This window comes from Diadema setosum, chromosome 14 (assembly GCF_964275005.1).
Source record: "Diadema setosum chromosome 14, eeDiaSeto1, whole genome shotgun sequence".
Lineage (NCBI taxonomy): Eukaryota > Metazoa > Echinodermata > Echinoidea > Diadematoida > Diadematidae > Diadema > Diadema setosum.
In genome coordinates, this window is record NC_092698.1 from 29,490,202 (window position 1) to 29,634,380 (window position 144,179).

General features: G+C 38.8%; 1 protein-coding gene across 1 annotated transcript; it reads left to right on the top strand.

The window, feature by feature from the left end:
- Positions 1–865: 865 nt before the first annotated feature.
- Positions 866–101,953, top strand: LOC140238372 (interleukin enhancer-binding factor 2 homolog). The gene is made up of 13 exons (XM_072318308.1): positions 866–974; positions 2,615–2,698; positions 3,362–3,410; positions 4,495–4,557; positions 5,375–5,503; positions 6,486–6,588; positions 13,953–14,135; positions 18,457–18,535; positions 19,115–19,202; positions 20,535–20,711; positions 24,066–24,153; positions 63,992–64,147; positions 101,414–101,953. Exons 1-12 carry the CDS (start codon positions 967–969, stop codon positions 64,144–64,146), a joined length of 1,206 nt encoding a protein of 401 aa, XP_072174409.1. The 5' UTR covers positions 866–966; the 3' UTR covers position 64,147; positions 101,414–101,953.
- Positions 101,954–144,179: the final 42,226 nt, after the last annotated feature.

The following is a 144,179-nucleotide window of genomic DNA, read 5'->3' on the forward strand; positions in this document are numbered from 1 at the left end:
ATCATCATTTTATCATTCTTTATTATCATTATTTTTATCATTGATATTTTCATAATCGTTAATGATTTTCATTTATAAAGTTTTCTTACAATATTTCTAATCACTTTAACCAATAATATACACGTAATATAAAATGGAAAAAAGTAAAATGTGAACATATATTTTGTGTGTGTGTGTGTGTGTGTGTGTGTGTTTGTGTGTGTGCTTACCCATTCGTCACCCTCTCATTTCGTCACCCATTTGTCACACTCTCATCTAATTTGTTTTCTTCAGTATCATTATGGTTATGGCCCTCCCCTGTCACAAATATATCACAAGTTAGCGCAAGAAATCACAAGCAAATTCAAATTGAGATCACACTTCAACTTCGATAGACTGAATATTTATTCCTTTGTAATATTATAATCGTTGTGTTAAAATTTGACTTAAAACAACATTTATTAACAGTATTTCAGCGTAGCTGGCAGCATACATTGTTCTTGTGTATGATGACGTCACGTGGTAAACGATCGATCGAACAAATTACGAATTCTATCGACTACGAACGAGACAAGCGAGACGACACGTCTAGGCTACAACATCGTTAGAACAGATTTTAAGGGAAGGTAGGTTTGTACAAGGTAAAAAATTGGAAATTTAGTGGAAAATTTGTTGGAAATCAAAATTTCTTACCTGCTTCCTTCTCATGTTGAGCGGTAAGTCAGGTATGTTTATTCCATGGGCGTATCGGCAAATTTTGCGCTTAGTCCTACGCGTAATATCGCTTGCTATACGCAGTTACGCTATGCGCGATCATTAGGTCCCTGCGCGAGACCTAGTACCCTTACTATACACGTAAACTGGCACCTCTAGCTCTGTCATCATTGTACTTCGTACACCAACTTGTACGTACCTCACACAGAAAGCCTTCTACAACGTCGTCATTTTCTTCGTCTGCTGAGGTCATAAGAGTAGCAGTCTGACATCATGACACGGTAATTATTATCATATTTGAATTTAGCTGATATGAATTTCCCTAGATTGGTCTCTTACCCGCAGTTTTCTATTATGTGCTATAAGTTTTGGTGGATATTTGTCTGTGAGCTCTGCCTAGCCTGGTGTGGTGAGTGGTGCGGCGCGGCGGTCGGTGGTGCGGTGTACAGACATCGACAGTAGATGTCTATCTATTGATTTAGCATGTTTAGTGACCCGCACCTCGTCACAGCTAATTATGCATGTTTAAATCACATTGCGACACTAAAATTTTATGAAATCCCACTCACATACAGGAAAAAATGTTGAAGATTCCAATGCCAATGGAATGACAAGTTCAGTGATCAATACCGGAAATTTGCAGTTATTGATTGTCGTCAAACACGAACAATGCAGAATTAGCGGAATGGTTGTGCGCTAAGCTGAGGAAGGGCTGTTAGTGTAAAGTAGGCCTAAGTAAGGGTAAGGGGCCTGCAGCACCTCGTCACCCCGCGCTCCCATAGCATAGGCAAAGCATGTAAATGACGTGTGCGAGTAACCGTGATGATACTAATGACATAATGTAACACGTATTGATATTCCTTGATGTAAATTTAAGATTTTCAAGAAAAATTGTTCAGTTTTCACCTCAGTTTGCTTGGTTGTGGTAACCCTGCAAAGTGTTCAAGCGTACTCAACACAGCACTGGGCGTACACTTCAGTCCGGGAAACCCGCTCACGAGGCCTGCTCCCCCCTTACGAGCACTCCTCCGCCTCACGAGGCCCCCGGAGAGCCTCATGACGCTCCCGGGGAGAGAGACTCATGAAGCTCCTTGTTCACTTTGTATTCATCTCACATCTGACATATACAGTGTAAATTGTCGCAACTTTGCACGGTGATTTCTTGTTACACACACATGTCCACTATCCATGATGAAAAGAAGAAAAAAATTCTGTCTGTTTTTTTTTTTACAACAATCAAGTTTTAATCAACCGATGCACAGCGACCCATGAAACACGGGCACCAGCGGGTTCGCTCAGTGCAAGGCTGCGGTACCTAGCGGCCTGATCCAACTATATATTTTCGGTGGTTTTTTCTGCAGCTCTCACCTCTTCGCGCACAAATCAGCCTCATGAAGCTGAAGTCTGACATCTTTTTACAAAAATTTGGAACGAGAAAAATAAAATCAGTACTAACCTGATCATGTGCATGTATTCCAAATTACTATTCCACACTGTGATAGAGTAGGTGGGTACTCCAGTTTGTTAGCAAACTAATCACTTTGTAGGTATAACGGGTTCACTTTCTTTGTCAATTCGGCTGTCCGCTAACCTTTGGGTGCTTTTTCTGGAATCCTGCGATGCGACGTCACATCACATCATGCATACAGCACATACAGGTGTACATACATCCAAGTGACATGCATGCGTGATGCATGATGTAATGTGAAGTCGCGTCACGGGATGATTCCAGAAAAAAAACAATACATGTACATGTGTTTTAAGTATTCATTGCCAAACACCCCAAAAGTAGAATAACTAAAACAAAAAGCAAAAACAAAAACATGTATCTGCCATTTCTTCTTTTTTTTTTCTTCTTTTTTAAGCTATCCCTTGTACACGTGTACAGTAACTGCATAATTCATGTGTAATTGTTACACAGATCTAAGACTACAGCTCGACGAGGTCGTGGCGGTGCCCCAGGCATGAGGGGCCCTCTGAGGGGCCCAGGAGGACCAAGGGGAATGTAAGTATCTATCTCTTTTTCTCTTGTGTGATAGACCCATGCAGAACATTTAGCAAACCTTTTTGAGTTTGACGTCCTGCCTACGACCATCCTGCCCCAACCTTCATCCGGAGCTGGATACCCTTAAGTTTTCAGTTCTATGGGGAAATCTGTAATTGTGCATCTTACCTAGTCTAATCTTACCCCACCCATATTCCTCCACTGGTACTCAGAGATAAACCTTCAACAGTGCCCAAGTACATGTATTAAGAATCAACACCAGCCATCTGGGCCAGCTTGTAGTTAACCTGACAGCTAATAACTGAAAGTATTCATTGGCTCATGTCAATTCTGGTAGACTTTGTTGGTAATTGAAAATCTTCTAGTAATTGCGTGTGGGTCACCTTTGCTGATGGATTCTGTCTTTTTTCTTCTTCTTCTTAAAACACTGAACAAAAGTGACTGACACACTCATTGTTGTTTGAACCTACCAGAAAGGAATTATTGATCACCAAAACTGATAGTAGATTGCTAATCAACCTAATTGATATTGAAAGTAGACAGCAGATCACATTGCAATTGTGGTTATTTTGCTGCACATGATACAGAGAGCAAAATTAATTCTGAAAGTGAAAAAACAGACATTTTCAATTGAGTACTAATAATTTGGTTCTCTATTTTCAGGTGGAGGGCACCAGCGTTCATGCCTCATGTTCCATTTGACCTTGTGCAGGTGAGATTTCATGAGATTTTTACCTGTTTGTTCAGTGGACTGAAAATAGATGACATGTAGCTCACACAGTTTGTCACGTTTTGAGAGCTGCAAGATAAAGGTAGTACCGGTATAGGTGCGAGTTTCTTCACTTTGTCTCCCTCTAAAAATTCAATTTGTTAAGATCGTTTGTAGAGGGAGACAAAGTGAAGAAACTCACACCTGAACCTTCACCCCTCTGAATAATATCTTTCTTTCATTCAAAGATAGTATACTTCTCAAGAAAGTGCTCATTAAAATACTCTCACAAGTAATTGAGGAAGTTACAGGGGGCAATTTGTTATAGTGCATGAGACTCGTAAGCATTCAGGCGAAGGTCTTGAGTTCTAATCTTGCCTTGACTCAGAGGTATAAGTGGTTACCTGGCAGTGCTGAGGTAATCATAATGGCTGGATCCTGTGGTAGAACAGTAGTCACGTTGACGAGGTCCCCAATACAGTGTAGATGAGACAATATTATACTCTATTAATTATTTATCAGATAAGTTATATGTGCATATTGTTTGTGCTGTAGGTGTATGGTTTAATATGTATTTCTATGCATACCTAGAAATCATTATGACTCGGGCTATAGGATATACATGCAGGCTCTTAACAGGAGTTATTCATTATTCATTATTCATTATTCTTAATGCTGTATCCTTTTGTAAAATGTCAAATGTTTAATGAATTGGTTAAATAAACTTGAACTTGAACTTATTATAAAAGCTACTGTAGGTATTAAAGGACAAATTGTACATGAAGACATAAAGCCAGAAACTCTTATTGCTTCTAAATGCAAAAACTTAACTTTTATGTCACTTATCACAAGGGTGCACACTGGCACTTGTCCAACAGTCCCTGACCAGTAAAAATCACTGTTGGACCAGTAACTTTTACAGGAATGGACCCGTAAAACATGGAAAAACTGGGTACCTACTGGTCCCACAGACAGGTGGGACCAGTAGAAAAAAAAAATGGGTTAGTGTGCAGCCTTGCCTATCATAAAATAGAAGAACTGCATCTTTTCTAATTTCCTCCTATTTGCAATGTGCTCTTTCCTACAGTGTGAAGGTGCTTTCCAGAAGGTGAAGCCATCATCCAATACTGAAGACACTCCCCTGCAGATGGTAAGGTCTAACAGTACATGCACCATGTCCAGATCAGTCATTTCCTAGTCCAAGGGCAGTTCACATGAAAAAAAATGGTCCAACACCACCCAAACTGTTTTGAGGTGGTAGTCTTGTAGCACAAGTGTGCTGATTTCAGTATGTCTAAATTATTGTGAACCAGGCCAAAGTTAACGAGGAAATTCTGTTCAAGTTCAGAAATGCCAATAATACTGAAACTTAGGGACAGCTCCTTTTTCTGCAGTGGCTTGAATAGTACTTAAAACAATTTAATCAATCATATTCATACATGTTGAGAAATCATACTCATGCATATGTATAGTAAAGTCAGATGATAATTTGCATTATTTTCCTTTCTCAAATATGCAGTCAGCTGTTACTACCCAGGTGTCTACATAGCTGTCAACTGTTCACATCTGATAGGAATATTCCTTTTCTTAGGGAAGAAGAAGCTTCTTATACCCTTGTGTTCCTGTTTTTGTCAACACCTGCTAATAGTGATGTATGGGATTTTGGTAAAAAATTTTGATTGTTGCATTATTTTCTCTCGGGTGTACCAAATTTCTGAATTTTAGGGTTAGCATAATGTTTCTATGGAAAATTGACTTCAAGAATAACCATTGTATAGTGCATGCCATTAAAGCATGTGAATCACTTTGCTACTAAATGGAATATAATACAAAGTTTGTGCCTCTATGATTGTCAATTTGTCAAACAGTTTCTTATCACGAGTATTTGGTTCTGCATACATATCCATGTATTCCTTTCCACCATGACCCGCTTCAAATTTTTGTGTTTTTTCCTGTATGGCAACCAGAGTTTGCTGGAGAAGAATACCGAACTGACGCCAGGCACCACAGAGCAGACAGCAGTACTCAACCTCGTCACCAAAATCAGCTCAGTACTTGACAACCTGATGGTTGCCCCACCAGCCAACTTTGAAGTGGTGAGTGACCTCTTGTTTACACCATGCCCTCCTTGGCCAATTGTTCCCAATCTTGCCTGTGGAATGAAGGATAATGTTTAAAAAGAGAAGGAGAGATGTTTCACCTCCCTTTGTCTATTGATTTGCTTGTCCCAGGTTTGTCTGTGGCTATTCGTTTTTCAGTGACCTGAAATTCTAACATCTAGTCATTATGAGTATAGTTCCACCAATGCTTAAATATATGCACATTGTTTGTTGTGGAAGGGCAGAGAAAGAGTCATTGCATATGATTTTAAAGTTATATACCAACAAAATATTACAAGATGATCAAAGAGGCAGTATCTAACTTCTTCAGCCTGTAAGTTTTCAATGCTACTTTTTTTTTTTTTTTTTATAACCTAAAAATTGTATTAGTCATTTGGTACCACATGTGTGTCATTTACAGGATTTCCATACCGAGTAGACAAGTTTATGCATCCGTGCTTTGCATCATTTGAATAATTTGCATTTTCTATGATAATGGATGCAAATGAAAGCAAGAGATTAGTGAACAGTGCCATTACCTGCCAATGAGTGTAGCATTTTCTTGAAGGTGAAAGGCTGCACAAAGTTGTTATTGTGTGGAAATAAACAAAAAAGAACAAGAGAAATCTACATGAAGAGTTTGATTATGAAATAATTTAACTGAATTCTTGTTAATGTGAGATATTTGCCTTTCAAGCTGCTTAAAAAACAAACAAAGAAATAAGTAAGAGAATGTGGGATTTTTTAACTCATAGCTTCAGGAATATTTCTTGTTATGTAACAAGTGAGATATCACTGAAAAGGTTTTGTTTTGCTTGATCTGATGATGAAATTAATTCAAATGTTTCAAAATGGTACTTACCCTGTTTTGTGATCAAACTCTTCACATGTAATACAATATAAAAGAAATATAAACATTCAAATTGGGGCTCTGTAATCTGATGTGATATCATTTTATCTTTTTGACAAATGTTACCAGAGTATAGAGGAGGTGAGGCAGGTGGGCTCCTTCAAGAAGGGCACCATCATGGCAAACAGCCCTGTGGCTGATCTTGTGGTCATCTTCAAAACTCTACCCACAAGTAAGTATCATGTGTGGAGTCAACATATGTGACTGCCTAGTCACATTGCAGACCATGATTGTTGCATCTCATCTTTTCAGTGGCGAGTGCTATTGAAGGTGAAACAGATTTTCAGGGAAATACAGCTGGAAGAATGAATTTTGGCCTCAGAATGAGAGATATTAGTGAAAAAATATGCCCATACATTGAAAGGATTTATTTTTATGCCTCCGCCACGAAGTGGTGCCGGAGGCATTATGTTTTCAGGTTGTCCGTCCGTCCGTCCGTCCGTCCTTCCGTCCGTCCTTCCTTCCGTCCGTAATGAATTTTGTGGACAAGGTAATACAAAACCTTTTGAGGTATCCTAATGTAACTTGGCATGTATGTGTATCAGGGAAGTTGTGCCTATCAACTTTTGGGTGCACATGCTCAAGGTCAAAGGTCAAAAGGTCAAGGTCAAATACATAAGATTTTACTATTTCCATCATATCTATGCAATGCCTGAAGATATTTTCTTGAAACTTAGTGTATACATGTATTACTCAATTAAGATACTCTGGTGAAAGTTTGAGTCATGAGGTCAAAGGTCAAAGGTCATAAGGTCAAGTAAAAATATTAAAACTTCACCTTTTTTCTCTGTACCTTGGAAATTGTGCAAGGTCTCTTCATGGAACATACATGTACTGACTGGCAGTAATTATCTAGAGAATTTATGGCTCATGGGGTCAAAGGTCAGGGGTCAAAGGCAAGGGCAACACTTCAAAATTTTACTGAATATTTCCCTCATGTTTATGCAATACCAGCAGGATTATTATTTTTTTTTTTTACACTAGGTGTATGCATGTTTAACCTAATGGAGATTCTCTGGGAAGTTTTTTTCTTTTCTTTTGTTTTTGCCTCAAAGATCAGAAGGTCAAAGATCAAGTGAAAGTGCTGAACTAAGTTTTTCCTCCATATCTAGGAAGTGGCTCAAGTTATCTTGAAACGTACTACATATTTATGCATCTTCTGCCTGCCTGCTTTATGCATCTTCTGCCTGCTTCTGCTTTTTAGCATTCCTCCCCATTTCCAACATTTTCGTATACTTATAACTTATACGTATATAAGTTTTCTGTAAACTTATCCTTTATTTTGTATTGGTCTAAATTTATGTAAGTACACGTACTGTATTCAATTTGTGTAGTATATTTATATGTTTTTGTTGGAAATGAAAAATAAATGAATTTTAAAAAAAAAAAATGAAAACGACAGTGATTAGCTTATGAATTTTAAGGTCAAAGGCCAGATGAAAATGGTAACAATTTACTATTCAATACAGAAATTGCACTTTTTCTCCATACCTTGAAAATTTCTCAATGCATAAACGTATGAATGGGTCAAAGTCAAGTTAAAGTCCGTAAATCCCAAATACATGCTCTCCTATTAATCCAATTAAACCTAGGTCAAGGAAGGTGAGCATTCATCACATTTGTGACAAACTTGTCATTTCAACATTTTGCCAATTTTGTGAAAATGTAATCACACATTATCCACATGTACTATTTAGACCTATGAGGAGAATCATGCATTATGGCGGAGGCATACCAGTTGCCATAGCGACATTTCTAGTTGCACACTTAGTCTTTGATTTCAAGTGTGACTATGTCTTGATAAGGTATAGAGACATTAAACCCCCAGAAAAGGCAAATGAAGGTGGTCTGGATGACAATAAAACTAATCTCATATCCATTCAAAAATCAAGTAAGTTTTATAATTATGTTAAATGCTACTGTCCTGAATGTCAAGTCCAAGAATATGTTGAAATCAACACTTGCATTTTTTTTTAAAAGAAGCATGTTATCATGGTGACTTACATTGGCCTATAACATTCAATTACTCAATATCCTGCATGTTTGATTGTATGTAAACCTCAAAGCTAATTTTCTGGAAATTGTGTTTATATGGTAGCTTAGGTATCATTTTTGTGGCAGATTTTGATCCCAATGTGTTGTGACAAATTATGTATCATTGGATGGTTTCCATGGAGTCTGGCAGATCTAATGATATCAAAACCTGTAGGTATCAATTTTCAGCAACTGTATTGAGGTTTTCATGGTGGGAAGCAGTGTTATAATTGGGGTTAGAATGTAGCCTTAGGTTAAGGCTAAGTCTAGCCTCATGTACCACGAATTAATGTATTACCGAAGATGCACATTAGTTGAGGAAGTGGCAATTCAGCTGAATATCAGGCTACTTTGAAGTGTATGTAAGGAAAGTGTTTGATGGCAATATGTGTGTATGTATGTGCATGTGTGCATGCATGTGTGTGTGTGCATTTGTGTCTGTGTCTCTGTCAGTGTCTGTGTCTGTGTCTGTGTTTGTGTTTGCGCCTGATTTTCTGCAATGTCTGTGTTTAAGATTTTTTTTGATATTATCATTGTGGGAAAGTTGCCAGTAATCGACATGTCTACAAGTTGTATAAAACCAACCAAAATTTTTTTTTCAACTTTCACATAATGATGTTTGTGATGGTTTTTCTGGATCAGTGGTGATGGGTGTTTACTAATGTAATGTATTCCATAGTAATATGTAAATTCAATGTGAGGATTTTGACCAGGTGATCTCTCATGAACTGTAGAACCATGCCAGCTCTTTACACCTCTGATGTTTTCCCTGAAAGTATTACTTTTGTTAGATAAACAAGATAGAATGTTACAACATGAATAACATTGGGTGAAGATTGAACTGTTCTTTTGTATTCATTTTTATGCCTCAGAGGCATCTGATCCATCTGATCCAGCACCTTACAATGCAGCATATCTATATGAAGGTCTTGTTTTCACTTTATTCAGACTTCGGAAATTTGTGATGATGCATGCAAAGGAAACAAGCCAAATAGCTCTATCACACACACACACACACACACACACACACACACACACACACACACACACAAATCCAACTCAATAAATTGTTGATGGTTTTGCAAGTTCTGTTTGATAGCCAACTGTATGTTTTCCATCTGAAGAGGGCTGCATACAGTACCTCTACAGAGTTCATAATAACAAGCATTGAGTCATTGAACTGTACATGTCTTTCAAGTATTGTTCAATGGTGTGATCTTTCTCCATTGGCTGGTTCTATCAAGTAGCGTACTGTACACATGAATGTATGCCATTTATACATGCGTAAAATTTGCTATATATGAATGACTGCAGATCTGACACTGTAACAGAATGGCTGATCACATTTATATATTCATATATAGTAATATATATATTCACATACATTGTATATATTCATATATTCATATAATCATATATTCATATATTCATATAATCATATATTCATATAGTCCTATATGTAGTATGGACCTGTTGATCATTTGTGATTATTTGTAATTATTTGTAATTTTACAGTTACAGACAAGCCTGATTTCCCATAGACCATGTACAAAGTACAGCCGGGCCAAAGGCGGGGCCTAAGGCCGGACCCAAGGCCACGGGCCTTAGCCCGGAACCAGGGGCCCATAGCCCAAGTGGGCCCAGGCCCAATGGCCCAGGGGGCCCCGGTGGCCCAGGGTCCCCGGTGGTCCAGGGGCCCAGGGGCTCACGGGGCCCAAGGTCGAGCCGAGGCCAGGAGCCTAAGTGCTGGCCCAAGGCAGGAGGCCCAGCCAGGGGCCACCAGACTGAGACCACTAAGAGTACCAGTCATGACTTGCTGTGATAATGATGTGACAGGCCTGTGCATACACATATTATGTAAATACTCTGTTCACTAACTATACACAGCCCAGTCGCTGTATAAATCGCGGCAGGGCTGTACATGAGCAGCCCACAACACAGAGCAAACACAAAGCAAATTTTACGATTGCATTTAGTTTTGATACTTGACATCATTTTTTGTCACCTCAAACGCATCAAAGACAATCTTTATTAATGAGACTTCATACCGTACCTGTTTTCCTGGGGTTATTTGTGGGAATTCTGCGATCTGGGTACTATTCGCAAATCTAACAACATGTGAAAATATCAACTCCTGATCATGTAACGTGCATGTGTACATTTCTGTGTTCACTGCTGTATTCCATGAACATGAATTCAACAACTACTGTTATATCCTGTAATATGAGCTGCCAGGACAAAACTCTTATACGCTCTGATTCTGTATAGCAATCACTTTCAAAGCAATGTATTGATACATTTCTGCCAGCTAAAATTTCTTAAATGTTGGTTCACCCAAGTGAACGGGTACAGAAACTGAAGCCTAGGTGGTGGGTTAAGCAGAATTGCTGCTGTCCTAGCAGTCCCACTCATATGTTTTCATGCTAGTCTAATGCTAGTTTGTGGCAATATGAGTGTGTGCCAAGCAGTTTGCCAAGCAGGGATTCAGCTGGATGTCGAAAGTGATTAGCCATTCTGATACTTGAATTTAACAATACCATTTAACAATTCCATACCACCTAAAACCCCAACCCTATCAAATTCTTTAGAATTTCTGCTATCAAAACAATGATTGGATAATCTGCAGACAAAGTAGATTTTTTCTGTCACAAATCTGCTGTTACTGTGTTATTACCTCCGCCAAGGGGGAAGGTTATGTTTTCGTGACCGTTGGTTTGTTTGTTTGTTTGTTTGTTAGTTAGTTAGTTTGTCTGTGTGCAAAATAACTCAAAAAGTATGTAACGAATTTGGATGAAACTTGCAGGAAAGGTTTAGATTGATACAAGTAACAGATGATCAAATTTTGGTAGTGATCTGAGAATTTTGGAGGAATTTATGAAGGATTTTTGATATTTTGGCAGGTAGGGTCAATGAACTTCGGAGTTCAGGCTGCGCGTATTTGAGGTTTGCATGCGCGCACTAAAGTGTGTGCTCTAGTTTCTGCTAGGGCGAGGTGCGCCATGCAGCTGAGGGTTTATGACGTAACAAAGGCTTCTATGTTGGGAAATTGGGCGACTTTCAGCACACAATGCTATAAGTATGTATGGGTGGAAATCACTTCTATGGAAGAACAAGATCAGTGGTGGAAATGAGCTGCATGCTTGGCGGAGGTCTGCGCTCTCAGAGTGCTTCTGTAGTTTTGAATGTCTTCCTCTGTGAAAAATGTGAAATCAATGAAAGGAAAAAATATGGTACCTGGTAAATATTAATAGCTGTGCACATTATTCACACATGTACTATACAATGTATGACAGTAGCATATATTCACTCACAAAAAAACACTGATACATGTAAAGGAGTTAAAGAATCAGCAGACATAGTTTTACAAGATGTATTGCAGAGTTCAATTAGTATTAGTAGTAGTAGTAGTAGTAGTAGTAGTAGTAGTAGTAATAGTAGTAGAAGTAGCAATGATAATAATACTGATAATAGTGGCTACTTGTATAGCGCACAGGTCCGCTTTTTAGTGCTCATGGCGCTTCATAAATGAAAAGATAGATATAACACATGTTCAAACATGACAACAGAGAAGAAAATGGCAAACAACAACAAACACATACCAGATAAAGAATACAATTGTTCCGAACATTATAGACTGCAATTATAGTCCTCAGTGTGAGAGGAATAAGTAAAGTTTTGAAGTTTGGATTTGAATGTTTCTGTAGATGACAATTATAGCTGTACACACAGAGAAAATGTTCCAGTTAAAGAGGAACGTAGTCATACAAAGTGTATGTATTTCACATTTTTCAGTATTTTCAATCTTTCATATCCATATGCAATGGGCATTATGGACTCATTTGCATATCATTTGCATAGTATGCTATCATGGGGTGTGAAAGTATGCTGAATGTTGACATATACATGTAGGTCATCCACTCATTGTATCCCCCGAACAGAGTTCGGAGGATACTATGGATTTGGCCTCGTTGCGCCGCGTCCGCCGCAGATATTTTCTTGTGAGCACTCTACTGGCTGCAGTTCTTCTTAGATCATCTTCAAATTTGGCATGAAGGTGTGCTATGGTAAAACGAAGACGCCTATTGTTTTTGATGATGGTGCCCTCGCTTGTTCCATCTTTATACATGAAAAAGTAAATTTAACAGGGTCTGTTTGTGACCAATTTTTTTTATGCCTCCGCCAACGAAGTGGCCTGAGGCATTATGTTTTCGGGTCGTCCGTCCGTCCGTACGTACGTCAGTCCCATTTTGTTTTTGTCGATATCTCAAGAACCATGTGGTGGTTTTACATCAAACTTGGTATGAGGGTATATCCTGGGGGAATAATACTTTATTTGGATTTTAGGGTCACTTGGTGGAAGGTCAAAGGTCACAGGTTATTTTGTGAAAAAAAGGTTGAAAATTCATGTTTTTCTCCATATCTCGCAAATGGTTCAAGGTACATGTATCTTCATGGAACTTAGTATATATGCTTGTTCCAATGGGCAGTGATTATCTAGGGAAGATGGGGGGTCATGGTTCAAAGGTCAGGGGGTCAAAGGTCAAGGTCAACTCCTCAAAATATCACTTCTTTCCTTATATTTATGCAATGCCTGAAGTTTTTTTTTTTTTTAAACTTGATGTATGCATGTATTACCCGATATATATTCTGTGGGAAGTTTCTTGCCAAAAGGTCAAAGGTCAAGTGAAAGTGTTGAATTGCACTTTTTCCTCCATATCTCAAAAGTAACTCAAGGCATCATCATGAAACTTACATATTTATGCATGTTCAACCTAACAGTGATTCTCTCTTGAACTGTGAGGTCAAAGGTCAAAGGCCAGGTTTAGATAATGCTATTTTCCCATTTGATACTGAAATTATACTTTTTCTCAATACCTTGAAAATTACTCAATGCATTAACTTATAAAAGGGTCAAAAGTCAAGTAAAAATCATCAGTTCCCCAAATACCTGCACTCTGACATTTTTAATAATTCATCCAATTGTACCTAGTTCTAGGAAAGTGAACATTCAGCACATTTGTGGCAAACCTGTCATTTTAATATTTTGCCAATTGTGTGAAACTGTCATCACACATTGTCAAGACATTGTAGACCTATTAGGAGAACCATGCATTATGGCGGAGGCATATCAGTCGCCGTAGCGATATATCTAGCTACTGTATAACTTAATCATTTGGAAACTTTCCAAAGAATTTTGTGCTATGTGTGTTCCTCCTATTGTCTTATCCTATTGTTTGCTAAACAGTTCATGCTCAATTGTTTCTCCATGCCTGCTGTGTTGGTTTAGTGTTTTATAATTCTACCAAGTCAACACACATCTTCCTTGCAATTGTAGGCTTGTATCACCTCACATTATGCTCTATTTTGCAGGGATGGGCAATGCTGACATTAGAGTAGTACCTTGCCTTGAGCCAACTGAATCAGTCATGCTTGTACACCTGTCAGTGCCACATGATGTTGATAGTTCCTCTTCTCTTCGATTCTTGTCTAAATCTTAACTAGTGGAGGCTGTGATGGCGCTGGGTAACCGAGTGGTAGAAGGCGTGAAGGAGACGGATCCCAAGGAGGTGCTTACGATGCTGGCAAATGACGCCGGATGCGAGATCAGCAGTTCAGACGCCACCGTCAAAATCCTCGTCACTACCATTCCGCCCAACATGAAGAAACTAGATCCGACGATTCATCGTAAGTAAATTCAAAGGGAGGTGGAATGCACCAAAGCACACATGCACACACACACACTCAATATTTCTCATACTTATTACACTCTCTTTGGATTACGTTGGAAAACAAAGTGCATGCTCAAGGTTGTTGTTTTTTTATTATTATTATTGTGATTTTCGTAAAGTTTTTCACTCTCTGGTGTGATTTGAATCACACATTTGATTTGAATGATTTGACATGCTTGGATCAGCTTACTGCAGAATGACTCTGTGTCGTGTTCTGATTTCTTGTAACTAAAATAGGCATAGATTGTTGACATGCATTTTTTGTGTACAGTCATAATTGTCCCCGCCGAACGAGTTCGAGCAGGGGACTATGAAACGGGCTCCGTACGTGTGTGTGTCCGTGTGTCCGTCCGTCCGTCTGTCCGTGTGTCCGTGTGTGCGTCCGTGTGTGATCAAAATCTTCAATTTGCTACTTCTCTGTCATTTATGAGCCAATTTTGATTCTGTTTGCTTTACATGATAGCACTACATGGGAGCTTTGAAACTTCTACACAGAATTTCAGTCGTGACCTTTGACCTTGACCTTTGACCTATATTGTACATTTTGCTACAAAATGCTACTCCTTCGCCATTTCTAACCCGATTTCGATTCCGTTTGCTTTATGTGATGGCACTAGGTGAGGGCTTCAAAACTTCTACACAGAATTTTGACCGTTGACTTCTCTGACCTTTGACCTTGATTTTTTGACCTATATTGTACATTTTGCTACAAAATGCTACTCCTTCGCCATTTCTAACCCGATTTCGATTCCGTTTGCTTTATGTGATGGCACTAGGTGAGGGCTTCAAAACTTGTACGCAGAATTTTGACCTTTGACTTCTTTGACCTTTGACCTTGATTTTTGACCTATATTGTACATTTTGCTACGAAATGCTACTCCTTCGCCATTTTTAACCCGATTTCAATTCCGTTTGCTTTATATGATGGCAGTAGTTGAGGGCTTCAAAACTTCTACACAGAATTTTGACCTTTGACTTCTTTGACCTTTGACCTTGATTTTTTACCTATATTGTGCATTTTGCTACAGAATGCTACTCCTTCGCCATTTCTAACCCGATTTCGATTCCGTTTGCTTTATGTGATAGCACTAGGTGAGGGCTTCAAAACTTCTACACAGAATTTTGACCTGTGTCTTCTTTGACCTTTGACCTTGATTTTTGACCTATATTGTACATTGGCTACAAAATGCTACTCCTTCGCCATTTCTAACCCAATTTCGATTCCATTTGCTTTATGTGATGGCACTAGGTGAGGGCTTCAAAACTTCTACACAGAATTTTGACCTTTGACTTCTTTGACCTTTGACCTTGATTTTTTACCTATATTGCACATTTTGTTACAAAATGCTACTTCCGGCGGGGACATATGTTACGCACCGCGTAATTTCTACTTTTCCTTGTTTCATGCTGAAAGTTATTTATGTCTGTCCCAGACATCATAAAATGGTGCCTCCTACCTTCAAGTCAGGTTCAATTTTCAAACTGTTGGCATGCCTCTTATGAATTACACATTTGCAGTCAGTTGCTAGCATTTCTGAACTAGATCAGCGCACCGCAATCAGTTACTGACACTTATGATGGATCGACAGGCTGGCAAGCGGTTGTTGTTACTTTCTTTTATTTTCCCACTTTCTTAAACATGAATTTCCTCTGGGAAACATGTGACCTTCCAGGAAAATGGATATAAAGAGACTCTCTTGTGCCTTTTAAATGGTGGTGGTCTCCTCCATGATGGATGCAGTATTCCACCATGTGTGTAACCACAGTGTATGCATATTTCATGAGGGTATACAATGTACATATGATGTGTCCTAGGGCTACACATGTTGAAAAGCTAGCTCAAGAAATGGGACACATTTTTTCGTTAAAAAAAAAGAGCTACATTATGAAGATATTTGTGTATGACATGGGCAAAGTGTATGCTCTTGTTAAAAAAGAATAATAATAAGTTATTTCAATGGCAATGCTGTTTGAATGAGAGTATTCATGAATGAGTCACTCTGTAACATTTAGATACTTAAATACTGGGTAAGTTTCTTGCTTCCATGTAAATGGGTATTCATGCAGGATTCACATCAAGAGTGAACTCACATTTCTGGTCGATGTACTTGTAAATGACGGAGTGATGAAGTGTTGTAGTGAATGCTTCATAGTCTATCACAGTTGTTGATGTACAGTGGCCACTACTTAGTTGAGAGAACTTGTCAACAGGTGCTTTGTCGCAATTGAGCGACTCACCGTGAAAAGGGGTCGGAAAATAAGTCATCCCTATGCTAAACAATGTTTAAGAAATTGGCCTATGATCCATCACAATGTAACATGTTCATGTACACATGTATTACAAATGAGCTCAGGCTACCTATTGACATGTATGTACTACTTGTCTGCCATAATTGATGATAAGTTATTGTCCATAAGGTAAATCTTGTTGTAGACACTGATTTTTCTTCCTACAGTGAGATGAATTTCATGCAATATTATATGTGACCCGCGACAACGGTTTCAGGCAAAAGTCGCAAGAGCAAATTCCCTCCTAGGCGGGGTACAAAGATTTTGACCATTATTTTTGTCGATTTAGGTTTTTTGCAGAAATCGAATCTTTGATATGTTTTCTACATCTACACTAAATTTCATAGCATAAGATTAACTTTTTCCTATCGAAAATGGAATTTTAAGCACCCTATGTTGGATCGCACTCGTCAGTTTCGAGCTTCTTTCGAACGCCGCGCCAATATCCCCAGCGTTGCTACGGCGCAGGGTCTCGCATGCGATTGGCTGGTGCGTCGCATACATTTACATAATTCGGCTTTCGGAGACACCAGTTGCAGCGTTTGGGGAATGCTTTGTCCACGCGTGCACGATTACACGCTCCATTGTTCTTGCTATAGTGGTTTATGATACGTTCGCTCTGTAGTGCGTGCTCTTCGTTTGGCTTTCTATCCAAACTATTCTACCGCAATGTTCGACAACGGAAGTGAAACAAAAATCATGTAGCATGACATAACCGTGTGAAAAGTTATTCTCAAATTTGTCTACTTGTACATGTAGTAAAAAATTATGACAGCAGACTGATTCAATGGAAGGTAGATGAGAGGAAAGGAGCGGTCACATGTGACTAATTATATTCAAATACTACACATCAAGATTGCACCAAACTAACGAGTCGTGTTTGTTTGTTTGTTTGTTTCAATTCAATTAGCACCACCGAACAAAGCAACATATGCATGTCTTGTAAAAGCAAAACAAACAGAAAGCGTGACCCTTGCCAGCACTTGCAATTTTCTGCCTTCAAAAGGGTCGCCAATGATATAGACAAATCAACCACAATGATATCGCGATTTGTAAATGTGTGGATTCGCCACCGCCGCTGTTACATGCACACGATCATGGCGTGTGGATGCCATTGCGTAATGCGTGCATCAAATACACATGTACATGTACACCATACAGCTGTACGTGTATTCGCCATCTTGAAAGACGTACTGTAAACAAACCCGAGCGAAACGCATTGTTTTCGGCTCCATACGCTTAGCTCCGAGGAAGGTGCCCGGGAAATTTGACTCTCTCAGTGATCCAATCAGAAGGCGATGTGGTTGCTAGAGGCGGAGCTTAACATCGATTGGCACCATCGTACGGATGGGTGATTCTCCCTTCGCATCGCCGTTCGGACATTGTCTTTGAGAAAGAGGTGAATCTTCAAAGCCTGTTTTCTCACAATTTTGACAGGCTAACAACTTCAAAAAGTGCATTTTATTTCTCTTTCTATGCCCACTTATGGTGCCGAAGAATACAAGTGTTTTATATGAATGCAAAGCTTAGGAAATGGGCAATGTGATTCAGTCAAAAAAATGATTTTTCGAAATTCCCGACTTTTGCCTGAAACCGATGTCGCCGGTCACATATTTTGAATAGATATCTAAGGAAAGAAAATTCATCCCATCAGCAAGTGACTAAAACCGTGTATGCCATAATGACATGCCTTGGAAACAAGATATTGTCCTGCAGGGCTGCACACTAACTCATTTTTTTCTACTGGTCCGAGAGACAGATTGGACCAGTAGATACCCAGCTTTTCCATGTTTTACTGGTCCATTCCTGAAAAAGTCACTGGTCCGACAGTGCGCAGCGTTGTCTCCTGTTCTAGCAGTAGTCCTGGTTATCTGAGTCCCGACTAAACAGTGGCAGCTGTATTTGTGGTGTTGGCCAGCTCTACATTTTGATGCATCAGCCACATTTTGCCGCTAAACTCATCTATCTTTGTGTGTTTGCATGAATAGTGCCAATGAAGACCATGCAGAGTGCCCTTGCTGCTATTCGCCATGCTCGATGGTTTGAGGAGAATGCCACAAACTCTGTGTGAGTATCTTCTTTCCAACGTTGATTTGAAAGAACCTCATGGAAAAGTAAATCATTGATAAAGACATTTCCTATTGCCTAATGTAATAATGGCGGTAGACATACTGTAAAAGTGGATAATTTGCGTGATTAATTTTTCGCGCTTGGCCAGGTGAGAAGATTTTCGCGTGTTTTTAATTCTGCGCAATCAAGACACCAAGTACATACGGCAAGCAAAAATATTTGCGTGCTTTTATTTTCGCGCTGGTTTCTGGTTGCGCGAAATGCGCGAAAATTACAACACCGCGAAAATTTCCACTTTCACAGTACTAAAATATCAAATATTTCTTGTCTTTTTGCTGTAATAATCAGTTTTTAGTAATCATGCAAATGAGAAACAAATCTAGATGGGTAGAGAGGTAAAACATCAATTCTGCAATACATGTGCAGGCTTGATTCCTCTGGAATAATAGTGATATGTCATGAAATGCCTGGAACATGCAACACAGGTGAAATATGCCTGTATCCTATAAACAAAACAGAACAACAACAAATGTATTATTATTGCCATTGATATCAATGCTTACTTGTTTCTTTCAGTGTGAAAGTTCTTATACGAATCCTCAAGTATCTGAAGACACGCTTCCCAGGCTTTGAACCCCTTAATCCATGGATGATTGACCTCCTGGTAAGTGGACCTGTCCCTCCCTTTAATCCTCTTGGGATCATTACCTCAAAATGCCATTCTATTTGTAATTGATGGTCTTGCTCTTATCCCTGATTGGTTTAAGTTTGAATACATTTTCTCTCATACTCTTTTTTTCCCCCTACATCCTGGCTAGCAACTATGTAAGGAACAGACTGGCCATGCAATGTACTCTTTTGCATGATCTTTCTTCAAGCGTACAATGCAGACGGATGACATTATAATCATAAAATTTTGAGTAAAATGTTAGCTGTGTGATGGTCTAAGTATCATGGAACCATTGCACCGTCACAAACTGAAAAAAGTGTTAAGATTTCAATTTTGTTGAGCAGTATTGACCTTAACACTTTGTTGCCATGCTTCCGGTAGGCTGTTTGTTTGCATTTCCCTTCAAAGATTGAGATTTCTCAACAGAAGATGGCAGACTAACACTGCATACTCTTGTAGTTATCACAGTTATTGTTCTCACTTGCACAGATCGGCCTTGTCCTACAAGAGGGTTATTGTAATCTTCAGTATTAAGTCATCTAAACAATTCCTAGTGGCACTCTGCTTCTTACTCTGAAACCGTCACCTGGTTGCTGAGCTCAGTTTATCCTATAGAAGACAGGAACACAGAAAACTTTATCTCGAGTTTGATGCCTCAGACTTTTCATGAAAATTTCCATTTCATACGTTGACATTTCTTGTGGTTTGGAAGGGCTTGCCGCCTGAGGGAATTCTCCTTTTGCAGCAGTTATATGTGGGTTTTTGTAAAGACAAAAAAACCTGTTCTTATTTCAGAATTGAGGCAGTCTCACAAACTTGGCAAGTGTGTGTATCTGTGGTTACAGTTAAAGCCACTATTTACCATTTGCAGATTAAAAAAAAAAAACAAAAAAAAAACAGCTTTAGTGCTTTAAAATAGTTCTAAAATATGAATTGGGGATAGAAAGAACTGATGAAAAATTGTCAGTCAGTACAATCAATGTTAAGTATTGTTAAATATGTGACCGAAAAAAAAAAATGTGACCAATGGTTTTATTAAAATCATTTCTAGAATAAACAATCTCCAGTCATGGTTTATTGAGAAAATTAGGGATATATCCTTCTATTTGTGGATTTATTGAAGATTTTCATATGGTACAATGTTTTGTGATACAACTACTGAACTATTCATACGCATCAAATGTGATAAATCGGACATTTTTTTTTTAAATCACTGCTCTCAATGGTAAGCAGTGGCTTTAAGAGCTTTAAAAGATAGGACAACCCAGAGGACTGGGAGTATTCTTTGTAGCTAATGTCCCCCCTTTTTTTTCCTTCTATGCCCAGGCACACTACTGTGTGATGAACAACCCCTCCCACACCCCACTCCAGATCAGCCTGGCGTTCAGGCGCTGCCTGTCTCTCCTCTCCGCCGGCTTCTTCCTGCCCCGGTCCGTCGGGATCATTGATCCGTGCGAGGGCGGTGGCGTCCGAATCCACACTTCGCTCTCCCTCGAACACCAGGTCAGCCCTAGATATTGGATGGGAGGAAGGATAATGGTGACCCAAAGAAGGAGAAAGTCAAGTTGCTATGTATACTCTTGTTACCAGTTTAGTGGTTTAGTCTTCAATCCCTACTTGATGCAAAATATGTAGGTTGAAAAAAAAAAGTAGAAAAAGGTAGGCGTCTCTCGTAGCTTAAATATCAAGGTGTTTTTTTCCCTAAGCGGATCTCAAAATTTGACTTCTTGTGGGAAAGTTTAAGAAAAAAATATTTGCTAATAAACAAATGTGAGGCAATGTGCAAAGTGGAAACCAAAGATTACCAACCACTGAAGAAAGAAAAGCAGATTTAATTTGCTAAAAATAATGGCATTATATCTAGATGCATACAATCTTGCCAGCTCTTGATATTTCTGCTGAACATGTTTATGCGTTGACTATATACAACATATATTTCACAAGGACTCTCTTTTGTGAATTGGGGAGTAGTTAAACCCATGATCGAGAAACACCGTGACTGAATAATAAACGAATATTATTCCTTAGCAGAAGAAAACTTCGGTTATTTCTCAGTTTGGAGACTAGACAGTGCATTTGTATTATAGAAAGGCATATTTTGTTGTTAATTGCACTAAAATCAGTAGACTTGCTCCAAAAAAAAATCAACTTGAAAACACTAGCAGAATATATACTATGTGTACTGAATTCAGTGGATAATGCACTGTGACTGGTTTCTTTGCATCAGCACACATTCTTCAGTACATCAGTTACATGACTCGGTCAGGGAAAATACTCTAGCACGGCCTTTATGGTCATGTGAAGGAAATTTGTGTCTGAAAAGGAACTAGGTACAGGACTTTTAGGATATGTGTGTGTGTGTGTGTGTGTGTGTGTGTGTGTGTGTGTGTGTACACTGTATGTGTCACTGTTAGAGCTGGTGGTTTGTTAGATATTAAATCCATAACCATTTGTAAAATGGGGTCATTTCACATTTGATTAAAACACAGTAAATTACCCTCATCATTGCCAAGGAGCTGTGACTCCTCAGTGCATATTACTTGAAGTTAGTGGATAAATTTTTTAATAAGAGAATCTGCAAAGAGTTACCCCAAGGGAGTAATAATGATAATAATGATAATGATATGAATTTATATTGCGCTAAATCCACTCTGTAGAGTGCATAAAGCACATACATACCATTATTACCCCAGTCTCTGGATACATTGATTTCCCGCCAGCACTGACAGTGCTCACTCTCAACTCCCTGGGGAGCATTACAGTCGGTTATCATTTTAGAGGAGGGCACATGCTGATCAACCAAATAAACATTCTCATCCTACTGGGTACCCATTTATACTCCTGTGGGGAGAGCAGCAATGTGGGTAAAGTGCCTTGGTGAAGGGCAAACGTGTCGGGCTTTGTGGAGCTCGAACCCACGAGTACTGTAAATGGAAAGACATTGACCTGAGCAGAACTTGAGCATGGGCAAAACTCTCACTCCCATCAGCAACTTGTTTACGCACAGTATCAGTGGCATTTTGATTTACCAATCCTGAGAGAGTTAAGACCTGATAGTGTGTTAATACTCAGATAGCCTGATTCATCTGCTGCCCTCTGGAGTACATTAAAAAACCATGAATAGCACTGGTCAGGGAATATGTGCATTGAACCGTACACTCATTGGTAACAGTCCACTCCAGTCAAGATTCCTTACCTGGGTAACTGTGTACTTACACAGAGATCAGTGATAAAACAGTACACAATTCACTACCGAGATTCTCAAATACATCCCAGCTGGGCCAGCCTTTCCACTCTATGGTATACTCCATGGAGTGCAGGAGGAACTTCTGAGTGTCAACTACGCCACATGCGTGATGTGATGTTGACTAGTGTGAGGAAATCACTTTGAGAGAGAGAGAGAGAGAGCAAAAAATGACAATGAAGTAAAGTTGAAGGTACTATGTTTCCTCTGTACCTGATGAGATTGAATGCGGAATGCACATACAATATATACACACATACATACACATATTATGTACATACAAGTGTACATACATGTACCAGTTCAAACATAAATGAGTACATTCAGATGTACATAAATTTACCCAAAGGGAATCTTAATATTCACTCTTCTTACATGGCTCTGAGCGAATGTGTCATACATACACACTTAGATGATACATGTAAAAGAACTCTTTTTTTTTTTTCTTTTAAGGAATTGCACAATTATTTTGAGAGGATAAGATAGCATTAATAGATTCAATGGAGATAGAATTCATGAGAGAAAATTTGTTAGCAGAGCTTTTTTGTTTCAAAGTGAGTTTATGGATGGAGATTGTCTAATGGAGGGGGAAGATAAAAACTCCATTATTTGGAGAAGAGGATGAAGCGCAAAAATGAGGGAAACGATCGCTCTTGAATCTCCTCTACTCAGGACTGCCTTTTATGTAGATTAGTGAATATAGCATGGAGTGACTATTGCCTTCTTCTTCTTCTTCTCGGCACCCTGTAGTTGTAACAGAGGGATAATCTTCATCGGATCAGAATTTGTTCTCATGATTACCCAGTCCTTGGGCAATTATCTCGATAATGGCCATGGATTTCCTCCCTATTCTCCCATCTAGATTTAAAGAATATCCCTTTCCCTCTTTAGTCAGAAACTAAAATCTTCCGCTGTTGTGTTCAATTCAGTTGCAATTTAGTTTTTTGCACTATCCTGCAACAGGAAGAAAGATTTGTCTCTTGATTCGTATACTTTGATAATTCTGTTGTGCTTCCATCTATGTGATTACGATAATTGAAGTAATATTGATTATGATTTATGAGCATTCATAGTGTGAATAACACCATGCAGACTGTACATGTTAGTCGTAAGCAAGAGGAACAACACGGAAAAGATAACGCATAAATAAGTTTCCATGGAGCAGTTTGGTAAGCAATTATACATCAAAACAGAAAAGAACTATATGCAAGTGATTATTGTCATCAGATTCTTCTTACATGTTTTGCGTGTTTTTGTTTGCAGGTGCGCATTTATGTGTGTGTGTATTAAAGCTTGTAGCTTTCCCTAATCGTGGTTAGATGTTTACCTTCTTGGTTTGGAAAACAATGTTCTGTTCCCTTTAGTTCACCAGCACAGTATAACTGATTACACATTCCGTCAAATTCATATTCTTCAATTCCTTGAACAAGGCTTTCATTGAAAAATAGGAACAAGTGTTAAGTGGATGACAATCTACACAGTCTTGATTTTAATAGTTACCGTGCAATATTAGAAAATCTGATAAAGTGATTACAGTGTCTGTGATTGATATTAAAAAACAAAACAAACGAAATTGACATTCTAATGTTTGTTTTGTTTGTTTGTTTCCTCAGGACCAGGTTGCCTTCACAGCACAGACATTACTCAGAGTCTTGAGTCATGGTGGACATAGGAAAGTTCTGGGCTTCGAAGGGGACGCTGGTATGTATCCCTCGTGTATACTACTTTGCCATACACATCACTCAAGTCCATTTATGTGTGTTTCATCTTTCCTCTTTGTGAAAGTGCCTTTTATCTTTGATATATATATTTTTTCCTGTTAAATTTTCTCAGTTCTATTTTAGTTTCAACTCTTGGATAGAAGATTGGTTCGTCACCTTTAATAACGTATTTCATTTTATGCAAATATTCGCTGTGCTGAGGATTTATCCTAAGCTGTGTTGTAATTTCTCAAGCCATTCATCCATTCATTTGTTATGTCATTCCATCTGTCTATCCTCTTCTTCATTCTGCCATCTTTCCATTAATTCAGTCTTTCATTCTCACAAATACTCCTGTTCTGCATGGTGTATTTTTTGACTGAATGTGAGTAAAACAAAAACATCATGCTTATCAAATTTCTCTGTTTGATACAATGTTTCTGAGTTTTGCGGTGAGAAGAACCCAAATTATCAGGGCAGGTTACTTCTGCCAATTGAGGTGTGGGAAAACTGCAAGATATTATGTTTGGAAGCCCTTATGGTCTTCTTTCCTTCCTCAGGCAAATTGGTGGTTGCAATTTAAGTTTGTTTGGTGTTGTTCTATCTTTTAAAATGCATAATAAATGCCCGAGTTGTTTTAACTGATTGACAAATTGCCCTGCAGCGACATATTTAAGCACCGATTAATCAGTGTTTCACTAGTAGTCATGATAAAAATTAAAACAAACAAACAAACATAGACATAGATATCATAATTTTATCCAGAAATCAGGTGACTAAGTTCTACACGAGTATGTAGGCCCATGTTTTTATGCCTCCGCCACGAAGTGGTGCCGGAGGCATTATGTTTTCGGGTTGTCCGTCCGTCCGTACGTACGTCCGTACGTCCGTACGTCCGTACGTCCGTACGTCTGTACGTCCGTACGTCCGTCCGCTTTCGTTTACGCGATAACTTGAGTAATATTTACTGGAATTTTACCAAACTTGGTCCAAGTATGAAGTATGATGGGGCAATTATTTGATTAGATTTTGGGTGAAATCGGCTAAAGGTCAAAGGTCAAAGGTCAAGGTCAAATCATGAAATTGTATCCGTTTACGCGATAACTCAAGACTGCATCAAGCAAATTTCACAAAACTTTGTTGGAGGATGATGTATGATAAAACAATTACTTGATTAGTTTTTCAGTGAAATCGGACAGAGGTCAAAGGTCAAAGATCAAGGTCAAATCCTAAAATTTATCTGTTTACGTGATAACTCAAAACTGGATGAAGCAGCTTTCACCAAACTAGGTCCAAGGATGATGTATGATGGGACAATTAGTTGAGTAGATTTTAGTGACATTGGCAAGAGGTCAAAGGTCAAAAGGTCAAGGTCAAATGCTACAAATGTTGCAATTTCCCCCATATCTATGCAATGCCCCAAAGGTATTTTCTTGAAACTTGGTGTGGACATGTACTACTGCATAAAGATTCTCCAGAGAGAGTTTCATGTCATAAGGTCAAAGGTCAAAAGGTCAAAGGTGAGGTGAAAATGTTGCAATATCACTTTTCTCGCAAATGGTTCAATATATCTTCGTGGAACTTGGTAAATATGCATGTATTGACTGGCAGGGATTATCTAGGGAATTTAGGGGTCATGGGTCAATAGTCAGGGGTCAAAGGTCAAGGTCAACTCCTCAAAATTTTATTATGTCCCTCATATACTAGTATATGCAATGCTTGCATTTTTAGTTTCAAAACTTAATACATGCATTACCTAATGGAGATTCTCCGGGAAATTTCCAGCCAGAAGGTCAAAGGTCAGAGGTTTAGGGTCAAAGGCCAGGTTTCAATCCCCCCCCCCCCCCAAAAAAAAAATATATATATATATATATATATATATATATATATATATATATATATATTGTACCATCATTACACTCTTTCTTCATACCTTGGAAATTACTCAATGCATAAACTAATAAAAAGGTCCATCAGAATTCAAGTAAAAATTCTCAATTCCCCAAATATGTGTACCTGCACTCTTAAAAAAATTATAGCAAACCCAGATCAAGACATTTCTGACAGACCTGTCATTTCAATATTTTGCCAGTTATGTGAAACTGTCATGGATTACACATTGTGAAGACATTGTACTATACGCCTATTGGGAGAATCATGCATTATGGCGGAGGCATCAGTCGCCATAGCGACATTTCTAGTTTTGTTTTGAGTTTGTTTGTTTTTTTCCTGGCCACTACCAAAACACTGAAAAGAAGGGCAATTTGTCAATCAGTTGCAATAAAAACTTGACAAAAGAATTCATGAATTTGAATGCTTTGGTTCCTAGAATACTGCTAACAGCACTGCAATCAATGTAATTGCAGAGGGATTAAAAAAAAAAAAAGACATGTATTGTAGAGTTGCATGTACATGCCATCAATAAACATGAAACAAAAGGCTGCATAGTACGTGTAGATTCTAATTCATGTGTTAACTTCCAGTGGAGCTACATATGTGCAGTGCAATTCTGTGCCATGTTCGAATTGGCTTTGATAAATAGAGTGGAATAAATCCAGCAGAATGGAAGAAGGAGAGTGTCTTTCAATTTCAGTAAAATCTCTCGTTTTGACTGGCGGAGAAGCTCTGGTCACCGAGTGTTACCATGGTAATTATCAGAAACTGACAAGTTTCTCAAAATAAGGAGATGAGTCATCTATTTACTTGTATTTAATACAGCAGCTATGCATCATATATACTTATGTCTATTAAAGCTCTTCTCAAATCCTTTTGACAGCTACCCCAAGTGCCAGGGATTTGTTTAAATTGATAGGGATGATACCGTACGGCTGCATGGGAAGAACTGCCCTCTAAGAGAGGATCTGAGTTGTGCTATAAAAGTAATTGGAGTCTTATGCAACTGATCTTTACGAGAAGTAGTAACACTCTAATTCCAGTAAATAGCAGCAATTTGCATTTTCATTATTTTGAAAACACACAGAAATTAAATGACATGTCCAAGATAATTAGATATGTACCATACAAGTAGGCATATTTGCTTTGAGAAAATACCATACAAGTTGGTGTATTTGCTTTGAGAAATAAAGATGTGTGAGTCATGGCTTAAGTTTGAAAAGGAAAATGTAACAAATGTTTTGATTCAGAGCAAGCCCATTTATGACTCTTCTGGTATGCCTGGAAAGTGCTGAAAATGGGAAATTGTATTCCCATATGTCCCCTTAAATAAGAGTGTTTCCATACTTTGACTTCAGTCTGCATGCAGCTTGCATCTCAATGGTGCTTGACAAATGAGTATGAAAAAGTTTTGTGTAGGTTTTTATGCAGAGATACCTGCGAAGAACAAGTATCAGCATGACTGCTAAGTGCTGAGTTTAGGAGCCATTGGTATACTATCAGTAGATCTTTTCATCAATTTGTGATGATGTATGACATCCACTTTATACATTCTGTTCTGATGACAGAATGCTAGAAATGTCCCTAAATAGCCATTGTGAGCATGATCCGTGTTGGGTTTGGCACATTTATACGACCCATGTGCATCACATTCGTTCACGATATGTGCTGTGCTCTGAATGTATAATGCTAAGAGTCCTGCGACTGAAAAAAAGAAGGAGTAATGGCCGCTATCTCTAGATCTGGCATTTTTCAACCTCCCCCCCCCCCCACCATCCTCTCTGCTGTGTCCACCTCCTTTGTTAAATGCATGGTGTCATCGCCCCCTTTTGATGCCACAGCCATTCACAAGTACTTCACAGCGTTTGTGAATCAATTACAGCTTGGCGCCCATGGCAACATTGGAGAAGTATCTGATTCTTGATTCATGACAGCCAGTGTTTTGGACATGGTGAGATAAAGTGAGTGTCTCATTCATCTTGGCACAATCAAAAAAAAGAAAACTCTAGTATTTCTGATGTACCAGTGTCTGTGGACTCCCAGGGGAGTGTCTGGGAATGCTCGTGTTGTGCCCGGAGTAAGTGTGCTAATGATGTCAATTAATGAATGCAGAGTGATAAATGAAACAGGATCGAGCAGAGGTAACAAAGGAGGTGTGGTTGTTAGCAAACTTGAGGATGGAGGGGTCGGGGAGAGGGGTGAAGTTTTTGTACTCGCTAGCATTGTAATATTGGCTGCTTTCACGTGTCATGGTCAGAGGTAAGATCAGCTAGTGGCAGTCATGAAGGGGGACAGTGATAAGGTTGTTGTACTTTTGGTAGGAGGGAGCAGAGAAATGATTTCTCTCGTGAAATCCCAAAGTATGATAAAAGCAAGTATGTATTAGTGATGTTGCACTGAGTCATTGAGAAAGTCTGTGAGGGGCAATGAGGAAATCATTAGATTCATTGAGGATACACTGAGAAAGGAGAGCGATGGCATTATCACCTCTACAGTAGACTTTCACAAAAGCACTGATCTCCTGAAAAACAAACAAACAAACAAACAAACAAACACACAAACAAACAATCAGGGCTACAGTGAATGGGATGTTAAGATGGAAATCCAGAGTTCATGCATAACCTCAGGCTACAAATAGATGCTTGGGGGGGGGGGGGGAGGAGACAGGGGGATGATAATACAAAAATGGAGATTTTGTATGTTACCCCTTCAGAGAACCCAGTGGTACTGGTACTTTGGACCCCTGTTCAATGTCTGCATCAGTGTGGGATTGTTCTACACAAACCTCAAATGCCTAGTATGTTTTTGTGTATGTCTACATAACCGTAGATTGTGATATTTTTTACATACTTTTCTAAATGAAGTTTAAGTTCCCTTAAAATCTTGGGCAGGACCAAAGTCAGGCACACACACTCCAGTGTTTCGAATGGCAACAGTCCTGCACAAAGACCACTGGGAAACGATAGGGATAACTTTGCTCTAATGTCACCCACCAACACCGGTGTGTAGTTACAGGTTGTCTTTACCAATTGATGAAGAAAGCACTCAAGCCTATTGGCTGATAGAGCAAAAGCGAAAGCGACTCTGCCTGATTATCCTGCTGTCAGGTCTTAATATACAGTGATGGCAGCATGATCGTTTTCATCTTCCCTAGGGGGTTGGTATCATTCACCCTTTTGTGTGTGTGTGTGTGTGTGTGTGTCTGCTTTGGACTACCACTTCATCGAGTTTGTATGCAGTGTGCTCTTCGTGAAAGGAAAAGTATGTTGTTTTCTTTTCTTCTCTTTTTTTTTTAATGCTTGAATTGTGACCCCCCAAGATGGGATTTCTAGGCAGCAGTGCAGATTTTCCAGGTAGAATGGATTTGTGACAGAAGTACATATACTAGGTGTTTCAAAAAACATTTCCCACTTTTGATTCTTAATAATTCAAAAACTATATATCAGATAACACTGTCATTGATATGAGTGATAGCTGAATAGTATACAATTTGGTTGAAGGTGGTTTAGATGTGAAAGCATAAATAAATTTCATGAAATTCATGATTAATTTCACAGTTAGGTTCCAGACTTTGCTCTATTTTCAACCCTCTGTACAAAATTTCACTTTGCACAGGGGTCAATGGGTGTGTATGGGAGTGTGTGGTTAACACCCTGACAATGGTCCTGAACAATGGCCAGGGTTTGAATGCTTCATTATTTATTCATGAGAAATTCCACTATCACAACTAGTCTTTATTCAGCCTCTGGCAGTATCTGTGTAAAGTCAAACGCCTGTCAATACTGTCGTTGAGTCGCGACAGTGCTCTCCCTACTTCTGAAAAACAAAATTGCAATGATTACCTTCTGTTCTATCGTAAACGTGGTGACAGGAAGTAAAGAAAATCAATTAGAGTACATATACACTTGTGTATATGATGCACCACGCGCTACCCCGGGGTATCGTAGTAACCCGGGGTACCACGTTGTGTAGCGCCATCTCACGTTCACTCGAGTACAACCGCAGAGTTACTGCGTTACATATGCGCACTGTACTGACCCGTGGTACGGTGCGATACTCAGTATAGCGCTTCATGCACTGACTACACGCACTATTATAATAGCCCGCTAGCTGTGCCAAAGTTACGATCTCGTAGACGTAGTTTCGATCCCGTAATTTTGTAAGCTTTGTGCACTTTGTGCCGAACAAAATATCCTTTCGCAATTAGGATCAAGCTGCAAAAATGCCAGCAGGTGATGGGGGCTATGCCGCACTGAAAGGAAAGGGCCGGAAAAGAAGGAAAATTTCCAGAGAGGAGAGGCTGGAAAACGCGAGGCTTCGCGCCACTAGGAAGTTGGGGAAGGAAGGGGCCGCCGATGTTCTGGAGGTGTTTCAGAAGGCCAGTGACGCCGGGGATAAGGCGGAGGCAGATGGCATTATTATGACCCTGCTGGCTCAGTCCCTCTCCCAGATCGAAGTTGTGTCGCTACTCCATGTTGGCGGATATAGGGTCGCCCGACTCGCCAACTACGATCCTGAGGAGGAGGAGCGAAGGAAGCAAAGCAGAGTCGCCTGGCATGCGGCCACAGAAGAAGATAAGCAGGCCATTAGTGACCAAATCAACACATGGGATGTTGAACCCGGATACCCGTGCCAGCATCGCAGACCACTGGAGTACATGGGTTGTCTGGGCAATAATACAGGGTGTACAAGTATCATAACAGCATGAAACAATATCAATGATACACTGTAAAATAGTTACTCATAACATTAACAAGGGATTAATTGAGAAAACTACAGGATGAAGAGGGTTTTTTTTACAAGAACAATGGCCATAATTGAATGTTGAAGAATTAATCACACACACAAAAATTAATTTCCCACTTTTTGGTAACCCAGGGTACAGCCCTAAAAAAAAAAAAAAAATAATTCAACAAAATGGCCGATTTTTTTCTGGTACCCCAGGGTACCATTTATGTCATCATATGGAGCCTTAAATAGATCTACTGTGAAACAAATCGCCCCAATGATAAATGCTGCTGAACTCTTTACCAAAAATCATCTCTTTTTATTGAAAAAGCGAAAAATTTGTCAGACTATTTAATTAGTGGACAGTTGTATTAAAATGAGGTACTGTAGATCATTTATGCTTATTTATATCCCAAATTTAGTGATATGTGAAGCAAAATTTGAAAATGATTGCCAGCTGGAATGAAATGTGGTGTTTGCAAGCATTTTACTGTGCATGAATTTAGACTAGCAGTGCCCAGGGCAATCCACATGAATTATTGATTAAGCATTCATGTGCCTGGGAGCATGAGACTGACGCCTAGTCAACAGGTGGTTCAGGCATGTCCATTGTTCAGGGCCATTGTCAGCACACACTCACATACACATCATTGGTTCCTGTGCGAAGTTCAATTTTTGTACAGAGGGTTAGAATTTGACCAAAATCTGAAACCTTACTTCAAAATCAATCTTAGATTTATTGAAACTGATTTATGCTTTCACGTGCAAATTACCTCCAACCAAATTGTACACTGTCCAGCTATTACTCATATCAATGATAGTTCTATCCGATGAATAGTTTTTGAACTATTAATGATCAAAAGTGGGAAATGTTTTTTGAAACACCTAGTATGTACCTGCCACTAGAAGCCAGAATATAGTTTTCCGAAGCACTCAAAATCTATCTTGACGCCATTTGGAATGAGCTTGCAATACATAGAAAGGGTTGACCCAGGAACTTTAGAGCTGACATGATTTGCCAGGATAATGAATTGTTTTGGAGTATTTTGAGATCGAAAGTATACAGTTATAAAAGTTGAAGTACCCGACTCTATTCTGAAAGAGCCCTCGTTTAAAAGTGGGTAGGTAGAATGTTATGTTATGCTATGATCTGTCGTCCTTTAGTAATCATTTCCCGACAAGCCGCGTGCGATTCACTCTAGCACAGAAAATTGATAGAAACTGCTGCGGCCCGATTTGATGATTATTGATGATTGCTTATAAAAAAAAAAAAAATTATGCAGCAACAGTGATCAGGTGTGCTGCAATATATGAGGCTGTAGTACTTCTTACAAACCCTTTTGGCTAATATTTAGCATATTTGTCATTACCCAACTAAAATTATGATATCACAGCATTATTTCACACATTTCTGGTAAATATGCATATGCATAACTTTTTAGAGCAAAAATCTGCAATTCTGCAGGCATAGGGGAACTATGTATTCCATTTAATAAACTCATCCAGTGTCTATAGATACTCACTATAGAGTTTTCCTGCTATGACTTGGCTTGACCACAAATTGCTTTAGTTGAATGAGATTCAACTAACTTACATACAACTGGATATACGCTGATATATTTCGTGAGGTTTTTATTTTTGCGAATTTCGCAAGTCAGCTGCTATTGGCGAAATTAAAAACATGCGAAAATATTGACTCTGGTGCCAATGTGAATGTGACGTATGCGTTCACATTTCTCCGTTCATTACAGTACTCCACTATCACGAATTTAACCACTCGCGAAATTGTCGGGAATTCCCGATTCGCAAAAATGTAGACTCGCGAAATATATGGCGTACACAGTAGTCTATACCTTCTGTGTTTGATGTAATAAAATACTCTGCTGCAGTCTTTTCAAACATCAATTTGTATAACTTTTTTCTTTTATGATAAGATATATCATTCATCGAGTGAGAATATAAAGATACAACTGTACAGTATGTCCCCAAAAAAAATTTTAACGGGGCCCTCCGCAATGATATCTTTAAAAATAGTGAATCAATCTAAATACAAATTTAGGGTATGAAACTATAACTCATTGCCCACATCTTACAGAAAAAACCCCACCCGATTTGCTTCAGTGGTCAAAGAGAAATACGGAATTTTGTAGAGGATGTCGGGAATCTCTTCAGTCCAAGTTCTGTCTATTATTCACACTCAAGATCATCGAAATGCTAAACTCGGAAGAATCCGATTCATGACATGCTTTACAACAGTCCACATTTCTCTGTGACCGCTTAACCAAATCGAATGGGGATTTCTGCAAAATAGAGCTAAAATGCTATATTTTAGGACCCTGAAGTAGCATTTAAAAAATTGTATCATATTGGGCATTATCAATGCGAAAATCTGATTGTAATTTTTTGGGGACATACTGCAGTAAGCCGCCCAAAAAATTACAACCAAATTTTCGAATTGATAGCACCTCATGTGATCAACCTGTCTAAGTGCTACATACTGTAGTATCTCTTGACAGTATAAGTCAATATAGCCTAGACACGTGCTGATACGAGGGGATGCTGTTATGATAATGTAGTACATGGAAAATATCTTGTACAAGGATTGTGGGCTTCTTTCCATTTTTTGCGCATATTATATGTTATAGTGCAATGGGATGACGAATGCTTACATGTTTTTATCTGGGGATCCAATATGTTTAAATTTAACAAGCATTTCCTTCAGATGAATTGTTAAAGGGATGGTACAGTATTGGTGGAGATGAGAATTTGGCTTTTAATTTTTTTGCGAGATACCAAGAAAACACTTATGATATAGTACAGAGCACCATTTGAAGAGGAATTCAAAGTTTAATTGATGAAAATCAGGTTTAGAATGACTGAAACATCCAAAAACAAAGTAAAACAAAATGATCATAGTAGAGTGTGGGTCCCACACTTAATCAGAATCGCTCTTTTTGGATATCTCAGCCATTTCAAAACCAATTTTCATCAAATAAACATCGAATTCCTCATAGAATTACATGCTCTTTCATATTTCATAAGAGGTTTCTCATTATCTCACCAAAAAATGTTAGAAACCTGAAATTAGGTCTCAACCAAAACTATACGATCCCTTTAAAAGGGCAGAAAAGAAAAGAAATGACGACCAATTAAATGTTGACCTGTGCTAGTACTCTGCTGCCCTTTCAGGGAGTAGGGTGTATTAAACATGCATTATGTTGGCCCACATCTACAATGTTGTGTGTTGTATGCTCTATCAAATGTTGTTCCTGTTCATTTGGCATGCCCTGCCCCCCGCTGCTGCTGTTAGCACACTGAATTTATGCCTCATTGGGCGCGAGTACTCCGGCGAGCACATACCAATTGTGTCTGTACACTGAATGTGGGCTGTTACTTTGCACAAAAATCTTGCGGAAAGAGTGCAATTATGTGTCAGCTTTGTAAGCAATTGCGCAAGTGCATGCTGCAGCACTGTTCGAAGGTTTTCTTTTGGCATGGTTCTAGGTCTATGTCTTTTCGTTTAGGGTCTACGAACGATGCAGATTAGATTCAGACAAGTCGAAAAAGTGTCATTGCAGTAGTATAGGTTGCAATCCTTCACCTACACTTGTATGTGCATAGATATGCTGACAAGCACAACTGTGCGTACAGTACACAATAAAGATAGTCCTGTTGTATGCTTTTTTGACATTTTTTTTTTTTATTGTTACATGAGAAATTTGTTTTAACAAAGATGAATCATAAGTCATGATATACATTATAGTGGCATATCCTGTACATTATGAATAGTGTCAGTGTGATAAGCCTTTCTATGCTCAAATGATTTTCATTCAAGAGAGTTTTATTCAAAACATAGTGATGAATTTCATAGAATTGTGACATACATTGTAAAAAGAGATGAAAGAATTTTTAAAGTTTGACAGATTATCATGAAACAGTTACATTTTGTACTGTAGGATATACTGTGTACATTGTATCAATGCAATGACGTGATGGAATCTTGGTATTGCAAGTCTCCTCTTAAGTTTTAGGTTTGTTTGTGTTTTTGTTGTGAGAGAGAGAGAGGGGTTTTTTTTTTTTTTTTGAATTGTACGTATTAATTTGTACTGTCTGACCTTGAGTTGTTCTGTGTGACTGTGATATCAACTACTAGTTGCACTCATCTCACTTCAGCCTGTACATTCGTATGCATTTGTGGAACTGTGGTCATATCGTGAAACGAATGTGTGTTTGTACATCAAAATGTATGATACGCTTGGGAGGATGGGTGGCAGTAGCTGAATGATAAGAGAGTACTTACACTGTATCAAATTGGGCCATCGCTGCATTAATGTTAGCGTGAATACTCCTGAATATTCATTGACAGGTCTGATAGACGAGGTACAATGTACTGTACTGTCACAATCTCATGATGACGTCTTTGTTATCACAGGAACAAAATGTCATGGGTTGTTTGAAGACTGAAGTTTTTTCTGTTTTTATTCTGGCTATTGTTTATTTGTTTGTCTATTTTTGTGGGGCTAAAGACAGGCTTTAAATGTACCTGTCACTGTTCTACTTCAGCTTTGGCAGAATTTATAAATGTATGTAAGTAGGTGCATGTTATTCACTGTAGTTCTGTGGAAAAGAAATAATGGGACAGCAAAATATCATATGTGATCATGTAGATTTACTGAAATACTTGTACTGTAATGTTTGTAAGAAACAGATGAGTCTTGTGGACCATATGGTACACATCTGTAGCACTGAGTGCATACAAATCTCATAATTCATCATAATGTGAATACCGACCTTGATTAAAAACTATACATGAGCTCATTGAAGGATCATACTAAAGCTTGCTGGCATGCTGACAGTGATTAGGGTACTAACATATTCCTGGAAGATAAAGAGACAGAGGTTTGGAGATTTTATTTAAAGTCAACTGTAAACCATCCATGAAGTAATGTGAGTCTTATTTTGTGATATCGTAATATCCCCTTCTTCAAATTGACTTGTGTCATGTGAAACCTTGAAACATGCATCATGAGTTATTAAAGCATGATAGTTAATTTTATTTGTCAACATTTATACTTCTCATGGCTTACTCCATGCCAACCTTGCAAAGTGTTCTTTTGTAGACATACATGGTACAAAGTGTACGTATGTAAACCAACATGTGATGTGGTAAATTACTGTATTAATTCAGAGGCTGTATTTGGTAGGGATGACAAAGAATACTCAATAGATGTCTTACAAAGTGTAGAATTACAGTTATATACGTGCACTTTATCAGGAGACTCCCCCACAGAAACCACTCGTGGGGATGTTATTCGGCGACGCAAATTCAATTTACAGGAAGTTTAATACTGCCCACTGGAGATCCTGTGGTCTCCACGAGGATTTTACCATTCTCCTCCTCGTTAATGGAAAGGTAACTCTGACCTCAATCACGCAGCAACAGGCTTCCCGTAATGGAAAGACCACAAGTTGCATCATGAGAGGCGATCGCTTCCAGATGACCATTCTCGCCAGCATCTTTGGTTTAGAACGATGGTTGCTTTATACTTTGGTTTTTGTCATACGCTGGATACAGACTTTGGCGATAAACAGCAAGATTTTTGACATCAGACTTGTGTGGGAGAACACTGTACCAGGTCACTTGTCTTTTTAAAATGCCTGATTTCTTCTGGTATGCATCTCCAGCATAGAGCAAGCAAGATCTGACTTCCACCAAAATGTGTTCACAGTATACTTCAAATCTTATGCATTTTGAAGTTTCAGTCGGTGTTCTACTTGTATGCTTATTGTTAATTTTGTTGTTTGCTTTTTACATCAGTGTCAACCCAATGTAAGGTGGGTAGTTACGTCTGCAAATTTCATGTCATTGGAAAAAACTGGGAAAGAAGACATACACTGTAGTGCAGTGTTAACATTCATGTGTTGAGTAAAGTTACCACAAGTATTGATGGAATCATACTGTAGGTTTGCATAGTGACACCATCTACAAGATTGGTGATGATATGTCCTTTAAAACAAACAAACAAACAATAATTCAGTTGTTTTGTTGATCTTCCCCAAAATCTTTTCAAAGTTGTGAAATTGGAGTATTAAATTCAATTTGTGTTGACCAACTGCAAGTTCTACCCAGTTGTCAAGGTTGACATCAGAATTTGCTAGAATCCAGTGAAAAATTATAGCCAAATAACAGGAAGTGACTATTGGAATTTGATATCTAATGTTACATTCTCAAGTTTTTGAAAATATCATCATTTGGACAAGAAAAAAGAAAAATTGTTTGTTATAGGAAGGTGGTGCAAATGTGACACAATGTTTGAAAGGAACTGTCTGCATATATCAAGGAATTGTGTATGTTGGAAGATTTCTACAATTTTACAGTTCTAGATTTCTCCATCATTTGGTCCAGCAAGATCTAGTCCTTGACCAAAGTTTCCCATGCTTTGATACAGTAGAGCCTGTATGCTCAAAACATTTCCAGTACAAATGCATTTGGATGCCTTCATTCCAAAGATATCTAAACAAATAGAACCAGATCTGTATTCAACCTGCAATTATATATATATATTTTTTTTCAAACTTTTTTCTGGTGGTTTCCCAAAGTTTACATTGGATGTTGCCAACACTTTCTTCTGATTGAAGATTGTACTTGCAAATATGAAGAAGTGACTGTATTTTTTCTTCCAACTCTTTTTGTTTTGGGGTTTATTTGTTTGTGGGTTTTTTTCACCTTGTCCCAAGAGATAAACTGTGCAATCACAATATCAAGGAAGATAAAAGGCATCCGCTGCACCACTTAGGAGCACGGAGACAGGTGCTGGAAGAATGCATCATTTCGCTGTCTCTGAGTATGCTGGCTTTTGTGGTTTTCTGCCCCCTTCAAGATGTGCTTCTGAATGATGAAGTGCATATTCTTACAAGAGTGAATTTGTCTCCCTCATTGGACAGGAGAGGAGGTGGAGGTGATGGGGGAGGAGGGGGAGTTGGAGTTGGAGGGAGGGGGAGACTGATTATTTTCGGATGAAGGAGAACATAGCAGGCTCTCACTTTAATAACTTAAAGTGCAAATCCTCTCCATTTTCAAGTTGGGTTTAGAGCATGAGGAAAGGCGTTACGTAAAATCAAGACATCCAATTCTGACAAAGTTTCGGAGTGTCAAAGGTTTGTGTGTGTTCTTGGAGCAGTGGTAATGGTTGCAACTCATATCAGGGCAATTACATCCCCCCCCCCCCCCCAGGCTAAGTACTGGTTAGTGATAGGGCTAAGGGTTATATGTAGGGTTAAAGTTTGGGTTTAGGGTAGGATTAGGTTCAGGATTAGGATCAGGGTTTGGGGTCAGAGGAAGGGTCCGGGGTAATTGCCCAGGGGGTAATTGCCCTAGACCCGTTGCAACTACAGTATGCAGAATAGGTGAAGATATCAAATTTCGTTGGTGTACAGAAATGTTATAAAAAGCATGTTTTGTTTTGTTTGTTTGTTTGTTTGTTTGTTTTTGTTGTTTCTTTTCTTTTATAATTAATTGGCAACTACAACCCCTCTTGTACAAGTGTGGATCAAGTGTTGGGTTATTGGGATTTTGCTATGCAGCAAGGATTTGCTGCATAGGATGCTATCGTCTTTTAAATTGTGTTTCAACAGAGGAAGTGGGCTGGAGATTGTATACAGGGCATTTGGACACCAAAAGAAATGTAACGTCATCGCCTCAGCTGATTTGCATATTGTGGTTGCGACTTATATCACTGTTCTTATCAAACTACCAGTATTCCTTCTCTGTCTTTGTAGATTTTATTCTGTTCAACAAAACCAATCTGAATAGGGAGTGGAATCACAATTTTAAAATTGTCCTTGTCTCCGCGGCTGTTTACCAAAGTTTTGTGGTTTATAATTGAACAATTATTGGTTAATATAGTCTATGACATGCCATTCCCCCCAAAGATAGCTCAGTAGGAGTCCACATCCTGAGGTTTTGCACAAATAACGACATTCATGACATTTTGTTCTTGCTAATGTGTGGGCATTTTCTTTGCTGCTTGATAATCATGTTTCATGCACTCAAGTAAAAGTCGATAACAAAATTAGACTTTTGCTGCGCGGTAGAAATCCAAGACAAATTAGAAGTGTTTTGAATGGTTTATAATTTCATAGCAAACCACACCTAACTCCTTCATTCACAGCCATCAGGATGTGTTTGTTCATTTCTTCTCCAGTACCTTTTATGAGGCCATTTTCACTGAATGTGAATTTCTTAATACTTCATCAGTTTAGAATGAGATGTTTTGTTCATGTTAAAAGAGCTTTTTGCCATTTTTTATTTTTTTTTGTGTGTGTGCCTGGGTATTCATGTATTGCCAGTGAATAAAGTTGTTGATTTTATGTGATTTGAAAAAAAGTTTATTTCGATAAAGCTAAAGTGGCAAATGGCTGTATTATTACATCTTTTTTTTTAAACAATGGTAAAGAATATCAAATACCCATTAGTGCAAAATATGCTCAAACATATTCAAAGGCATTCAAAATGAATGTACATCAGTGAATGAAACATAAATTGAATGAAATACACATATCATTTGCCATGAAAGTAATATCCCAATATATCTGTTATAGTACTTAGCCAGAATCAGAAAAAAAAACAAACCACATATTCAACCTTGCATACATGATTAGCCAAATATTACTCATCTCCAAGGCAAAATAAAAGTCCTAATTTTTATGCCTCCGCCACGAAGTGGTGCCGGAGGCAATAAATGTTTTCAGGTTGTCCGTCCGTCCGTCCGTCCGTCCGTCCGTCCGTCCGTCCGTCCGTCCGTCCGTCCGTACGTCCGTACGTCCGTACGTACGTCCGTCCGCTTTCGTTTACGCGATAACTTGAGTAATATGTACTGGAATTTTACCAAACTTGATCAAAGTATGAAGTATGATGGGGCAATTATTTGATTAGATTTTGGGTGAATTCGGCTGAAGGTCAAAGGTCAAAGGTCAAGGTCAAATCATGAAATTGTATCCGTTTACGCGATAACTCAAGACTGGATGGAGCAAATTTCACCAAACTTTGTTGGAGGATGATGTATGATGGGACAATTACTTGATTAGTTTTTCAGTGAAATCGGACAGAGGTCAAAGGTCAAAGATCAAGGTCAAATCCTAAAATTTATCTGTTTACGTGATAACTCAAAACTGGATGAAGCAGCTTTCACCAAACTTGGTCCAAGGATGATGTATGATGGGACAATTAGTTGAGTAGATTTTAGTGACATTTGGCAAGAGGTCAAAGGTCAAAAGGTCAAGGTCAAATGCTACAAATGTTGCAATTTCCCCCATATCTATGCAATGCCAGAAGGTATTTTCTTGAAACTTGGTGTGGACATGTACTACTGCGTAAAGATTCTCCAGAGAGAGTTTCATGTCATAAGGTCAAAGGTCAAAAGGTCAAAGGTTAGGTGAAAATGTTGCAATTTCACTTTTCTCGCAAATGCTTCAATGTATCTTCATGGAACTTGGTACATATGCATGTACTGTCTGGCAGGGATTATCTAGGGAATTTAGGGGTCATGGGTCAATAGTCAGGGGTCAAAGGTCAAGGTCAACTCCTCAAAATTGTACTATTTCCCTCATATACTAGTATATGCAATGCTTGCATTATTAGTTTCAAAACTTAATACATGCATTACCTAATGGAGATTCTCCGGGAAATTTCCAGCCAGAAGGTCAAAGGTTAAGGGTCAAAGGCCAGGTTTCAATGCCCCCCCCCCAAAAAAAAAAAAAAAAAAAAATCTATTTTGTACCGTCATCACACTCTTTCTTCGTACCTTTGAAATTACTCATTGCATGAACTTTCCCAAAATTCCCCAAATATGTGTACCTGCACTCTTAGAAAATTATAGCAAACCCAGTTCGAGACATTTCTGACAAACCTGTCATTTCAATATTTTGCCAGTTATGTGAAACTGTCATGGATCACACATTGTGAAGACATTGTACTATACGCCTATTGGGAGAATCATGCATTATGGCGGAGGCATCAGTCGCCATAGCGACATTTCTAGTTCCTTATGTATTTCCTCATCTTAAAACGCATATGTATAGAAGTTGACTAAGCTTACTCGAGAAGTTGGGTTACCTCGAAGAGAAATCCCTGGTCTCGATCTTTATTTAACTTTTTTTTTTTTCCCCGCACATAACTTGAAGCAAAATTCCAACATTGCTTACCTATTTCCAGACAGACAGACAAAATGGTAAGGTTCAGCATATTATGCTTATGGCAAAGACAGTGTCGCAAATCTTTCCACACTTGATCATAGATACTGCGAGATCGGAATAATCTTGCATCCGAGGCAATTCGCTGTATGTAAGACAAATGCCCCCACACCAGCATACATCTACGCATTTTGCACACGGCTTTCTGTGTCAATGAAACGCTTATGGTAGCATGATGCTCCACTGGGGCCGTGCAAAACATCTGGAGAGCAATTTAGTGTTCACGCTCTTTTCTTTGAACACAGTGTTCCAATTTGTGAAAGTGATAGTCATACCGTGGTCACTTGGTTTTCTTTGCTTGCATGTGCACCTGCGTAGGTGTTGACACTAATTTCCCTGTAATATAATCACGGTCCGCCGCCCGAACATTTATCTCCATATGAATACCAAACGGGCATTGATGCGAGGAGTGGCTTTGGAGAGAGATTTCGTCACTAGAGTTTCGGATAACGTTCTCTGAGTGGCTTTTCCCTCTCTCTTTTCACTCTCCTGCTTATTGGTTTTCTAAACTTTTCTCTAAGTTGCAGAGTTTATTCCACTCTTGTGCTAGCAAGAGAATGCCAATTACTGAATGCTATTTTTTTAACGAGACAATAATGAAATTACCGTGATATGGCATGTTGCATGATAATGAATGGATACCATTTTAATGGCAATTCATTCAAAGGCATTTAGATGTTGCTCATAAAATTTTCTGGACCTAATACTTGTTGAGAAAGCAATCAATTACCTTTTCGAGTGGTGATACACCATACCTATCAAGCAAAATTCAGTTTTCACTTTGAACTCCTGAATACGAGATTGCCTTACCCCATAGTAAAAGTAGACAGACTGCCAGCGGGAATGGCCTGAATGTATTGTTGCATAACTTCATGTTCAAAAAGGTAAGGTACACTTTGTACAGATGTAATTTTGCAAGCTCACACCACACAGCCCTAGACTTTTCTGCCATAATTATTTTGTGGGTCGAAATGAAGAATGTGTTTTTCTAACACTATCAAGCAAGATGACAAAGTGAAAATCTAATACGGAATCGTTTGAGGAAAACTAGTCAATCCTCATGTGGTCGAAGATATTGTTGTAGTTTCATTGTTATTCTGAAGGTTTGTTTAGTCCGAAGATGAAAAATGGTTCATGATCCGAAGGCTTGTTACTGAGTAATCCAAAAACTATATGGTTTGGTATTCCAAAGGTTCGTTAGTCCGACTCTTGTTTCATCTTTTTATGCCTCCGCCACGAAGTGGTGCCGGAGGCATTATGTTTTCGGGTTGTCCGTCCGTCCGTACGTACGTACGTCCGCTTTCGTTTACGCGATAACTTGAGTAATATTTTATGGAATTTTACCAAACTTGGTCCAAGTATGAAGTATGATGGGGCAACGATTTGATTAGATTTTGGGTGAAATCGGCTAAAGGTCAAAGGTCAAGGTCAAATCATGAGATTGTATCCGTTTACGCGATAACTCAAGACTTGATGGAGCAAATGTCCCCAAACTTTCTTGGAGGATGATGTATGATGGGACAATTACTTAATTAGTTTTTCATTGAAATCGGACAGAGGTCAAAGGTCAAAGATCAAGGTCAAATCCTAAAATTTATCTGTTTACGTGATAACTCAAAACTGGATGAAGCAGCTTTCACCAAACTTGGTCCAAGGATGATGTATGATGGGACAATTAGTTGAGTAGATTTTATTGACATTGGCAAGAGGTCAAAGGTCAAAAGGTCAAGGTCAAATGCTAAAAATGTTGCTATTTCCCCCATATCTGTGCAATGCCCGCAGTTATTTTCTTGAAACTTTGTGTAGACATGTACTACTGTGTAAAGATTATCCAGAGAGACTTTCATGTCATAATGTCAAAGGTCAAAAGGTCAAAGGTTAGGTGAAAATGTTGCAATATCACTTTTCTCGCAAATAGTTCAATGTATCTTCATGGAACTTGGTACATATGCATGTATACTGACTGGCAGGGATTATCTAGGGAATTTAGGGGTCATGGGTCAATAGTCAGGGGTCAAAGGTCAAGTTCAACTCCTCAAAATGTTACTATTTTCCTCATATACTAGTATATGCAATGATTGCAGTATTAGTTTTAAAATCTAATATAAATGTACATGTATTACTTAATGGAGATTCTCTTGGAAATTTCTAGCCAGAAGGTCAAAGGTAAAATGTTAAGGGTCAAAGGTCAGGTTTAAATGAAAAAAAAAAGAAGATATATTTTGTACTGTAATTACACTCTTTCTTCATACTTTGAAAATTATACTCAATGCATAAACTTATAATAAGATCGGTCAGAAGTCAAGTAAAAATTTTCAATTCCCCAAATATGTGTACCTGCACTCTTTAATAGACAATTATAGCAAACCCAGTTCATGGAAAGTGAACATTCCAGATATTTCTGCCAGTTATGTGAAACTGTCATTACACATTGTGAAGACATTGTACTATACACCTATTGGGAGAATAATGCATTATGGCGGAGGCATCAGTCGCCATAGCGACATTTCTAGTCTTTCTTTCTTTCTTTCTTTCTTTCTTTCTTTCTTTCTGTGCTTGTATCGGGTGTGTTATGTTGATTGTCTGAAAAGTGGAGAATGAAAATTACATAAACTACAACATGAGCCTCATTCTCAGCCTGGGTGTACTACATCAGTAATTTTGATGAGCTAATCGAGTTTTTTTAGCAAAATTCTCAAGTTTTTCAAAATAAAACCAGTGTTGGAGACATCTTCCAGGTTGTTGTTGTTTTTTTTATCAGGAGTGTGTTACTCTGATGTGTTGTTTGAATTCAGGCACAGTCAATATGTTCTCCTTGCTGGATTTGATAAGGCATGGAAATGTTAGCAGATTTCAACAACTTCCTTTTTAGCATCAGTTTCAGTCCATCTCACAATCTGTAGGAAAATGACTCCTTAACAGTTGGTAATGCCCTGCACATTTTCCTCGTGTACTCAGAATTTTGTCCGGCGAGGCCCACAGATCCATCATTCAAAATACTATGGGGAGGTGTTTCCTTGAGTTTAGCGAGCTTGAGAGTGTTGGTTCCTCTAACAGCCCTGTGAAGTGGTTGCCATGGGCAACGGCTGGTTGAGAGTCCCGCCCATGAAACGATGGTCAACTCCTCTTGTGAGCAGAAGTCCCAAATTCCCTGAGATTCATATGACAAGCACGATGACACTCAGAAGCTGGAGAGCAAACTACTACATTTAGAGTCTCCAGAGCAAGTATTTATTTGCAGCTAAGTGCCTGAGTTATCAGCCCTAAAACATGTTTCTGAGAGGTCGTAGCCCTCCATTTTCTCCGCATTTTTTTTCTTGGGATTGCATCAATAGGAATGGACTCGTCACCAGAGACGTCTCAATACTACACTATATTTCAGGTTGGGGTGTGATGGCTAAAAAATTTGGAATTTGCTTTAAGTTAATATTTTGTGGAGATGGACATCAATTCCCTTGAAGAAGGGAACTATCATTTACCTTAATTGTGGGGTTCTTGAAGAGGGAAAGTGCTATTGGTGGATTAAAGTGACAGCAACTTTGGTAATTCCCAAATTGACTACATTTTCCCAATGTCAGTTTTGTATGGTATGGCTTAAGCAAAATTGTGACGTCTCGCCTAGTGTTCAGAGAACATGGAGAAAACTTAGCAAGGTGAAAATCCGGTTATGTAAAGTATGGCACAGGCTGCTCTCAAAGCAGAGGCTATCATCAAGCTCTGATGGCTTACAGTGTGAATGAGATGTGACCTTGAAGGCAATCTTGTTTGTTTCTCTGCATGTAAATCAGATGTGCTAGCTATGAGGAAACAAATACGAGGAGCACAGCATTCCAAATCGCAATGTGGTGGGGGATCATAGTGATTTGGCGTTTGAAATAACAGTAAGCTCAATTACTTTTCAAACTTGCTTAGGTTAGCCGCAGATGAGAGGCAATGCTCTTCGACAGGGCACCGTGCAAGGTCAATTCAAGTTGCAGTCGTGCGACATAACCGAATTATGGAGCCCTCGGTCTGGTTGCGCCATGTTTCTGTGTGCTTACAAGTGTGTAGTAACATGGAACAGGCAGAAAATGAGTATCAACATGTGTGTAACTTTTGGCCTACCTGTACTGCCCCTCAACACTAACTGTAAAACGACTACTTGCCAACTTTGCATATTTTGCTCAAATGCACAACGGCACACAAACGGATCGATAAATCGCAATATGCCACATTACACTGAAAGCGTCATAGCCACAGCTTTTGTCATGAAATTTACATCACATAGAGGCGTGCAATTTCCTTGACAACTTTGCTGTACTGCATTGCTAGCCTAAGTGCTTCAACTATGAAAAAGTTACATGGCTTTGGAAAATGAATGTTTTTCAAAAGTGCTCATACCTTGCAGTTGCAGTATGATATGGCACACAGGAAGCTTACACCGTGGCATAGAAAGAGTTAAATGTCAAAGAAATAGATGCAGGATGTTAGCATGTAACAGGTTGGAAGCCATGCATGCTTTCCAGCCACTCTGGTATGATAGCTTGATCTACCTCACCCCCCCCCCCCTTCCTCCCAAGGTTCGCCCTTGAAGAAATTAAACAAAACTGTTGAGAGTTTTCGTTTGAATATGTAAAGCAAGGTGAACTTGCTACTTTTTTGTGTCAGGTAACAGGTATCAACTGAATGCACAGCTGCTTATACAGACTCCTTTAAAGACAGAAGAATACAGAGTAAAAACCAAGTCGATCCTTTTTGCTGGTGTGAAAGATATTTTCCAAAAAATGAGTTTTTGGACCATTCTTCTTTTTTTTCCCCTGGGACACGGAATTGTCCTTTTTTTTTTGGGGGGGGGAATAAAATTTAAGAGATTGCCAGGCCATATTTGCATTTATTTTACATTTTACATAATTTGTTATTATTATTATTTTGCTTTCATTGCAGAAGTTAAATGACATGGCATTGAGACTGACTTTAACATGACCACAAAATTAATTCCATGCTTATTGGCAAAGAGCCACATGACTGACAATTAGAAACCCCCAGTCTGATGAGGCAACAAGGAAAAAAGTGCTGTCACTTATGAGGACATTGACTTCTGCTGCCAGTGGGACTTGAACCAGGATTTTCAAGATCGAGATCCTGTGGGTTTGTCCACTCAGTAACAAAGTACAGCTGTAACATCCTGTTTATGCAGGGCATTTCCAGCACTCCAGGATCAATCCTGAGGCACTTTACATTCTGAATGCATACTTGCCAACTATTAAGATTTTATCAGATTCAGTAAGATTTTTATGTTAAAAATAGCAAAATCAGATTTTCTGTCAGAGAAATCAGATTTTTGAAAAATATTTAGATATACCTTTCATGTGTATTTTCTGAAGATTTGACCGAAAGTAAGATTTTTAACTTCAGTTTGCATATAAAATAAGATTTGTGCAATCCACAAGTAAGATATTTCGTCTTGAAATGTTGGCAGGTATGTGAATGAACAGATAATCGGGCCCTGAAACGCTCTGAAGTTACTGCCCCTCTCGAGGCCATGTTCAGGAGTGCTCCTGAAGCCCCCTACACTCTGTATGAATGGCCACTAATGTATGGATTTGCCCCGGAAGTGGTACGAGGGACACGTTGTGCATACAGATTTATATGTGTGAATTTTCCGCCCTCGCAGAGATTACCATGACAATTACCAGTATCCCGCTCTCGACCACTTTATGTGTGGTCACGGCAGGCGGCGACTCTCTGTGTGAACAAACTCAAAGGGGCATAAAGTCAAAGCGCTTCCGGAGCACCCTTGTGTCCAATGTTATAACCTGAATAAATTGGGTGTTTCTTGGACAAAAGCAGCGATATCAACAGCTTGCGATTTCCCATTCCATTTAACAGGCTGCTGCTAATTTGGCAGGAATCCTTCACGGAATCACCTTGTGCTGCAGCTGTATACACAGCAAGTGATTAGCCATGCAAGTGGGCACCTGTTCTGATACCCATTGCCAATTTTGACACATAGTTTGACTTAAAGGAGCCTCTTTATGAAAGTCAACATATTAAACTTAAAGGGACATTCCAGACGATTTTCATAATTTCACATCATGTAGTACATAAATCGACAACTCCATGTATAGATTTGTGGAATTTATTGTGGTTCTTGAGCAGAGAAACAATACTTTGAAAAACCTGAAACAAATTACACTGAACAAGGATGATGACATAGGAGGTTCACATATTTCAGAAATGTAGAAGTGTAATTCCATTACAATACCGCTTGCTTGCGAGTTCACCTGTGTATAATCTATGCATGCCTTCTTCTTTTGTTCTGCTTCCTTGAGCCCCAACTCATGCATTCTTATGGTGACTCTGCCATGTCATCATCCTTGTTCATTGCAATTTGCTCTAAATGTTGAAAATATTCCTATTCTTCATCCCAATTACCACAAATTCTGAAACTCTGTCCTCAGTATAACTAACTTGTAGTTGTTCAAATGAAAAAATCTGAAAATCATCCGGAGGTCTCCTTTAAAATATGGTTTCCTGAGAATTATCATTTTGCACACAGATTTTGTCTGGTGATCTTTTGCAGAGTTAAAAAAAAAAAAAAAAAAAAAAAAAAACACACACACCCTGATGAAGAGTTTACTATGTCGGTATTTCTTTCTTGTTTGCGGGTTATTTATTTCCCAGTGTGGTACCGGTATTTGTTTTCTAATTAACATTCCACTCATCAGAACATGCCCTTTGGGCAAATAGATCCCACTACATGTGGGAATCAATCTTTAATGAATCAGCAGCGATTTCACAAATAAAGAATTTTGGAACAAACTGCTATCAAAATAGGTGTCTATTGCCAGAACTGGCACACAGATGTAATCGAACCATCTCACTGTGAATGCAGCAATTAGCCTGCAGGGTTTTTCTACCAAGACTCCGTCCCATATGGCAGAAAGTAAGATATAGTGACGAATACACCACTTGTTGTGTCCCCGCGCGAAAGTGTGGCAATTGACCGGAAAATATGGCCAATCTTAAATTCTCCTGCCTTCCCTGAATCCAAGGAAGCCTTGCCCCCCCCCCCAATACCACCACCACCACCCCCCCCCCCCCCCCATATAGCTACTCCCAGTTTCTCACTTAAATCTCCTGTCACTGCGACGATCCCTCCTCGACGATGGTAATGAGCACTCTTCATAGATCTGATACTCTCCAGGCCGGCGATAGAATTTCCCCGAAGATGGCAGTGATCCGAGATGAAATGGTATGATAGCCATGCTTGGCGTGTCACGGCGGGGGACATTTTGATGCAGGAAGAGCAGCATTGCTGTAGTCCCCTAGAAACTTTCTCTTCCTTTTCATTTCTCCCATTTCTGTTTTTTTTTTTCTTTTTTTCTCTTCATTTTTGCCAAGGGATGTCTTGTTTATGAAATGCTGAGAGAAAAAGAAGATGATAACAAGTGGGATGTGCATGTAAAAAAAGACATTACCCTGGAAACTCCATACCCCGTTCTTTATTGGGCCAGGTATTGCTTTGAACTTGAAAGAGCATTGATTATGCCAGGGACCGTGGAAAAGTGAGAAAGGCATCTGCCCTTGAAAGTATCGAATTCATCCCTTGATAATGTTACCCTTTTCTGTGTTTGCCAAAATGAATTCAGAAAAGAAACTTCTTTCTTTGTGACAGAACATGTATGTATGTATACCGTATTCACCGGCGATAAGGCAGCAACGCCGGATAAACCGCATCCCGACTTTGGTGATGAAAAACAGAAAAAAAGGTCTAGAAGGATTTTGTTCTGATCAAAATTTAATTACTTCTCTATGCCATTTTTTTAATAAGAAACTTTGTTATTTCTACATGTTTCCACACATTTCCTAACAATAGCAATAACAATCGGCACTTTCATGAAACTGTGGAGGAAGCGAACTATTGCAGGATACTGCAACGAAAAAGATAAAACATAAAAGAGAAATCAGGCTGAAGTGAGCTATACAGAGTGCAATTCAGTTTATACTAAGTGCCAGCTTCAGATTTAAAAAAAAAAAAAATGTATATTGAAGATTTGAATAAAGTCTGCCGCCAGACTTAAAAGTACTCTCTCCCTTTATGTGATTCAGATAATAAGATCCATTTTGACAGGCCTGGTAAATTGTTTGGTGTTGATTTTTAATTGTGTACAACCTAGTCTTTGCAGCTTTCAATGGATGGAGAGAGCTTTGTTGAGGATTTTTATTTATTCATTGGGTTTTGCAGCTCATCCCTCCGTCGTCCATGCTCGGGGAATTCACCCAGGTGGCATTTCTTCCGCCACCTGTGTTCCATGGTCTGGTGGCTAATGTCTGTCCTTGCTTTCTGATTCTAAAGCTTCACTTCCGTTTTATGTAAAGTGTCTTGGGCTCCATTTTGGAAGCAAGACCACACCGCCAGATTTTGACATCTCATCAAAGTCAAAATCCCTGCCATGTGACTTTAATTCACTCCAGTACTCAATGTCCTAATCATTCTTGGTTTATATATTTATCTTATCTCTTCTGTGATGACTCCTAAATGCAAGTCAGTCATCTAGCTTCATGTTAGTCCTTCAGTGCTTCATACTTTTTTGATTATTATTTTTTTTTTGCTCTAATATTAACATTTTGGTTACCTTTCAGTTTATATCTGATTGTGAAGATTGTATTATGCTTTATTTCCTTCATAAAACACAAAATGTAAAAAAAAAACACAAAAAGCAATTGTGGAGGGGGGAGGATTTAGATTTGGTTTGATTGATTTGATATAGTTTTTGGTCTGAAGATTTCTGACAAAGAATAATCAAATTTCACATTCTTTTTTAATTAAAGGATTTTTTCCCACCTGCTCACTTACTATGCATACATTGCATATACAAATTAAGCAGCAGATTTATTACTGCTGTAATTGCCTCAATTTATGTTTTTCGGAGATTACAGAGTTTTAAAATTTCTCTCCATTGATTGTTAAAAGTGGATACAAAGTTGAAAAAGAGTGTGTTATTGCAGAAAGAATTTTCCATTTCATGAATCTGCATGTGCATTTGTCAGGCACACTAGACATATAATCTTTTCCCATATGTGTTTTGGTCTCTGCTGATGTCATTACTATGAGAATAACAGTATACTGTACCATCACAATTCTTTGCAGGGTTTCAATAGTTGATAGTGGATATCAGGTTTTAGTAATCCAAGATATTTACAGTCACTTTGCAAGGGCCTCCTCACATTTGAAAGCATTTCATCTCTGTTTTGTCCATTTTGATAAAGCTTTTGCATTATAATATTTGTTCAACTTCCTCCGTGTAATTTTGTAAAACATCACTACATGCAATTTGATGATATGGTACTCATAATGCATTTTGAAAGAAATCCTTCTCTTTCTTTGAAACGGCTCTCAGTAAACACATTTTGTCCTATTTTTTTCCAGCTCTGATGTCAGAATTTTTGTGATTGCACTTTTCCTCTTTTCACACTTGCTGGCAGAGATAAACATCATGCATAGTTTCAATCAACAATTTTAAAGTGATAGACAGGGGAGAACAGTACTCCGAGAATACCTGTGAAGGTGGTTGCTGCCCGAGGCTGAAAGGGTGATATTTTGTCACTGTTGTCTGAAACCATTTTTTGTCTGTGTTTTGTTTTGTTGTGCTTTTGACATGCCTGCACTACAGGTCTTATTTATCACAAATGACATTTCATGTGACCATGCATGAAGATATTCAGCTTTGCAAGAACTGGTTTGCCTATACACCAGGGAGAAGTGGGGATCAGAATAGCTGGCCTAAAAAATGGGTTCAGAGCTGAGAGTTCCGTCTGATGCATGGCAGTGATATCAAAGGTTACTTTGTCTGTGTGTGTGTGTTTGTGTGTGTGTGTGTGTGTGTGCAAGTGAATGTGTGTGCATTCTGGCAGCTGTTGAACTGTTGTGACAGCAGTGCCCCCTCTAGTGTTGGCAAAATGGACGAAACCTTTTGATTTTGTTCTTTGGGCATATACAGTAAAGCTGTGTACATGTTATATAGAGTCAGGCTTATACTGGGAAATTAGATAAGAGTGGGATTCATACCGATGCAAATTAGTGGATCCGCGATCCAAATCTCAAAGTTATTGCATGTGTGGACACAAAAATTCCACTAAATGGTGTGATCATCATCATCGCGAATCAAATTCAAAGGAATCATGTGTCAGAACTGATTATTTTGGGAATCATCACCAAAATTTGAGAAATAGCACAATAATTTGCACTGCAGGGAGTGTGTGAACAGTGGAGCAAAAAATCTCAAGATCTTTTTATCCCATTATTAAAAACATGCATGATTGAACAGCGCACAAACACATCCAATTCAGGGTCACCATTTTGTAAGATTTCGGGCATGCGTGGTTTAATCGACAAATCATCGTGATCGGCAATTAGCAGAATATTTCTGTCTGTCTGAATGGGTACAAAAAACCTGGAGATTTGGAGCATGTTGGTTATCACGCTATTTTGTCTGTGTGAATGCAGCTAAAAATTTGGTATACAAAATTTTTCTTATAAAGTGTCATGTATATGATTTGATATAATTCACTAATACAAGAAGTCTTTACTACATGTACACATGTTCTTTATCACAAAGATAATGTAACATGCATGTGTTCATGTAGGAGAGAGAAGAGTTGTACTGTTGAAAGTCTCTGTAAATTGAATAGAAAACTAAAAATTTCGAACATAAACTTAGAATATGACCACCACATTACTGTACGTTGCTGTGGTATATAAAGCTGCTGATGCGGATGAACCTGCATTTTGCGTCAAGAACAGTCTGAAGTTTTTAGAGACTCGTGCTGAGATGAAGATTTTTTTTACGCGATGCCCACTCTCCATGCAGGAAAAGTACTATCACATGTCACAGTATGCCTATATGATTTTTCGTCCTTTTTTTTTTGAGTGTGTGTTGTGTTTTTTCCTCTCATGAACACTGGGCCATATTAGAAGCCATCGGGCTGCTTGAAAGCAAGTATCAAGTGACAGGTTATGCGCTGTTACGGTTCACTTCCACACTTAGGGAGGCCAGCAAAGACGTGCACTGAAAGTAACGATTTTGATGATTTTGATGACCTTGGCTTCGGTCAGTGCATAGAGGCACCATTCCATTAGGTGTAATTGGACCTCTCTGTGAGGTTCTTTCGCACGACTCTATGTTCATCTTTTATGGTATTTTTTTTTTTCTTCATGGTTTTTTTTTTGTTGCCCTTTTCATCCAAAATTATTTTGTTGGAAAGCAAGAAGAAATGATTTTGTCTAGTTTTAATAACATGCAGCGGTGGACAGCTGCCTTGTATTCTGTGGCAAAAATCAGGCTGTCCAGTGTGTCTCCTTGTATGGGTACAACAGAATAGTGAGCTGGCGGATCAGTTCATTTTTGTGTGCTAACAACAAAGACTTGCCCCGAAATTCGATACCCCAAAACTTATCCATGCAGTAGACATGGTGACACATTCCCACAGTTGCAGTGGGCCTTTAAGCCATCATTTATTTGGGGGGGGGGGGGTCAGATATCAAGGACAGTTCCTGTACTCTGCCTGAAAAAAAAAAATAAGAGCTATCATCTGTAGATGTTAACCTTATTGGCCAGAATGTCACAGGGGTCTGAACCTTTAGGTTTTGCTCTTGTGTTTGTAGGGAATGGTCAGTCCCATAATGGCATCAGATTACTTACAGATACTTCTTCATCCCTCAGTCGATCCCATTTATGATGAAAATCAGGTCACCTCTGGCTTACAATTGATATGAGCTCAGCCAGATGATTTCCTACCTGCGAGCACTATGCACTATCAAGTTCACCGCCTGTGTACAGATTTGTCTGTTATTGTGTTATGGCCGAGGAGAGTACATTCACTTGTCATCCAAATTATGACTCGTTCGAACGCATTACCTGGTGTGGTTTAGCGACTGTGAATTGAGGCCCGAAATCCCTTGCTATTGTCTGAGCCACAGCAAGTCTACTTCCAGAGGGTGTTCGTATGACCATAACTGCGTGATTACTTAATGTGATGAAAGTGACCTCAGGCTTTGTCGTGGGTCAGTGACTGCTACAAGGTTATCATGTTACACTCCACTCATACAAGCACATTGTAGATGTCGTAGATATCGGTAGGGGCTTGGATGCCACTGATCCATCTCCTAGGAGCAGAGTCTCTGTCATTGAGATATTTTGGATGGTTACAGCATCCAATGCATGCATCCATCTTGTCCTATCGTGTGCTGGGATTGGAAAATAAGCAGCAGATAATCACCGTTCGATCATTTGATACAAGCCGGTTGATTGTGCGAGCGCAACCCTTGAAGAGAGAGAAGAGGGGAAATGCCGTTTCAAGGAGTATGCACTCGTGTTTATGTGATGAAAAATTATAGGAGAGAAGGCTTGCCACTGTCTTCATGTTTTTCTATAAAGATTTGCTGTTAGATGAATATCTGAATATCTAAGATATCATTTCACAAAATCTGCCTGAATACCAGGTATGTGATCAGTTTGTAATGTAAATTATCCCTGGAAATTGCAGTTACAAGCTCTGCTTTTGCATTTTTTTATTTATTTTTTTTTTTGGATTTCATCTTGTTAAAGTAAGTCTTTTTATGTAGATCTCATATGCAGGCACACTTTCTAGTTATGTATAATCCCCTGTATATTTTGTCTTTTGTATATCTGTTTGTTTGTTTCTTTGTTTGTGTGGGTCTTTTTAAATGTATGATATCACCTCAATGTCGAGTTAAATATGAAAAGACATGTGCTGGAACTGTCCACTGAGCCTTGAGTATAGGCCAGTATGGTGCAATTTCAGTAATGAAGTAATCAATTAATTCCTGTGTGGCATCATAGCAGTAAAATACAAACACTTTTTTTTTTTTTGCTCCCAAACTCTTTCCTCCACCAAGTGGATTGAGTACATACCAGGACTGGCCATACCTCATCATCATTACTTTTCTTCTAGGAACAGTTATTTTTATGCCAGCGTACATACATAATATACTCATATACCAAGCTTAAGAAACTCTTCTGACAGAAACTCAAATCTGGGGGGCGTTTCATGAAGGAACTTGTCGGATAAAATATCTGACAAGTCAATTATATCCGACAAATTTCGAGAAATTCTTTAGTCTGATTGGTTGATTTCTCTGAACTTGTCGGATATAATTGACTTGTCGGACATTTTATCCGACAAGTTCCTTCATGAAACGCCCCCCTGATAGAAACTTTTAGTGGCCTGTTCGGGCCACTAAAATGTTTGAATTTGAAATTTGCTGGTCCAATATAGAAGGAAATATACAACGTATGAATGCAATTTCATTTTGAATTTTAGCTTCCCCAACGAGCCACCAAAAGATAGACCTTTTTCGGAATTCGGTGGCCAGACTTCCATTTTTAGTGGCACCAAGCCGCCACTAATGTCAAGCCCTGATGTACAATGTATACATATGTATGCATTTATGTGTTAATACATTTATAGTGTAATGTACTCGGTATTCTTTCGGTGCAAGTCAACTTCAGATGAGGTATCCATAAACATCATGAATTTGACGTTTATAGTCTTTTATGACTGAGCTCACATATTTTTTTTTTTTTAATAGATGGGCAAAGTTACCAAATGACGAGCATGCTGAGAAACATATTAACATATATATCTAGAGGCCACTGAAATGAGAGGTTGAGCACAACAGGTGCATGCACAACTCTGACGGTATCAGTGCTTCCACATCTAATCTAGATCCCGTCTCCCTCCTCAATATGTGACAACCATCGAGCAACCACACCAAATTTGTATACAAATTTATTGCGGGCAAATATTTGCTGTGTCTGCATTTATGTGCAGGCGCATAACTTGGCAATGTGAGCTGATGACAGCTCAGACTGTTCCACGGTTCCCCCTCCTCCTCCTCCGCCTCCTCCTCCCTGTGTGCACTTTCTCCTTAATTCCGTACGTCAGCAGGACTAGCCACCAATCATGACATCCTCGTATTAGGGGCATGATTTTGGCAGCCGGTTGTGGACGGTGTCGGTAAGTTGTAGCGTCACATGTGGGGCACGTGCCCGCGCTGATGTTCGCTCTCTAGATCGGCGAGGACACCGCTTGCTCTGCACAGAAGGGGCTGCCTGCCATCCCGCAGATTGATGACCGCCAGAAGTGCTTGGAAGTGGCGTGATCCTCCTGGTTTGTTGCTGTTTCTTAGAAAAGTCAGCGTGGAGTTCAACTCCGGTGCTGTCTTCCCAAGAGGCACGCTAGGATTCTTGTGCTTCGTTAGAAGACTCGCCTTTGGGGAGAGGGTCATTCAAGTCACACACAGAGCTGTAATGATGTGTTTGAAGAACTTCAGCAGTTGAGGATGAGTTCATCCATCCCACCTACCCCCCCCCCCCCCAAAAAAAAATGAAAGAAAAAAAGAAAGAGAAGAAGTAATAAATCAGTTCAAGAGTTGCTAGTACAGAGCAACAAGTATCAGGTATTACCAGGAGAGTTGATGTAATGATTGTAATGATGGTGCAGACCAGTGGAGTTACAATCTTATGCGAAGTTTTTAATATTTTCTGCACATAGTGACCCACTTTTTTGGCGGAAAACGCTTCTTCTGTCATGTTTCCAGTTCCAGGGATATTGACGTAGAGCTCAATTGCCAGCTTCCCTGCTTGGCGATGGCAATTTTTTGTTTTCATTATTTGCCCTCTGTAAATATGCAGCCTCATGTACCATGTGTGCTTTTAAATGGCAGTGCACTGAACATTACTTTATAGCCTGGCTTCAGAGCTGTCTGCCTTTTTTTTACCCCATCTCACACAAACCACAGATTACTTTCTGGTATACTTCACTTGAGCCAGAAGGAACGATTTTGGGATAAAGAGAGAGAGACAGAGACAGACAGACAGAGACGGAAGAGAGGATAAATCTGTTTTATGTGCTATATGAAATACTTCAGATCAGACATATTTGATATATCAAAGCTCTCTGAATCAAGATGTAAGTAGAAAGTGTATCTTATGGGGAGAAAAAAAAACCCAGACAAAGCCTTTAAACAAGACTAACGATAGTTGATAGCAACCTGGCCTGTGTACAGCTCTGAAATTTGTCTCTTTCATGTACCTCCCAGAAGGCAACTGTAGCTGCTCTGCCTGAGATTGTGGTCTGTTACCCTTTTCATTAGTGTCGGATGGACAATACCTCCAAGTCTGCTTCTCCTCTGACACCCATCTTTTTTTTTCTTCTTCTTCTTCTTCACCACTGGTCCCATTAACCCCTTAGCTGTCATCCCCAACAGCTTTTGAATGCACCGCATGCTCTGGGGAATCTGTAACTTGTAAGTCAGCAATCTCTAATCAGAGTCGAGGAGGAGAATGCCGACTTGCCTGTACGCCGCATGTTTTGAACAAGTTGTGTACAGTGTCTTTCGATATGAGTGAGTCCTACGAGCAAAACTGTTTGGTCAGCTTTTCCTTTCGATACTCTAAACACTTCCATCTCTGGACAAATATGTCGGACACCGCTTTGCCCGGATTTGAAAGAGGGCACATCCCGTCCCATAATTAATGCTGTACAATGCTCAGCAGATAGAAATGGGAGCAGCAGCAGTCACAGTCTGTCTACCGTGAGACTTTTTTTTTTTTTTTTGGTAGCAGAAAGTAGTAAGTTTGAAGTGTGGTAGCAGCTAGTAGTGCCATGGAAAGGTGTTCATTGTGGAGGGAGGGGTGTGGCAGCATGTCAAAAGCAAAAGTTAATCTTGTCTGACTGGTGGCAAGCTAATGGTTGAAGACAAATATTGAGAGAAAATGGTGATTATTAACTTATTCCTATGGCAAAGCTACTAAAACAAACACAAATTCTGAAAAAAATTCTGATTCTGCATCACAACAGAACATAAAGTACTACCCCCAGTAACTCAGTATCCCTCCCTGCCCTTATTGAGTTTGCTCTAGTAGAAGTAATTTTAAAATCACCAGCTATAGCAACAACAATATCAGCAGTAGCATAGTACATTTCATCTTTTGCTGAATTTTGTTTTATGTTTATATTTGAAAAATGTGCCAGACACATTTCAAATAAGTTGTTTTTCCACCACTCCCCTCTCCATATTTTGAGTATGTACATGTATGTGAAACTCACAGCACAAGAAAAATATTTCAGGTTTCGTAAGCGTCTTCATTCTTACAGTAGTAGCATTATGAAAGTGCTAGTGCATGAATGAAATTTAGAATAGTTCAAAAGACCAGTGTAAACGGATCATATGACATCCTGGCTATCGACCAATTAAAGTTTATAATCTCTCATGGTCGTAACATGAAACTAGAATTTATCCATGTGTGTGCTTCCAGGCACAAAATGCACTGATTTGTTTCTGATTCTCCTTATTGTCTCGAAATTGATTTCCTAGGGAATGATTTTTTCATTCATTGAGGTTGAATTTCTTCTGATTGGTTAAAGGAGATCTTTGCTTCCTGACAAAGCTGTGTGTTTGTTTTTTCTTGCTTTGTTTTATTTTATTCTGTTTTCTTTGACAAAAAAAAAAAAAAAAAACTCTACACAAATGTCAGGAATATAAGAAACGTAATCATTGTGAATTTTGGCATACAAGTTTGATGAAAAGAAACATAGAATTGCTGTAATGACAATAATAAGGGTTTAAAAAAAAGGCCAAAATCCTTGACTGCTCATATCTAACCTGTTGTAAACACAAACTTTTGTCTTTCACAGCAACTCAATCACCTCTCTTGTTTAGTCCTATTCCTTGTCATTTTTGTGTGCTGAGCAGAAATTAAGAACAAATACAAGGAACATTTCTATCAAAGTATGCTTGTCATTAAACTCTATTGTTAGTATTACTGAATATGTTACCTACATTTTTTGCTGCTCCCATCATGGCTTTAAGCTCTTTCATCAGTGAATGTCATGGTCACTTTAAAAGAACAATAACATAACTTCATCAATATAAACCAGACAGCCACAGGCTAAACCTATCCAATTAGATAACCTTCAAAAATTGTGATTGCTATCATCAAAAAGATCTGTGGTCATGCTAATACCAGCCTGAGAAAAAAGAAAGAAAATATTTGAGCAAGCTGATTAAAAAAGTTTGTATTGCTTGTGACCCAGTGTTCACTGCCATAACATTCTGGAGATGTGTTTGAACATACAAGAACTGGTCACTGGCCAGCGAGGAAGCTTGTGGCTCCTCTTCAAGTGAACATTTAATCTGTAAATCTTATTTCGCAGCTTCCATCCCCAACAAAACACACACACACACACACACACACACACACACACACACACACACACACACACACACAAAACAAAAACAAGTCTCATTTAAGGGAAGGCAAGAACCCATCATGCAACAGATGAGGTTGATTAGACCTTCTTCTTCTTTTTTTTTTTGGCCTTTTTTTTTTTCCAAAGACTATATAGCTGTTGAAGTAAACAGCATTGAATTGTATTCTCCTGTGCCCAAAGTACACTGTAGTTTTTCACTGTGTCTCTTCAGCTCTGTAAATTCCATCAACATATCCTTCTTTTGTTCTTTTTGTTTTACAGTGTGCAATTTAAAAGGGAATTCCACACAGTTAAAAGTTAGTCTGATAAGAAAGGAAAAAATGTATATATAAACACAAGAATGAAAATTTGATGATAAAATTTGATAAAAAATAAAGAATTAAGACAGCTAGTTTTCATTACACAGTTCTTGAACAGTCAATGTGAATATGTAAATGAGTATGCAGATAATGTCATATCACAATTGTCATATAGTTTGTCCATAACATCCTGAAATTTCCACTTTTGTTGTTCAGTTTATGTCAGGGTCTGAATTCCTAGAGTATCTGACTGATCATTATTTTGAAGTTATTCTGCCAGGAATGTCAGTATGTTTTATGCTTTTATGAAATTAATAATTGTCATTTTTGGTAAACAATCAATAGAAAATTGTGAGGTAATGACATCATCAACTTGCTGATTTCCGATATCACTGCTCAAGAACTGTTGAATTGCACAATTTAGTAAAACATAAGTTCATTACTTCTTTAATTCTTATCTAATTTTTAAAGCAAATTTTCACCTTTGTGCTCATGAATATTTACTCTTTTTTAAAATTTTTTAGATTAACTTTTAACCAGTCTGGAATTTCCGTTAAAGTATCATTTTGTGCTTATGGTCCTTAAGTTATTAACCCATTGAGAACGAGTCCCAAGTATACTCGGGCAGGTGTCTATGGGAAATGAGTGTTGTAGCAAAATCAGCCTGTCCTCAACGGATTAACACGATGGTCTCATTTTGGTAGGAATGGGAGGAAGAGGAGCATCTGTGTCAGCTTACACCAATTACATAGCAGTATGGAGGTGGTGGCTGAAAACTGGTAACAAGAGCATGGAGTAGTAATGTCACCAGTATATATGCATACCTTCTTCCATCGATTGAAGTGGTCCGGTGTCAAAGATGAGTGACAGGGGAAGTTAAAAATTGAACAAAAGAACAACAAGAGACAAACAAACCAACAACATTGGCATAGCAAAGTGAAAAAAGGCTAGGAGGTGCTTCAATTCAATCTACACGTAAAGCTCCATCCCCCTCCTTTTATCTTCAAAACATGAAATATTCAGTGTTTAATTCCCATGCTTTGCAACAGATACAGGGCGACCAGTTTGCATTCATGCGCTGCGACACGAGGGGCGCGCCTAAAGAAAAACGTTCGAAAACAGAGAGGAATTGTATACAGCTGTGCAACATCTGGCACATCTTGCTAGGTCACAAAGGATTCAAATTATGAAATGCAGTAAATCCCAATTTTGTTTCTAAATGTCTTATTTTTTTTTCCACATGCCATTCCTGTACATACCAAAATTGATTATGACAATGTTTGTGTTTTTGTAGTTACACTGCTGAAGATGGATAAGTGCTGCTGCATGAGGTTTTAAAAAGTGAATTGCTTTTGATGGATGAAAGTGTAACGTTTGCTTGGTGCCTGATTTTACATTGACTGAGTTAATAAACAAACCAGAATAGTGCACACCCTTATTGTATTAGGTAGAATGGACATTATTAGATCATTGCTGGAGGCGATTATGTTTCAATTTTATGTGGTTTAGATTCAAAAGGTATTACACTGAACGACCATGGATTGGCTTGATGATGTTACCAATATGCACCAATAATTGATAATCATCACTGACATCCTCGCTAGGGAAAGATTATTCCATTGCATCTATCCATTTCCTCATAGTATCATTTCGTGAGTTATTTGCTGTATCAAGATATGATGTGTGTCTGCAGTCTTGCTTCTATCTTTTTGCTGTACCATTTTCTTTTTATTTGGGAGCCAAGGTGGTTTAGCCTGAAAGCTGATATAGGGTATGTGTAGGATTTTTTTTTTCTCTTGTTGTTCTTTTTATTCAAGTAAAAAAAAGAAAAAGAAAAAGGCAAAAGAGGCTGAGATCATTGGAAGTGAAGGAAAGAAGGGGAGAATTAAAGGATAAAATGTTGATAGCAAAAGATATACACTAGTGTAGCTATCCAGAGTGTTTTGAGTAGTACAAAAAGAACAAGACTACAGTCATGAGAAAGTAACCATTGTGAGAGATTGATATTGGCACTTTGGACTGCTTTCAACTGAAGATCTCTGTGCAGAGCATCTCCGAGAATGCAGATATTACTGGAAGGATTATTTGACATGCTCCATTTGGAATATGTTTCCTCTCTTTTTGGCAGCTTTATTGGTGCCAACAAACAATGTCTATTTTGCAATGGTATAAACATTACCTTGTGTGTGTGTTTTTTTTTGTGTGTGTGTGTGTGTGTGTGTGATGGTTTGTACAAGGTAATGATGGTTTGTACAAGGTAATGATATTCAAGGTGAGATAGGTCACATCAATACAAAATTTGAAGAAAATAGAAAGAAAAATCTGTAAGTGGTCAGAAAATATATCTTTGGTCTATCTTGTATTGTTTGTTCTGGTCATTCTTTTTTCTTTTCTTTCTTTTTTTTTGCCACGTTACCTAAATGTGAAGGGAAGGCTTCCATTGATATAAGCTACTCTCTACTGCCACAACCTTGGCATGGGCACTAACGGTCAATCTATTTTCAATCAGGCAAATTGAGAGGGACTTAACTCGCCAAATCTGATGCGCACTCATGCCCTCCTTATCGTCCACTCTCTTTTGCTCACAGTGTCTTGCAGCGATTGTCCTTTATCCCTTCATCAAAAGTTGGTTTTCTTTGCCTTCTGCCCCTGCCCTTGTCCCATAATGCACCTTGTCCAATTTATACGCTTTCTAAGTGTTTCCTCAGATGGAAAAATTGAATGAAATAAAAGAGCAGACAAGAAGAGGAGTAAGATTTAAAGATATATTTGAGCATAGTGGGGGTGGGGTGTAATCGATGGCATGAACATTACATGGTTATGCTTCATATCTTTCTCCCCCCCCCCCCAGTTTTCTCATGATTGAAATGATCTCTGTCGGAAGGGAGGTGAGGTAGATGCTCCACACCCCTCTGCCTCTCCTGCACTGTCCCACCATTTCTTGCAAGTTTTTCTTCGCTTCCCTTGAAAGCCCCTTAAGCTGGGGGGCGGAGAAGAAAGCACTTTTGCTCGATGAAAAGGGGAGAGCAAGGGAAATGATGACCCCGATCGATTCGCGGCAGTCTGCAGCCTTCCATAGCCAGCCAGGGCTGAGAAGGGAGAGTGCAGTGCTTGGGGGTTAACACATGTTCGACGGGAGGAAATCTGCTCTAATCCGCGTCTATCCGTGGTCACATATTAACCCAGGGGAGGCAATTTGATACTTCATAATTCATGCATTTCTGTGGGATGCGCCCATCCCCACCCCTTCCCTCCCAAAAAGCTCTTGATTAAAATTCTGTGGCTTTCGTAATGCATCAATATAGGAGATAGGTTTCTATCGATTTATCTCACCATATATGCCATTATACATGAAAACTTTCTTCTGTGATTTTCTTCATCAGATAAATTACATATGAAAAGGAAATTGATCCCCCCCCCCCCATTTAAATTGATGCAATTATTGGTTTTAAAACCTGCTTCCTTTCATGAAACAAAGAGTTTTTGGCCACGTTCCTGTTTTTCCATTTTTGAAAAATAAATATCAAGTTGGGTTTCCTATTAAAAAGTTTTAGCTTCTTGTGTCCAATGTAACTGATTAAAATGATGTAGGGGTTACAGATTTGTTATGCTTGCACAAGGTGTGGGGTTTTTCTTTAATGTACATGTACCCACAGGCAGCTTGTGCAGCCGGATTCCAATTTTCATGTTGGTCTCTCATAAAGGCCCGAATTCACGAAGGTGATACAAACAAAACCATGGTTTAAACCATGGACAAAAACCATGGAGCGCCAAGTGTCGCACGGATTATTTCGTTACGAAATTGGTCATTTTTGTCGATAAAATGACACGTTTCGTTAACGAAATTATCATTCCGTGGACGAAATGTTCATTTAGTTACAAAATGTTGTCATTTTGTTACAAAATAATAATTTCATCGACGAAATTACTGATCTCGTGACGAAATATTCCATGCGACACTTGGCGCTCCATGGTTTTTGTCCATGGTTTAAACCATGGTTTCATTTGTACCACCTTCGTGAATTCGGGCCAAAGAATTCAGATCATCAGCTTTATGCACTTGAGTTTGACCATGCAGGAAGAATGACAAATATCCCAGAAATGTTTAATAGATGCCTGGAATGAAGCAGGTTATGCACATGTGTTTGTTCACACAGCGACAGTGGGTAGAACACAATGTTAAAAAAAAAGAAAAAAATTCCCTATGCTCTGATCTTACTGACCACACTAATATCATGTATCCACTGATAATGTCATTCATTGAGCAAGACTTTCATGCATCCAACAAATCAGTTTAGTGCTCCCAGTAAAATCAGTATCGGGTGTCCGATGAATTAGTTTGCTGCTTCCGGTAATTTTCCTTCCCTCATAGTGGTCAATAGTTGGGTTGTTCACCCACTGTATACCACTCGGGCGATGCACAGGTTTAGTCTGTTTGTCGGTAGAGTTGTGTACATGCTTAATACAGCAGTATGTCTCTGCCCTGTCTACTCAAATTATGCAAAAACACTACTTATGCAAACAATTCCAACTGGCACAATCAAAGTTGTGCAGAATTGTAAAGTGCAATGCTTACATAGACTTAATTTTGTTTGGCACCTAAATGACTTTAATAGGAACATGGATTCATTTTGTATTCACAGATATTCAGCTTAAACTCTGTTCACCACTGGCTAAGTTAAATCCAAGTAAATGCAATTGCATGACACACAATGTACATCTTTTATATTCAGATTACACAGATTCTCCTTTCTTTAGGATAGTATGTAGCAGGATAGTAGTAGGATAGGTGTGAAAATTCTACCATTTAGAGAGGTTGTGCATTGAGGCATTGATCCAAAGTTTTGGAAACAAATGGTTCTGACAAACCTGTAAGGTTTATACAGTGTGGACAAGAAAGCATAGGTACAAAACTGAGCTTTTACATTTTGGTCTCTGCAACAAGTAGTGATGTCATAGTATATGTAGAGCATTTTTTCCTCCTGTGTGGATACAGGAGAGTCCATGTCAGGCTGGATATAGACCACTCCATTAAAAGTGAGGGGAACTTCTCAACGTGACTTTCATATCAAAATGACAAAATCAGAATATACTTGTTTGTGTGTTCTTGAGTCTCAGATGTTCATACGTCAGTTTCAAAATAGATGATTAGGCCTATTTGTATAATTTTTATGTTAGCAATCACTTGAATATTTCACAGAAATTTTGTATCAAATCTTTGTTTTGCCTATTATGATGTTTTTGTGATTCTGTCATTTTGATTTGTAACAAAATTTTAACCTTTAAATGTAACCATGTATCTAACAAATCCTGCAATGAGGCAAAAAAAAAAATATTTCCATTTTCAAACTAAATTAGCATTCTTTGTTGTTTCTCTTGTTGTTACAGGCATAGCAACGCAAATGTCTGTCTGGGATGGGATCGTTGTGACACCGAGCGAGAAGGCCTACGAACCACCGGTGGACAACAAGGAGGAGGGGCAGGATGGGGAGGATGAGGGGGAGGAGAGTGAGGATACACCCATGGAGTCACAGGACCAATGAGGTAAATGAATCTACCTCAACGCGAGGTGCTACATGAGTGCTTGCCCGATTGCCCAGGGCAAGTAAAAACCAAAGCCGGGCAGGTATTTGTGAGAAAAAATGCTTGCTTAAATTAGGCAAGCAAAACGTTTTGAGGCTGCCTTTTTTTTTACCCCTTCCCCCCCCCCCCCCAGCCCATGAAGTCAACCATGCAGAAGCCCAAAGATAGTGACTGTTTAGTGATGCAACAGACTTTGATTTCATTTCAGCAACTTTCCAACAATTAGGTGAAGAAACCGCGATGCACTGCAACGCCAACGCTTTATCGAACCAAGGTTGTCATGAGGTTATAACACTTTTAATGAGTGTCTTTCTGTGGCTCTATACTGTGATCAGTAATAGACCAAGTCAGTGTTAGCAATCTATGTGTTTGCAATACCCACAGAAGCTTCCATTTCTCAATGATTTAACAGTGTCATATTAGACTCTGAACTATCTTTCTATTGATTTTAACTTGGTGTAATGTAATTGCAAACTGTATGAAAATCCAAACATTCTGTGAGAATGCAGGCTTTGAGTAGGCTTGCAGCATACCCAAATAACCACCAAAGATACAAAGTGAAAATGCTTGAAAACAAAACCCATATCCAAATTCATGAAATTCTTCCGTCGAGATGTTTTCAAAACCCATATCTTCAATCCTTACAGCTTCAAGGGCTGGAGCAAGAACAGGAAAAAGGCTCTAAATTAGTGAGCTTTGTTGTGTGTGTATGTCCTTACTTATAAAGAAAAAAGATTCATTGCACTTGTCATGAACTCTGACTGGATTGACAGTGGAATAGAAACAACCATATTATTTTGTCTCTTTTCGAGTGAAAGTCAAATTATTTCAAGCATTGTAAACAAACATGATACATGACCGCTGTATGTTAACTGTGGGTAATCACTTTGTGTGATCATTTACAAATATATACACATTCTTTTTTGTTATTACTATCCTAAGTTTGTCTTACGACCAGATCCCCTCGATTATACTTACACTTTCGGGAAATTCCCAGCAATGGTATATCCTTCCACTAGGCAAAACACATGCATCATGTTGCATGTAATAGAGGTTACACTAAGAGGCATTAATACCCTGTCTCTCTCATAGGTTTACACAGTGTGCATTGGCTTACAGAAAATCATACCAGTCCCATTAGTTCAGCTTCTACAGCCATTTCTTCATTCCTACTAAAGACAGTGACCGATATGCAGAATGCATATACACACTCCATATGCGTATTAAAAAAAGGAAAAAACAAATGTATGTGGATATGCATAATATGTATGTGTTTGTATTTTTGCACTGTGTGTTTGTATGTATGTGTATATAAGTGTGTGTGTGTATGAAAATAAAATATGTGCAAAAATGTGTGTATTGTTCAATTTGCAGTTTTCTCTCAGTTTAAACTCATTCTTGATAATGCTCATCAGCCATTCCATGGCACGCATACTTACGACAATATTAGTACTACAGATTGTACATGAAACTTCACATTACAGGCTAATTTCCTCATTTAGATATTAGCACTACTGTACATCATAAAAATTTGAAACGAATTGCAATGGCATACACTTCCAGGTGTATTCAAACTACATAGCTATTGAAAATGAATGATTTCATGTTAAAGGAAGTATTCATTAAAAAAGCCCACATCAAGTGCTATAGCACACAAGTATCACAATGGAATCAAAAAGTTTCATTTGCATTTAAAATTGCACACCAAGATAAATAGAACTCATAAGAAATTTCTCTCTGTGTTGAAAACAAAGGTAATGTGGGTTTATTCTAGTGAAGGGATCAGTTTGCCAACAAAAAGAAACAAAAGATGAAGTAATGCATGACCACTGATAACTATAAGGATTGGCAGTCTGTTCAAAAAAGGCTTAGGAGGCTCAATGAACACTCTAAAATTAGCCAGTTTGTAATTAGCTCATGTACACAGTGGTTTATGACTTTTCTTTTTTTCTCATTTGGTTAGGCACTTCGCTCGTTTTCAAAGCAGTGTAATTATTAGTTTGCCCGTTGTAACAATTTACAGGTGACCAGAATATTCTGTCAGTTAACATTTTAGCAGGTATCCATTTCATTGTGTTGTACTGAATGCAATAACAACCTTTTTCTTTTAATATTATTAGTTATCCCCTGCTTGTTCACGAAATGCGGGCAAATATCTACGGTCTGGTGCCATATTCCATGAGGCCGAAGGCTGAATGGAATATGGCACCAGACCGTAGATATTTCCCGTATTTCGTAAGAACAAGCAGGGGGTAACGATTTTATCTTTTAGTGTAAGTGCTAACCTTCTTCTCGCTGATTTCCCCTCGTGAATGATGTTGAAATCGCCGGCCGTCAGCCATGACCATGTTGACTTAGGCCTACGTTTCGCGAGCTGATTACTGCATGCGATGCGCGCATACAAATACGTACACGCCTTAAGATACTGCAGTGCAGTACAGTAGTATAGCTAGATAGATATAAGTTGCTGTTGTTTATCAAGCGTCTAGTGGTCTCAGGTTATGTGCGCAATTCGCTTGAGGACCGCGCGCTGTCCATTTGTTTTGTACAGGATTAGCGCGCACTTAAAGCATCTTTGGTACATGCGCAGCTGGCTGTGTAATATAGTATTATGACGTCATATCCACGTAATACGGGATATATTAAGTGGTTGATTGACCAATGAGATTACAGAATTCACGATCACTAAAAGATAATGCCAAATACCAGGCTTGCTGTCAGGTGGATGTGCTGCAAGTACCATTAAGATATGATCACATGAATAATCATCACATGAATAATCATCACATCAAAGATGCGTAATTCAGTGAATTAACAAACCAAAATGCCTGCCGGTACAAATGACCTTTTTCTGCTCATGCACAAAGTGGAATTACGAACTGGTCTATTGTTTCATATGAGATCAATGAAATTTAACACTAACAAAGTGCAAAAATCAATCATAGTGCCCCAGTGAATACTTGAAAGTATCATGTTGGGCATATTATATGGAAAAAAGCAACAACAGCAGATGCCGTAGCAAGCAAATCATGTAAAGAAGTTACATTGATAATACAGTTACAAGGGTGCTATGGATGTTAATTTAGGCTAGATCGTGAAGGCCCTTGTTTGCATACCTAAGTTGTGGAAGAGTTCACATGCGGATTTTCAGGGGAAGAAAGTTGTTTTTATAGAACTGTGATTGTTCAAAGAAAATACAAAGTGAGTGTAGTTCTGCTTTTACCTGTATATCCTGGTGTAAAAACTGCAGATTTTGTTGTTGTTGTTGTTGTTGCATTTCAGATTATTTTTATGGTCATTATGTTGACATGAGAATCCTGCAGTTGCTAGGAGTGGTGGTGATTGAAATGGGCTTAAGTGTACATTTCTCTTTCGAAATCAATTTCCATTCCATCTTAAACTTCCATCGGGCAGGTATTAGACTTCATACATATTCTCCACAGTCCTGCTTTCTGGTATAGTTTATTTTGACAGGCTAGCTTTAGTGCATTTGAATATAGAGTAGAGGATTTGCTTTGCAGGCCCTTCGAAGCGAGATTATTGTCGCGGGAATGGGAAGCTATTGTTTGCACCCCTAAAGCTTACTTGATAATGATGTAGAAAGGTTTCATTCACGCTATCTTGTTGTTGTTTTTTTAGCAGTGTGCTGCCAAAGAAAGTGAAATGCCAGTTGTACTTTCAACCTTCTTTTAAGAGACCCAAGGAAGAAAAAAAGGAAACACAAAATACAACATATGAGGCAAGAATTGAAAGCTTATGACTGCAAATGTGTGATTTGCCTGTGATTTCAGCGGATACACCGATAATCCTCTCAAACTGGTCTGATTGTAATAACCATCCCAATCACAACAGAGTGTCGAACCACATGCAAAAATGAATTTTACACCTATTTACAGAGTATGTACAGCATTTCACTAAATACCATTTCCAATACATCTTTGCCATTAGATGTTGACAAATTCTTCTGGTTGGTACTAGTGACCCAATCTGTCAAGATAGGTCAGTCACTCACCATGGTAACACAAAATGTTAGTGAGACAGGTATTTTTACATCTAAGCTTGCCAGTGGTACATATTGTCCATCATTTGCATGAGATACACACTCAAGTTAACCCCTCTCAGAACACCAACTTTAAGATGCCATTGAAATGTTACACAGTGTAGTCGCAAGAGGTACTGACTGAGTTAAACATGACTGAAAAGTATCGAAAGAATGTGCCTGAGTAAGAAGGGAATTCAAGGGAGGAGGAACAACTCCCCCCCCCCAAAAAAAAAACCAAAAACAAACAAACAAACAAACAAAAATACACATTTTTTTCCATGCAGATTTATTCACCTCAGTGAGATTGCTAGATCCTATTCGTCAAAGATCCCGTCGCAAATCGATCACACTATGCCACTCCCCCCTAACTAGCAACCATGATGCTTCCTGATGAGCGAGTGAAATGATGTCTTCGCTCACAGCGCTGTGAGCTAAAGCATACTCTCTGGACTGATGGGTTTGTCTTCTTTACATGGGAGTAATGATTCAGAGACATGTCTTCGCATTGTCTTACTACCACATGAAACATGATGCTGTCTTCTCTACTATGAAGTGTAAAGAACAGCTACAGAAAAGCAAACAATGAATGAATAAATAGAACAGTGAAACTATACCAAGGCTGATATCTTATCTTAAAACTAAATATCAGTGACCAATGCAAAATGTTAATCGATGTGACATTCAAAGCACTTGCAGCATTGCTATTATAATTCATTAGAGAAGTTAGTATGACCCATAAAGTAGGAAAGAAAGGGTTTGTTACTCCCTTTTTTTTTACTTCTAATGATATAACACTACGAATGAAAAAAATACCAAGGAAAGAGCACATCCTCACATGACATTTGAGTACAGGGTTTAATGAAATGCAGGACAAATCTGCTTCATCTTAGCAGCTAGTGGCTTTTCACATTGACTGTTGGTTAGCCACCGCTCTAAAACATGGGTACATGGACAATGTACCCTGCTTACCCCTCTTCATTGGCCGTAGCAGTATGTGATGATTTGTTAAGAGGATCTTATTACAGTGGCTTCTTGTAAGCTTTGATATGATTATCCACAATGCAACCGTATCAAACCGGATAGGTTTATAAGGGTTGGAAAATATTTTCTAGCTTGAGCAGTCAGCAGACATACATCTTGTGGTGATCGATTGGACACGTTTGAAAATAGTCTAGACAATATACATGAAACTTTGGAAGGGTTGATTTCTTTCCATCTGGATATTGAAGCTGTGATATTCTGATGCCATCTGCTGGGGAGATTATTTGGCAATTGGAAGGGCAACAAAAAAAAAAAAAAAAAAAAAGAGAGAGAGAGAGAGAGAGAGAGAAAGATTTAAAACAGACGAGAAAAGGAGGTCTGTTGCCTGCAACTGTCTCTGACCCGCCGTGCAGCTATCCTGGGTCATCTGGTGTGGCCAGCATCTCAGGAGTATTTTTTTTTTTAATTTCCACAGTTTGATTGGAGATGCTCCAGTTTCCACGGCGAAGTCAGTAAAGAAGAGTAATCATCGCCTTCACTTGTCATGTGATACCCTTGAGGAGACTCTTTGCTCCCATTTTATGACTCGCTGGAAGGGGGGAACCCTCACATTCCCACATTCTCTCTCACAGGCATTATGTGCGACCAAGTTGCTCTTTGTATCGCCAGCAAGTTCGTGGAACCAGCCGCATCGCCGGCTTACGCTAGCTAGGGAGTTGAGATTCTGTTCAAATGGTGCAACAGATTCTTAATTGCAATCTACAGCTTGTACCTACACACAGCAGGTACCGTACAAGATGTAGAAAGCTATCTTGTCATTTGCACACATGAATAAAAATGAGATCTTGTTTAAGTGATAAAGGTTGAGAAAATGGAGTCATTCCGTCAACAAGCTATATAACAGAGTACAGTGCATACATGTGACAAAAAGCAAGCTAGAGTAAAACCAGGGTATTCTTGCATCATATCTAAACCTGTATTGGGAGCTTCTTGGTCAGTGGTTGGTATTGTTGTGACTGTTTTCATCAGTATATGTGTATACTCTCAATCGCTGTTGGAGGGAGATAGTATAGTCTTGCAAGATATTACCACCTGTCTCCATACTGGATCAAGATTCTGCAGTGCCTCCAGATCTGACCTTATTGGAGGTCTGTACTGCATCGACCCATTCTGAGCTTGGCAAGTGTATTGTAGTTTCAGCTTATTGGAACTTCAGATCAGGACAGTATACACCTGTTGGTGATTTGAGATTATATGCATCTTTGGGTAGTGTGCAGGATTTCAAATCACCATGTTCAAAATACGAAACTCATGAATGAAATATTCAAAGTTGAAAGATCTCGTCAAAGTTTTTATTTGTGAAATTTACTGGGGAATTTGTGTCTACATAATAGAAAAATTAAAGCAGAACGTCTTACCATGTTTTTCTTGCAAGTCAAGCTTCGGACGATAAGTTATGCCAATAGATGATTCTACCCCCCCCCCCCCCCCCCCCCCCCGACTAGCAACAGTGGCTAAACTGTTGATTTTAAAATATCACATTAAAACATCCAAAGGGGGTCAAATGAAATTTGTCTTCCCCTAGAAAGTGGCTTAACCCCATTTATGCACAAAAAGTAGACAATTGTGTGCCTTGTCTGTAAGGCTTTCACAAATTCTCAGGGAATGGGTTCAAATGTGCCATTGAGTGGATAGGGCATTTTGAACCAGTTGAGGATTCTGGGATATGTTTCAGACATTATTCATTTTGCTACCAGAGGGAATTTAATGCTTCTCTTCTTAAGTGTAGTGTACAAGACTTGAGTAGCAACCATGTTATGTTGTTAGTCTGATCATTTTCAGGTGATACCTGTGTATATATAATGTCGCTGGGGTGACAAGACCTTGTATCTCGAATTTAGGTGAAAATGACTTTCGGGGGGATTAATGGTCAGATAATCAGTTAAGTGATGTCCTGTCCAAATCCTTGCTGTCTTACCCCAAAAATGAAGCCACCACAGCATGTCAAAGGAAAGCCTATCCCACTTGATATAGTGCTTTGGCTGCCATGTTTTAGCTCTCCTGAACATTTGACATTTTGTAGATACGAGGTCTTGTCACCCCAGCGACTATATGAGATATGATAACAATTAATCATTAAATGTTTTGTGCTGCTTGTGAATAATGCATCAGACACACTGTATGTGCATTGTAAGGCATTTCTTACAGATACATGTAAGTGACATAGATTTTGAACAACTTTGGAAATATACATTGTAGCCAGAATATTCATTCAGATCCTTCGTGGACTGACAGTAGTGTTCAGTGAGTTCCAAGAAAAGAAATGTTAAGATAATCTTAGCATTTAAACAACACATAACAACACACAACAACACATAATCCCAGCATAATCAATCTTTAAGGGAGAAATTGCCCATTTCGAAATGAAGTTAGATACCCTTCTTTCCATACTCGTACGGTTTGGTATTTCATTTTCCCCCCAGAGATGCCATTTAACTAAAAATATCAAAAGTCCTTTTTTTCCACTAACTTCCAATAACTTACAAAATTTGTTGCAAGTCTGTAATCGGAGAGGTTTACTTCTTTGAAATTTGATCTGCTTGTTTTCCTTCACTAATACCAGAGCTGGAGGCCTGTGTTTCTCATGTATTTTATTTGCAATCTTAATGATAGCTCTCTCATTTTCCCCGCAGTTAAAAAAAAAAATCATGATACCCAATCCTGGACGTAGGCAGAGACAAATGTGTGTGTGTGTGTGTGTGTGTGTGTGTGTGTGTGTGTGTGTGTGCGCGTGTGTGTGTGTGTGCATGCAAAGCCCCCAGTGGAGTATGTACCCAAAGGAGATATTTTCTTTTAATTCTTACAAACACAATGGAATAAACAAGACAGATTGTGGGGGAAGAAAAATGAGCATTGGTCAATGTGGGCTTGCGAGTGCAACAATGGTATAATATTACTCTTTTTGTATTGTGAAAGAAATGTTAGATATATGATACTGCATTGTTTCATGAAAGAACATCAATGTGAAAATATTCTCTCTTTCCATGATGACACACATTTTGTTCAGTACAGATACATCTTACATTTTTCCTAAGAACACTGTTCATATTAAACTGTCACATTAAAATTGATGTGAATATGAATACCCTTTTGCCAGAGTTTGCAAAGGCACATATTGCAAGATGAAAGGCCATGAATGCAACCTTTAAAACATTAGTAATGATAGCAAGAAAGGTAGAAGATATTTGGTCAGTCATTAACCGGACTTCAAGTGGTATGTCCGACAAGGGAGCTGATCTGTGCATATAATCAACATGGGGTACCAGGACCCTGAGAACTGAAACATCTCTGTCATTATCACCATCAATGGACCATCACTACAAATGGTTCATCATGTATTACTCATTGCATTTAACAGACTTTTCATCCATTGAGATGCAAACATCTCTGTTTTTGTATATATATGACCTAGTTAAGTACTAGAAATTTGTCCCTTTTTTACATTTATTGCATTTCTTTCCCTTAGTAAGATGAATTTTATGCACAATTTCTATTGTGCTTGAATATCTGGTGAAAATTTTGTTCTGTATAAAGATAATATTTCATTCCATTGTAGATGGTATTTGACTATGCTACCTTCATACATGTATGTACATGTCATGTAGATAGCAAAGATACATAGTACATACCGGCACATTTGTAGGAATAAACCACATGATTAAAACTTTGCAAGGCAGGTATTTTCCTTGGTGCAGTTTGGGGGGAAAAAAAATCTACCAACAAAGACAGAGACTTCAAGATATTCTCAGCTATATGAACTGTGATTGATGAATATTGTGTGCGCATTTATGCTATTGTTGTGTGTTTTGTTAGGTAGAGGAGAGCGATAGAAAACTAAAAAGTAAATAAAAATATCCACATTAGTAAGATCAGCATGACCTGCCCTCTTTCTCAAATTTGGTATGCATTATCTTACCATTTCAATCCTCTTGAATGGGTAATACTCGCGGCCAAACGAGATTTCAATTTAGCCTAATTCCTCTTGGTTGCTCGCCCCATCCGCGGAATGTCAATTGTCGATTTCCATCCATTTTCGGAAGATCTATGACCTTTAGCCATTTTTTGACATCATCATATGTCGCATCACTCCCGTTTCATGTCACCGCCAGTCAAATTGTCCGCGGTTTGTCCGACTCTGGGAAACAGCTCCCGACGTCATATTTCCAGGGAGATGAATGAGTAATTAGCCATTTATTGTGGATGTGGACGTGTGTTTTATTTGAGTCAAATCTTCTCTCTTGTAACACAGGTATCTGAAGATGCCAGATGCTGAAAACAAAGTCACCCATCATCAGCCCAACTATATTGTATGCTGCTTTTTTTTTTTTCATACATGCAAGCAAAGTACCCCTGCATAAAATACTTTGTGACATTCATCTATGCATGGTATGATTGTCATTCATTATCTTTCTCTCTCTCTCTCACCTTTATGAGCGCATCACACCGATATATTTCTCTTCTGTGATGGTGAAATACTGTATGAGCAGAGTTTTGCATAGATGTGCAAGTGTATCGCATATCGCTTACTCTGTAAAGTAGTTTTTTTTTCTCCCACATCTTCCATCTAGATGAAACAAATAGGGACAACCTGGCAGTTTTTTAGAGTTTCAACGTAAACATCATGAAAGCCTGTCTTTCCTAGAAAAAAAAAAATCATGATTCCCAGAATTATTCTTGTTTGTGTAGTTTCAGTTGCAACTGTTTTGTATAAGAATGAGTTTTACAAAATTAAAAAAGAAACATAACAGAACCCTCATTGTGTATGTTCAAAGACTGGCCAAAGATATCAATTTTAGACAGAAACAAAATCAAACAAGCAATTTTCCAGATATTAGGAACGAAAGCAAAAAAGATAAACATGTTTGCAACCGAGTTTGTGATGCATCAGATCCTGAGGGTGCCATGGATGAAATCGCCAAACTTTAAACTCCTGTGAGTTTGGAAACAAAAGGGGCACTAGCATCGCAGGGTATACGGCAGGTGGCACGTGCTGCCGTGAGAATTTGATGCATCGCAAATAATTTTGGCGCGACAGTCGAAAGATGGATGTTGATTTCCTACCTTAAGTGACAAATTGGTGTGACTCTGTGTGTGTCTGTGCAGATGTGTATGTGTGGAAAGAGATAAACCTCACATGCATCAAAATATATGGTCCGAGTCTGTTCTTATCTAAAGCTCTTTGCCTCAGTAGACCCTTGAAATGAATGCGTACGACTCTCTTGTAATGCAAGATCAAGACTCGCGTAGCTCCAGCTTTGTGAAAGGGGCTGGGCTGGATCCTCATGTTGATTGGGCACACCTGCACCAGGGGGGATCGGAGAGGTAAGATTCGCATCTTTCAATCATACAGCTCGGAGGGCGTGGGAGGAGGAAGAAAGAGGAGGAGGAGGAGAGAGGAGGCATTGTTGTCAAGTGAAATTGACTGAAATAAGATGAATGAGCTGACAAGATAGAGAGGGATATGAGAGGATAGAGAGAAAGAGGAGAGAGGGAGAGTGGGAATGAAAGAGAATGAAAAAGAGAGGCACAAATCGGTCAGAAAGGGATGATTGACAGTTCAGTTCATCATGGTGGGAACTGGGGTCATTGAAGGTCGTAGACTGACTTTCTGCGATGATCTTTGCGGTATTAGCATTCTTGAACTTGGTGTCTGCCACCCTGCCGGTTAATGTCCCAATGTATTTCTGTGTTGCAAAAAACCACAAAAGATAAAAGAAAATATGCCACCGAGGATCTCGCATGCTCTGGATATGAATGGATTCGTTCATGAACAAGTACTATCCAATGTGAAAACCACATGCATAGAAGGCAGGCAGTTTAAATCTGTGGAAAAAATGACGGCAGCTTCAAATCAAATTGAATTGCAGACATCTTTGTGCAAAAACCTTCAGATGAATCATCGCTAAGGCTTTGTTTGGCCTGTTCTGCATAACTAAAAAAAAAATGATTTGTAAAAAATATGATATGGAGAAATTAAATATACACTCCCTGTAGAAACAAACAATATGGCCAAATACAGATGCAGCTCATCTATTGCACTTTATTCTTTCTTTAGTAATATGGTTGATATAAATGTTCTGCCTATGTCAGAGAACTATTCATTGCCATGACAATGTCTTCTCTAGACCTCCACCTCCTTTTGTAACTACTTAGCATTTGGCTTTGGACATACAGCTATCACCACATCGCTGAGGTTTGGACTGAAATGTCAGAGCGGGTGAACTATTGGAACCTCGGACATACACATGCGAAGTTATGGCATTCTCAGCATGGCTCGATATATCCTAGTGCAGTGAATGTGCAATCATGTGAAGAAGAGGTAGAACCGTTGAACTATTACAGAGTAAATTATAGTTGTCGTTATTATGCAGTTATCTTTCTCTATCTCGTGATGCTTAAAGTGCTTTACGAATGCATCATTGCCCCTGTTACCGGAAGTGCTCCCACTTCAGTAGGCGGGGGATATTCCATTTCAAGATATAGGCTGCCATTTCCAGACACGTTTCATTGCAAATCCAGCCACTTTAACCTTCAGCTTTCTAGGTTATACCCCACACTCAATGGTAAGCAGGAACTTCATGGATAAAGTGTCTTGCTTGAGAATGCAAGTGTCAAGGCAGGACATGAATCTTAAACCTTTTCACTTAAAAGCACAGCCTGCAATCCACTTGGCCACAACTCCTCCAGCATCACGTGGATTGTAAGCAAGAAAGTCTAATTTGGCATTGCGCTCATGCAACATATGGCGGTAGTACATATATGGTGGTGTTACATATTATTAAATTGTCTGCATAAATACTGGGTCAGTGATTGGTCATAGTGCAGTCACATGACTAATGTAGCGAGGATCAAAGTCATCACATTGTGTGTAGTGACGTGGTGTCAGGTACTAGTAATGTGATTCCAGCCTGTGACAGGCTTTCCAGGCAGGCTAGAATGAAATGAGGTGTATTTATGTCGAGCCTATAATATAACAAATATTTCCTCGTCTATTGGTGTAATAAAAGTATATAATTTGATAGTCCCTTGGGAGTTATATTTTCCCTTGAGACAATATTTTCATTTAGCACTGCATACTTAAGGAAGATACAATCTCTTAGAGGAAAATATAACTCCCACAGGGTTGCTAGGTGATGTACTAAACCTCTAAAAATGCAATATCTACATAGTATTGGCACTCCTGTTAGTGTAGGCGTACTTACATAGTTTTCAATCTAGTGTTTCTCTACAAGTGTGCACTTCAGAAGCACAGATTAATGATGGGCTCGTGATGAGCGTGGTTTAGATGGGGTGCATGCACATCCACAGGAGGAAGAGATTAATGTCCTGAAAAATTATTTGCCGGGTTATTAACATCAGAAAATTAATGAGCATTGTCTCCCTTCGCGTGTCTGCTGTTGCCATCACCGACGTCGGATCACATTCTCCAGAGGACAAAAATTGCAGATGATCGAAAGACAACTGTGACGAAAGATTAAGAGAGACACAGAGAAAATTTATGATAGCGCAACAACTATTGCAAGGAGGGAATAGATTAATTGAGTGTTGCCCATCAACTAGAGCAACAAATTTTCCTTGAGAGGATACCCGGGATGAAAGCATTTTGGGTGGGGATAGAAAGAGAAATGAGCAAACAATTTAGCACCAGAAGATTGTAACCAAGACTAAATGACTTTTGCAGAACCATTGTGTTTGTCTCATGTCATGTCCATAGGGATTCCAAAAGGTTGGAACGCGGTCATGCGACCGTATTAGTCATATACCTCCATTGCCGCAATCTTCTGTAAATACTCTTTTCAGGTGCATGTTATCATGGTTGTGAGTAATCTTGAGTGCTAGAAAGGTCGTAAACTTGTAGTATACATGTACCTTGATTACGATTATCCTCAAACTATTTTGCTGCTGTATTTTGGGTAATAGGAGCACAAGTAGAATGCTGTTCGTGGCTTGCACAGGTTAAGGTCACATGACATGTATGTGTGTGTGGGAGTGTGTGTTGTGTGTGACTAGTGGAGAACGAATGATGATCTCTCTGGCAATACACAAGTTTCACCATCATTTCGTATTAATTTAACTAGATACATGTAGGTGGAATATTGCCCAAAGTTTGTATGAAGTAACCTGTGCTCAATAATTAGGTAAAAGTAAAAGGAGTGGAAAAAGACTAATTTTGCTCCACTATTCAACAAGCACATTGTCATTTTCATGTGTAAAGATGTTGGAAAGTTTGAAATACGTGTACAATGGAGGCACAGTATATCCTGCGGGAAAAAATCACAGCAAATGTTATTTGTTGAAAGTTTTGGGGTCAGGTAATATCATTTACACAGGTCTTGGGGAAAAAAAAAAGTGAAATGATAAACTATGCTGGTTATCTTTATGTGGCTTAGGAACTCCAAAAATATATACTGAAATCTATATTTAGTGATTTATGGACACACACAAAAAAGAAGAAGTAGAACTTCAGATATTACATTGTGAGATAGCCAGGCCATGTCATGCATGCCTACTCATAGCTATGAGGACTTTTGAATAGAAAACTGAAGTTTAAGACATCCGATTGCACTTTAGTCACAGTACGTGGAAATCATCACCTCCTTTTAATTAATGGTAGCCACGGAGGATCGTCGCTTGGCACTTGGACTTCGTGATTCAAATCACTGCTATCAGATACGCTAATAAGTGGCTGTCAGTTCCTCCACTTAAATGCACAAGCACTCATATCTGGTGTGGAGTGCTAGCGGGACGATCATTTATCACAGTGACGATAAAGTATATCGCGGCGATATTGCAGTGCCTTAATGTATGCCATCTCACAGGTTCGCTGTGTAAGCCCACCGCTGCAGTGTAAATCCCACAAGAAGTATTGAGTTACTCAAATTGAAAAAAAAAGAAAAAAAGAGAAAAGTGTTTTTAAAAAAAAAAGACCGATGACTTTGAGGATGGAATTTCAAAGTGATTTACACATTTTGCTTGTGTGTGTGTGTGTGTGTCACATATGTTTACACACACATGATTTCCAGACTTCTGCACAGTATTCTCCCTGTCTTTTGAACTCGTTGCTGCTGGGTTGTTATTTTGTTTGGTTTTCCTGTGTGTGTGTGTGTGTTGTTGTTGTTGTTTTTTTCCTCCAAAACCTTTCAAACCCATTATGCTTTGCAAGTAATCATGAAACAGGCAGTGATGGGGTCCTTATCCTCGAGAAACTGATAATGTTGAACCTCGTGAACATTGCGTGGCAAATCCCGACTTGCAAGAGGTATCTTTTGTGAAACGTGTGCTTAATGTACTCTTGATGTGCTGCAGCTTACCCAACTGATTTTCTTTCATGCATGTATAAAATCTACCTTTTATCCAGAAATAGCTGGACCTGAGCAACTTTAGAATCGAGAAATACAGTAGGTTTATGAAATATATTCTATCTTCTTCATTTGTGATGAGGCAGAAAAAAAAAGTTGAAGTAGTTATAATCAGGGGAAAGGGTAAGGTATGCAAAATTTCATATGAAATCTAAAAAAAGTGAATCAGTATAATTTTGTTTCAACAAAGATGCCTTGAGTTTTGATATTGTTTCACAAATGCATACATACTTGAATGTATAAACCTAGAGCATACATGGTCCTGATGACTTTTATAAATGCTCATTATCTCTTAATACTGCTTGCTTTGAATACCAATACCAGTGTAACTTGCCATTTATGTTTCTACAGTAGACTATGCCAGCTGTTAGTCTTTTTGCAGTATTATGTACTTTTTTGTTGTAGTATGTACTCTTTTGTTGTCAAAAATACTGCAGGTTTCATGGAAAATACTGTTTTCCCGTATTGTATTACTGCGAAAATTAGGTGAAAATACTGTTTTTAAACAAAAATATGCCTTTTCAGCCTTCAGCCTTCAAAATACTGCATTGCTGTTTACAAGGTTGCCATCCTTGTCTAGAGCGCCACTCTTAATCGTTACAGTAGAAAGATAATCCAGGCGTAAGGCACATCCTAATGCATTTTGGCACACGTCACCCAATGTTCAATTGCCTTGTGGTTAAGAAATTTCAAATCATTTTTATTGATTTGTAGAGTATGTCTGGGTTTTTGAGTTGTGGCTTATTGTGCATTCTGCCTTCATTTGTCACTCAAAAATTCTCCCCACACCCTGCATGGGCACAACCCATATCGATTTGTGAGGATAGATTTTGCTCATGAGATGGACAATTAACAGAAAAGGGACAGCATTGCGACTCCTTCATCCACAATTTTCGCCGCGCAAGCCTCCCGTAGGGGTCCCTCCATTGTCGTGGCATATGAATATTTTTCTTCTCTCCCATCCTCCCTCCATCCAGAAACCCCCTCCCCCTACTCATTTTTCCCCACAGCTCTGCCCTCCTGGAAGAGCAAAGAACAAGTTAATAGATGTAGTATTGGATCTTGTGAAGAGATGTGTCAATAGAATTGATGCAGGGGGTTTGACAAGGCTCCTTACGAGGACTCCCGGTTGCCACAAGGAGTGAAATGTGCAACTTGCCAGCAACTCCTCCTCATCATGTATGCCCAGGTGGAGGGCACGGATGAGGGCAAGATATTGACTGATACCGGGGTCCTCTGGCCCTGCTGGTGTCTGTGAGATGTCTTTTCAAAGAGACGGAGTGAGAGACTTCTTCCTCCTCTTGATGTATTGTGGGCAAAACAAGTGAATGATTTACAAGATTTACATCATTGTTTGATTTTTTTTCTCTTGAATTTGAATAGCTTTCATTGAGTAATAAACTTGAGTGTTGAATATTTTTAATTGTTGTTGTTTTGTTTTGCTTTTTACTTTCAGATGACATGATTTTGTGTGCTTGCCTGTCTATTCTATCATCTGGCTGACAGATTGCTGTTGTTAAGATTTTAAAGTCAGTTGTTTTCTCTTGTCTGCCTGTCACTGTACCTTTGACACACATTTGTGTAACATTGTATTACAAATTCCTCATATTTCAGATCCTAGTTCTCTCTCTCTCTCTTTCTCTGCTCTTTCGACTTCTGTAGTTTGTACTTAGCAAGTCATGTCTTTCATCAAAAACAACAACAGACCAGATGGCACACACACACACTGTGTATTACAAGTGGATTTTAATCAAAACCTGGTACTTTCATTGTATATAGTCATGAAGCAATGTCACACCCTCTGAAAGTGCCACCTTTACATTTTGTCTCTACATAAAAGCAAAATTTTGTATGCTGAAAATTCTTGGGGGGAATAAAAAAAAAAACGAAGAAATTTGGGAGCACTTATGCTGTCGAGGAAGCATTGATGTTGTTAATTTGCGAAAGCTATGTGTATTCAAAACATTTTTCATTTCATTTTGTTGTTGTTTTTTCTGAACGCAACTTTTCTCATGTATACTTGAAATGCGCACCATTCAGCCACTTACTGTTGAATACTTTTATTGATCCGAGTTGAATTAGCTACACGGCAGACATCAAAGAAACATCGGCAGAGAAGCAAAAAGTTTGTGTTGACACGAGGAGGAAGTTGAAAAGTTATGTTTATTCTTGATTCAAATTTAGCCGTGCCTTTTCTCTCTTGAGTGTAATATTTCTGGCATTTCATCACAGCAGTAAAAAAAAATTGAGTTTGTGATACCAATTAATGCGTCAATCATAATTTCGCATTTTGAAATACATAAACAATATTTCTTCGCTTTTATTACGGGCCTACAAAATTAATTGATGTCCTGTCATTTAACTGCATTCTTATTAAAAATTCACTTTGTCATGTTCAAATAGCTGTGTTTGTAGAAATCTGAGAAAAGGACAAACGGAGTGTTGACTCATGGTTTTCTCAGAGAAAAAAGAAAGCGAATCACTCCTACAGGTCCGTGCAGTTTCCTCAAAATTGATTTGTATATGTGTGATCCATTTCGGCGCTTAAATTCTGCCCCGTTGTAGCTGGAGTAATATGATCCATTTCCACTTTGCGCAGCAATTACCTTTCCCCCCGTTAGTGCCTGTGATATTGTGATTCATCATTATGTGCTTCGATAAGGCAGTGATTTATGACTTTGACTCAATCGAGACTGCCTTTCAGCAATCTCCTAGTCGTGTTTCATGATTAGCCAGTAATAAAATGGTGCCTGTAATTTCTTTGCCTCTTTTTTTAATATTAACTGCCTATCGCGTACAAATGTTACAACTGGAAGCATGATAGTTTTCTTGCGTGTGTGTCAGTGTGCCTTGGTTGTCGGCAATTGTCATGAAGTTACTGCAGGCGGCAGGAATGATTTCCTTAAGTGGTATCAATAGGATCCCATGACAGTGATGCTTTATTCTCTGTGGTTCCTTTTCAATCTCTTCACTTTTTGTATTAGTAATTGACGTGCAGGCTTATTGCAGGTGGATGGTATTTGCCTGAAATTAAAAAAGTACTGTACACTGTAAAAGGAGATGTGTTCACATGCATTTTAATTTCATGAATTTCGTGAGGGCCAAGATGTGCAAAATTAAAATGCACATGAAAGTTCTTGTCTACACTTTATGCAATGAATGTTAGCGGCAGCTTGCGAAAATTCCCTGAAAATATCGTGTTTTACAGTAAACTGTTCTTTTCGTGAGGGTGTAATTTTCGTGAGTTTTTGCGAATCGCTGTTGGATCGCAAATTTAACAACACGCAAAAATGTCTCCATGCACTAGGGTAATAGTGCATCTATGATAGCGTTGATTTCAATTCGCAAAAACAACATCTCGTGAAATATGTTGACCTCATTTGCGAAAATATCTGTGCACAATAATAACAGCTTATATAGCATGAGGCCTGGCACATGAGACATATTTAGAAACATCGGTGACAACATTTGCTCCTGTGACAATTGCTCCAGTCTTGCTTTCCTCAAGACTTAGGGTTTGGGTGAGGGTTATGATAGGTTTTCAAGTTTAGTTTGTTGTGAGGATTAGGGTAAGGGTTATGTTCATGGGTGGAATTTATGTTCGGATTAGCATGTGGATATTTCATGGGGGCCATTGTCACAGGAGCAAATGCCATGGAACCAGAAATATCACACAAAATGTGATTTCCTGGTTGAGGTCTGACATTAATACTGGAAAGAAATGTTCTATAAATTTATCTTCTCTTTTGATGCCTGGGTATTTTTATTAGATCATCATAAAACTGCCGGGATGTCTGAAATTTACTGGACTTGCCCACCAAATCCATCGAGGGGCTCCTATTTAAAGTATAAACCGAAATAGACTGAAATGTGTCATAGCCTGTCATAACCTCTCCGGATGAAAGATTCCTGGATAATTCAATGATATGCAATATTCATCAGTATTAAGCTCAGAGGAGGCAGACATTACCGAACAAAGTTTTGACGTCAAAGGGCTGCAGTTGAGGTTCACGTACACACACACACACACACAAGCAAGAACTTGATCCAGATATCAAGGGAAGAAGAGATGAAAGATGAGAATGCATACTGATTTGCAGAACTGCAGATTATGTGACAAAGTATCAACAATCCACGTGCAATACAAAAACAAAACAAAACAAAACAAAAGAACTCAGCCTTTCCTGCCTTGTTTCACATTCAAGTTGCATCTGGGAAGCATGGGAAGCTGCTGCTGAGGGGTAGCAAGAGATTTTTCCCTGTCAAGGTTGTTTGCAACGGGCATTTTTCAACCTCCTTTGAGGGTGGGATTCGAGCAAGGGCAATGTGATGCCAGCAGAACTTGGAAATGATCTACGATGCAGATGGTCCTTGTTTGGGAGTGGTGAGGATGGGGGATGGGGGGGGGGGGGGGAAGGGGGGTCACTTCCAAGTGGTGAATGCCGTCAGTTACGGAACTCATCAAGTCCCCCTAAATCCCAATTACAGCCTCATTATAAGCAAATTGCTTTCATTTCCCCCTCATCGAGCCTTCGCTGTCCTGATTAGGCAGACGCTGCATACCTGAAAAACATACCTGCCAGTGAGTGCGCATCTGCATACGCGTGTGTGTGTGTGGGGGTGGGTGTGGGTGTGTGTGGTAACTGGAGTGCTGTCTCTTTCTATCACATTTTCTCTTTACATGTTTAAGCCCTCTTGGCTTGAAATTGTCACCGCGAGGGATCCGTCCCTCGGCAAAGGTGCTAGATATACTTAGTAATCTGCCATTGTCTTTCCAAGGGTCTCTAGTGCCTCATTATTTCTTTAAGCAGTGAGCGAACAACCTGAATGACAAGTAAGTAAGCAGTTCTGTTCACACATACGGGAAATTAACACTTTTAGAAAAAATCGTTACTTCTTGTATGTGGCTGCAAAAAAAAAAAAAAAAAAGGAAAAGTTAACTCTCGGGATACACATTGCAATCCAATACTCTGTCCAGCTTGATTTGTTTGTTTTTTTTTCTGTGTAAGGTTATCTCACGCTTGCTGATTTACCATGCATAGCATGTGCGAACAGCACACAAATGGACCACTGATTTTTTTTTGTTTTTTTTTTTTCTTAATCACATAATGCAGCTTGCCACGCAAGCTGCACACAACACACCATGATGCCCAGGATCACACTTTGTTCATTGTTTAAGCATGCTTATATGCAGTCCGGATATTCAAAGCGCTTTATTAGCAGCCAAGTTAGTTTGTGTGTGTGTGTGTGTGCATGTGTGAACAGTTGCAAATAACATTTTTTTTTTTAATAGCTAGAGATGCGAAAACTTTGTAATTCTTGTGTGTGAATGCAGCTATTATTGGCATCGTCTCTGTTCTGTCGACACATTACAGGTTCAATATTGTCTGACCCGCCATGCAGTTCGGAATTTTATTGCCTAAAATCCTATCCCTCATCCATAATAAAAGTGACTTAGTATAGGAGAGTCATCGAGAGGAAACAAAATTAGAAACTAAAATGATTGATAATAGGTAATTGGGTGATCAGTGAAGAAGTATGCGAAGAATGACTCTGTCATCATTAAATTCCCGTGAGACAAAAAAAAAAGAAAGAAAGTAGGATCAGGAATAGTTTGTGTAGGTGCAAGGTGCCAAATGAGATGTCTGTGTGATGACATTTAAATTGTGTTTTGTTGTTGGAATTACTCAGCTATGACTATTAAACCCAGAATTGTGCCAAGTAAGAAAAGTGGTCTTGAAATTTTTGTTGATATACACAATTGATAATTAAAATGATTCTAATCAGTATTATTTTGTTAAAGTGCAAGCTGTCCGTACGGTGTGTATGTGGCGAACGAAGATTTTACGAACACAGTATTAACAGGGAAATACGTGATAATGAGTCTTCTTTTTAATAATCATTCTCATGATGATGCTATGGTTTTCTTCATCTTCTATCTCTGCACTTCATCACCCAACAGTCGGATTAGTTTCAGCAAAAAAAAGAAAAGAAAACACAAAAAACGAAAACAAAGCAAAAAAGTTGAAGAAGGAAACCTCCGTAAGACTCTACAAGCAGAGCCCGGAGCATAAATGAAGCAATGAGAAATTCTCACATTTTGTAGCATTATTGATCAAGGAAGAGTTGTTCGAGTTGTGGGTGCGCGGATGAAGGAGCGTTTGTAATTCGGCAAATACGTGAAGAGCCTCCCCCGCGGGCAACTGTAAGAGTTACATCCACAGAACTCGAGAGACCGTCCCCGTGGCGTACCGTAACATCCCAAAAGCGATGGCATCGTGGCGGAGTGACGCAAAGGATAAAGCGGGAGAGGAGGAGGAGGAGGGTATCCGACGTCTCGTTGGCGGCTGCCGAAAACGTTTTTTGTATCTCTGCATCCGCGACACCTAGATTGATTTGGGGAAGGAGTTTTTTTTCCTCCGAGGTGCCTCGGGGTCAGGGAGCAACCGTGAGATTCTTATCACGGGATAGGGATTACGGTACACTTACCCCTTTTCCCCAAGTCTTCTTCAACCCTGAGGGAGGGGGGTAAGGGGAGCAATGGCTTCCTTGTTAGAGAAATGCCCCAGAAAAACATTCATACCAGCATCTGTTTTGCTGGATTACTACAAGAAATTGCGATGTTACACATTTTTTTTTCCTGCCTCCATTCCTTAACTCATATGTTTTCTGTCCTGTTGTACTTGTTTTTCCCAATATACCTGCTTTATTTTTTTTTTCACTCGCTGAAATATTAGAGAATGCACAATGAACTCTTGTCGTCTGGCTAGTGATAAATAAAAAGCAACAACACTCACACACAAAGATGAAGGGACTGGAAAGTACTCAAACCGTGTGTAGCAAGATGTTTTATTTTGAGAAGTCTTGTACCATGCACTCAAGGAGGTGAAGGTTACATAGGGTGTCTCTCTTTGCTCAACTTAGTAAAAAGTGTCTGTGTACAAGATGTGTGTTTCCTCCCATCTGTTTGTTGTTGTTGTTGTTGTTGTTGTTCATTTTCCATCTGTGAAGATGGCTAGATAGCCCATATTCAGCTACACTAAGCTGGTCTTCCATGGGGTCCAGTTGGATGTGGGGTGGGACCACTTCACCGGGTTAGACACCCTACAATGTACCTGCTCTTTGCAATGAATGAATGAAGCGGGATCTTTTACGTGCATGAGCTGTGACTCTCTCATACACGGGACCTCCATTTTATGTCCTATCCGAGGGACAGAGTGTTTTGCCTCTTGCTAGAGGGGACGGTATGTGAGGAATATCTTTAGAATGAAGGTCTTGCCCTTACTGCAAGCTTAAAGCAAAAGATGTCGCTGGTTTGGTGTTTGGTGGGTTTTTGTTGTTGTTGTTTTTTTGTGATGAAGAATGAAATCTGCTCTGATATATGACCAGGATCTAAGGAAGTCAGAAACTTCGTTCTTGCATTCAAAATTTCCTTACGATATATCCAAATAGCTCTGATTTTGCAGGTACATGGAATTATTTATTGGTCACGGAATTGTTCTGTTGTGCTTAATTTGATATGCATTTCCAATGCGGGTGATCATGTGACTGAAAACTTAGGGAGCCTAGTCAGTTCCACAATGAGCAGCAAACTATCAACGGAGGGTTTTTGACAGAATTTGACTCTGGTGAGAGCTCTATGTCCTATGTTCCTTAAAGGGGTGGTATAGTATCGGTTGAGGTGAGGTTTCAGTCTTTAACTTTTTGCAAGATGCTTAAAAACTCTTTGTGAACAGTTAAAGAGCATACAATTCCAAGAGGAATCCAAAGTTCTTTTGATGCAAATCGGTTTTGGAATGGCTGAGATATCCAGAAACAAAGTAAAACAAAGTGATCCTAATAAAAGGTCAGTCCCACCTTTTAATAGGATTGCTTTGTTTTGGATATCTCAGCCATTTTAAAACCTATTTTCATCAAATAAATTTTGAATTCCTCTTGGAATTACATGCTTTTTCATATTTCATAAGAGGTTTCTCACTTTCTCACCAAAAAATGTTAGAAACCTGGAATTGGGTCCCAACCAAAACTATACGATCCCTTTAACATACAGTACCACAGAGAAACACTACATAATATACAAATCAACTTTCTTAGAGACAGTGGCCCGAATTCACGAAGGTGGTACAAATGAAACCATGGTTTAAACCATGGACAAAAACCATGGAGCGCCAAGTGTCGCATGGAATATTTCATTACGAAATAGTCATGTCGTCGTTGAAATGATTATTTTGTAATGAAATGACCACATTTTGTAACTAAATGAATATTTCGTCCACAAAATGATAATTTCGTTAACGAAACGGTCATTTTGTCGACGAAATGACCAATTTCGTTACGAAATATTCCTTGCAACACTTGGCGCTCCGTGGTTTTTGTCCATGGTTTATGGTTTATACCATGGTTTCATACCACCGTCGTGAATTCGGGCCAGTGTGTTCATTTCATTCCTCCGGTATTCTCTTATTTTGTTAATATGGCTTTTTCAGCAAGATTCCAACACTACAGCTTCCTTCATGGATGTGTGTCTAAGCTCAGAACAAACTGGAAGATCTCTCTCTGTAACAATATCACCACTAAATTATACAAAAATACCTGGGGAGAAATACAAATCCTGACACGCTTTTTTTTTTTTTCTTGTCTGCTTGAGAAGGTAACTTAAGGAAGGGGGGAAAAAATGCTTCTTGTTGCTTGTCAATATGCACATAGGTGAGAGCAAAAAGAATGAGTGTGTTTACAGCACTGTGCTGTTGAGGAGACAAGTCCCCGGCCTGAAATCAATCGCTCCAAGCTCTATCAATATTTCACCAAATTATTCGGGTTTCACGTGTGCGCTGGTACTGCAGTTCCAGTCGGAGGAGTAAGCTGGCGCTGCGCTCTCTTGGGCTGCTCCTGTCTCCCGTCCATATTTGATGCGCCACCTCAGGCCTGCCACTTCTTCTGCTTCTTTTTTTATTTTAATCCTTGGCTTTGGAAGATTACAGGTCGATTGGCGCTGCCCTGTCCCCACCCAACTCATCCAGGTATAGTGACAGCTAGAGACAGGATGTGGCACTAGCATCTTCTACTCAGTAGAGGTGTGGTTTTGTTTTGTTTAGTTTTTATGGTGTGTTGAAGGTTTTCTGTTGTGTCATACCTCACCGTGAGTTCTATTTTTTTTTTCTTGGTTATTTTGGAATTATGAAAAAATCTTAATTATTCATTTGATGTTGTTGGCCTTTCAGTTTACTTTACTTCAGCTAGCAGGAGAACTAGTCACTGTTGGGGTGACAAGACCTTGTATCTCAAAAATGACAAATGATCAGGAGAGCGAAGAAATATGACAGACAAAGCACTATAGTAAATGGGATTGCCTTTCCTTTGACATGCCATTAGGGCTTCATTTTGGGGGTAAAACAGCTAGGATTTGGACAGGACAGCACTTAACTGATTATCTGGCAATTAATTAAAAAAGAAGAAGTGATTTTCATCGAAATTTGAGATACAAGGTCATGTCACCCCAGCGACATAGTGCTTTTACTTAAGAATGTATACATTTTTACATCACATCCCTCCACCCCCCAAAAAAAAAATAGATCCATCCTTAATATTTGATATGTTTGTTCAACTTTGCTGATACATGTAGCATGTTATGTTTGTTCTAAAACCTTTTAGTGTTTGTCTGTAATAGTAGGTAATGTTTTTTGTTGTTGATGGGTTTTTTTTTTTTTTTTTTTTTTTTTTGGCTGTTTTCATGTGAATGTGGGTTTGGAATTGGGTGTAAGCTTGGTGTTTGTTCATTTTTGTGGCAGTCAGCACTTATGCCGTAAACGTGTATATTAATTTCAGTCCAGTGTTGGAATCTGCAGAATCATTCATTGGCAACCCTTATAATAGAGCATAACAGTCTCGCAGTCTACAGTATATCATTGTATTTGTGATGTAACCAATATTGGCATTTCACTGGACATAGTGTATTTCAGACAAGATGTTAGAGACTTTCAAACATTTGATTCATCTAGAACTGAGATGTTTGTTGTTGTTTTTTTTTTCCTTTAGATGCCATTGTTAAGATACAAAGGACCATGTAGTCAAATGTACCATAAATAGCATGTTGTTTGAATCTTTTTACAGCATACTGGTGAATCAAATCACAAACGGCATGAGTGTGTGACGTGCGGCATCTAAGCCGATTATATTTCCACCTATCAGCTGTTCTCCTCTGATGAAGTATAAAAACAATAAATAGGGATTCATACACGTCTTCAAGTGTATTTACAGTGAAATTTCCTTGATTATAATAAATGATCAGATGATGTCTGCAGACAAGAAAATGTGAATTAATTTCAGTTCTTTGATTGAAGCACAAACTGCCATCGCAAAACATGTTTTTATCACACAGAAAAGACTTCATTAATGTCTTCAGATTGTGATGCATAACATTGGGGAGCCAGGGTGTAGAGGAGTCGGGGGGGGGGGGGGCTATCTCGTCACATAGGTATTCTGTGAATACATGCAATACGTACATTTGGCAAGGAGCGACAAGATACATGTAGTTCAGATAAACAGATGATGTGCGGTTCACATGATCTTTGAAAACGATGTCTGCATCTTTAAGAAATTTACAATAATGCCACAATTTCCTCATAGCACAGATTCTTTCTTTGAAAGAGATATTATTTTGCCAAGGAAAGGAAGAAGTACTGTAAATCGTGGACTTCAAAGGGCATGCTTTGTCCTGGAAAAACACTGAAAAATCCAAAAGTAGAGGTTATAAGGCAGTATATTTGGGTAACATGGATGATGCCAGTCCAGATCAGGAGTAAAATACATTTGCAGGGTATGGAATCAATAGTGTTCGATAACTACCAAACAATGTCGCACACAGTTTGCATGTGGTCGATGCTGGCTCTGAGTTGGTGCAATGTCAATAAATGGCATGAAAATCGGCTTCCACTCTCCAGATCAGACGCTCATGGTTGTTACTCTTAACTCTGCTGATTTCACTTTCCGGTGAAATGTTTACTCGTATTGCCATTTGAGGATGTAAGCCACTCCCCCCCCCCCCCCCCCCCCCAAACAAAGAAAGAACCTTTCTTGATGCGGTGCTTGTCTGTGATAATTGTAAAAAATGGCCATGCCAGACATTGTTGCGTCTGGAAAGCAGATCAATCAACCGTTACTTGTTAGAATCGTTACAGCTTTAACTGAAGAAGAACAGAATTTGCAGCAAAGTGATTATGTGCCACGAGCAGTGAATTCGATTCACTTTGAGCTGTGTGGTTGTCTCCAAGTCAATATGTACAGTGTACCTTGTGCTGCATACACTGTATAGCATGTATCGAGAGAAGTTTACTGCATGTACTAACATGGACTCATGTGCACAATGTAAGTACTAAAAGTCCATGGGAAATAATGATAATAAAAAGATGATAATAGAATAATAAAGAAATGAATAATAGCAACAAGTTTTTTGAAACAGTGAACCATGATGTGCTGACCAGTGCAACATGCAGGTGGACCCAGGAAGGAGACTTAAAGCACTGCTAATTTAGGCAATTGCTGTATAAGCAGTAATCAATAACTGATAATAAACATGAGACCGAGAGCTCTATAGGGCTTACAACAATTGAAAAAAAAGGAGCAAGTTGACTCTATAAGCTTCTGTGTAGGGGAACATACAAATATGTGTATAATCCTACCCAGAAAGTGTGATCTGTGCAACGTTCCAGCATTTGTAATACTAATATCAGAATGTTTGAGCCAAGTGCTGATGAAATCACTTTTCCCCCGAAACAAACCCACACACACACACACACACACAAACACAAAACATACAAACTCATCAATCAATAACCGTGAAGAAGCATCAGTGGAAATGAGTCTCTGGATTTTAAAGGGATTGTATAGTTTTTGTTGAGACCTAATTTCAGGTTTCTAACATTTTTTGGTGAGATAATGAGAAACCTCTCATGAAACACGAAAGAGCATGTAATTCCATGAGGAATTCAATGTTTATTTGATGAAAATTGGTTTTGAAATGGCTGAGATATCCAAAAAAGAGCAATGCTAATAAAGTGTGAGACCCACACTTTATCATGATCGCTTTGTTTTACTTTGTTTTTGGATTTTTCAGTCATTCCAAACCCGATTTTCATCAAATAAACTTTGAATTCCTCTTGAAATGGTACGCTCTGTACTATATCATAAGTGTTTTCTTGGTATCTTGCAAAAAGTTAAAAGCCCAATTCTCATCTCCACCAATACAGTACCATCCCTTTAACACGAGTATCTTTTCATCAGCGATTAAATGTGCGTACATTGTATCTAATTGTTTGCAAATCTGGGTTGTTGCCTTTTAAATCTCAGTGGATGTCTTATGTCTTGGATCTAGAGTGGGAGATAAAAAGGAAGAACAGGGTAGAGCATGTTTCATTCTTTGATAGATCCCTCCATCTTGACTGTGATAGATTGTAGCTATAGGTTAAAGGGATGGTACAGTATTGGTGGAGATGAGAATTGGGCTTTTAACTTTTTGCGAGATACCAAGAAAAGATTTATGATATAGTACAGAGCATGCCATTTTAAGAGCAATTCAAAGTTTATTTGATGAAAATCGGGTTTGGAATGACTGAAACATCCAAAAACAAAGTAAAACAAAGCGATCGTAATAAAATGTGGGTCCCACACTTTATAAAATCGCTCTTTTTTTGATATCTCAGCCATTTCAAAACTAATTTTCATCAAATAAATGTTGAATTCTTCAGAGAATTACATGCTCTTTCATATTTCATAAGAGGTTTCTCATTATCTCACCAAAAAATGTTAGAAACCTGAAATTAGGTCTCAACCAAAACTATACGATCCCTTTAAGTGTATACATTTTGATATTAGCAAAGCACTGTATGCAAAGATGCCATTCCTGCTTGGGATAGCTCTTTATTTTTACCATCAAAGAAAATTGTGAGAATGAAAATGGATAATTGAGTGTTATTAGCACTCTGCTACATGTGTGGTCCTGCACTCGACTTTTGGGCTAATCATCATGGTGAATATCATTAGAAAACAGACTTTTTATTTCATATTCATGACTTTCTATAGTATATTCACAATTTAGGCTGCTCATATTCATTACATTGTATGTGTGTGTGCGTACACATTATATTCAATTCTGAAGCATATCTACAGAATTTTCAAATTTTCTCAAAACACCCCATTGCTGCAACAATTGAAATATTGATGCCCCGACCGTGAAGAGTAATCAAAGCAATGACAGTTTTATTTTCTTAATTTGAGAATAAACAACAACATCAAAACCAAGCGTAAGTGTGTCAAAGTGTCACTCTTTTTTAATGCCTGAAAATTGTATGTTTTTAGGTACTCTAGCTTGGGACTCTGCATGATGCAGGGATTTAAAGCTCTACACTGCAAGAAACCTATCAGAACGAATAAAATGTTCTCCTCCCCCCCCCCCCCCCCCCCATCCTCTCAAGAGGGATGGGTGGGGGGGGGGGGGGAGCAGTAGAATTTTTTTTTCTTCGTAAGATGTATTGAAAGGGCTTTACTCAGATTTGCTCTAGAACTCCCACAAGTGTGCAGCAAAACACCGTGAACATCAGTGTGTCCTGGTGACCGTATGGTCTCGGCAAACAATTTTAGAACACAATACCTTGAACCCATGCATCAGACAGACCTCACCCTCGATGCGCTGCTAATCCTCGTCGAGTTCGCCTGCCATCCAACAAAAGAAACATGCAATTACCGTGGCGATTTTAGAGCCCAAGGTAAAAAAAAAAAAAAAAAGAAAAAAAAGAAAAGGAGATGCATGTAGTTGCCCTGAAAATTTGCTGTCTGCTTTACTCACACATCTCTGCATACATTCGACCATAACAATCGCAGGGACCTGCAGCCATATACCAATACCTGATATAAGACAGAAAGTAGGTGGAAGAACAAAAACGCTATTACCAGCACTGAATTCCCTAGATAGTGTTGCAGGAAGCACTTCTTTTTGTCAGGTTTTTTTTTAGATTTTTCCCTAAAACAAGACAAAACAAAACAAAAAACAGCAGCAACAGCAAACAAACAAGCGAAGGAAGAATATATGACGTTTCAGCCATCGTGCGATGTAGAGAAGGACTGCACTGCACGTGGTGTTGATGGAGCACTCCCAATCACAGAATCATCCTTTTCCAAAAATCATTCCTCTCTCAAATGTACCTAATGCACCTGAAACATGAGAGCAAATTTGTCATGTCCAGAGACATTAACCACCTGCGCTTTGTACGAGTGCCGTGCATACATGCATGCATGTTCGCGTAACTGAAAAAAAAAAGAAGTGGCATTTCAAACTTGTACAGACTGCAGTGCTTGCTGATAAATGTCTTCTACGGGTGCAAAATCATGGAGATATTCTTAGGGCTTACCATTTGCCATTTTTCCCTCACCACTGTCACTTTTAAGGATAGCATCAATCTTTTGCGAGCTGAAATCAGTGCGATAAATCAATTAAACTCCTGAGCGAACTTGATGGAGAACAGTCTTTAAAAAAAAAAGAGAAAATTATGGCAGTCTATATGCCAATTAGTCATTTAATGAGTCACCTCACAAATAGTCTTCTTATTTAGAAGGCCTTCTTGTATAGAATTTCTTATCCATTTTCGTTGACGTATAGGAAATTATCACCTCGTATTGTTTGGTTTCATGCACGAAGCATGAAGCACAGTGAGATTCTTCTCAAAAGTAGCAAAGGGTATATTGCATGTGACAACTCAACATCACTACTTACATAGATGTTCACAAATTTTTCAATCATCTTAGGAAAATTACAAAAATATATGTGCACTGTATTCCTCAGTCGACATAGGGATAACAATTGAATTACTCAACATAGCATATAACCACACTTTAAAGGACAAGTTCACCTTCATAAACATAAGGATTGAGAGAATGCAACAATATTAGTAGAACACATCAGTGAAAGTTTGAGGAAAATTGGACAATCGATGCAAAAGTTATGAATTTTTAAAATTTTTGTGTTGGAACCGCTGGATAAGGAGACTACTACAGCTTGTGAGTCATATGCGTACAACAGTATAAAGAAAATGTGAAGAAAATTCAACATATTTTCACTTTTTTTCGCATAATAAAAGAGCACTTGACTTGCCTCTTTCTAAAGGCAGGAGGAATGATATTACCCATAACATTTGTTGGTAACGAGTCAGGGGAATGTGTACTTTTTTCAAAAGATGAAATTTTGTAAAATTCTCTTTATATTTTCCTTATATTGTTGTACGCATGTGACATCTAAGTTATTCACACACTGCAGTAGTCGTCTCATCCAGCGGTTACTGCACAAAAACTTCAAAAATTCATAACTTTCGAACGGATTGTCCGATTTTCCTCAAACTTTCACTGATGTGTTCTACTAATATTGCCACATTCTCTCAATCCTTATGTTTATGAAGGTGAACTTGTCCTTTAATTTCCCCACCCAATGTACGTATAATATACTGGCGATGCTTGGTGCCGAGTTTGTCTGGTGCGTCAGTCAGTGATTATTCATCTAATACCCTTCCTGTCAATTAGTTTCCACATTTTCTAGTGCAAATCTGCTCAGCCTATTGTGACTCTGCAGAATCAGTCTACTTATGGTGTGGTTATAATTATACCCTGATCAAATAAGCAGTGGTGTCAACCAAGCAAATTGCTTCATGTTAAGTAGCATGTTTCTCTCATGTGGGTGGGTCATGCTTTTTTTATTCGCTCTCTCTCTCTCTCTTTATAAGAAGATTGAATTCCTTTGATGAAAATGTTATTAACCATTGAAATACCAGGTGCTGCAAATGAACATTTGTAAACTGTACAAGATGATCTTTGCACAGATTTAGAGCTAATTGTGAAGTGAAAATAGAATATAGGTAATACCTTGGATCTGATAGTATCTACAGTATAGCATTTGTGTATATTGATGTTTTGATGTGTGAGAACGGTACTGCATTCATCCACCCCAACACTAGCACTGTTCACCCAGAGGTCCCTACCATAATACCCCAGTATTTCACTGGGAGAGTGTTTCACAAAGAATTTAAGTCGATCTTAAAAGTCAAGAGTAACTTAAAATTTTAAATTTATGGTATGCTATGTGTGCCTTCAATGGTATTCTAACTTTTCACTGAAAATCAAAATTTTTGATACTTTTTCATGCAGCCATTAATTGACAAAATAAGACAAGTGACAATATTGTATAAATTTTGATAAGAATTTGAAGTGAATTTTGAGAGTCTGACAAAAATGAACAGCGAAAGAAGTGGTATACCATAATTTGTAAATTGATCTTCACTTTTAAGATTGACTTCATTTCTTTGTGAAACACCACCCAGATTCCTTTTAGTACACCTGGCTCAAGGATAGCGTGGTGGATAAATCAACCTGTCCTCAGATGTAACTGCTGGGCATAATTTGAACTCTACGATTTCCTTTTTGAAAGTCCCAAGTTAAAGCCATCTTGTACAGCACCTAGAGATTCTAGCTTTCCAGTTGGTCAATTGCTCATCATGTGACATGCAGTTAAAAAAAATACCTAGTACTAATATATTGCCCTTGTTGCTGATGAGCTGTGCAGTTTTTGTCGAGCAAAAATAGATTTTCCACAGCTGACATCACCCATATGCATTGACTCCCTATTAAACTCAAGATCAACTATATAATTTTTGCACCATTTCACGCCCCCGACATCACAGTATTTAAAACGTAACTTTGCTGCACACACTAAATCAGTTACAAACGCGCCTTCAGTCACTCATTTTCCTGTCAACAACTTCAACTGATCGCTTGCATGAACGACTGACTGTATGTGCCACCCATTTGCCTTTTGCAATATAATGGTTGCCATTTTTGCACTTATTTCAAGAATTGGTATGGACTACATTGTACATCCAGTTTAATACATCCAGGGAGGTGTTACAGAGATGGAGTGGCAACTCTTCATAATTCATGCAAACACATGTTTGGGTTCAAGGCGTTACAGTGGGATGTCTAGCATTCCACTACGCTTTTAAGTCGTGCTCGGCACCGCTCTAGTTGCAAGACGAAGTTCGGAGACGAAGAACGCATTTCACCTTTCGTTGAATTACAAGCTTTATTTCACCATAAAGTTTTAAATGAAATACGCGAATTGATTTAGAATAGTTCAGGAAAGAATTCAATATTATAAACATGTATTTCTAATTTCTTCGTAATGTGCAAATCGAAAAGAAATGAAAATTAGGCCCTCTTAAAAACCTAATATTTTTTTATAATGTGCACATTTCCGCATGTTAGTTTTCTATCTTTTAATCTGGGATATTTTGATCTTTCAAGTAAAGTACTCCGCTAAAGTGTGTTCCAGCATGCTTTTGAACTATTTACTGGTAAAATTGTCAGTTTTACACTGCATTTTGATTCGCTGCTCCAATTCAAGGTACACAAATTCATTGTTGCCATCACATTGAAAGAGAGAGCAAATTGCAGTAGGGGCAAGTATTTCTAGATTTGAGAGCGCTAGTCCCGATTATTGATGCTCTCTTTTGTCAAAGCACATGGGTAACACCTGTAGTTGAACGCATAACTTCTCAGCAATGCTGCGCATGACTTCAAAGGAGAGCAGTAGTTGTGTCTCCTTCTCTAACACCTCCATGATACATCCAAAGTGTTGTATAAAACAAACAGTGAAAGGTCTTACTCATGCAATGAAACAAGATTTTGCCCTCTTTGAAAAATGAGGCACACTGTTCAACTCGGCATCTTACACTTTGTGCGAAACCTTAAATGCCGTGGCACTTGTGACCATTCCCTATTTGTATGCTATAGTACTACAGTGCTGAAACACTTGGGAGTCATACTGTGCATATATCTCATTTTTGAATGTCACAAAATATATGCCACCTCCGCAATGCCTGCATCATCGCCCAGTGTCCTTGATAACTTTTCCTCGAAAGCCAAACTATGAATAATACCCCGTCCTCCTCGAATACAACCTTTTCATCTCAGTGATGGTAATTTCTCAGAAGTGTTCCCCGAGCTGTACTCCATCAGGACAGTCAAACCCAGAAACTGTGATTAACTGCCACTTTACTGCTGGGTAACATTGTCCAGAGAGTAATTATCCAACATCTCATAGAGAGGGGCCGGGTCTTTACTTTGCGGCATTAGAAAGGAAATGACTAGTCATAAAATGGGCAGTACTGAATGAAAGGAAGAAACTTGACTCTCTCGATTACCCATGTAGTAAACATTTCCAGGGCCTCTTCACCCATAGTCGAGCGTAGCTCAGTGAAATGGCATCCAGCCTTTACCCTATCCGGCAGCAACTTGTGACTTGTTAGGCAGGGAATGAAGGATAAGTAGTACCTTGTGTGCTTTTGTACTGTGTGATGATTGTTAATGGATGTACATGATGTTGCACTACAGTGGATAGACGCTTCCAGCCTCTCCACTCAACCATGTTTCTTTTGCGTATACATGCACATACATGTAAGTGCACCGCCAGGCACGTCTCACAGCTGTTAGAATGTCTACACAAGGATGAAATAGATACGTAGAGAGTGTCCTTGAAGCAGAAACGGCCTGAAATAGAGTGTGCGAATGTCTGTGCTTCGTCTCCTTTGCTCTTTTGCGAGACACAATGCTCAGGTTACCTTTCCATGCCTTCACCATATCGCACTGTTGTATTAAAAGGGCATTGGATATTTGGGTCATTTTTTTCATTGGTCCGTTCATTCATGTGCAATTATTCTTCATTTCTGCACTATTTGTGAGGGTATCTCAAGAAGGACTTTAGTGGCTCAGTCAAACTTCTTAATTGCATATGCATTCATGCCCCCCCCCCCCCCAAAAAAAAAAAAAAAAAAAATTGTGTTAGGGGATGAAGACATCCTTGGTAATAGGTCAGATGTCCCGATTTAATCATTTGCAGTAATTTAAGAACAGCATTCAGTTAGAGAAATTGATAAACCATTGATTGATAAACCGCTATTCTTTGAAGGAGTTGTTCATACTAATTTTTTATTAGGTCCATATACATGTAGGAATGATGGAGATGTTCAAGGTGACATTGAGAAATTTTATAAAGCATTTTTGTTTTTTAATCAATAAACTGGATTAAATGTAGAACAAGATTTATGCTCAGTGAAACAATTCACTGGTACAATGTTTGAAAGCTATCGCAGGGTAAAATACGTATAGCTATACATATGTGCAAGATGATAAACATAAAGGAGTAGTTGGCATTTATACCTCATGTGACAAATTTTAATGTGATAATCTTGAACTTAATTTCAAAAGTCCAAGTCTATTTACAAGATAACTCCAAAATCATTGAAGGTATGTGGTTAGACTGGTGCTGTGACAGATGATGACACACATTTGCAGAAGGAATGAGTGAGCAAATTTCTGAAATGGTGGCAACACACTGTTACAAATTACCCTTTTCAACTCTGGCACAAAGTGACTTGTGATAAAAGGCCTTTACCTTGAGGTGACGCTAGAAAACATTGCCCTCATTAATACTGCATTGCACTGAGCTTTCTTAAACCAAATATGAAGTATGATCCTAGCTTAGGCAATATATTCTGATAACCTCTTCAAGGCCAGGGAAATTATTCAGATATCCAGTTCCTTTGAGGAATATACATCACATACTTTGTATGCTCAATATGTGACCGTGCATCACAAAACCAACAAAAGTCACGCTCCTTGATTTTACGTGAGGACTTTTCATCGCACCCCCTTGATTTTATGTGAGGACTCAAAAAAGGTGAAATGGGTAAACCAAGTCAATCTTGAGTTTTTCATATTTTTTAACAGAGCTAGTCTTCTTCTGCATTATATCTGAGCTTGGGATAATAATGTGAATGGGAAAGTGTGTTGCAGCAGTTCTTCTACGACCCTTTTTTTTTTTTTGGTTAAGTGGTGAGATCAGGTATGTCTTAGGTGGCCCTTTTCATTTCTTGAAAATCCTTTGCACACTCTTCATTTTAATCTCTAATGACTTTTGAAAAGATAATGCTACAGATTTAAAGTTGGCCTTAGTCACAGACAAAATGTGTCAATAGAGCATGCTTTAATTTCAGCTTAATCTGATAATTCCTTCATTGTTGTTGCTTTGATGGTTTACATCCTGTTTTTGGTCCCATTCATTGCACAGCTAGCACGGTTTTGTAAGGATTAAGCACCTGAACAGACTCTGTACTTCAGAGACTCTTTTCTCAATTCGCATTTTTCCAGAGTTTGTGCTTTCTGTCCAATATTTATATACTGTATATAGGTTAGGAGAGTCCATTTGAAATGAGTAATACATCATTTTAAAGCTTAGAGTCTGCTCTTTCAGAGTCTACCCTCAACTAAAATTCTGTCTCCAGTGACTTTTTGTTAGTTTTGTGGTGCAGGGTCACATATTGTAAGTAAAATAATGGTGTTTGCAGTCATTGATAAAGCAGTGTGATATCCTATGCAGGTTGCACATTTTTCTTGGCAAAGGCTGATCTCTAACATCTGTCAAAAATAAAGGGGAAATTAATGAAATGTAACAACCATTGATTTCAAATGCGAGTTTGAAAGGAGGTGTTTTGTGAGTCATGACTTCTGAAACTCTCTAATAAAGTTTTGTCTCCATTTGATATACGTTACACCTCACCTAGTTTGCCATGGAAATGTCACATGCCCTCTCATAACAAGTCTGAAATGTGGGGCAGAAAAAATAAATATGACCTCAATTTATGGCAAATCCAAGGTACGCCACTTGTCAAGCTTAAGCATTATATCATCTTGATGGGATAGGGAAAAAACCAAACCAAACCAAAATGACAGCTCTGCAAAATAAACCACGCTTCAGAGGTGAATTGCTCCCCCCCCCCCACTCCTGAAACTGCATTAGTTGAACTAGGTCACAAATGATGCAAAAGTTGTCACTTATATATTGTTTTCAGAACAACATCACTCCTAAAACTTTCTTATTATAACTGTTTTCAATTGCTCCTTGTTTTGCTGTCCCCAACTGTCTGTTTGAAGACAGTTACATAGGCAAGAAGGACTTGATTAATGCTCCTGTAATGTCCCCCCCCCCCCAAAAAAAAAAGAACAAAAAAACATAGTTTTGTTTTTTTTTTGGAGGAGGGGAAGGGAGAAAAGACAGGCAGGGCAAATAAAAACAGAGGATATTTCCACAAGCGTATGGTTAATTAACTCGTTTCAGCAAAGACGATCCCCTCTCCCAAGGTTGTGAGCCTTTTTCCCCCCTCCATATTTTTGCACGCATGCCAGCAATTTTTATTCCACAAATAAATTAGTTGAATAATAGAAATCCCTCACTGTCAGAGCATGGGTGCTCCATTAGCCAGCCAGTAATGGTCTGAGAGCTGTTGACACTGGCATTAAGGATCGGCTCACTGAATGGAAAATGCTCAATTATGAGTGACATCTCAAGCATGTCATATTTTTGCCTCCATTTTTTTCCTCTGCCGCGGTCACGCTACCGCATCAAATCTAATCAGAATGGCGATTGGTCTGCACGTGGCGTCACGAACCGCGGCTAGAGTTTCGCACAGCAGACTGACTTCAGTGTCGCCCGAGAATGACGTAGACTTTGAATGTCTCTACTAAGACAATGACAGTATATCAGTCATTCAAACTCACGGCATTAGACATAATGGTTTCATCAATGATAAATGATGCATTTCACCAGTATGAATATCATCAGTAGACAGTTTTCACATACAAAGATGTATAGATATATCCATTTGCAGAAACAATATCGTTTGTTTTGAATCAAAAGCAGTAACATGCAAATGTATGCCATATTTGCTTTGTTAGGGCTTTGGACTGTGTTATCTGATGGAGTTTACTGAGAGATGAAATTGTTAGAATGAAATGTAATTCTATTTCATCTTTTGTGACCTTGATGCAATGATATTTTATTTATGTTGCATCAAAGAGCAGATCATTCCACAATGAGCTTTATGGATGATAGTGGTCATGGAGGAGTTAAAGAAATTCATAGTATTCATGGAAATGATGGTAATTGTGACTATCATAAAAGTTGTGATTATAACTGATGATGGTGATGATGGGGATGATGGTGGTGATGGTGGTGATGGTGATGATGGTGATGATGATAATGATGGTGATAATGATGGTGATGATGATGATCATCATTTTCCACATGATGATGAGCTTAGGGAGGGTATGGAACATTTATTTTGTCATATTGATACAGAAGAGATGAACACTGAAGATAGCATGGGTAAAGATTATGTTAGTGTTGGAACTGGAGTAGATATGATATCATTTTTCTGTAAGGTTCTTCCACAAACAACCTGGTATAATCACTCCAGTGACAAGTGGGCAGTCTACTTGTGTGAACATTTCTTGCCAGCATTGGTCAGTTTAAAAGAAACACAGTGGATGGCCAAGTCAGAAGAACAATTCTAAATCTTATGTAATTTTAAAATTTGATATAAGATTCAATATCTTACAATCTATTTTGAAGTCAAGAAACACAATTTTGAAAACGATATACCCTCCCCCCCCCCCCCATGTAAATTAAAGAGAGGCTTTAAAGCCAAGTTGGGCCACCAGGAATGCCTATAGATCAGTATCCAGACATGCTCACTTTAAAAAAAAAAAAACACAATTATAATCTTTGCAAATCATGAGTTCCAAAACCAGTATGGGTATGGAGCTGTGTGGAACTGATTTTCATGTGCACTTCTGATTCAGTTTCACCTGAAGTTTGACGTCCGCTCTGTCTTGGTCTTTTCTCAAACTTTGCAGGTGCATCTTTTTTGTCTCAGATAGTCAAGTGAGGGATGAGAGCCGACTACCCATGCCGGAGAGATCTCGTTGGAGGAGGAAGAAGACCGGAGGATACCTCGTCTCGGAGCATTGCCCTCCGGAATCAATCAGGGCTCGGTGACCTTCAAACCAGTGTGCAGCCTTCGTGGAGAGAGCGAGTGCCCGTGACATTTTGGCCTTCTCTCTTTTCCTTTGTGCTGTGTTTCCGCGGCAACTGATTGACGACGGAATGGCCGTGCGGTTTAACCCCCCCAAATTTGGATGTTTTGAAAATGGTCCGTGCCATACGATGTCTCTTCATTTAATTACAGGGGGGATCTGAGACGTTTGGGTTGACTGACGTCTTTCCTGTAGCGTGGCTTGTTGGCTTTTTCTCTCACATGTGCTCTCAATCTCTGATGTTATGTTTTTGTAAATAAATTTTGTGAATTATTTGTGCACAAAATGAGCTCAGTGTATTAATTTGAATGCTTTCCTAACACTGCTTAGGATCTTAATTTTCTCGCTTTGAACTTGTTATAATTTCGGGGGGGGGGGCGTTAATTCATGTGAAAACTTGGCATACTTCTGGATTTTATTGCACCATAGTGAAGAGAAGCAATAGTTTTGTATCATACAATTGTATATTGTTTTCAGTTTGCACATTTATCAGTCATTAAAAAAGGAACTTATGAACCTGTGATATCTGGTTTTCAGGAAAAGGTTCTACATGTAATTTCTGTAAGTTAGCTAGTATGGATTCTTTACTTTACGATACATTTTAGAAGACTCAAGATCCTGTTGCTGTCTGAAGTTGCATTTTTTAAATTTCCTGGTTCATGCAGATTTGATGGCTGCATCTGGTTTCATCTGATCTTACTCCATGATGAGATATGCAGTGGAATTCAGACGTGCCAAGTTTAAACTAGATGACGAGTAGAAAAATATTCCGTAGGACTTCATGTAATAAATGCCATTTATATTATTTTGATGAAGGTACATTTGTTGATTTCTTATGTCTTTTTTATATCTATTTATACACTAAACTTCTTTACCATTTCTTAAATGCTCCGTATGAATAGAACCCATGTTTCACTGTGCATTTTACAAGCCTTTTGAATGACTGTGATATTCAAGATGTTTATAAGAATATCTGTTTGATTTGCTTTTTGTGCGACAAAGAATCTGGGTGTTTCTTTCCAGTGTTATGTTTTTTTCTTGTAATGTGGAAATATGGTAGGGAAATGTGTAAAAAGATATACAGTATGTCACATTTTTCAAAAGCTTTTCTCATAACTGATTTTTAATTCAACATTCTGGTGGGTTTTTTTTTTAATCAAATGTTCAAAATGAAAAGCCCAAATCTTGAATAATTTCCAAAGCTTTTTTGTTGTTTGTACACTGTGTGTTTGGATTGGTCAGAAAAAGCATAGACTTATTAGTTGTTATATGTGTAGGTTTTTTTTTCAGAAAATGGAAAAAAAAAATCAAAATATAAAAGAAGAGATTTTAAAATATTGTTATGTGCATTGCAGATCAAATTACATGGAGACAACCATGGTGTTTTGTACAGCCATTGAGTGTAACATGTACAAACTGTATGCCACATTTGAGGAAATCCCATCACAGTTGGTATTAATGAGAGAAAAAAGTTTCTGTGTGACTGATGGATCACTCAGGTTATTGTATTGGTTTTAGCAAAAGTTCATATAATTCTAAGATTATTGAATTATATTCCATGCTCATCCTATATTTAAACAATAAAAACAGACTCCACAGGGGGAAAATATTAACAGACAAGTAGTCCACCTCACCAGTAAAATACTGAAAAGAAAGGCAATTTTCTGTGTAACAAAGTGACTAGCCCCCTAGTAAGTTTTGCAAAATTGATTAATGAATTTGAAGGAATGACCCAGACTAGAGTCAGCTAATAGCAAACCTACATGTTGGCTGATTGGTCAAGTGATGATCAGCGGGGCTAGATGATTGGAAAAGCAATCTTTGGTGCAACTGTGAAAAGGAATTACAGTTAACCTTGCTTTATGGGATCATATAGTTTTGGTTGAGACTTAACTTCAGATTTCTAACATTCTTTGGTGAGATAACGAGAAACCTCTTGTGAAATATGAAAGAGCATGTGATTCCGAAAGAAATTCACTGTTTATTTTATAAAAATTGGTTTGAAAATGGCTGAGATATCCAAAACAGACTGATCCTAATAAAAGGCATGACCCACCTTTTATTACGGTCTCTTTGTTTTATTTTGTTTTTGGATGTCTCAGTCATTCCAAAATCAATTTTCATCAAATAAACCTGGAATTTCTCTTAGAATGATGTGCTCTGTACCATTTTATGAGTGATTTCCTGATATCTAGCAAAAAGTTAAAAGCCCAATCGTCATCTCCACCAATACTAAACCCATCCCTTTAAGTTGACCTCGCATAAATGAAATAATTGCCTATATTGAAGGTCTTTTTAAGTCTCCTCTTTCTCTTTATATTCTTTTGATTTTAATCCCTCATAAGTCGAATTTTCTCTCAAGTCGAGTTTATTTCTTCAGTCCAAATAGATTCGAGCTGGGCAAGGTTGGCTGTATGTGGTGTGTATTTAATTAAGACGAGTCATAAGGTAGGAAACAAACCTTTTAATGGCTAATCCAGCTCCTTTTTTTGACCTTCTTTTTCTACTTCCTCTTCTTCTTTGCTCTCATCTTCCGCTTCTGTGATGTACTCACTTGCTCAGGTGAAAATTCTCCCGCTGTGCAAAGGAAGATGTTTCATAAATGAAGATGATGTTTAACAAGACTCGAGTCAACAACAGTTAGAAAATGAACTATGAGAATGTAAAATGTAAATTGGTTCCTTCTCTTTTTGTTTTTGTTTTTTCTTTTTCCTAGTGCGTATATTAGAACAGGTCAAAGCTAATTGGTAGGGGCGGAGATAAAGGAGGAAGAACTATTTTGTATCACGTTTTGCTATGTGTCTGTCTTCAATAAACTCGCATTTGCTGATGTATATATTCTGTCTCACCGTGGCTTTCTTCATCACAATGATCGCTTTCTTTCCACACTTTGGAGCCATTCGACAGAACAGAAATTTACACCTTGAGTATAACAAGATTGTAAACTTGCATTTCTGAATGAACACCTTTTTATGCCTCCACCACGAAGTGGTGCCGGAGGCATTATGTTTTCGGGTTGTCCGTCCGTCCGTCCGTCTGCTTTCGTTTACGCGATAACTTGAGTAATATTTACTGGAATTTTACCAAACTTGGTCCATGTATGAAGTATGATGGGGCAATTATTGTCCCCGCCGAACGAGTTCGAGCAGGGGACTATGAAACGGGCTCCATACGTGTGTGTGTCTGTGCGTCCGTGCGTGCGTGCGTCCGTGTGTGATCAAAATGTTAAATTTGCTACTTCTCTGTCATTTATGAGCCAATTTTGATTCTGTTTGCTTTATATGATAGCACTACATGGGAGCTTTGAAACTTCTACACAGAATTTCAGTTGTGACCTTTGACCTTGACCTTTGACCTATATTGTACATTTTGCTACAAAATGCTACTCCTTCGCCATTTCTAACCCGATTTCGATTCTGTTTGCTTTATGTGATGGCACTAGGTGAGGGCTTCAAAACTTCTACACAGAATTTTGACCTTTGCCTTCTTTGACCTTTGACCTTGATTTTTGACCTATATTGTACATTTTGCTACAAAATGCTACTCCTTCGCCATTTCTAACCCGATTTCGATTTCGTTTGCTTTAAGTGATGGCACTAGGTGAGGGCTTCAAAACTTGTACACAGAATTTTGACCTTTGCCTTCTTTGACCTTTGACCTTGATTTTTGACCTGTATTGTACATTGGCTACAAAATGCTACTCCTTCGCCATTTCTAACCCGATTTTGATTCCGTTTGCTTTATGTGATGGCACTAGGTGAGGGCTTCAAACTTTACACAGAATTTTGACCTTTGCCTTCTTTGACCTTTGACCTTGATTTTTGACCTGTATTGTACATTGGCTACAAAATGCTACTCCTTCGCCTTTTCTAACCCGATTTCGATTCCGTTTGCTTTATTTGATGGCACTAGGTGAGGGCTTCAAAACTTTTACACAGAATTTTGACCTTTGACTTCTTTGACCTTTGACCTTGATTTTTAACCTATATTGCACATTTTGCTACAAAATGCTACTTCCGGTGGGGACATATATTACGCACCGCGTAATTTCTACTTTTCCTTGTTTGATTAGATTTTGGGTGAAATCGGCTAAAGGTCAAAGGTCAAGGTCAAATCATGAAATTGTATCCGTTTACGCAATAACTCAAGACTGGATAAAGCAAATTTCACCAAACTTTGTTGGAGGAGAATGTATAATGGGACAATTCCTTGATTAGTTTTTCAGTGAAATCGGATAGAGGTCAAAGGTCAAAGATCAAGGTCAAATCCTAAAATTTATCTGTTTACGTGATAACTCAAAACTGGATGAAGCAGCTTTCACCAAACTTGGTCCAAGGATGATGTATGATAGGACAATTAGTTGAGTAGATTTTAGTGACATTGGCAAGAGGTCAAAGGTCAAACAGTCAAGGTCAAATGCTACAAATGTTGCAATTTCCCCCATATCTTTGCAATTTCCCCCATATCTATGCAATGCTCAAAGGTATTTTCTTGAAACTTGGTGTGGACATGTACTACTGCGTAGAGATTCTCCAGAGAGAGTTTCATGTCATAAGGTCAAAGGTCAAAAGGTCAAAGGTTAGGTGAAAATGTTGCAATATCACTTTTCTCGCAAATGGTTCAATGTAATTATCTTCGTGGAACTTGGTACATACACATGTACTGACTGGCAGGGATTATCTAGGGAATTTAGGGGTCATGGGTCAATAGTCAGGGGTCAAATGTCAAGGTCATCTCAAAATTTTACTATTTCCCTCATATACTAGTATATGCAATACTTGCATTATTAGTTTCAAAACTTAATACATGCATTACCTAATGGAGATTCTCTGGGAAATTTCCAGCCAGAAGGTCAAAGGTCAGAGGTTAAGGGTCAAAGGCCAGGTTTCAATGCCCCCCCCCCCCAAAAAAAAAAAAAAAAATCCATTTTGTACCGTCATTACACTCTTTCTTCATACCTTGGAAATTACTCAATGCATAAAATTGTAAAGAGGTCTGTCAGAATTCAAGTAAAAATTCTCAATTCCCCATATATGTGTACCTGCACTCTTAAAAGATTAAAGCAAACCCAGTGCAAGACATTTCTGACAAACCTTTCATTTCAATATTTTGCCAGTTATGTGAAACTGTCATGGATCACACATTGTGAAGACATTGTACTATACGCCTATTGCGAGAATCATGCATTATGGCGGAGGCATCAGTCGCCATAGCGACATTTCTATTTTTTTTTTTTTTACCATGGTGACCTCTTTCACAGGGGATGAATTCCAAACTTGTTAGTATGATGTGATACGTCTTGTGAAAATGTGATGAAGTAGAGAAAATGACTGAATGTTTTATGTGAAACTTCAGACAAACAGAAAAAGATTGTGAAATTCTAACCAAGGCAGAGAATAATAACCAAGCCTTGGAGTATACAAGTTTAAGATTTCCATGTTCTGTAGGGCACAGAGGGGTTGTTTTCCCCCTTTTTCCCCCTTGTTTGCATGTGTATATGATATCTGGCAATTTTATAGTTCAGTTAACATTATGTAGGACTGTGTCCTTGACTTATCTAACAGAGGGGATAGCGTGGTGAGCAATTCAGTGCCACAGATCAAACACTTGGTGGGAGATATCCTATACCCAAGGTATGAGAGAAGTCACAGTAGTGTGCTGTGAACCATGTTGTATTCATGTGTTTGTAATTCTAATATGATGGAAGTGTCGGAGACCTGGGAAGATTATACGTATGTGCCTCTGCTTTCATGGGAGGAATCCATGTCATGAGATTGGGTGCAGTAAAGACAAGATTAAGGTGTAGGTGGGACTGCATGATAGGTGGAAAGAAGTTGAATAGTTTTTGAGGACAGGATCAACAAAATGTTCTTTTCTTTTTCTGACCCATTCCCGTGGTTGGTTGGGTTTGGGTGTGTGTGTGTGTGTGTGTGTGTGTGTGTGTGTGTGCGTGTGTGTGTGTGTGTTGGTGTTTACATTAAAATGGGGGAGTCAGGGTGCAATTGCAAGTAAATGTTATAGACAAAGTGGTTCCACAACATTTGCTTCCGCGACAATTGCTCCCATGAAATATCTGCATGCTAAGCGAAACGTAAATTACGTACTGACAAACATAACTCTAACCCTAATCCTAATCCTCACATCAAACTGAAGTTAAAACCCTGTCACAACCCAACCCTATTGTAAGTCCATGGAGAAAATAAGACCGGAGCAATTGCCGCAGAGTCAATCTTGTGTCACCAGACAATGTGCAACAAAAATTACTTTTTTCCACGTAGAATGTATTTTTACACCATTCATTATAGTATTACCTAATCATACATTGTACAATATGATTTAAGGCTGAATTTAGAGGTATCCTCGGAAAGATACAAATTTGCATCAATTCAGTCAATCGTGGCATTTAAGGCGACAGACAGGAGTAAAAGGAGATCAAGAAGGAACAAAGTGAAGGTACACGGTCTCACAAAGAAAACAACACAATACCACATGCATGTGTCCCAATTTGCAATATGATGCAAAGAAGAGTACACGTACTGTTGGACCTACTGGCGACAGTGCGAGTGATTAAGGCAACAACATGGAGCTGCTGTAGTAGTTCCATGGTAACAAGTTGACATTGCAACACGTTTAACACGAAGGTCTTCGATAGGTCATGCAGTCTGAACATGCATCGAAAGGTACTCTGTCCATATTTTCAGAAGTTTTAATGGGTCATTGACCTGTCTTCCTATGTACGTTCACATATACGTTCTCAGTCATACCCGTCGGAGAAGATGCCATTTTCTTTCATCAACAGTACATTCAGGCATGCATAAACTTTGAACTTGAAAGAAATCAGAACAAACAGGATCTTTTTTTAATTAAGATAGAATAGCACTCCGTTTAAACTGATCCCTATCCTTTCATTGTTCCCATGTTGCTGCCAACCTGCGATGAAAACAAAGTGATTTATCTCCATCTCCGTGGATTTGTTGCACTGAATGCCACAGATTTGGCGATAATCGGGCAATAACAATATTTCTGGGATAGTTGCATTATATCCCACACACCCAGCAATCCCCGCTGCACACCGACGCAGTGCACGTTGAACCAGGCCAGGGTGAGTCCCTGGGGAGGATGCAACCTTGACATTGACTGGGTTGCTCTGTACAGGGACCACAAATTTCTCCCAACAATTTGTTGTTTTGTGCAATGATCACCCATTATCAATGTATAATCTTTCTCCTTCATAAAATCAGTTTCATAATGATGATCAAATAGGTCCTTCGTACGACTGCTACAACTCTTCAAATAGTAGCCGAAAGGGAAAAAAAAGTGTGGGTTTTGTTTGTTTGTTTGTTTGTTTTTTTCACGTAAATCAGAATACAAATAGCACGTATTCGGAGACTGCAGCAACGGCCATCGTGAAAGAATACACCAGAGACTTTTTTGTTTGTTTGTTTGTTTGGATGTGGACAGTTGACTTAAAGAAAAAAAAACCGCAGGCCTTCCTCTTCTGAATTGATGAATATTAGCATATATTATGAAAAAGAAAAAACAGGAAGCACAATGAATTATGGTGTTTATTTCAAAATTAAGTTTCTCTTCGTGATCCAGCAGATTTACGCGAGACCTCCAAATTTTCCATAATTCTTTCAGACTTCAATATTCCGCGTAAGGGAAAATATACATGGGAAATAGCTTTCCTCGCTCATGACTCGTCGAGCCAAAGGCCTAGGTGAGCTTAGCTGTCGCTCTCCGTCCTGTCATCCTGCGTACTTGATATGCATTCCGTCATTGTGTTGTGGGTTGTGCATCGTCCGTTGTTGGTTTCAACTCGTTGAGGACGGGCTGATTTTGCTGCAACACGCATTTCCCATAGACACTAGATTTGTCGAGATTCGTTGTCTGTGTTATACATTTTACTATCACTCCGTTAGGCGATGGAAAAGGTATTAACCACATCTTGGAAGGAATCACCCGCTAAGGAAGAAGACCTTAGGCCCCATATTTCTTTATACAGAGGGCATTATTCTATAACCCTTAGACTCCGCGCCTGGACCTTATTCTGACCAACGATAACACTAGTAATGGGCGAGTGCATGTCAACAGTAGATTTTTGTTGTTGCTGTTGTTGCTGTTGTTCTTTTCACTCATCTTTTTGAAATCGTACCTGTGGATGTAGGGCTATGTACCTTTGCAGAGATCATAAAAATGTCTCCCAACAGGCAAGATATTCAAAGATTTTTCCAATCAGACCTGGTCAAGGTCACTCGAAAGGTCACTTATATTATTCCTCGTATAGGGCTAAGGCATGGTACAACCGTTTTCCCTTAGCAATAGGCTGGAGGGGGAAAAAGAACAGTGATGATGGCATACTTAAACACTTAGGCAGCTACATCAGTGTTTGAATGATTTATCCAAAGGGCCTTTCCATCTTAACATTCAGGGCATATAGTCAAGGACCTATCCATAATACTCGGAGACTTAGTGGGTATCTTGTCGAACGACATACGCGATGACAGGGATTCGAACTCGGAGTTTCCTCTTTATGAGCGCAGAGTGTTTTCCATCGTGCCACGGTGCTGTAACATTAAATGTTACCCTGTTTTGTGCATACAATGTAATTACAATTTATCATGACTATCTGCAACGGCGCCCCCAAAGTCAGATTGTTGTACTCAGGCGAGCTGTACATCATCGCTTACTTCTTAAGATGCCTGGAGGACGCAGTGATTGTGCGATGAAATTAAAAACAAATACGGTTAACATTAACACTTCCTTTGCCAGCATAACCGACAGGAGAAATACCGAAGAATTCCATGCACAATTCCGAAGACTTAAATTCAGCAGAGTTAATGCTCGATAACACAATAAAGCAATACCAGTTGCACGTTCTGAATACCCTATGAAGTAAGCGGTAAGAACTAATGCTGGAGCCTTCAGAGACACGGGCAGGTTCAATGTGAATCAATATCTCCCATATCATTGTTAGATATCGCTATAAGAGATGAGAATATTATAGCTGCTTTGATTCTAGGGGGTGATGTGCACCTTATTGTTATGACGATGACATTGGACGCTCTAGTTAGGACGAGGAATACTAAAAGAGGAGACGTATTTGCTAATGTACAGGTTGTAATCAAGTAAGTGACTAATCGCCGATGGGGAGAGAATTGTCGTTCGTCATATCGTTGGATTTGCCCATGCCAAGCTCGAGAAGGTAGTCGTTATTATTTTACCTAAATACCTGAGACATCGGACTAAATGTACCCTGGACACGCTAAACGCGTACACGTCGTGTTGCTTTCGTGGCGTGTTTGCGACGTGTGATAATCAGCACCCAAATTCGTGCTAACTTTCGTAAATCTAAAGTAATAAATTGAGCGCCACCTTCGTCTTTAAAGGGAATACCCTTTAAACTTTTACACCACTATGAGAATCTTACATGCACCTTTTGTTACTGTACTTTTTTTTCTATATTTTATCAATTCATTCATTATTATTATAACTATTATCATTTTTGGTTTCTCGATCTCACCAAATCTACTGCAGCTTATAGGGAAAGAAACCAGGCAGACACAATCACAGCTTTAGACTTGCGTTCCAGTGTGGCCACCATTCATGTGTAACATGACGAGAGATTCAAACAAATACCGGTAGCTAATACAGTACGATGGGATTCACGCACTTCAATGTGGGACTGCCCAGATTTTGGTAGAGTGAACCATCATCAGGAAAATATGAACATGAGGAGAACGTGAAGGATAATGAGAACAATATGTAGAAAAGGCGGTTTTCAATGAGGAGACAGAAGAGAGGAAAAAAGGATGGAAACGAAAAGTACAAAGAAAGAATAGAACATAAAAAAGAAGGAAAGAGAAGAACAAAATTAAAAAGAAAATGGCAAAGAAACGAAATAAGAGGGTACGAAAAGAAGTAGACCCAAGCGGGAGAAAAGAAAGGGAAGAAAAACTTTACAAAGAAGAAGAAGACGATGATGATGGTGCATGGTGACAGTCAGTGATGACCACATGAGGAATGGAGGCAAGACAAAACGAAGAACAAGCACACGGAGGGGACAAAGGAGAGAAAAAAGAAATTATTATATGGTAAAAACAAGAAAAGAATATGTAAAGACAAGATAAGACCGAGAGGAAACCAGGGAAGACTTCGTTTCATCATGAAAGTCAAACCTGTGCTTGTGTCACACCGTGCGCTTCTGGATGTATCGATGTCATTACAAGTGCTGCACATCGGCACAAAATATCATTTTCAGGACCGGAAGAGAACATCTATGGTTTCGGTGTACGGATGTAGTGACGTAACAATAGACTTTGTATCAATAGATCGTGGAAGAGAACACTGCGCAGTTGTTTAGAATAGGTCCTTTGGTATTTCTTTTCCGATGTCATGTTTGGACAAAAATTCCACTAATTTCATTCCGATCTCACCGAAGGCGGCCGGGTCATCGTGAACTGTCTTAGGATTAAAGTTAAAGCTCAAACCCGAGAATTCTATCCGCGGTCCAAAGTCAATTCGCCTGAAGAATTCTGTTGATACCTCAGAGTGTGAATCAGTCAATGTAAAATAATACTGAGCATTTTATTTTGTTCAGAGCTGATTTTCTAACGAAGGTCAAAGGTCAGAGTGAAGATCAGGGATCACCATGTCCGAAGCATCCACGTTCTTGACGCTATTTTCTTTTTCTTTTTTTTTATTAGACTTGCATGGGCGGGCAAAAGTTGCCTTGCATGATCGTTTGATAAAAAATGATGCTTCCCAACAGTCTAGATACAACGTATAGTGCAGACGCACTATTTGCGTCTATTTCTATATATATTAAGTATTTTGTTAGAATGATTTAGTAGTTAAGTTAAAGAGGTAAACAATAAGAATCATGGCTGCACAAAACCTTGTCATTATCTTCCTTTTTTTTTAAAGAGTAATTCTTAGTCCTTGGTTATTGGGCCTACCTATTTGGTACGCGCAGCAGATTATATAAGTTTCAGAAAACCAAACGAGACCAGAAAATACCATAAAGAATAAATGTGGAATAAAAGAATTCGACTGTACGTGATCATGAAGGAAAAATAAGTTTCAAAGAACCTACTCGACTCAGTTCAGCGTGCGTGAGCCTGCAGAAAACACAACTATTATGTATGTGAGTGTAATTGCCCTATTGGAAAATGAATCCAAAGGGCTGACAAGACGGATTACGAGGGCTTTACGAGGAAGCAAATTGTGTTTGTGTACATTTTCTGTTTTTGTTTTCTTCTTCTTCTTCTTCTTCTTCTTTTACGTCCTCGAGAGGCGTGCTGATTCCACGTGTGCGTTAATGCGGCGACCGTTCATGCTGTAAAACGCCCCGTCATGCCCGGTCTCACAATATACCTTCTCTTACCACACTGTGATTAAAAACGCATGCCTCGTTAAAGACACGTGTAATCTTAGTCTTACCAACACAGACCATGCACCAAATCTGTATAATTTGATACGCCCTCGTCGGTCAAAAGTCGTGGAGTGAAATCTTCCCCTGATGTGAACCTCGTAGTTAAGCGTGTCAAGTCGTTGATCTCCGTAGTTTTGACAAGGCATCCATCTAAGGTCTGTTGCCGTGGTTACTGTGCGTATCTCATGTCATCAGACAGCGCTGAATTATGACCGCTGAGAGATAAAGTGTGGGTCATTCGGCGCTTGACACTGCGGCATACTACAATGATAATGGGTTTCTGGTCGCGATGCTTGTTTACATGAATTCCATTCACTTATTGAATTATGATGGAAGCGCATCAATGGCCCACTGAAGCCACTGAAGCCACTGAAGCCCTGGCTGAGTGAGATGGGTCGGTGTACTGCGGGCGGGCAGATCGTCTCACACCATGGCTGTTCTTGCCATCAGTGCCTTTCAAAGGGTATAAAACGCACAATCACATGTCAGACTGGCAGGAAAGACATCTGACGGATCCGTTATACATGGTCAAGACCTTTGCGTGTCATCTAAATACCGCACCCAGTGACAACGCACTAGGCCAATAAATCAGAATAAAGATGAGAAGAAACCGCGATTTGCTCGTGAGTTCCCCCTAGTAATTACATGCAAGTCCTGTTTTTTTCTCTCTTATATCTTTCTTATAATCATATATATATATATATATATATATATATATATATATATACACCCACACAAAAAGCCGTAGGTGCTGAAAGTGATTGTGTGTGTGAGTGTCTGGCCGTCATAAAACGAATAGCCGTAAGCCAAAAGAAAAAAAAAATAATGTGTGTAGGCCCGCAACATAAACTTAAATGACCAAAGAGCACTGATCACTATTATTCAGCACCTTGTAGACATAATACTGTCTTCTTGAACTAACTTTCTAGGGGATGGATGTGTCGAAACGGGGTGGGGGGGGGGGAGGATGACAGTAAGGAAAACACGTTTTTGATCAGACACACTTAACCTCATCGGATATTACAGTAAGTCATTGATACGGGTATGACGGGTATGACTGTAATAGAATAAGTGTAAAACTCGAACAAATTCGAGCGTATACACACGCACACATCATATATATATATATATATATATATATATATATATATATATATATATATATATATATATATATAGTAATATGTCTAATAAATCATATATGAATTGTATACAACACGTCTTCTCCTTTCCTTTCCCATTTTCCCCCTGCACGCCATAATATCAACGACTGCCCGACAGTTATTGATAACTCGTGACACAGCGGTGCTAAAAAGGGTAGATTCACAAACTAAACCGCTCTTGAGTCGTTTTTTTTTTAACAACCTTATTGTATTGACCTCCTCCTTCTCTGTCCGTGCCAGTCTCATCAAACTTTCAGAACGCACGGGGAGGTCGGAACACTGAAATCGCCAATTCTTTGGCATGTAACTTATCGTCATGCAAATTTAAGGTGTTGTTAGCGTGATCCATTTAATCTTTAATTATTCCCCAATGTGAGAACCTGTAATCTATACACAATGCATTTGAACAGGACAACCCTCTCTCTGCCTTTTCTATAATTCTGCTTCTACTTCATTCAGGATTATATTTCGCTATCATCAAAGCAGCTGCCTGAGTCCCACGTGTGAAGAGCGAAATGTTGCTAGAGCTTCCGGACTTACTCTATCGGAAGTTTTCGATTCCGTTGATAGGACCTAGATACCGCGAATGAAAATATGATGTAGAGTTTCCGGTATAGATTGGCGACATGCTGGACTGAGCCCAAATTGATGTGCTTGTTTTCTTTTTCTGTCATGTCTGTCGAGTCTCATACGGTGACAAACTCGGGGTTAGTGTTTATTAGTCGGTTTAAAATTTGATGGTCAGAACACTGCCGCAAAGGATACATATTTCAGAATCTTGATATCACAGGTAATCATTATTATTATTATTATTATCATTATTATTATTATTATTATTATTATTATTATTATTATTATTATTATTATTATTATTCTTATTGTTATTATTATCACTGTTATCATTATTGTTATCATTATTATTATCATCACCATCATCATCATCATCATTACCATTTTTGTTATTATTATTTATTCGGCTTTTAATCACACCTATCAATATTATATAATACAAAATCAGAACATACAATGGAGAGTTAAGGGTGCACCAGGTTGGGCAGCCCGGGTCTGGAAAGAGCCAACTAAATGACTAGGGCCCTCAGGCCATCCTCCTCGACCGAGTTCATTCGGCGAGTACATCAAAGTACAGAGTGTTATGATATCATAGACGACCTCGATTACAGGAAATAAGATCAAAAAATAGATTATGAATAATTGGTAATAACGCAGCTTATATGCGGGGGGGGGGGGCTGCGACAGACAGCAGGGATTTCGCCTATGGTGCAATACAGTTGCTATGAAAGAGAATTTCAATTTTCATGATCATTAACATTATTGCTATTGCATAATTATCATCGTAGTTATTTCTATCATTATTGTTATTATTTCCACTGTTATTGCTATCATAATAGTCTTTACTTCCATTACAGTAATGCTCTCATTTTGAAGTGCTGATGGATAAAGGGATATCCTGCAAGTGAGTATAATTGCAAACAATGACATGGTTTATAGAACATGTCCTTGTTGTAAGCGTTTTGGCGATCAAGTTAAATGAACGCACCTATCAAATACTCCTCATGGTAATTATGCGGCCTTCGTTACAAATTATGCGCATTCTATCTGTAATTTTTTTTGTGTGTGTGTGTTTACAAAACTAGGACGGTGGAGATGGGTATATAAATACGGGTACTCACGCACGATTTAGATAGTGGAGGATGGAAAAGAAGGGACTTAAAGGAGAGAAATAGATGTAATGAGTTGAATGCTTTTTAACGATGCACTTCATCACACCGCACGTGGAGTGGTAAGATGACAAGATGAAGTGTAGCCATGGGCAAAAAAAAAAAATAAAAAATTACAGACAGGCGGCCGCCAAGTCCATGCACGTGATGAAGAGATGTACGGGAGAGACGCTAGTTCTGTGTCAATGTTTAAAAAGGCAGTTCCCGAAATGAAATGCATTTGTTATGGTGCTGGGCGGGAGGCTGGCGTGGTCTTGAGCTCAGGCTTGGAAAGTCGAAGTGTCACGTTTGATGTCTCCCTGAGGTTACGGTATAGTATGCAAAGGAAAAGGAAGAAGAAGAAGAGAAAATAATGTAGAAGAGAGAGAAAAAATGATAGATGGTAAGTGTAAGAAGCTGTAATGTACTGTTACCATTATTACCTAAAATCTATGTAATATGTGTGTTGTCTTCCTTCAGTAAAAAAACCCAGAAAACAAAGCAAAATAAAAACAAAACAAAACAAAGCCAAAATAAAAAGAGAGATAATTATTACAAGACACAATATCGCCCTAACTCCATTACGTCAGTCAATTAAACTGCTTATTGATGACTTTCTCCTTTACATGTATTATTGCACTTGTGTATCTTAAAACACGGTAAATGGTCTTTATACACGCAATCGGATTATTTATTCTTTTAGATATACTTCTAAATATTCGTAGATATATGATACTTTAATGAGAACTTTGCGGTTGATTTGCCATAATGATTTCACTTGTACAAGTAGAGAAATAAAACGCATTGAAACTTAAACTGAAACATTTTTGTTTTTTGTTTTCTGGCTTAAACTAGCTAAATCATAAAAACATGACACGATGGGTCCGGTTTATCGTTGTCGTCGTCGTCGTTGTTGTTGTTGTTGTTGTTTGTCGTCGTCGTCGTTGTTGTTGTTGTGTGTGTGTGTGTGTGTGTGTGTGTGTGCGTGTGTTTTCTTGCTTTAATATCTGCCAGACTTTGTTAGAATGGGCATTTGCGCAGTGTCACCGCACTCTAACGCACTCTTACGGGCCTGGAGTGAGGTTACGCGCGGAGTGTAATCAAAGGAGTTGACCAAAAAGAATGGGCAATAGAAGGCATGCAGCTCCGATGGCGAAGAACCAGGCATGAATAATGTTTTAACACCACTTACACTATACGCACATTTCCAAAAAAAATAATAAAATCCAGAACTGTATTTTATAGTTCACAATATGTTGGCCGAACAAATGTAATAGCAGAAGAAATAAAGAAATTACCAGGAAACTTTTCATGCTGTACACCAATAGCTTATTTTCTATCAACATATTCTTGGGCACATTGCCCTTTGTCAAGCGTTTAATAGACACATTTGAGAGAACAACAACAACAAGAGCATAAACTGATTGTCTAAGGCATGAAAAGATTCCGGAGCAATTTCTTTATTCTCCACTGAGGCAGTATACATCATACACTGCCGCTAAGCAGTGAAAAAACGGGCGATATTTTACACCTGTTTTACATTGATAGCACCTGATCTTGAATACACTACATTGTATTCTTTATGCAGGAGGGCTAATTATACATTTGGAGTGTATAATTATTACGTAGAATCAATTCGCACAGTGAGCGAAAGAGCATTTACTATATTTGCTATGGTAGATACAGTGTATTATTTCGTAACGTTGATTTATATGTATACATATTTGTTCAGAGCACGCGCGCGATTCACAGTACAAGAATCAAAAAAGTATAGTTCACGACCGTGAACTATAACGAAATCAATGGTTGTCGCGTGGTGCCGATTCGACCAGTCCGTTTGTGCCTTGCGCGCTTGCTTCCGTGGCCATAAAGTCCATCGTGAATTGGAAGGCTGGCTCGAGGCGGCGGCTCGGCGGCTTTCTCGGTCGTCTCGTTAATGTGCTCTAATGTCACACCAATGTGATCAAGACTAGTGTCCTCCGGAAGTAATGTAATTTCTGTCTCGCTTTCGGTATCTGATGCTGCTTCGTAGGGAAACAAAACACGCGCATCAATGATCCGCTGTGCCTTGTTACGTTGACTTTAAAACGAAGAACAAAAGCAAAACCTCTGAAGAAACGTCGACGCATTAGATGATGCGTCTGAAAACGTCACCACGTCAACAGAAATCTGTCGGGCTGGAGACGACCGCCAAGAAAAACAGACAACACTTACTGACGCATCTTTGTGCCTAATGCGACGTAGATGCAAAGAAATAAAAACAAACAATGATATTCTTAAAGGTCTTCTTACTCACTCCTCTCGAGTGAGGAAAAGTATAGGTATAGACAAAAATAACAACAAAATCTTCCGATGAAATCGATCGTTTTCTATCGGTTGAGATTTGAATAACAGCTGAACAGTGGTGTAATGGACATTGTCGCCAGACTGCTTTTTTCTTCTTCGGTGATGAAATATTGACATTTGTTGTATAGTTGCTTGTAAACTATACTTGGAATCTTCAGTAAATGTCACACCGTTCATGTGCAGTGGGTTTGATACATACACTTATGACATTTTGATCTGAATACGGACCATTTGATTCATACTAGGTCTTGTTTTCTTCGTTTTCCCATCTCTGCCCCATGTCTTCTTATTGCTTTGCTTTTTTTGGTGCCTTCCCTTATGTTTTAGTTACTCACATGCCGCCTGCGAGTAGCTTATGACATCGTATGAGAAAGAGGGGAGAAAATGAATATTTGTCCTAAGAATCAATACAGCAAATAACGCGAGTTTACCAGTCGGGATAGCAAAACACAAACGTAAAATCGATCGTCATATCGATATACCTCAATGAGTGTTGCTCTTATTTTGCGCTTTATTTGATCAAGACGCTTTTCCCTGCGTGTTACGAGGTAAATACAGAGGGACGCAATTCATACAAGCATGATCATTCACATTATCGCTTGAGGTAGAAAGACAACTTCGGTTTGAAATACACCAGACCCATGACGGTCAGAGCATGCCGTGCAATGGATACTTAACGGCATGTGAGAATGTTCTACGGCCATAACCCATTGATGACATTAGCTTGAGAGGTGGAGTCTAACATCATTGGAAAGTACTTTATGAACATATCATAACAATAGCTCATGACTATGACAGCGAGTTAAAGTGAAACAAGGTTTAGCTTCATGTGCTTCTTTGCTCATACCGGTTAAAGCCGTCGTAATCACGTTTTTGGTTTTTTTTTTTGAAACATCTAAAAGATTCCGGAAAAAGTTTCCCTCTAATAATTACATGAAAAAAAAAAGACGCCGTACAAGACTCAGTCATAACACCAAGGACTCAGTCGATATACCCCCAGAAAAAAGGATAAACCATGATTTAAGTAACCATTTTGCTTGGACCTTTTCTTTTCGTAGGATGAACAGTTCACTAATCAATGTGCTGCATTATGTGACTATGTAGTCTTTCCCGCATTTTTTATATTGTTTGCATTTTGTTTGTTTTTTCTGTTTTGAAAAATTTGTGATTCTCCTTGCATTTGTGGTGCATGCGCTATAACTCTTAACTCATAACTTATGAAACAAGTTCAGAAGTGTCGCTGGTTTAATTTTTTCCAAAAAAAAAAAAGTCTTCTTGCTGCTACAAACGTCTACTTGGGCTGCGATATACATCTACGTCAGGATTTCTGGAATCGACAGAAATTTTCTATCTACTGTGATGTAACTGACAGACAGACCGTAGGGAAAGGTAAATCAGTCTATGGTGACTTGAAAGAGAAAAAAAAAATGTATATTTCGTTTGGCGAAACTGGCGCCGGGGAGACTGCTGAATCCGAGGCAAGTGAAAGAGTTTTTATAGCGCACCAAAGTCAAATGATGGGGACGACTGTCTGAATAGGGTACAGCGTGCCAGCTGGGTTTTTTGAATATCGGTACAATTAGCACACACAGACGTTGTAATGTGTCTGATGCATAGGACTTTGATGGGGCAGGGTTCATTTTTTGTCTGGCGTTGGCCATGAACGATGCATGATGCACTATGTCACTAAACGATCTCATTCCCCGCGAAGAGAAAGCCGAAATTTGCAGATGTTAACAGTTATACCGCGTGTACTATTCCTTTCCATGACCTTTGAGGGAAAAAAGCAGGGGAAAAACAAACAAAAATGCACTTGTACTATGATGAATACTAAACGCAAACTAAACGCATATGTATCTTGACAAACGCGGCTTTCGGTCCGTTGGAAGAGTTCCAAATACGCGTCGACCCCCACCCCCTTGCCTCTATGGAATGATGTACGAAGCTAGTGAATCATTCCCATTGGCCACACTATCCCTTCCCAAACTGAGCTAATAGTGAGGTATCCGTGTAATGCATAGGGATTGATTCACAAGCAATACCACTCTTACCCCCCCCCCCCCCCATAAGCTAAATGAGGGTCAATTCCTTAAGTCCTTCATTCTCTTCGTCAAAAGTCTGTGTTGCTGTTTGGTATTTTGGTTGTATCTGGCACTTGGTTTCAAATATTGGCTTCCGGGAAAATGAGACTTGATGGATTTCGTTAGGTCTATAAATCGTTGACCTTTGCCCAGACGCCAATCGTCACCACCTAAGATGGGTCAAGAACAAATTATCCTCAAGGTAAGGCTGATCAAAATAATGAGATCACTGAAATAGAAGCTATTGATTCGAGTTTGACCGAAACGTAACGCAGAGTAAGCCACCACGTAACACACTTTGTTGATGTCACCTGACACTCATATCTAATTCAATGCCTGTCTCTTAAATGTTTTAGATGAGAACGTGAGACATGTTTTTTTTGAGGGCAGGATTTTTTTTTGTGTGTGTGTGTGTGTGTGTGTGGTTTTTTTTTTTTTTTTTTACTCAATACAACATAGATTGAAGACCGTTTACTATTGACACTCATCACATCTGATGTAGCGGTCAATCATACGAGAGGGACGAGAATTCAAAGCTTATTACTGAACCCACAACGATTTTTAACTTTAAACTTTTAAAGCTGAGACGCAGTTGCATGGAATTGCTGTAATTGTTATCAATATAGCGTGATCAGCTCTGATGGGCCCATTAAAGTCAAACGAATATGGATACACCTCAGAACAACTTACTGCCTAATGTAATTGTTTTGATCTATATGAATCAAAGCACGTTGGACCAATAGCAACAACTTGTAAGACCTTATCGCATAGCCCTGCAGTACTACTTACCATCTCTGAGTAGGAAACAAGAGCTCACACCTAAATACACAGGATCAGTAAAGTAGCCCGTTTGAACAAGCGAAAAAAAAAAATCGCAGCATCGAACCAGTATCTCAGTGGACACACAAAAGCGAAGAGATCATTGACCGTGATACAAACGCATACGCGCGAAGATGCATGCATGAGTTGCTACTTGAAACATTTTGAAATCAGATTGTGATACACATTCACAAGTTTGTAATTATCCGCCAGTCCTGAGAGGAGATTGATCTCACTTACAATCACGCCATGTATCATCAGCAAACCTGGCTATTTGTATTCAAATTTTGCATCCCATTCCTCATTAGACTGCTTCCTCATTGACGTCTGTAGTGAGAGAGAAGTCAGTTCCGATAAAAGATTCGGTTATCTCAAAAGTCGCTCGTCGTCAGGCCGTTCAACTTTTGACGACCGACTGTCTCGTGTTCCAGCGACACTTAAACCAGCGTCAAATGATAAACTGGTGAGATGATTCCTGCGATAACACCTGAAAAGTGTGAATGCGCAACAATCCATTTGATTTCAATTATGCAACGATTTACTGAAAACGGAGTTGCAGTTGTTAATTGGTGGTTGGTTTTTTTTTCTTCTTCTTCTGCAGGGGCCACTCTGGCTTTGATATGCTTGCATTTCTCTTGAGGTGTATGTCGCCTGATTTGTGCAGGATGAAATGATGTAGGAGCTCTGGAATGGTCTCGGATCTAGGCCATTAAACAGGAGATCGTGATTTCGATATTTCCTGATGTAATCATCCCTGGACAAGAATGTTTTAACAAAATATGCCCCTCCTGATCCAGGTGCAAGCCTAAACAGCAGCAACAACAACAACACAATGCTTCCCTGAAAAAATATGTTGCTAATTTAAGCATCTATTATGTTTAGCAATTTAGAGGCTTTTGATGATCCTACTGTGAAATAATAAAAACCAATGAAAAAGGTAGGGCTTAAATAAGATAAATAATATTTCTACATTTTGGAGTACAAGCAATGAATGAAAAAGATTATAATAAACAGATACAGCATCAGATCAGATATGATATGTGGGTCTTAGGATCTTCGTTTGGATAAAGACATCTCTCTTTGACATCAGAATAATAACAAAAGGCACTGCATACCTTGAGGTATACCCCTGGAACGTTATACCTGCAACTTTACGACAGCAATACAAAACAAATCATAGCAAAACAAAAACACAATTCTTTCAATCATACCTACAAGGAATTAGACTGTTGTTCCGACCTGATCCAATATTTACCCTCTGAGCGAATTTACTCCGACTGTGGGATCCATTATCTCGTGGCGAGGAGGATGCCGCAATAATGACTCCGGTGTGTATCAGATTACTACGTGATGTGTTGACAGGTGCAGTGACTTCCTCTCTCTCTCTCTCTCTCTCTCTCTGTGCGTGTGCGTGTGCGTGTGTGTATGTGTGTGTGTGTATGTGCCTGATAGAACGGACTTGGAACATTCCAATTACACAAGATTCTTCCATTGGTTTGCACAATACTTATGAAATGCCAATGAGTCATGTTCATATCATCGATGACTTAGGTAACTACAAGACCCTACTCCACAAAGGTCATCATTTTTCTTAATTTCACAACAAAGCTATGAAGAAAAATACAATACATTCTATTGTTTCATTTACAGAAAAAAAAGGAACTTCAATGCAAGTCAATTTGAATCTTTTGAGCCGCAGACAGCATCACTTCATCATGGTAACTGTATATACGTGAATATCATGACCATTAATTTCTGGTAGCCAAAAAACTCTGAATGGAACTTCTATCGTTCGGTTAGTTTAACTTTGTACAATAATAATATATGAACGGCGTCTTTTGCACACAGAGTTTTGTTTAATGCTTGCCAAGGGGGTAGAGTAATCAGTTTCGTTTACGGACTAGCGCTTGCCATCTCAAACCACCTTGCACTGGCACCTGTTCGTTACTATGATAGAAACTGTATGAAGAAGGAACCTTGAATAATGTGAATCAATGATCTCAAGGTAGGTCAATGCCCTTCCTCTTTGCTCCACCAACTTGCATCCGTGGAGCTGGCGACATTCCTTCATGTTTCATAAACTTTCGCTCTGCCTTCGATGAACTCATAGTGCTCTATATAAAACTCCTCTCAGATGCGGAGAGAATGGGCGCCAAATTTGATATAATGCAAGCAAAATGGATACAGAATGGATGGACGGATATATATATATAATTATCATTATTATTATTATTATTATTATTATTATCATTATCATTATTATTTTCATTATTATTTGCAAAAGATGACAACAGTGAACGGTACATAAAATCAGCATTATACAACTGTATATATATATATATATATATATATATATATATATATATATATACATACAAACATACATACAGTACATACGTAATACATAGAATATATGCAAGTATACGTAATGAGAAAGAGAGAGAGAGAAAGGTGGGGAGACTGCCATGCAAGATCTGTTGATAAACAAGTGATCAACATAGCTTTTGTATGTATGTGTGTGGATGTATGTTTTCTTTTCATAAATTTCATGTCGCTCTATGTAGTGTAGAAAAGGTCCTAGACCTAGGCATGTAGGCCTTCACGAATTAAGAATGTCATAACTATATTAAGCACCGACAAAGTCTGAATTTGAAGGCACTTTTTACTTGTTATAATAGTGCGAGAAAAACCCGCATACAATGTTTCGCATAGCATTGAATACAGAAACACTGGCCCGGGAGCATATAGTTACGCTTCATGAGATTAATTAACTTTGGAATGAAAGGATGATCACTTACCAGTAGTGCTTTCAAAAGCTACCTCCAGTGAAAAAAAAAAAAATTGCTAATGGGATGAACATCCAAAGTAGTGCACTGAGTGGGAACTCGTTCCAGACAATGTTAGATGTTCCATTGATGGGAGGCGCCACAGATTGTGGCAAAGGAGAGGCGAGGACCGGGTCTTGGTCCATGATTGTAACAAGGTCCTCTGGGCAATTACCCATCTGCTAGTAATCGATGGGTCATTTTCGTGGTGATTAGCTTTATCCCACCATTGTAATACGATATACGATAACGTCTGCAAGCAAGATTTTCTGTTATCAAGATATTGTTTCATCGTGTTTTGTTTTGGTTTTTTTTTTTGTCATTTCAAAGACAAAAGCATGAGCAATGAAATATTTGACATTCTCCGTTTCCGGCCACACGCGGAAATTGTTACTGCTGTTTCATTTAAGAAGATGTATAAGTTCGTCGCCGGTTTAAATGAATGATAACAATGTTAACTGAAATGTAAGTGATTTCTTTTTTGTCTCTCTTTTTTTTTTCAATCACATCTCAATTTGACATCGACTGATATGCAGAAGAAAGTCATCTCTTGTAATTTTGCTGCCAAAAATGTCACCATCGAGTTTAATTGCGCGGGAATTGCCAGTGCTCCTTTCCCCACTTGGAAATGTTATTTTGGTCACGTCAGCTCGCGACAACACGGGAAGCGTAATGACAAAATAACAATTCTGTTACGTAAATGGCTCGCGGGTAAATGGCGTTGCCTCACCAGCATGGAGTTAACTTGCGGTCACGCCAGATGTAAGAGCTGTTACATACACGTGATTTGTCGACAGCAAGATCCAATGAGTTGACTGGTACCGCTTTAATGTGTGGGCGCATCGGGGAAAAGAATTTGAAAAAAATCTGTATTTTCAAAATAGAACAACGTGGTGTTACATGTTTTTTATATAGCAGCAGCAACTTCTATATGATAGTTATTTGCGGAAGTATTGAGAAAGAAAGACTAACAAGCTTATAGATCACCCTGCGTCGAGGAGAAAGCAGGATTATGATCTATATGATGATACATCCAAGCATAGATGTCTTGACAGCTACCAGGTCGAATGATTGATAAGCTTGATCGAATGGTAATTGATAAGTAAAAGAAAGGTAATTAATAAGTTAAAAAAAAATTTTTTTTGAATGAATGCACATTGAGCCAGTGTTGTACTCTGTTGGATCATAAAGCTGAGGGTATAGGGATACACAATGTCAATAATGCTGACATGGTATGGTAAATTGGTACAAACTGATTGAAAATAATTATAAAGAACGAATAAGATGTCGTATGTTTGAGGGATGATCGTTATTCCGAAAGTTCGTTAACCCGAAATGAAATAAGGTTCCTTATTCCGAAGGTTCGTCTTTTATCTGAAGTGCACAAATTCCGTGTAACTAGATACTCTTTAATCAGATAATGAAAAGGCCTGGGTTCGTTAATCCGAATATTTGTGGCGTTATTCCGAAGGTTCTTTATTCCAAAGGTTCGTAAATTTGAAAATGAAATAAGGTTCGTTATTCCGAAGGGTCGTTAATCCGTAAATGTAATAAAGTTCCTTATTCCGATGGATCCTTAATCCGAAAATTAAAAGAAGGCGTGTATTAAAGATCCTTTGAAATTACGAACCTTATATCGTTTTCGGATTAACGGACCTTCGGAATAACGAATCTTATTACATTTACGGATTAACGATTCTTCGGAATAAGAAACCTCGAACCTTATTTCGTTTTAAGAATTACGAACCTTCAGAATAAAGAATCCTTTTAGCTGGTATAACCATTGTGTTTGAGGCGTGTGTGGTTTTAGCCTCAAGAATGTGATATCTCAAGTAGATATGAAAGAAGGCTCATTTCATGAAGAAATAAATAATATAAATCCAGCGCTGTTAACATCTCTCTCCTACCCCACCCCCAAAAGATAGAACAATACTTTTATCCAATAACATTAATTGTTATAGCAAACCATCAACACAATCCATTCCAAGATTTACCCAAACTGCATGTAACTAACCAAATATTTTGAATTGGTTTTGGGGGAAAAATAACAATAACGACATTATCCATCTCATAAAACTCTAAACGATGAAATGCATAAGGGCCGTGATAGAAAAATATCTTATTCAGCTACTTCGTCAAGTTCTCTTGTTTTGTTTTGTGTTTGTTTTTTTGTTTGTTGTTGTTTTTTGGGTAAATATCTTATAACTTCATATGCATTGATTAGCTCGACAAAATACACCATATAAAATGCAGATAAGCACTTTCGTTATTTGCTATCAGTCACAAGCCACATAATAGCGCATTTCCTTCGCAAAAATAACGCACATGGACATGTTACATTATCCAGCTTTGTCGTTGATGGGTTGCATTTCATAATATCCGGATCAGGAACCAGTTCAGCATTACAACACGGAGCTCAACTTCGCAGTGAAGGACGTCTGGCGCTTTCACATGGGTGCCCTACTTCAGGAACAGCGTGTCCCAGTTTGCAGATAACAAGGGGGATGGGGCTTTAACAGAGCACATGCTGTCGCAAAAATTGTTCAGGAACCCCCATAAGTTATTTAAAAAGAATCAAAGTATAACTTTATTGCTTTCGATAGATTCAAGGAATCTCCATGTTCATCGCAATGACACATCTTATGCAGTCCATCAACAGATCACCAACAATAACGTCATTAATAAACTTACATGCACTATCTTTCTCATTTATATGTTTGATGGAGCTTATTGATGGAATCGACATGATATATGCATTATAAGTGATTAATATGAATTTCGGTCTACCCCACTCATGAATCTTGACAGCATGTAAAAATTAATGTAAGAATATTCCACGTTCGTTCATGAATAATCGCATATTGTCGTAGACCTTCCAGGGCACATTATACTAGTATTTATTTTTACAGAGTAAGATTATATAACATAAGTTTATGCCCTATACTCATTATGATCATTGCTCATGAAAAAATAACGTCCTCAAACGATCTAGAGTGTGATGCACCATGCACCGTAAAGGTAATTAACATCAAAACTTTTTCTCTAAACTTCAGTCTTTGAGAGGAGTTTGATCACGACAAGATTATGAACTTTTTTTTTTTAAATACAAATATCTTGTTTAAAAGCGCCATCAATAGAAATATTGGATGGTAAGGTTTTTGTCTTTTCGGCATCAGTGCAACTTAGTAGACGCAGACTTTTTTTTTAAAAGAATAATATTATCTCATGAAAATGTTTGTCAACAAATTGAATACCGAGATAATGATAGTTCTGGGGTCTTGATAGCTATGAGGGATTATTTTTGGCTTTGCACACGTAATTTGGAGAAAACCGGATGCTCAATGTATAAACACTGTGCATCTCAACGATTCACCGATTGTTTGTGGCGTATCTTCGTCCGCACAATGCCCGCGTTTTGTTTAGCAAGGCTTGTGGGTTATCAACACCTACGCATGCAGCTGCAACAGCTGCGGGGCAACATTTTGATAAATATTTTCTTTCATCGAAGTTTTGACTGCTTTTCCTCTCTCTATGGCAGTGTCAAAAATCAAACAAACACAAAATTATCATTTCAACAACATTAACAACGTAAAAATAGCATTTCAAATCCTCCTTCCTCTTTATGTAATGACGACCACTTTCCTTTCAAAAAACAAACAAACACATACACACAATAACAGATGCACGCACAGATTAAGTTGCAAAACAAAACAACGCCTACACAGTAGTGGAACAACATCACAATATTTACATATCGCCCCTTGATCTTTCAAACAGTAAGTTTGTTTGTTTGTTTTTTGTAAAAGAATCCTTTATGACATTGCTGTTGTTCTCATGCACACTACGAATATAAGACGATGTTGCAGTTGTTGTTTTTCACGATATAATCTCCTGATTGGAGAGGTATTGAAAGTCCATCTAAAAGAGATTCCATACTAAAGAAAAAAAGAGAAATAAATGTGCTCTATGATGATTTTAAAATACCTTTGTCATTTCTTTTTTGTCATTGTTGCAGAGGAACAGGAAGAGGCTGGAAAATCTTGATACGCCCGTGCGAGCACAACGTAATACTTCGTTATTTAAAATAACTCTGTCGAATAAGAAGGTTACTCTTAAAGTTGTACCGGACGCCACAAAATCCTTGCCTTTGATCCCATACGTCATATCTGCACGAATAACCTGGGCCCTGTTTTATAAAGCTGTTCGTAAAGTTACGCACGACTTTGCGATCGACTTTAATATGGTAAGCCAAGTGGGTTTCCTAGTCATTGTTAATTTCGATAGCTAAAGTTGAAATTTGCAGATGATAATGATTAATCGTACATATTAACACACGTTTTATTGGAAAATGTATTTTTGCCCCAATGTAGATGTAATGTTGACATACAGTTATGCTTTGTTAAAACGTAAGGATTAAAAAGAATAGTCACACATATTGGCACTTCATATCCCAGTCGTTCGTAAAGTCATGCGTAACTTTACGAACAGCTTTATGAAACATGGCCCTGGTCAGGTTTCTGTTAGATGGCATGTTATTGCGTATGTTACATGGCATATGAAAGTGGAGACAGTTTGTAATCTTCCCTAACCGTTTCTTTTAGAAGGATGGATATCTGTTGGTGGCGGGAAAAAACTTCAGTCTTTGCGAATCTCCTGAGCCCTTTTTTTTTTTTTTTTTTTGTTCTCTCCCTCTGATGTGTAATAATACTGTGAAGGCAGCAATGTCAATACATCTCACTCTACTCACCACCAAGCTCTCGAGAAAGTGCACGGGAACCACCCCCTGTCCCCCTCTCCGCCTCCTCCTCGCAACTTGCGCCTATCCGGCAAAGCATGCAGGCCGTTTCCCCCGCTCAAGTCAAGTTACTCCCTCTGCTTCTACTCTTAGCATTCCTCGTAGAAAAAGACATGGAAAGAAAGAGACATGCACAGACAGATACAGAGAAAATAACAGAGGCAGAGACAGTTATAGACAGATTTTGAGAGACAAACAGAAACACATGACAGAAACATAGAGACAAACATTAGTCAGAGACATGAATGGAGACATAAGGATAAAAAGAGATAAAGAGATAGAGACAGTGACAGATGGCAGTGACAGACATACAGGCAGAGACCAAAATTATATATACGGCAACTCGAGATATATGAAAGTCATTTTATTCTCTCCGGCAAGAGAGCGCCGACTTAGCAGCTGAAAAGCTGTTAAGGTGCTCTTGTTCGAGCACACCCAGTTGGGTCCATTGTTTGTCAAGCATGGCGTCTGAAAGGAATCGTTTTGTTGACTCCAGGTGATGGTACATGATTGACAGGTGGCTCTCTAAAAAAAGGGGGTAAAGCCGAACAGTAGCAGACTGGTCCCACAACTGCAGCTAATCTTCATCATGTTCATAATACGCTCATGTTACATCATTCTCTCGTCTGCATCCTGCAATGCGACGGCTTTCGGTCTCTTGAATGTTCTTTCATACATCCCGTGAATCAAGCTTGTCCTTTAATAACTCTTCTCTTACCCACAAAACGTAAAGCTTAGTATTTTGTATGCATGTTATCAGTGGTGGGGGAAGGGGAGGCAATGTTATGGTATCATAGACTATAAACGCATGCAATGTTAGAGCTTTTGCCGCGTGCTATAGGAAGGTGTGTGTGTGGGGGGGGGGGGGTGCTAAAGAGGTGATACGACATTGTCCCAGCGCGGCATCAACAAGTCGTATAAGAGTAGACGGAGCATCGCACTGTAGTAGCGGGTTGAGATTGATTTGGCTCATGTACTATTCCACGTGGATCCTGTTTCTATGCTAAACAGCGCCCTGGGCCTGACGTTTGTCATTCGGCGCTGCGGAGGAAAATGTTCTAAATAATTCGTCTCCTGCGTTGAGAGGGGTGAGGAGTTGGGATAATACACTTGTAGGAGCACTCTCTTCCCGCGAGCTTCCCAAAGTCCTCGGCCCGTTCCAGACAGTAGTGGTGCATAATGAAAACACCAGCAAGTTGGTCGACGGCTGCAGACAGTAGTTGGTACCCCCCCCCCCCCCATTGGAATGTTCTTCGATAAATGATGGACTGACATAAAGTAGGTAGCTTGATGAAATCATAACAGGACTAGCAATCAAGGTAATAACATTCAGCAGAGAGCAAAATGACTGCAGCCGACAATAATTCTAGTATGTATGAAAGCAGCCGTAAAATGGGTAATGGATGTGCGTCTGTGATCGTTGATAATTATGTTAATGCGCTGCACATCGTCGCTAATTTGCGTAATGATCTTCATACTTCAGAAAGTAAATATCTATGATGAGCGTTCATTAGATAAATGTATCATTATTTTCTTCTTTATCTTCGTCGGGATCAATGTATATATTTGCTTTTCTCGATTTCATTTCTGCTCGTGAGACAAAAGGAGAACAGGAGTAACGGAAGACTCCATCAGCTTCGATGTTGACATATCACTTCAGGTTGGACAGGCTCCTTGATCCGTCGTCCAAACTTCACCGCTGTATTACCATCCATATCGGGGATGGGGGAAAATGCCCATGATGTCGCCTGGTAACTCCACTTTCGGCTCTCATATCAAACGAAATCGGATGAATTCATTGAGGAGAAGGAAAGGAGGAGGGGAGGAGAATTTGTGGAGAGAGAGAGTCTGATTGAATTCTAATCTTTCATTTGTAAATGTTTTACCTATTTCTTCTGACTATTCATTCATACATTTACGCTTTCATCAGGTTACGATTTTATCTAAATGTTTATCATTTATTCACCTATTCATGCATTCGTTTGTCAATTTCTTTACTGACTTGTGTATGACACTTGCTCAGCTCTCTTCATATTCATATATCTATTCATTTAATCCAGAATCAGCATTTCGCCGCTGGCTTGACTAGATATTACAGTGCATAATTTCCACGAAGAAGGAAGCCAGATGATCAAATTCGGTTTCATCACATACACTTGTGCCTATTTTGCATTTATAAATGCATGCCCATATCCGATTGTACAAACAGGTTTCTTGCTAGGGATGGGGGAAGGATGGGAGCATGTTCAAACTAGATTGAACTTTTTTTCGTTGGATGCAAGTTAACTTATTCTATGAGAATAGAATAAGTTAACTTAATCAGTGGAACGTGATATTTCTAAAATATTGGAGTTATGAACATAAGATAAATTTACCAAACCCTATCTTATTTTGCAGATGGTGGGAATGTTACTTGTCCATATAAGATGGTTTGAATCATGTTATCTGTTTGGACATGTGTGAGGTGTGCTCCGTATCACTGTCTAAAATTGGATATTGCTCCTCTGACATACGTCTTTTTCCTCAGCTGCTTCGTTCCTTACAGACGAAAGAAGTGCTTGTACCTTTTCTTTATTGTAAGAGTTGCAAATGCCTTTTGAAGAGACGAAGTATGTTAAAGGGGAAATCAAGTCAAAATGTGAGTTAGTCTGATAAGAAAGAGTAAAATATTACGAGTTCAACGGTATAAGTTTGATCGAAATCGGATGAAAAAAATATGGAAGTTATGACATTTTGAAGTTTCGCTATTTTTGAGGGAAACAGTTCTTGAACAGTCGATATGAATATGCAAATGGTAAAATGAGCATGTCATTCACTCACAACTTACCATATAGTTTGTACATAAAATTGTGAAATTTCGCGTCTTTTATTCAAATGTAATTATGCCCGAGGCTCAAATCCTCATATATCTAACTGATCACTATTCTGAAGTTATTCAACCAGGAATAACATCATGTTTCAGACTTCAATGTCAGAAACATTGAATTTTCGTCACTTTTTTTTGTACACGATCAATGGAAAATTGTGAGCGTATGACACGGTTAGCTCACTTATTTACATAATTATTCATGTCCACTGTACAAGAACTGATTTGCAGAAATTAGCAAAACTGCAAAATGTCCTAACTTCCTTATTCTTCATCCGATTTCAGTCAAATTTTTCACGTTGAATTCGTAAGATTTTACTCTTTTTTTTATCAGACTAACTCGTATTTGGACTAGATTTCCCCTGTAAGTTTTCCAGAAGCGTTACGCTTGGTGTTTGTTGTTTATCTGGTCTGCTCTCAAGCGATTGTCTCTGAAATAATGATGCTTCCTTGGGAACATGTCAATCCTTTATCCAGCGATGAGGAAGCTTCGGTGACATTACCACCCATCTGGAATCGAGAGACGATGGATGTACGTGTGCGCCCATAAAATGTGATACATCAGCCATCGTCTTTATCTAAGATGGAGGGCATCTTCTTGACACTGCTGGAGGTAAAGAGGAGGAAGAAAAAACCAACAACAGCAACAAGAACAAACAGACCTGAGCGGTATTTCTGACGGCACGAGGAAATGACCCCGTCTGCGCAGGCCACTTGCCGAATACCGGGATATGCCAGTGTCTATCATTAAACGATACGCTTACAAGCGTAAGCTGAAGGATCCGCCAAAACAGCATCTGCAAGTGATTCAATATACGACGTGCTTAACTCGCATCTGTAGCGGAGTAAAGCTGTCACCTAGCAACGGGTATCCCGATCCAGCCACCAATCACGTGTTTGCCTCCGAGTTTTTTACGACAGGTTAACAGTCCGCCGTACGGAGATCACTTTTCTCTTCTCCGATGTTCTCGGCCAACGATCAAGACGTGCTTGGCGTTCCACCTGGGCAGCTGGTGCGGCCGGTGGGTTAGCTGCCTGCCACGCGGGGCATGACTAATTCCCCGCACGTTGTAGCAGAGGAGAGAAGGAAATTACCCCCTTCTCTTCATGTAATGGTTATGACAGCAGAAGAACCTCAGATAGCCAGAGCGATGCCCCCTTATCTAATTCCTGCCCCCAAACATGTTCCGCTCGATTTGCCGCACGACTTCGCGTCGCTCATTTTTTAAAGTCTTTTTTTTTTTGCGTGTGTGTATGTGTCTTGCTAGACAATGTCGCGCTCCAATAGGCGAATAGCGATTGACATCAACATCAAAAATATCAGATTTTGGTTTTATGTTATCAAAATGCCAGTGGATATTGTGTCTCACTTACACTTGAAAAAAAAAACGACAGGCAATATTGATTGCACGAGGTGCAAGCATCGAAATGGCTTTAATCAAAATAATGTCAAGATATTATCAGTGACCATGAAAACTGACTTATATATTGCTGCGCACATGTACTGTTATGACACATGCAAACATAAACACACACACACAATATATATATATATATATATATGTACATGAGCAGAAGTGGCACTCAAAAATTGGCGCCGTTATGCACAATAAAAGTTCCTTTGATTTATATAAATGAGACATCATGGCAAGCTCGATTCTGTGGGGTTTTTAAAGGTGAATTCAGGTGACAATTTTCATGATTTCACATCATGTTGTATAGCCTACATAAATCGATAGTGCCATGTACAGATTTGTGGAATTTATTGTGGTCCTTGAGCAGAGAAACAAATATTCTGAAAAGCTCAAAACAAGTTACACTGAACAAAGGTGATGACATATAGGACACACATATTCAAGTCATGTAGCAATACAATTCCATTCACCTACGTAGAGTTCATGCATGCTTTCTTCTTTTGTTCTGCCTCCATGAGCACCCATCCTGCATTCCGAGAGTGAAGCTGATATATCATCGTCCTTGACCACCGTGATTTGTGATGAATTTTGAAAATATTCTTATAACTTATTCCAGTCACTATAAATTATGTAACCCTGTACCCAAGTATAACTAATTCATATGTTCAAATGCAAAAGTCTGATATCATGCGGAGGTCTCCTTTAAAGTTCTAACAGTTGAGGCTTGTATGGCTCGTGAATCGAAATTCATCAAATACTTGTTAAAGGGGAGGTTGTTTAGTTCTGCTCGAGATGGGCAGTCGTTTTTTAACGTTTTGCGAGATAACTAGAAACAACTTATATAAAATATTAAAGAGCATACAATTTTTTTGTTAGAAGAATTCAAAGTTTATTTGATAAAATTGGTTTTTAAATGACTCCACGGATGGTAACACCATATAAAAGAAAAAAAAAACATTTGGGTTCTCAAACATTTTGCAGAAATGGACAATGATGATTGGCAAGGCAATGTGTATTCAAGTAGAGTCTAATACTCTTCTGCGAGTAAAATACAAAAAAGGTGAATAAGTGGGTTAGGCCTGTTAACACAAGTTCTGTCGATTACGACACTTTGATGTTCTCATGTTACACTAACTGTACGTGATATAAGAGGGCTCTCGGTGGTCATTGGATAAGTTTTTGCGCGTGTCCATGCTAATACACAGATGCACGTGTATACATGCACAATCATGGCTTAAAATGTGTCTGGAACCTTGGGAATGTTTTTGTTAGAATGTCTCCCGCATCGAACCTGCCAATAACGACCACCTGCTATAACAGACGCCGTGTCGTATTTCCCTTGAGCGGTCTTTGCAGACAGGTTTGGCTGTATGCTGGATACATAGGAAAGGGTTAAGGTGGGGCCAGATAACCCCATATTCAGGTTTACCTACCTTTGCTTTCAGTGTGTGTGTGTGTGATGATCTCACAGTTACCGAGTAAAAGCAGCGGCAATGGCGCCACTCCACTACCCGATCATGGCAATAGCCCCAGGGACGGTTACAGTAAACTGGCCAATCCGGGGTTTCGCGGCTTGCTCCGAATCGGTTTACCAGGCTACCGTTTGCCCGCTAATCGATCTGGTTCTTCCCGTCGGACTCTCGACTGTTTACCTCGCCCTGCAGATGTAGAACATCGCATTAGAACATCATTTGTGATGGAAATGGCCTGATTGGGAGCGATGGGACGACGCGAGTGGAACTAAAGCAGACTTTGCAACGGGCTATTTGCTGTCCACGATCTCGCCACGCACGTGTGGTTTGATGATTCGCATTATTTGCGTTCATCGTTTACTTGTTTGAAACATCGACCCAAAATGCGGGGCAAGCTAATATGCCACATGTTAATCACGTAATTCTGCGTGACTAAATTATAGTGTGCTTCAATACCTTTCACCTTGTCTTAGGATGTGACATTTGTAATTCTTAACGTACCGACGTCCATCTCACATTTAGGTTGCATCAGTGCGGAAAAACACATCGACAACAAAAAGAGCGGTCTATTTACGTGATTAGTTATTTTGAGCTATAAAGAACACACAAGAAATTAAATAAAGACCAAGAGTGTTACAGTTTTCCTTTAATTGCCTCTGGATCCTACGCAAGTCACATTCACTGCGACTGAGGACCGTATAGAAGGAAATATTTTGTAATCTCACCCGAGCTGTACACAATCTTTGTACCAGAGTTATACAATGTTATACTAAAATGGATACATCGTTCTTCGGGCCTGTTTTCGAAATGTCAGGAATGGATCTCGTGATACGCCGCACATATTGACCATCTTGAACCCAGAAGCGAGTATTCCTATACATTGTATTATACTCGAAGGTTTGGCATCGATATGATGAATAGCTATCGATCGTCTGGTTTCACATGTATGTTAGTGGCCCTCATCTCACTTCGCTTGTGTGTTTGTTTGTTAGTTAGTTTTCTTTCTCTTTGTCTTTACACCCAGGAAACCATGGAGTGACACCCCTTTAATACTCTTTCCAATTTGTTCGCCAGGCAAGAACCAGTAACAACCGGACGTGACAAGCAAAAAGGGAAAGAAAACATTTAATTTCCTGTTTATCAATAAGTCCTAAATGAGCGCTATTCGACAAAATGCTGACCTACTTATTCACCCACCGCAATCGCACTAGTCCGCCGTAAAGACTTCTTCATTACGCTGCGCACGTAATGAAGAGATGACCCGTGTCGACCCATTAAATGCGAACGAAACGAAGTGGGGCTGGGTGATAGTCATCGTGAACAACCTCGTTATTTTCCCTATTCAAACGATTTTCGAGATTACCCTCAAGTCTCGTATAAACTATTTTGTGCCAAGTTACACTAGGGAAGATTAATGGGTGATAATTTCGTGACGAAGCGACACGCGGAAACGTTTCTTGCACTGAAGGATGGCGGAAAACTAAGTCCCCACGCTTCTGCTTCCTTTCTCCATGACGTTTCATTTTCAAGATTTTTTTTTAAAAGAAATCATAAAGCGGCTTTTCTCGCAGAACAGGTGGAAATTGAAATGTTTGCTCGGAGCAAACTGAACATTACTGGTTTGTGGTATATCCTGGAAACCTGTAACCCACATTTTCCGCGCATTCGGGTGGTTTTTCCCCGAGCAGAAATTCACTTGGTGTGAGCTGAAATAATGAATTAGTCCCGGAGGTACGTCATGACGCTCGATTAATAGTCATGAAGTGACATTTCGTTTCCATTCCGTGCCATGCCGATTATTTCCCTTCATGAAGGAAACTTTTCTTGCTCTAAATACTGTTGGGGGCATTGTCGTTGAATTCGGATAAATCTATTATTCAGAAGAGCGTATGCATGTTATAAAAACAGAAAAGAAAAGAAAAAAAAAACATATGAATCTGTATGCGCACCGTATCTATTCATCTTCGAACTTGTACACTTCCTGCCCTCCATTGTCTTCGCCTGTTTTATTCTGTTATTTGTTCATACATCATTTTGCCAAATCCTCTGTTGACATATTATATGAACAAAGGCTTGAATGTTCACCTTGTATGAATATTTTGCAAACGATAGAATTCGAAACAAAAATTCGAGATACTACCAGAGCTAATCTTTAGGCCGACCTAGTCATATAAGTGCACTTACAAAAAACATAACTTAGAGTAATCATCATTTTGTTTTGTTTTGTTTTGTTTCTGTCAAAATGGCATGGTGTTCCATTGCACAATGAACAATGAACAGCAGTTCATTTATCATGGCATTGATGGGGGATATTCAATTTCGTAAATAGAGATTACAAGTAAATTATTCCCCAGGTAATCACCTTTTAATAATGGAGTGAGTGTGGTGCAAACCTCTGGGATTTCGAGAAACATCACTGAACATTGCCAGTTGATTGTTTTTGAACCATCTACACGTTCATTTTAGCTTATTACGATGTATCAATCTATTCAATAATTCATTTTCTAAATCTATCTATATTTTATTTGTTATTACTCCAGAGGCTAGCGTATTAAATTTGGCACTGAGTATAGAGAATAATAAACGATGCATTTATACGCATGAACCATTTCAAATTTTCACTGAGAGTATTAGCATTGTTGTAGTTATTATGGTAACTTAGCAGGAGTGTTATCATTATCACTACATGGAAATATTACAGTTGTCTGATATCATTTTTTTAACCCCAAACAAGTATTTATTGTCTCCAGAGTTTAACATTTTATATCACATTACAAAAAGGTGGAAAAAAGAAAATACACTGAACTTCGAAAGACACTCTTGAGATTAAAAAAAGTCACAAACTATTTACACAATATACATCATTTGCTGTGCTAAATTATTATGTCTTTTCTTACTATTCAAATCTTCCTCAATTCTTTTACAAATTTCTCTTTCAAACAGATACTGCAAATTAGTTTCACGACATTCTTTTCCAGTTTTATTTCTTAACAGTATATATTTATAAATACACCAAAAGGCAATTGTCAAAAACAAGTCCAATTCAGTTTCCTTATGGGCTTTTAACAGATGCATTCCTGTTATCTCAAAACCAACATTATATATACGTTTGATTATAACTGTCAGATACGAAAAGAAAATCTATTTAATTTACACTCAGTAAACGCATGTAGATTATCTTCATCTACACCGCAATGCTGACATTTTCCATCTCTTTTGATATACCATCTATATTGATCTATACAAATTCTTTTTATTGGTAGTAAATTATACAAAATCTTAAAATTAAAGATTTATAATAATTAATGTTTTTTGTCTGACATCATGATTAAAGGTCATAGGAGAAAGAAATGTCAAATTACGTGTTTTAGATAAAATTGGATATAATAATTATCTTTGAATTTTATAGATATCGATACAAGCTGGGAATTGTATGTGTTTAGATTTCGATGTGATACACAATTTCATCACATTGACACTGTCTTCTGTCCTTAACAAGAAACAAAATAATACAAAAGCAAATCATTCTCTTTTTTCAACTTTCAAGAAAGGAATTCATGCATCTGCTTTGCAACATCTGATATTTTCGAGCTGTGAAATGACACATCTTACGAGTATGTTTTCACGGAAAAGGGAGGCGGCAAATGGATTGGTACATATTCATGAGAAACCGGTACACCTCAGCTATTAAACCGAGTCGTTGCACTTGAAGTGCTTAAGGAACAAATCCACACCATATTCGCGTTGACATTAATGAATAATGTAAAAATACAACGAACGGAGTAGTAAAAGTTCCATGGAAGGTCAGACGTATAGTATGATAAAAGATATGGAATATTAAAGCTGTGTGTGTTTTCTCTCGAATAGTGACATGCGAATTAAGAGAGGCGATAATGCCAATACGTCACAGCTTTTTTCAATGGTTGATACAGAAAAAATGCGACAAATATCAGGTTACTGGTCGACAATAATTAGCTACCAAAATCCATTCCCCTCTAAAGTTACACTTCCTGCTAGATTATCACAAGACTACTTTATGCAATAATACGATATAACTTATCCTCATCGATCTTATGTGGAACTCATCGATCTTATGTGGAAAAAATAAGAAAAATTTAGTGATTATTTGTGCACAGATCGAGCTGATAACATCGTACCTAGTGGTTGCAACTGAAATCATGTAAATGTTATTCTTTTACGTCAAACCGTCAAACCTTTTGGGCCTGAATTTACCATATTTATCATCCAACTGAAATCATGTAAATGTTATTCTTTTACGTCAAACCGTCAAACCTTTTGGGCCTGAATTTACCATTTTATCATCCAACCATCATAATAGAGAATTGAACTTAAAGTTCACAGACGTTATAAGGCGCCTATGAAAAATTCATAAATCTCGCTTATGCTGCAAAGATTTGTAAAGTTACCAGGCACAGGTGAGACTCAAAATAATGGACTACCAAGTATGACGTCACCAGAGATGTAATTTCAAACACATTATTTTTGTTGTTGTTGTTGTTGATGATTTTAAAATATGTTTAGCAAAGAATATGCAACGGGAATTGTGCGTTGAATTATTAAAAACTCTTCTATTTTTTTTTTTATTGCTAACCTCCAATGTTTGTTTGCTTGTTTGTTTGTTATTGATATTGGAAGGAATACATGAAAAAGATGACCAGATCTTTTATTCATGCGTTAATCTTTTTGGGAAGCGTAATTGCTTGCACACGTACACGCAAATATTCCGAAACGTGATTGGATCCATCAACGAAGCTGCCTTTACTATGCAGTCTCAACGTGATGACCGTCATTATAACTGCTTCTACCAGTCATAACCATTGATGTGTCACATTAAGGGCATAGTATCTCCCATGCAGTCTAAACGTAGGTACAAATCTCGGCGCATACAAATTATGGAATTTGATTGGACTTGAAGGGGAGGGGTGTGTGAGGTCCGACAAAAATTCACGTTGTTATATTCAGAGTGAGAAATTGTATACACTTGAAAACATGTTGGTATAGAAGAAATACGAGTGTTGCATCCCCCTTGACCTTTACACGTCACCAGGTCGCGACCTCACGAGGAAGAAAATCAGGGCGGCAGTGCAGGTGGGATAAGGTGGTGGGGAATTACCTGTCTATCAAAAAAAAAAAGAAGAAATAAAAACAAAAACAAAGTAAAAAGCATAGTTCCCAATCCTAAGACATGATAACAATGTGCACCTTTTGTGTTTATTATTGTTAGACGATAGAGCGTCCTACCCCAAATTTTATGAGGTAACGACAGTGGCGTACACTGAGTTTCTTTAAAGAAATGAACGTTTCCCCCTTTTCCCCGTCATGTTTACACTTCGACTATTTGATTTGGTTTGATTTGATTATCGCCATATGCCACAGACATTATCTGATGTGGGCTATATCCATGTACGTGATATACTCCTCAACATGACTGTGGGATGATGGTAGAAAAGTTCACCACAAAAAAGCAGACCCGGTAAGTTATCCTCCCATCTTGTCTGAGGTTTCCCAGAGCGTCACGTAATGGTCTAGTTTTGTTTTCTGCCTGGCTGTCTTCGACATTAGAATTGTCATGCCTGAGAGCATTTATTGTGCTGCTTCTGCCCATCTCTGTCGCGGCGGCTGAATCACGCAAATGGTTTTAAATGGCTGCAAGTTGATTTTTGTTTTAAAGGTACAAAATTAAGGCATACAGGACGTTGCCCTGGAAGGGTTATCCAAAGCCTTGGGTAATGGGCGATTAGGAGGGAGGAATCTAGAAAATATATGCATAAATTAACCCATTCCATACTGAATTCCGAAATCTCTACAGACAAAATACACAGGACACCAGGTTCCAGTAGGGAACGGGTTAAAACTTCCGTTCTTAGTTCATTTTTTAAGAAAACATTGTAGTTAAAGTATAACGCATAGGCCTACGAATTTAACATCGTCGTTTCATTCGCGCTATTTCAAAATCATCAAACGGGCACAGAATCTACACGTAACTGAGTTAAGTCCGGAACATGTCCCCAATGTAGCCCCATCAGAATTAGTTTCTGAGTGAAAAAAAAATGAAACAAGCATTTCCTTTGCGACTCGCGTATCGTCCCTCTATACGTTATACAAGATCGCATCGCGCCGTTCAGAAATCCAGACATGAATATTGTACAGTACGGGCCTACCATCAAACAGCCACAACGACTGCCACAGCAGGTGTAAAGTGACCGGTCCTGAATCCAGGGAGGCATTATATCTCCTTGCTAAGACTATTCTGTCCCTTAGCAATGTCATTACGTGAGAATTTCGAAGCAATGTCTTGCTACTATTTACTATCATTTATCTTTTTTTTTTTGTTAATTTGATTCCTTGTTTTTGTGGATATATTGCGTTATTCAGTATTTTATTTTCGGATTAAGAAACCCTCGGAATAACCAGCCTGATTTTATTTTTGGACTAAAGAATCTTCGGAATAACGAATTTTATTTCAGTCTTGGATAAAGTCTTGAATCTTGGATTAATAAATCTTTGGAATAGCGCCACAAATGTTCAGTTTAACGAAACTTTCCATTTTCGGATTAACGAACATCTAGATGTAGGGAACTTGTGTGTTTCAGAATAACAACCTTCGGAATAACAATCCCCCCCCCCCCCCCTTTATTTTCGGATTAACGAATCTTTGGAATAACGAACATCACTCGTTTAGTTAAAACAATGTGTGGATTGTTTTCCATGGAGTGTCTTTACACAGTGTCGCAAAGCTCACACACGCACACGCTCACGCACACACATACTTATTTCCACCGTCACTTCCGTACACTTCAGTAGAAAAGAGCCTCATGATAAAAAGTTGAACATCACAGTGCGCAATACGGTTTTAACGACCGTACTTCCATCTCCGCAATTTCGTGACCGGGAGGAGACTCCTTTCTAGACTATCACGTTTGAACTTGATTCAGGAATAAAAAGAAACAAAGAGCACCATACCTTTAGGCTCCCGTGACCAGTGCATAACATGAAAGTGTTCACTTCTAATAATAGACTGCTATAGCAGACAAAGGCTCAAGATATAAACTGTTTGTCCTCCTTGCTAAGATTTGAACTTCTCTATTTTTTTTCCCTCATCAGTAGGATTTACATTTTGGCATAGTCCAGTAACTGTTAATGACATATTTTATGTTGCAGCTGTCTTATCGCCATTATGTTATTATTGTCTGTGTTTTTCCTAATCAGTGCGTATATTGCATTTGGCAATACCTTAAGCAGCCGATTGAGACTAAAACAATGTAGGAACCACTGAATATGAATACGAATCTTAACCCGTTTCGGAAGGACTGATTTTGCTATAACTCGCATTGCCATACTTAGACACATGCTCGAAAACACTTGAGACTAGTCTTCAATGGGTTAGATAATTTAGATACAAAAAAAAACAAACAAACAAACTGAGGAGAAGATTTCCTCAATTTGAATTTGAGCTAACGAGAAAAGATTCGACCTAAGATTTATCGAATAGAGGTGAAGTTTCATGCTATGCACATCACGCACGAGGGCAAGTTCATCGTGAAAGAGCCTTGTCGTTTATACAGGATTCTCTTAAAGAAAAATGTTGGACAGGTTGCAGTAAATCATGAGTTTTATCGTTAACTGCTCGAGAACGACAACAGTGTCTAGAAGAGCTGGGTTTGGCGTCTCTCCCTCGACTTCGGAGGTATAGTGGTGATTTACACTGCAGGAGGTCATAGACGCGACCGTCTATGTCTGTTTCGCTCATTCCGGAACGAGCGAGCAAGTCTGATGAAACAAAGAATCTGTCATGCAAATCTATTAGTGGTCGTAACGAGATATTCAATGTAACCAAGCTACTAGGGAAGGGTGTATAAGTGAGTGGCTGTATGAATACAAGATTTTAGGCTGGTTGAGGGACCGGGAGTCTCTTACACGTACCTGGAGAGGTCCAAACTAAACAAAACAAAACAATGAAAGAGTAAAAGCGAGGCAAAACTAAACCCAGACGTGATTATTCCAGGCAAACCACAGATTCCTTCCGGATTTTTATCTGTTCTTTTCTCTTTCTTTTTGGAGGGGGGGGGGGGGAGATGGTGTAATCTGAGAAGAGCTATTTCACGTAGTACAGATCGAGGCACGGGGGACTCGCTTTGCCGAGTAATAGCGGGTTGCGGAAATGGCAGCTACGGTACTAATGACAACAGGTGCACGAGACAATGCTCTTCATAGAATATTTGTCGAAGGTTGATGTGTAGGGCAGTGGCCGTCGGAAGAGTCAGATTCGCATTTGTTGTCTTGAGGAACTAAAAAAGAAAAAAAAACGAAAAAAGAAGGAAGGAAAGAAAGACAAAGAATAAAAGCTTGAGTGCAATATTCGCAATTTACTGGATGGATGTTCACCCGTGAGTGTACTTGGCAATGCACAATTGCGTTTCAGTCAGTCAAGTGGAGACAGACTTTCAAAACTTCTCGTCTGAAATGTCGTATGTTTAATATTTCGGTGGAAATGTTACTCTGAATCATTTATGCCGCTAATTTGATAAACCAGCAGTGTGAATTGACTCCTTCGAGACAGGGAGGTGAATGGAACACATGAACTGGTGAGGGTGTGCATCCGTTACTCTCTGACAATATTTCCATGGTGTAGTGACTTTCCAACAGTATTAACAGTCGTTGTATTTTACCCATTGTTTCTACTATTCCGACCTTTCTGTTGGACCCCATTATTTCCATTTTTTTTTACTGGTCCATTCCTGAAAAAAAAAATACTGGTTGATTATCAGCATTTCTGGAAGGTATAGTGTACCTGCACAGTCGGCTTAAGTAATTAGAAAATACTTTACTTTCAGCCCACTGGGGACTCGATCATTCTCCCCGGTAGTAGATAAAACATGAAACCGATTATAGCCGGAAATGAATAGTATATCGACCTGCTGCCTCTTAAAATTCATTTGACTTGGACTTTTCTTTGCAACTGATTCTTTGTTTATACTAACTAGTAGATAGCTGGCGGAAACACAGAAGCGACGCCATGAGGCTCTAAGCGTTCTTGCTTGATGAGATGTCACTATAGACTAAAAACAAATACAAATACATGTAACGCCAATTAATTGAGGTCTAGCTGCTTTCTGCATGTCTAATGTCTCTTTGGCCACAGTGCTCCGGGATTCGATATTCTAAAGACTCGACTCGGTTTCTGAACTCGAAATGTATTTAAGTGGCTGAGAGACCTCAAGACCAAAGACAGATTTTGACTTCTGCTATCAAGGTCGTTTCGAGGAAATTAAAAGAGTGACAAAATACAAATCAACGAAAAAAAAAAAAACCACGAAAGTTAGTTTAGATAGACGGAACTTGGAGGAGAAGAGAGACGTTTTGCACTGTTAGCTTTCATTACATTAATACATACTGTAGTATATCTGTACTTTGGGATCCTCTACTTTCCCATACCGTAGGAGCGCTCGTAAAGTGAGCATGCACTGTTCAACTGCCCTCATGACGCTTCGTTTAATTTGATTGTCAACCCAGAATACAGACCAGAGGGGTTTCTTTTTTAGTTTACTCGCGTAGCAAACCCGGATCCAGGTGATTTTAGCTTGGTGAGGCCACGAAATTCATGGAAATGTTGCAAAGCTCTCCCCTTTCT

What these genes read in the sequence shown, in the direction of transcription:
- LOC140238372 (XM_072318308.1), top strand. An exon ending in AAGACACTCCCCTGCAGATG is followed by an intron (nt 4,558 to 5,374) that starts GTAAGGTCTAAC and finishes TATGGCAACCAG; the next exon opens with AGTTTGCTGGAGAAGAATAC. An exon ending in GAGAATGCCACAAACTCTGT is followed by an intron (nt 18,536 to 19,114) that starts GTGAGTATCTTC and finishes TGTTTCTTTCAG; the next exon opens with TGTGAAAGTTCTTATACGAA.